Source organism: Oreochromis niloticus, linkage group LG2 (assembly GCF_001858045.2).
Source record: "Oreochromis niloticus isolate F11D_XX linkage group LG2, O_niloticus_UMD_NMBU, whole genome shotgun sequence".
Taxonomy (NCBI): Eukaryota; Metazoa; Chordata; class Actinopteri; order Cichliformes; family Cichlidae; genus Oreochromis; species Oreochromis niloticus.
The window spans coordinates 25,423,167-25,541,826 of NC_031966.2; the positions used below are offsets into that span (position 1 = coordinate 25,423,167).

Below are 118,660 nucleotides of genomic sequence, written 5' to 3' on the forward strand. Positions count from 1 at the left end.
TTGCCTTAATTTGTATTGTTTTTCCTGCTTCTGCTTTAATTATTATTATTATCATCTCTCTGTATTTATCTTAGGTTGGTCCAGCATTTACTATATAAGTGGAGCGACTGATAAGATATAAGCCAGATGTGCCACTCAGCTGCTTGGACTGGTCCCAGTCTATGCCAGCTCCTCCTCCCAGAGCTGAGGCAGGGAACCACACCCTGCCACCAAACTAGATTACACCATTTCATTTGAAGTGAGAAGTACAGTGGAGCACTGAGTAGCTGTGTGCACTCCTGGGCTCTCATCAGTGTACAGGAGGCTGTTCTGTAGGTGGTCTTCACCTAGTTTCCTCGTTTTTCTTTAAGATTAATTTAGGCTGATGGTTTTTACTCTTTTATTGTCCATGCCTTTTGATTTTGTAATTAGGCCTTTTTAGATTATAGTGTCAATAAAGTAGGATTTTAATTCCTTACTTGTATATGGAAATCTGTTTTGTCGCTTTTCTTCTCCAGCAGCTATGTTCCCCACCCATTTGATTTGACATCCTCGTCTCAATATAATAAATCTTTGTGTCTCTGTTAGTTCACAATATAACTGAGAGTTTTTATTGTATGTTAATATTTTCTGGGGTGCAGTTCCCTAGTGTTAATGCTGGCCTCCTTCCCTTTCATTCCCCCTCCCCACATAATGCTTTTCAGTCTCAACTCATCAACCACGTGCTTTTACTGGTAGCAGGTGGCAATTATTAACTCTGTTATTGAAAGTGAAGATGGCTCAGACTTAACAGATAATAAGCAATAAGTTCCTCTTGCACCAGACTTTAACAGCAGTTAAAGATAAATGATTAAGAACGGCTGCAGCACTCATAAGCACTTTCTGAAACATTAATTGAACATGTGTACCTATGTCTCAGCAAAAATAAGAAAGCAAGTAAAAAAATAATAAAGTAAAAGGTAAATTCAGGCATCAAAATGTATTAATGTGAAAAGATAGATGAAATTAATCCATTAAATGAGGCCTGACTAATTACATCAATTTGTATCTTCATTGTTTCTCAGCAGCAGTGACTATGAGCTCTTCATAAACTAACATTTTTTTAAATGCCTGTTTGTTACTGTGTAATTAAAATAATTTTAGTCAGTGTCTGACAACTGGTTGTGCTGCCAAGTGAGATACATGGAAGGTCAGATACTGTATGTCTATTGTATCTGAGCCAACACATTTCAGTAGATGAGACAGCAGTCAGTTAGCTACACCCAGCCAAACAAACAGTCTCTGGTTTATTGTTTTGTCTTTGGAACAACAGCACATACTTAACCAGCATAATGAAGCAATACTGAGCAAACAGCACTGAACCACGGGACGGGTGCTACAGTGACTTGTGCTGTTTATTTTGTTAGTATCTATTTACCAAGGCAAGCTGGAAAGTTAAAGCTGTGCATCAGTCTCTGTGTCATAAAAATATATGACAATAATATTGTGTGGTTTGTAACGCAAAGCAGCAAAAACATAATATGTTAAAATATGTGAAGTAACGTGTATATCAGGCATAAAAAGTGCACCATGATGGAAGTTTAAACTGGAAATGAGGAGGATTTGTTCGATCACAAGGTGGCTCTGTCTTTCAGTCTGGCCCACAGACTGAAAGACGACTAGAGCAGGTCTTTGTTGCTGTCCATCAATCTAAAAAGGGGCTATAAGGCTGTTTCCAAATAATATGAAGTCCATCATTCTACTATGAGAAAGATTTGTCACAAGTGGAAAAAAATCAAAACATTTGCCAATATTAACAACAATGAATGTCCCAGCATATTCGCCCCAAGTTAAGAGAAATTACAAAAAACACAAGAGCTACATCTCAGACTCTAGAGGCCTCAGTTAGGTTGTTAATTGTTAAAGTTCACGACTCTTAAATTCAAAAAACATGGAACAATTTGTTTGAAAGCGTTGCCGAAAGAAAGCTTGTTCTCTCTAAAAAGGCAGCACAGCTTAGACTTGCAAAGCTGTGTTTGGGCAAACGTTTGGAGCAAAGGGTTTTGGACAGAGTGGAGCTGTTTGGCTATAACGCACAGCACTGTGTTTGGAGAAAACCAAACATGGCACATCTGTACATGCCAACTGTCAAGCACGGTGGTGGTGGTGGCGGTGGTGGTGGCGGTTGGGGGGGTTATAAATTGTGGTTGTTTTGGAGCCACAGAACCTGAGAACCTTTGAGTCATTGAGTTGACCACAAACCCTTGTTGGCCACCTGTCCAACAGCTAAAGCTTGGCCCAAATCGAGTGAAGCAACAGGGGAATGATCTCAAACACAACAGCAACTCTACAACAAAATGACTGAAAAATCAGAAAATCCAGGTGCGGCAAAGTCCACAGCTATCAAATCATGGGATACTTGGCTTTTCCTACACCGCTTTTGCATTTTGGCCTAGTTTTTGATAAATAGATAATAACTAGAATGATATGGCAGGTGCTGTGGGTCATCCCAGGTTGTATTTACCTAATTTTAAGACCCGGTAAATTCTCTTTTTTATTATTTTGTTATTTATTACACAAAAGTAATAAATTAATTGTCTTGTTAATTAACAAGATTCAAGTATTCTGTTACATTTTGCTCTAATATTTCTCCTTCTATCTTTCAGATCTCTCCAGAAGACACACTCATGATAGTCAAGAGTTACATCAGAAAAGCAAATTTAAACAAGTAATGTGAAACTTTGGTAGAGTCAAAAGCAAAATGCTGGACACAGAACCAGAGTTAAAAAGGTTTATTTTGTAAAAACAAAGAAATGTGAGGTGATGTTTTGGAGGAAAGCAGAGGTTGAGGTGGTGATAGACTGTGGCTGAAGATGGCAGCTAGTTACGGGTTTCTTATAAATGAGGACTAGACAGAGAGAGCCACTTGGCTGAAGATGTGAAGAACACTGGAGCACAGTGAAAAAAACGGTTTCATCAGATAATGCAAGAGTTGCAAGTGATGATTCTAAATGTTACAGCTCCAGCTGGAAAAATCTGGCTGAAAGAGGTTGAAAGAGCTGGCCAATGTGATGAAGCTGGAGGTGATTAGATTATGACGATCAAGTGCATCATTCAGGAATTCAATGGGGAACTGGCGAGCAGCCTCACCTCTGAAACCTCACAAGGAACAAACACACACTCTCACAGAAAGAGAGAAAGAGAAGAGGAGGGAGTAACGGGGGTAGGTGTGAGATGTTGGACCCCATTAGAAGCACCAGGGGTCAACGGGAAATAATTACATTTTCCTTTTGCAGCTTTTTTTCTAAAGCATTGTTTATGTCCTGTTATTATTATATAAAGCGGAGTAACTGTTTTGCTACAGGACTACTTCATAATGGACATTGATATAGCTATGACCTTTTCAACTAGACTCGTTTCAACAGAGTGTGTGAATGGCAGCTAATAGTGCTAGTGATAGCTCAGGCCACTCTTGTGCTCTTTCATGTCTAACTTTCTTGTCTGAGGAGCTTTTTTCTTCCCCATCTGAAAGTTACTAGTTTGGTTTTGTGAAAGAAAATGGCATGTTTGAAAAATGATTGCAATATAATAGGGGTGGCTGTCAGCACAAGAACAAAAATCTTGGCAAAACAATACATTGCACAGAGTATCTTGCCAGTATGTGATAACAAAAGCATCAACAAGTGCCAAATCTTTTCAACAGAACACTGTAAAATTACTATACTGGTTAGTTTGGAGATATTCCGATGTATTCTCTCAGTTTCCGAATAGATTTATCATTTTAAAAAAGACACTTTTGTATCATTGTAACCCCATGCAGTCTTCAGCTGTACAAAAAGGACTTTATTTCCTACCTTTATTTGGTGTTGTGGCCAGCGGTTATGGAAATCTTTGCCTGAGCTCATTTGTTTTTGTTCTAATCACATGCACATGCTCACAATCAAGCATAGCCAAACAAGGGAAAAAAAATACAGAGGCTCATGCAACACAGCTCAAATGAGCCTTTAAAATGCCGAAAAGAGAGCATTGCATGTGCTTGTTTATCCTCGGTGTCTTAAAGGAGAAAACATGCAATTAAGAGCAATAAATAATTAGTTCAGAGAAACTTCTGTGTTCAGTGGGCGGTAAAGCTGACTTCCAAGAACAAGGTATGGAGATGATGATGAGGCTCATGTTCAACCCTCACACAGATTTATCACAAAAGTTTAGACATAATGAGTATTTTTTTTCATTATTATTATTATAATTTTTTGCAAAGTGATGAAACAAGTATTTACTCACTATATATAATATGGGTAAGTAAAAGTCACAATCCTGCTTAAGTAATACAAATGATCAAGTGTCAAAATCTGCTCAAAGTATCCATGATGAAGAACAATATACATAATATTACCAGATCACAAGAACTGATTCATTGATGTCATCTTACTTTAATGTTGTAGCTGGAGATGATCCCCTTGGGCACCTTGTATAACTTATTATACATTTAGATTTTAAATTTTGCTAAGTTTTAAGTAAATAAAAGTTTTAAAATCGAGTAAAGAATTAGTACAATGTTTCTATTTAATTATAAGCAGAAGTAAAAATAGTCATTAAATACTTAAATAAGATACAAATGAAAGGAAACCTGTACTTCAGCATGCTGGTTTTATCCATGTTGTCATGCAGTGGTGCTGAGCAATGTAAAATCACCAATAAACAATATTACTCTCAGAGGAGTAAACTTTGCCAATGATGCCATGGAGTCTTAATTCAATTTAATTCAATTTTATTTTATTTATCTAGCACCGAATCATAACAACACCCGCCTCAAGGCGCTTTATATTGTAAGGTAAAGACCCTAGAAACAATATAGAGAAAACCCTAACAATCAGACGACCCCCTATGAGCAAACACTTTGCGACAGTGGGAAGGAAGAACTCCCTTTTAACAGGAAGAAACCTCCAGGAGAACCAGGATCAGGGAGGCGCGGCCATCTGCCAACACTGGTTGGGGGGTGAGGAGAGGAAGATGGGACAAAAGACACAGTGTGAGAGAGGGCCAGAGATTATTACTAACTCATGAACACAATTTATACTTAGAATTGTTGGATTATTAAAAAAATAGAAGAAAGACTGATTTTACCAATGGTTCGGTTCCTCTCATTGCCAATAATAATAATAAAAAAAGGCCACTGGTGTAGCGCTGTTTTACTTATGAACAAAAATGGTTTTACTCAAGATATTAAATTACAATTTTAAACCTACCTCGAGCTGCACGTCTTCCAGCACACCCTGAAATGAGCATATAGACAAATTATTTTATTTTACCAACTTCAAAGGACTGTTTGCACTGAACAGTACATATCATCAAATAGTATCAACTTATCATTTCTATGCTAAAATTTATGTAGAAATATACAATTAAATGAAACCCTGGTGGTTTCTGAAAGCTGGCCAATTTACACAGCTGATTATCATAAAGACATAATTTCTTTCAATACACACTGATTGCTTTTCCACGGTTTCAAGCCCCTATGCGATGCTCCACATAAATAACTGTGCACTCATCTCAAACGTTTCTCTAAATCACAGACTATTTATAAAGATGGATATAGCCACCTGTGATGCCTCATGTTGATTTGCACTGGAGCAGGTTTGAAGCTGAGAGTTGCTGTTTATTGTCAGCATCATCATTTTCTGAGAAGTTCAAAGAACTCCAAGATTAGAAGTCACGGAGCAAGAGATGAAATGCTGCAGTTGAGAATTAAAAAAAATCTAGTCTCATTTTAAAATATTATTTTTTAATGTTTTCAATGTTTTGATTTAACTCATTAAATGGTATGTTACTTTTAGTAAATATCATTCTTTCTTCAAAAACATTTTCCAAAGAAATGTAGTTTGCAAAGAATCTTTCAGATACCATCTAGCATGCGGCATGTGTGCTGGAAGACTTGATTACACAGATTTATCATACGAACAATGTGAAAAGCAGGAGCACACTCAATGTGATTCTTTTCTCAAGAAAATCACTTTGTGAAGAATCTTTCAGACACCATCTATGACGTGATTAGAATGTATGACATAGCTCTGAGTTAATGTTTAGCTCATTTGTAGTTTTGCATCATTTAGGTTTCTTTTTTCTTATTTTTTGCACTGTTGGAATTCAGGAAGGTTGCTTCTTTAATTTGTAAGTTTAATATTGTGCACACATATTATTGCCCTGCTAGGTACAAAGTTTACTGTGGAGCTTCAAAAGTAGGAAAATCCTGCATTAGTCTGCATTAATGTGCCTTATTTTTACATTTAGAAAATTGTAATCATGTTCCACTTGAATAATAAAGTATTGAAAAGTAATGAAATTATTATTGACAGTTTAAGTGCTCTTTGACCGTAAATCGTGTGGCTTCCTACTAGCTTAAGTGCTGTTTTTCCAGCAGAATGTGAAGTGCTGTTATGTCATCCAGTGTCTGTTAGTGGCTCTATAAGGAGAGACTCTTCATTCAAATGGACTGGAGGTGAGACCTCATGTTTTTGAGTTCACAAAGTCAAGAGGATCTGCCTGCTACTCTTACTCACTTTCATCCAGACACAAAGAAAACTTTACAACTGTTACAGAAGCTGAAAGCAAGCTTTAGTATGACAAGCTGAATAAAGATGAAATAGCAAAGGAGGTTACGCAGGTCTGTCATTTATTCCAGATACTCACTATGACCTTTATCCTCACCAGCCACGTTACTGGATACCAGCAGATACGCCTGTTCAGCTGCTTTTTAGTGCAAATATATAATGAGCCAATCCAATGACAGCAATGCACTTAGATATGGTCAAGATGACATGCTGAAGTTCAAACTGTGAGAATCAGAATGAGGAAGAAAAGTGATTTAAGGGGATATTTTCTTGGCACACTTAGCAATGTACTTTGTGGTCCTGAGCATGATTTGCATTTTTTTTTTTGCAGTGAATTTGGGAAGGTCGCCTTCTTAATTTGTACGTTTTGTGCTAATGGGTACAAAGTTTTCTGTGGATCTTCAAAACAAGGAAAATCCTCCATTAGTCTGCAGTTCGAAAATAATAATCATATTCACTTTTAATAGCCGAGTATTAAGGCAGTTTAAGGCAATTCTGAAGACAGAAAAGTCGAACCAAGGTACAAGGTACAAGGTTAGATACACCTTGTACAACAAGGTGTACCTGAGGACGGAAATATACAAATGAATTGTCCATTCATGTGTACAGGTTTAAAATTCAGTTGAAGATATCTGTGAATGAAAATATCCAGAACCGTTCATTTGATTTATCAAAGTTGATCAAAGCTGATCAATGCTTACAGATATCTGTCATTCTGAAGCCTACATGACATTACGGTATCTTTACATTAAAACCAGGACTCTAGTCTCCAGTGTGAGTTGTCACTTAGCTGGTCAATATGTTCTCACCCACACTGAGACAGTGTGAGACAATCTGGACAGTGACTGGCGTTACTTTCATAAGTAGAAAAGTGCTACACCAGTGGCCTTTTATTATTATTATTGTTGTTATTATTTGGGCAATGAGAGGAACCAAGTGCAAGAAGAAAAAAGTTTTTGTAAACACCTTGTATTTTCAGACCTTTGGACTTAACAGAGACTGAGATGGTTTCTGAACATTTATTAAAACTCCGCTTAAAAGTAACTTTTTACAAAGTTTACTTTGAGTTTGGTCATTCAGTAAAGCAGTTTGCCCATCACGGCTTAATAACCAATATGGCACACTGTCTAAAGTAGGTTAATTGTTTTCTGTGTTAGGATGACTTTTGTGTCTTGAGTGCACATAACGTATTATTTGAATATGTTTGGTCTAATGATTGTTTTATAACAGCAGCTCCAGCACCTTAAAACAATGTTACATCACTGAGGGGATCCGCGTTAGTCAAATTCAGGTTGCGATGCTGGCTCCACTTAATTACAAATGAAGACAGGCTGTAGACGGGTCGCTGCTGCCTTTGTGTCTGCGATTTCCATGCAGATATGCAAACAGACAGATGGAGCGAGAGATGTGAGCTTTTCAGTCCAAGCATGTTGCTTTTTTGGGTCCCTCTCTCCCTGTTGTTGACAGGTTTTTGGCAGCTCAGGCTTAACAGGGAATTTCATTAATTTTGCCAAAAAAGAACAACACAGATGTCACAGGAGAAAGTTTCCCACTATTTGCTTAGACCGAAATGATCGCCCATTGATGGAAATGATCTCAGATAATCATCTAACAGTTACTCTTTTTGCACTCGGTTTTTTTTTTCAAATTTCAAAAAATTCACACAGTTAGTGTGACGACTACAACACTTCATTAAACTTGTGATCGTTGAGAATAAAAGCTGTCGAGCCAGTGCATAATTGTGAGGAAATTAACATGTGCTGTACAAAGTTATTATTAAATAATATTCTTTATTGCACCTTGTATTTTTTATGTCAACTACCATATTATTATTTAACAGCTTTTTTACCATCTTTTGATGCTGGTATCACTAAGTTTTCAGTAATTCTGTTGTATTTGTATGATGAACACGCCAGCCCAGACATGTAATCTCCCCACTGTGTCCTGGATCTGCCCCCGTTTACATTGTTAAAAACATCTCACCCTGGAGGTGCCCAGGAGGCATCCTGGTAAGATGTCCATACTGTCTCAACTGGATCCTTTCAATGCGGAGGAGTAGCGGCTCTATTTTGGACCCCTCTCGAATGACCGAGCTCCTCACCCTAAGGGTGAACACACACGCACACACACCATTCGGTGAAATCTAATTTTTGCTGCTCGCATTCATGATCTCATCCGTTCAGTCATGACACAGAACTCCTGACCATAGGGAAGGATGGGAATGCAGAGCAACCGGTAAACTGACACATTTACTTTCACGCTCAGCTCTCTCTTCACCACAACATCTTTGCAGCATCAGTATCTCTGCAAAGGCTTCACCAATCTGCCGGTCAATTTCCTGCTCCACTCTCCCCTCACTCATGAATAAGCCTCAAGATATTTAAAATCCAACTTATTCCAGAATGGGCAATTTCCAGAAAACCATGGCTTCAGACATCTTGTAATTCTTCTCCTGACCACTTTACACTCAGCTGCAAACAGTGAAGGGCTGGAGATCATGGCTCAGTGAGGCCAACAGAACCACATCATCTGTGAAAAACAAAGGCAAGGTCCTGAGACCATTAAACCCAACACCCTGCACCCATCACCCCTTGGCTGCACCTAGAAATTCTGACCATAAATATAATGTTCAGCGTCAGTGACCAGCAACCATCTGAACAACTCTGACTTATTGATGGCAACTCTCACTATAGCTGTACATGAATCAGAAATGACTGAAAACACACCACAGGCAGTTAGAGCACACAATTTGCCTCATGCTAGGCTCAGAGCATGGTGCCTATGACAGGAGGATCAAACAGTTGCTACCCTCCTGTCTGTGCTGAAGGAAGAAATGTAACACCTTTTTCAAGTAGCTTTTCCAGCTGACCATCAACAGATGGAGGTTTTCTCACTCCCAGGAGGGTCACTGCTGATTGGAATGGACTTTGCAGCATCAGTTCTTCTTTTCATGCGTGGGATGACCAGAGCATCTATCTCAGGTAGATCTGATGATGTTGCCAACATTCAGATAACTTCCAGAGTAGGAAGATCCCCATCCAGATGATGAATGCACTGATGGTGTCTGAGCTTTTCTTCTTTAAAATGACTGACAGAGTACTCCTCCTTTTCATACTGTGTGATGCTTCAATTTAGTACCCGTAGCAGACAATAACTGAATAATCATTCAATTTAGGAAAACTGTCTAGGAGGCATTAGGGGATTTTGACTGGGGTCCTCCTGGCAGGGCTGGACTGGCAATCTGGCATACTGGACATTTTCCTGGTGGGCCGACGCACTTTTTGGGCCGATGGGGCAGCTTGAAGGGCCGCTGTGCACCGGACGTGCAAGTACTGACAGCAGCCCATTCATTCACTTTCATTACTGACACTGTATTGCCCAATCAAATCTGTTAACATGACCGGCCCCTCCCCTACCTTCGCTGTGCACTCACACAGCTTGCAGAAAATATTTAGTGTGGAAGAAGTGGTGAAAAGGTGGAGCTGAAAAGCTGAGAGGAAACAACTAAAAGAAACTAACAGATGCAAACAAAATGTATCAAATTAACCGACATGTTAGCAGTCAGGGCTTCTGAGCTAATATATATATAATAACTTTCATGTACTGCAGGTACCGTGGTTATTTTTAAGGGTGCCTGTGTGTTGACCAGGAGTGACTTTCTACTATCCCCTGACTGTCAGTCATATCATTAGAATGTTTTTCTTGAAAACATAACGGGTACATGGCATAGTGTTACTACACGCACGCTCTTAAACAGGAGAGTGAAATTTGAGTCTTGTCTACGGTCACTTTTAAGTTCAATTTCACCTGTTGTTCACTTTTATTTTCTGTCTTTTTGAGTCTTCCATAAGATATAAATAAAATACTTGGGGACTAAAAAAAGACTATGGTTTGGCTAAAATATATTATTTTACATTAAGTAAATCTTAGTCCTCTCTCACTGAACGGGGCTTCAAAGATGATGCAAAATCATGTCTGTTGTTGTGATTCCAGCGCTCTAAAACAGTTTACTCTGAATGCTTCTTCAACACAGCACTCAAAGATATCAGTTTTTAGAATAAAACAAAAAAACAAAACAATACAGTTCTTATGTATATACATTCACTGGTAGCTTTGCTAAAGCATTTTGCAAGTGGGCTTTAAGCTGGTTTGTTCATACATGCACAAACTCAGATAACAGTGTGCAAAAAATGCCAACAGCATTTGTCTCTATATGTAATTAAAACCATGTATCTTTTGTTTCACAGTTAGCAGCTACTGCGTTGTGTATTTGGATTCCCTGATGTCACTCCAAGTGAAACAAGCTGCCAATTTTAATTGCTTGGTTTTAATTGGCTCTCTCTGGGGGTGTGGTGGAGGCTGTCAACTTCACGAACATTGACTTCAAAATTTTCAGATCGTGTAAGTTAATTAGTGTGAAAGATGAATTCAGTCAACGAGGTCCATAAAGGTGGTGATGACTGATCACATTTTGCATCAAACACAACTATTTGCTACTGCAACTGCTTGATCACTGTTGAAACTTAATTAGAAACGTACAGTAATAAAAAAAATATTAAAATGATGTGTATTCATTGTAAAATATATATACTTAATAACTAGAGAGATTTATGTTGCACCCACAAACTCAGTTATTCTAAAATGTTGCCAAGGTAATGCTCCTAAACAACACAACTAAGAGGCAATAAACAATGATCAAGATAAGGAAATGAGAACCGCAATAGAAAAACAACAATAGGCACTATGATTACAATCCTTTAACTGCACACACACACACACACACACACACACACAGGCACATTTACTTTTGTTTCCTGTTTCACTCCCACTCATTTCCCATGACAGAGGAAGTTTTCAATTTTAAGGGGGTGTGCAAAGTGTGTGTGTGCGTTCCTTTCTCTCTGTGTGCCCCAAGAAGCAGAATTGGGCATTACGACTCCATCTTTAGCCTTTCAGCATGTCTAAAAAAAATTTTTAAAATGCTAACAGAAGATTATTGTTGTTTCATCATTTCATTTAGTGATCCGGAGAGAGATGGTCAAGTTGTAAAGACCTCCAAAAAAGACATCAGAGCACGTTGGTGTATGTAGGAATTACCGTCGGAATTAATGTGATTCTCATATTACATCAATAAAGAGAAGGCAGGAGATGATGGATGGGGGCAGGGTCAAAGCTTGGTCCCACTGGGAGTCATTTTTACTGGAGAGTCAGCACTGCACAGTTACTGTGGAGAAAGCCCTTTTCAAACATTTACTCCTTTCCATTAATGTGATGGGATCTCAGTGTGTCAGAAAATCCTCTGACAGTTTCAAGACCGTGGCCTTTTAACATTTACGTGTCACTTTTAACATTGTATAATCTGAACTGGATGTAGTTGCATTACAAAACTGCTACACCCCTTTGAAAGAAAGAAGTTCAGTTTTACTAGTGTGGTAAATGTCCCGTGGGAAAAACGGGGAAAATGAATGTAAGAATGACCAATAAATGACAGAATGATGCTGTGGTATATATTCCATGTCTGAAAAGGGCTTCTGTGTCAAAATACACAAGGGATGTAACCACATTGCTATAAATGCACACACTGTGTGGGTCTGCAGCTCTGGGATTGTTTTTTCATATGTACTCATGATGACATTATATAAACCCCTCTCCCCTCTTCGCCTGTCCTATTAGCTCTCCTAATCCCCAACCCCCTCCTTTCTCCACCTTTTGGAGTTGAAGTAAGTGCACAAATGAAATCATTTTAATTGACAGGTTGCAGTTGCACTCTGGTCTGGCTATGTGCAATGGGTAATACATGAGGAACCCTCCTGGTTTGGTTTCCAATGAGAAATGACACTGTTAGGCTGTGTGTATGTGTCAGTGTGTGTTTTGTGGACATGCACATGCTCAGCTAATCCAGCACTGGCTGGGCCAATTGTCCATCAGATGACAGCTTGCATGTCAGAGTCTGTGTATGGATTCATTTGGCTTTTATTGTGTGCTTCAGTGGGCAGAGGTCACGAATAACATCATTTGCGGAGGCACGTCGCTTTGTATCTGGAAATGATTTCTAAAGCATTGGTCTTAATCAGTGGAATACAAATAGATTACAGATAAGCAGACATTTAAGTGAGGCATTCATCTGTTCTCCACCAGCAAGGGAATCGGAATTAAATCACCTCCTGTTTAAATATAAAGGCAGTCATAAAAAAGGATATTAAGATAAGAAGGAGCGCAATGAACAGCATCACACTATTTCGACACTATTTAAAGTGATAAACTAGATGCCGGTGAGATCTGAAGATCTGAACTTTTTCTCTCTAAGCTATATGTAGTTTTGAACCTTTTCATGAAAATTCATTGGTATTCTGACAGGGGCGCCTACAAAACAACAAAGAGAAAACAGTAATGATAACTGCGAAAATGGCACCAAAGACAGCTAATAATCTGGCCTGTTGAAGAAGAGCTGGAGGACATCAGAAATTCTCTTCATGAAGGATGATCTCAGTAAAGTGACCAAACAACAAGATGTGTTGATTGCGCTGATAGAAGACATAAAACAGCTCAAGAATGCAGTTAAAGAGCTGGGAAAAAAGCAAAGTTTATAATATTTAGTCAGTGGTAAAAGTAAATAAAGTCAAATATATAATGAATAATGTTGACATAGAAAGAATGCGTGAAACTAAATGTTTGCGTGTGATAACTGACCACGTAACAACAAAGATGCCAGAAACCATTCAAGACATATAAATAGGCTGGATTACTATGAACCAATCAACAGACTATTCGTTAAACTAAAAGCCTGATAATTTTACAGTTTAAATCTTTTTAGCACTGCATGATAAAGTACAAATCACAAGATAATCTGTTTGAAACAAGAGACATAAAACATGAACTCGGAGGAAAAGGAAAGTTCAAAAACTCAAAGGTCAAAGTTCTGTATCTGTCAACATTTGTAATCGCTGCGATAAGGAACTGAGGTTGTGTACTTCATTATGTACATTTAAAAAAATGTGGTGATAGGTGTGATCATCACTGTTATAAAAAATTAAGTTTTTGTTTAATATTTGTTCTTAAGTTGTTTTTTTCTTTGGTCTTTGTTTTGGTGAAATCTGGTTTAATAAAAAAATTGTTGGGTGGGTGTAATGAGCTACATCTTTTTCACTGAATAACACCTATTTGATACAATCCTTTCCGGTTAACATTTACTTTATGGACATTTCCTATGTGTTTTATGAATTAAAGATAAGCTGATTCCGAGAAAGGAATCCGATCTGTAGAAACAAAACTTATCTTCTGCCATTTTCTAGATTTACTTTGTATTTGTTTGCAGGTTTTCAGGTTGCGAAACTTCAGCTTGCATAATTTAGTATTGAAACAAGCAGTGATGGAGCTTTGCATCACAGCATCTCGCATATTACTGTGTACCTAATCGTACCATCATGTCTCAGACTGTGGTTCGCACACATCTTGCGCAGCATCTCAGCTGAAGAATAAGCTGAGGTTTATTGGGCTGTCAGCGCTGAGCTCGCAGAGGACCGCTGATAAAGACATGAGATATTTGAAATCGTACAATACAAGGGCTAGAAGTGCACTGCTGGGAGAGAGAAACACTTTAAGAAAGCAGGATATAGAGGTCGATGGTCGGAGATTTAACGACACGCACCCTGTGAAGTGCAGTTTTTCCCTTAAAATGAGATTTCTTTCAGAAGTAAGAACCCTGATTGCAATGGGGATTTCTTTATTGTGTGTTTTATTGGGTTTTCATTCATTACATCAGAGGTTTTGTAAAGCGAGTCGTTCCTTTTTTTATCGCATATGAAAAACCGAGACTGCTTCAGAATGCAGTAACTTCGCTTTGATAACCGGAATTTCCAAACACATGAGTGTGATTTGGTCTGTGTTTAAGTCTCATTCATATGAAAACAGCTGCATGTAGCACATCAAGTAAATCTACATCACATTCAGTTTCTTATTTTGAAAATGTAGTGGCTACAGAGAAGGCCTTTTCACATAATTTTAGGAGGTACTGTAACTTTCTGATAAATTATTTACTTTTTTAAGTTCCCCTCTCTCTTATTTCATGCAATATGCAGTATTGCTCAATGTGTTTACTAATTACTAATCATGTAGTCTATAATCAGTCCATCGTGAGTAGAACAAGTAGCACTGGGAAGACAGCAGATTTTTTTTTATGAAGTTAAGGATTCTCACCTCTTGCTATAATGAAGGACGGGCAATGTACAAGTAAAAGAGCAAAAATAGTGACGGTCAGTATGTGCATGGACCTCTGTAGAGCAGGATCAACAAGCGAGGACTCTGTTTTTAACCTGCCACAACTTGTCACCCTTATGCTTTTTCTTTCACACTGCCTAAGACAAGATCAGGAACAGCAGCTGTTCTGTTGTCCATCTGGTTTAGAAATTGAAAAAACAAAGTAAGAAACAAAAGCAGTACAATGTATACATAAGGCATAGGGCTGCATTCTATCTATAATATAAATCTAATATATCAGTAGTTATTTAATTTCAAGAACAAGCAAATAAAGCCTGCATATGCAACACATAAGTTTAGAAAGGAAGTTCTTCAATAACTCATCTGCCTGCTCCTAGCTGTCTGCCTGCCAGTCTTTTCCTTATGTCACTTCCACATCATTGCTCTAGACTTGCCTTCTCCGACCTAATCGGCCTCTATTTCGTGTGCTGTAAATCTCAAAGCTCCTTTTTCCCTGTCTCCTCCAAATCTCCTCCTCACCCTGGTCACTCAGAGCCCCATCCAAGCCTCATTCTTGATCTTTACCACCATCCGGGTTTGTCCTAAATCCTTTCACCGCTGGGATTTTCATTCTGCTCTGATCGGTCATTGGAGTCTTATCGCCAAACAGCTTCATTCAGGGGTATCAAATGTAAGGCCCGGGGGCCAGAATCGCCCCAGCAAAGACTCCAATCTGGTCCATTGGATTATTTTGGAAAATGTGAAGGAAATAAAAATCTTTGACTTTTGACTGTATTTTAAGTTTTACAGGTTTTCCTACTGATAGAGACCTTCCCTATGGCTATCCACACTACACTAACATAATTAAAATATAGTTAAACAATTAAATGACAGAAAGGTTCCTGTGTCACTATCTAACATAGAATTTTATGTTTTGTATTTTTATTTTTTTAGTGGATCCAGAGTAAACATGTATTTCTTATACTTTGGGTCTCCAACAGTCGTGCTGACAGCAGCATTTCTTTATCATGTACCACAACAGACAAAGCAAAAAAGCCGTAAATAAATTACACAACACATTTTTATGCAATAAATTACAAAAAATTGCTGGAAGTAGCAAATTTACAAATTAAAACTCATATATACAAATTAATGATAATTTAATTTTAAGGTTAAATAAAACTTCCTACACTGCATTTTTTTAAAAATCCATCCATTTTCATTGTAAACATTACTGTGCAACATTTTTTTTTTTTTTTTTATATTCACAAAAACTTCGACCTCAGGTATTTTCTACATTATTTACTCAGATGTCAGTTTCATAAGAAAACCATCAAAAATTAAAATATTTTGTAGGTATGCGCCTGACTGAATAATGAAATCATCTCCTTTCATTCTCAGTGTCATACAGAACTAAAGGAAATTATATCCCTTAAGCAAAAACAGCAGCACACGCTTAACACCTGACTCCCAAACTGTCTCTGAATATGACACAGGTATACACACCGACACAAACACGCAATGATATCCTGCTTGTTTCCCTTCTCGTGTTCACAAATCGGTTTTCCCAGAAGAAGAAGTGTTTCAGCACACCTGCGTTTGTGCGACGTGCTCTGCGGCCTCCACTTTAGTGTAATGAGATCATTTTGACCTTTTCAGATTTGTGGGTTAGGGACCGAGCTTTCACAACCAGGTCTCCAGTCTTAAAGATTACGATGTGAATCTCTATAGTTATAGTGGATAACATGAATTTCAAATATAACTGCAATAACAAATAAAATGGAATTTTTAACATGTAAATAAAGAAACAAATCCTGATCTCAGGTTTTTTTGTTTGTTTTGTTCACCATAGATTATTTTAAAAAAAAACATCAAATTTTGAAAAAGAAATGTCATTATTTTATGAAAAATTTTGAATTTCGTGCCAGTAACATGTCTCAAAAAAGCTGGGATGGGGTACAACAAAGGATCATGCATGAATGACCTACATTTAGCTCATAAGAGGTTGTGTGTTTGAAAGTCCTCCACAGAAATGCTGCTATGCTTGCTGCAGCTGTGCTAAGCTACTGCTAATTGAATAATAAACTTAAACCTGTTGATTATAGATTATAGACAATTGCTAGCCCGGTCATTACCACACTACATGCCTTAATTTTACTTAAAATGTAAAGACATGTAAAAGGATGTCAGGAGAATTCAGCTGAGGGAGCTCAGTGACCACAGCGAAAATGATATAGCCTATATATGTATATAAGCTAAGGATGTAAGCTAGGGTTAAGTAGGTAGCTGCTACGGTAGGTAGCAAGTGAGCTAATATTAGCTAGCTGAATAAGTGATGGAGGCATTTCCAATCTTTCATACAATTTTATTAAGATCAGGCAAAGCATTTAAGAATAAGCATTTCTACAGCTTTGGCTGTGATTTCTCAACTATTTTAAACATTATGAAAGTTTGATTCATTAACAAACCACCAAAGATCATCTCTTGTTGTTTTTTGCTTTGCTTGTTTAAAATATTGTGGTGAGCTATGACTCACTCTTGATGGCCCTGAGCAAAACAGCTCCCTTTAACCTCAGAGGAAGCCAAGAGGCAATAATTTATATTTTTCCCATGGCACACACTGTACACATATCCACCCGTGCCCCTCTGAACTGTATGAACTGCGCACACTGACACCAGACAGTAGCTGCAGTTGTATTATCATGTCCATGTGGGAGCGCTCTCAGTAAGAGAAGGTCTGTGCCCTGATGTAAGCTCCTCTCTGCTCCAGTCTGCTGAACCTGCTGCTTTGTGGCTCTGTTCATTTCCACTGCGACGGCCAACAAGCAGAGAAAAGCTGATTTACAGGCTCTACTGTCGATGCAGAGAGACCGACATGTTTATGAATTCACTGAAATACAGTTTTTAATGTACTTGGTTTATTTTTCAGATTTGATGAGCTGAAGAGCTTCTTATAAACTACATCTATGATCTTAATGATCTTTTCTTAGTAATGCTGAATATAATGGCTTATAATTCTTTGTTCAGATGATATGTTATGACAGACTGAGTGTAATAAATAATGTATTTTGTTTGTTTGTTTGTCTGTACAACTGACTCTTATTGACTCCTAACATCGGAAACTCTGAAAATTTGTCATGACAAATAAAAATGAATAAATATAATTCTGTGTACACCCAAATTGTGTAGTATTTGTATGTAAACAGAAAAGATGGGACTTATATATATGCATATATTGGCTAATCACTTCTTCTTTACTCACCTCTTTTCACTCTCTGTTATTATTAATCTCTGGCTCTCTTCCACAACATGTCTTTTGCCCTGTCTCGCTCCCCTCCCCTCCAACCACTCATGTCAGATGGCTGCCCCTCCCTGAGCCTGGTTTTACTGGAGGTTTCTTCCTGTTAAAAGGGAGTTTTTCCTTCCCACTGTCACCAAGTACTTGCTCAAAGCAAGTAGTCTGATTGTTGTCAGCTATTATAAGGTCTTTACCTTACACTATAAAGCACATTGACTTGACTGCTGCTGTGAATTGGTGCTATATAAATAAAATGTAATTGAACACAAAGAAAGTGATAATATTAAAAGCTTAAAAACTAACAATAAGATAGTATGTTTAGCAGTAAGTTAATAAAGTCTAAACGTTTAAGTAATTTGGAAGAAATAGTTGAATTTCACTAGTATTTACATCTATTAAATATGCCTACCCACTTAAATTGCATTAGGGTGTGGAGTGTTCGAAAACACTTAATGGATTGCTGCCTGTGTGTCCAGGTGTTTCTGGTGTGTTTACATTTCTCCAGCTGAGCTCATTTTTGCTTTAATTATTGTCCCTGATAGCTGAGTTACATCAGTCAAAATCACACTTTGTTGTGATAGTGATATGTTACAATCACTGTTTGTTGTGTTGGGAGACAAACAGTGTTGTTCTAGTAACAGGGGTCTCGGCATGAAAACAACAATTACAACCTTTTCTATAGTAAGTTAAGAGAGCTAAAGCTTACATCAGGGAATAAGTACATGTTTAGTTGGAAAGAATGAGAAAAAACAGCCGGCGTAGCCAACATCATCTATTGGCTCCAAATTTGGAACGCTTACTTCCTTATATAGTATTGAACAGAATAATTAATTCACAGGAATATTTGGAGACAGCTTAGACCTGATGAGAATTCCTGTCCGAGAGCCAGTTGAGGATCCTGTAACTCAGCACACAAGAGACCAAAGGCAAGACTTTTAATACCCAGAGAGCAGAACGATGTCCGCACTGAAAAAGTTCATGTCGTGTTATGTTTTACTCCATTTAACACTCTCCTTAACTGTGACTAGACTGCACGTACACTTTATGAAAACCAGACTTCATTATGCAGCACAGAGACGGAGCAGGTTGTGTGTTTTAGATTAAAGTGCTCTCTCACAGTAAAAACATGCTTGAAGACAGATGCGCTGCAGACGTTTAGCTGCTCTTGAACTTTGGAGTTCCGATAACGCGCGCTGCCACTGAAAGCTTCCTGCTAATTGAACGCAGATGTTTCAGTGCGGCGACGGTTGTGTGTTTTTGAATGAGGAGGTACGAGAGGATAGAGAGGTGGAAATGAAAGGGAAACACAGAAGTTTGGGCAAATTTTATGCTCAAGAAAAAGAGAAAGTCTCTTTTATAGAAGACAAATAAGATTATGTTCTTTTAATTCTTCATTTTTTTTTTTATTAATTTTTTTATTTAAATTCAATTTAAAATATAAAACTAAATACAAAAAAAAGTGAATGGATTTGAGTTGTTTGACATGGATCATGGCCACACTGTGAATTGGTATTTGTGTGTCTATTCCTGCTGCTGAGGCCCATACACTTGTTTATTTACATACCTAGCAATTAGGAGAAACACTAGCATTCACTTGATGTAATAAGCTTGACCTTTTGCTCAATATGTGGACTACTTTTAGCTCTGGTCCTCTGTCAACCAATTCCTGAGGGAATTATGTGACTTTTTATCCGTTAAATGTTCATCAGCTAATTGCCAATTTGGCTTGCAGGGTGGTGCTGGTTAGGTTACCAGGAGCGGTGGTTGCTCTGAAGCAAGATGGTTGTTACAATTAGGCAAACGGTGTGATGGGGGTGGGGTTTTATCTTTGAAAGTCTCCTTCTACACCAGAGTAGACTAGTACGGAGGAGGATTAGGGCCACTGGAAGAAAAAAAAGAATTCTTTTTTTTTCTAGTGGCCCTAATCCTCTTCCGTAGGATTTCTCCATTGTTTATTTACAGATGCTAACTTTGTCTCTTTTAAAAGAAATGCTCTTCCCGAGTAACCTTCGTTCAGCACTCGACCTGCATCACAGTCATACCCTTCTGTGCATTTGCTTTCAGATGCTTTGGCTCTCAGAACTTGGTTAAGTGGTTTATACAATCACAGCATTTATTTGAGCTGAAGAGAATTCATAAATTCCATCCAACTAAACGCTACAGCAGGTGAGCCCATTGATTAAGCTCCATCCCCCAGCTGATTAACATTGTGCTAACCAGTCAATCTCAATGTTTTTCATGTTCAGCTGCAATAAAAGCAGGCCTACCTTGGCTTGCTGACAGAGATTTCACATCTATTCTTTTTTCCCTCCAGGGCTAACAGTTTGTGTGTCTCTTTATTTATTTTTACTCTGGAGAAGCAGCGACATTTTGAGGAGGTGGGATGGCAGGATTGAACCCTTGTGCATGATAGTTCTGAATTATTTTAGCACTATCTTCAATCTGTTGCCTTCTCTCTCTGTATAAACTGCCTGTGAATACCACAACAGAGACATTGGTCTTAAACTGTAAATTTAAATGGAGGTAAGTGTGTGTGTGTAAGTGGGGTGCTGGGTCAGATGGCCCATGGTTCCACTTTTCCCACCATGTTTTTTTTTCAATAAATTTCATCATCAAAACGACACTCCAGTCCCGATGAGGTCCTCAAGCTGTAAACAGCATCGCTGTTGGAGGATTTTGAACAGAATAGGGGGTACTGGAAATAAAATGCCACATATTTCTACAGTGCTGTCACAGTCACATATTCTACTCTAAGCTATTTGAGTATTGCATAATTCATAGCCATAGCACAGGGACACATCATTGTAATAAGCCACTGTGACACAAATCCTCACCTCGAGCTGTAATGAACAGGATGACATGTAAAAGAAAATCCACTCAGAGGAGCTGACGAGTTCGGTGTGCTCTGAATGGTCATGTTGAGTGTAAACACACAGGAATATCCTTACAAGTGCAGAACATGTACTTTTTTTCGTTACACTTTGAGAAAACTTTGAGAAAATTATCAGACACCTTTGATTTTTAACCAAAACAGTAGCGAGATCTGGGTGTTAGGATTGTCAGTCTGACAGATGAGCCATCATTTTAGCATGAACTGAAATTTCTGACATTCACTGTGAATAATGCGAGATAATAAACCAAGAAGCACAAACAGAAGGAGAGAAAGTTTTTGTCCCAGTGGGAACACAATAATTAAAGGTGAGAATCTATAAATGATGTTTGACAAACATCAAAATCAGCTTCCTTTAATTATCCAAAGGTCATATTCATCATATTCTTAAAATCGGCATCATATCCGAGACTCCGCTGGTGAGATTTTGATAAAACAAGCACAGCGGTGAAGCTTTAGGAAAACAACCGATTAAGCCTTTTGAAAGTTCAAAAATCATAAGTCAGATGCAGGGAAGAAATACGACTTGTGCAAAGCACTGCTGAGACAGGCCCGCTGATGAGGTACCACAACTGTTTTCACATTTTCTGTGATTGTACCTTAGAGTGGGACTCCACTTGCATTTCCCTCCACATCTTTTTCACCATTTTAATGCCGCATGTCAGCATGGTGGTATGTGCCAAAAGAGACAAAGTACTTGTGGGGCTAATGGAACTAATGAGCTTTCTGGGTATGGGGTCATAAACCAAATTAGAGAATAAATTAAAAGTTTGACATGTTGGTGATGCCAGACGAATCAGAAAAGTTCAGAGTCAGCATATGCAAAAGTTTCCGTGTTCAAAAGTTGCATAAATTACAGGAGGCATCATCTGTAAACATCATATGACTGCCCAGATACGTTACATAGACATAAATGTATTCCTATCCTCTCACATCCTCTCACTCATCATCTGACTGGTATCGGTTCATTTGTCATTTAATCCTTCCTACGTGTCTCTCCTCCTAGGTTACTCCTGCTTGTTTACCTGTCTAGGTGTCTGAGTGTGTCGCCAACCCCATTTCTCTCACTATTTCTCTTCTCTTTTTCACAATCCGCTCTCTGGCCCAGGATAAACCCTATTCCACCATCTGCTTGTTAATCGAGGCGCGCAGGCTGTCCCCTCCCAGCACCTGTTCCCCCTTCCAGGAGCTTCGTTCCCAGTAGCAGCAAAAATACTGCCCACTCATTTAGCAGCCAACATAGCACTTACACTACATAAAACAATAACGCAACAAGTTTATTGTCACCCGTGTCTTACCTGTGCTGGAAGGCCTCACACAGATCATTTGTGCTGTGTGCAATTGGATGAACAACAGGGTGTGTACTTTGAATCTCTTTCTGTCATGAAATCTAAAGTTTTGATGTATTGCTGACATTTTAAAAGCTGCTTTAAAAGCCCAGCTTTTAATTACACCACGACACATCTCCCGAGACCACATGCTGAAAAATGTACATAAATTGCAGTAACTGGACACCAAGCTGTGATCTGACATTAACTGTAGTCCCTTCATGCTTATGTATGTGTTATGCATTAGTTCACTTTGTTGATATTTGATTTTATCCAAGTCCTGAGGCTACGACTGCAGGTAGTTTGTCTTAATTAACTGAAAACAACTGCGTGCGCTCCCTTGGGAGGTAAAACAAACACTAATCCACATGGTAATAACGCAGGCTGGAGGGCTCGTCCTTGTAACAACATGCATCCACACATGTACAAATATGGATACAAGAACACACACATGTGGTTCATTAATCCTACACATGTGCGAGTCATGGGACTGCTTAAAGTTCATCCTATCTTACTTTCCATCTCATCAAATGCATAAAAAAGGAGGACTAAAAACTATCCAAGGAACAACCAGAGACACTTGGGAGTTGCACTGGCTTCCTGGGTTATGTAAGCACACATATAACAGATGAACATACATATATAACATGCATAACTACAAATGTGCCAATATACACACGCATACAGATGAGCCACGTCTTCCTCTTAGTTTCTCCCTATTTTAAATGACAGTGTTTTGCATTGGCTGTGGCTAATGTGCATGTGGGTCTGTCTGTGTGACACTGATGTGGGGCTTTGTGCTAATGAGAGGTTAACAGACTTCTGCATACTCTTGAATCAATACTCTTTGACACCGTATGAGCCTAATTGTCCCGTGGCACATCACTGATACCCCGACATAGGTCTCAACTATAATTACGAATGTGCAATGTACCATTTTATCCAATATGGTTAATCTAAAATAGCATTTTTCGGCCCATTACCAACTTAAATTTAAAATGCCACGGGCTTATGTCTGCTTTGTCTGAATGATAGGACTGTTTTTAGATAGGATAACAGCAAAAGTAAAGAGATACAGGGGCCTCAAAGATTAATAATTCTCTACAGTGTAGACCTGCGGTGTTACACTGAACATCTGTGTGCTGACACTGCCGCAGAAGAAATATTGAGCAAAGAAATAAAATCTTTAGAGTTTAACAAAACCATGACCCCGGCAGAACACTCAATTTTTAGCGGGTTAGGTCAGGACTCTAAAGTTGACTTCTCAGACATTTCGTGGTTAAAAAAGACTTTAGCTACTTAAATTCTAGACTGTACCTGTGGACAAATAGGACAGCAAAATGGGCAGATAAGACGTGACTTAAAAAATCTTCAAGTTCAGGACAGGTTCAAGCAGTGAAGAAAGCAATGTGGATACCATTTAACCAGTAAAAAGGCAAATGTAAGAATTCGCATTGTCTCCATTGTCACAACAGCCCAATAGAGGAGTTTTTTGACATTTTTTGGGCCCTTAGAGGATATTTCCAACGCCTCGTGTCTGCCACAAAAAATTAAGGAAAAAGGGAGTCCAACCAAGCCTCTAATAAATTGGCTGGTGAGTTTATAGTACTCACCAGTTCACTAGGAGCCTTCAAATAATGTCTCATAAATTTTTGAAAAACTGGTCCCTTGGTGGAAAAACAGCCGAGCCTCTGCATGATTGAAATGTCTGGAGAGTCTTATGCTCAACAGGAAATCCCAGCACATAACAAAATCCATATGTTATGCAATAGCTCTTTTTTCTCCTCACAGCAGATAGATGGGAAACAGTATATGACTGCCTAGGTCAACAACTACGCAGTGTATGAGATACACAGGTAAGATTTTGAGCTGTATTACAAACCTGCTGATTCACCATAGTAAGCAGAGGATTTGAATAAAGCCCAGATGTTTTTAATTCCATCATTAACCTTATTTAAAGCAGTCAAAGCGTCTGCTGTGAACTCACACGCATGGATGTACTTCTATTTTGTAACTTCTTTAGTTATATTTAGTGATGTATTTATTATGTATTAAAAACCCACTGAGCTCACGATGTGCAGACAGGTGAGCAGCAAGAGCAGGAAAACTTGATGACAACATCTAGTGGACAGGTGAAGTGAGGTTACTGAAACCACACGCTGCGTCCTACTTTGATACCGGTGCTGCTGAAGTTCAGTTTTTGTCTGACCCACTTTGCTGGAATGAATCCAAAATTGGAGAGCACATATGATATTGAGGTCAGTGTCAACACATGGCCTCCAAATTTACCAGGTGTTATTGTTGTCAGATAAATTTAATATAAGCCCACTGGCCCTGTAAGTGTGGATAGTTTCATTCATGCTCAGAGAAAAACTTTTCACTACTATTGTAATAGACACTGAGGTTTGTGGTGTCACTGAAAAAACTTGTGTTTTTTATATATCCAACAAGCAACTTTTCTATTAAAAAAGGAAATCCAAGCAGCAAATTGTAATCCCGAGCTCACCATATATTAAAAAGACATGAGCTATGATACTTTGTTGTTGTTTGCATTCAGGCTGCATTTCCAGTGAATCGGGAAAGACTGATTCCCTGCCAAACCAAACTCCAAAGAGAGATAACCATAAACGTATGCGCATCTTCTCCTGCATTCAACACTCAGTCGCAGGTAACACCTGAAAAATTACCCCTAGTAATACACAATCACATTTTCCAAAGTCCATTAATGAGCTGCTGTTCATCTGGGAATTCCCTACATAGCTCTCAAATACCAGATATCTATAGGCTGGAAGTTTACCTCTTGAGCTGGAGTGGTGGTTATTTTTAAAGATGAATTTCCTCTCGGAGAGCTTGCCAAGCGTGAGGTGATAAATCTCATCATCTACACCCTGATAAAAGTGAAGTCTGGGTCAGAGTTAAAATTCCATGAAAGGCTTCCTATTCAGTATGGCGTGCACTTCTTGACAAAATAGTTATGAGCAATAAGAGCGTTGCTTTTGAATTTCGGTGCTGTTGTGTGACTTTTCTTTTAAGAAATGTTAATGCACGAGATGATATATTTCCAAGTGAGAGTGGAGCGTAAAGTGCAAAAGAACTAACAGTTTTTTCCTGTGTTCTCACACGTCCAAACTCTTGATGCTTACAATAAATTCCATTTATCTTTCTTCCAATACAGTAAAAAGGTCCTGGAATATGAACTTTATTTTGCAAGGCAGATAGATGAACATAGTAATAAGCAAAGGGAGATGGAGGCGAATCGATGCAGGGGAGCAAGTCAAATGTCATGGAAATAAACAGTCCCCTTGTTTGGACTGTTTTGCCTTGTTTTCACAGCGGGACATTGGTCTATTTCCTCAGAGTAACGTTTCATTACTCCTGCATTTTTCCCCTGCCCTTATTTTGATGCCACAGTGGAATTGTGACAATCTCCATTACGTACGAGCGGCTGCTATCTTTTGCAGCTGTGCTCTCTTCAGCCATCGCCTTCAATCAGCTTCTAGCTTTGAGTTATTACTTCCTGCTTTTCTTAGAATTTCTGAATTTTACTAAATTGTCTATCTAGCTTCAGTTTTTATACTCTAGCTCCAGCTTGGGAACGGTGACCAACGTCATCAGGGAATGAGATAAAAGAATGGAAAAGAAAATGACTGTAAATCCTACGCTTGGTTGCTGTTGGAGAGGTTGCAGGTTGTATTTAAATGACCCAAGTGACTTCTTACCCCTCGGGGAGTGATGGGTTCCACAATCTTGGATTAGAATTGTTAAAATAACACACAATCTGCACAGTGGACTTGACTCTCAATGCACAGCATGATAAATAAGTTTATGAAACAGATGCATAACATCCAAATTCTTCTGGGTGATTGTCTTGTGGAATGAGCGTGTGGCCTCATTAGTACTGCTTCAGTTCTTGGCCACAGGGACTGAGGTCAAGGGTAAAACACCCCTCTTCCACCCTTCCCACAACTTCCTTCACTTCCTCTCTGAACAGCAGGATCTTCATCATACTATTCATAATCCACAATCTCTCAGTCAGGGGTGTTTGCCTCAGACATCGAAAGTACTTCTCTAAATAAAAGGCTAATTCACTTTGCTATAAAATGATTATTTTATCAGGAATAAACTAGTTGCTGAATAACCTGGACCTAAAATATAACTCCAATTCCCCAGAAATGTGATGTTGTGTAAAATTTGGATTAAAAACAGAATGCAACAATTTCCAAATATGATACATCCACATTTTATCCACAATCTGTCATAGAAAACATGCCAAAGATTTAAACTTTAGACGTTATTATCTCATTTATCAACATTTTTAATCTAATCGGGTGAACTGGCAAAATGTCAGTAACATGATTGGATATTAAAAAAAGACCATTTTGGGGATAGTAGAATTTCTCAGAGTTAAAGATGGCAGAAGTTCACCAACCTGCAACCAAACTGTCTACAAATAGTAGAACAATTTAAAAATACAATTGTGAAGACTTTGAGAAGCTTCTATAGTATTTAATATCATCAGAATCTGAGGAAATCTCTGTGTGTGACAAGGCTGAAAACAAGATGCCTCTGGCACTCAGGCAGCACTGCATGATTCGGTCATAGTGATCGCCGCATGTGCTCAGGAACACTTCCTGAAATCATTTTCTGTGAGCACAATTTGCTTTTCATTCTACAAATGCAGGTTAAAGCTCTAAGATGCAAAGAAGACGCAATTAGTTAACATGATTTTAAGCCAAAGCTTATTTAAAATGGACTGGGGGAAAGTGGAAAACTGTTTTGTGGTCAGACAAATCGAAATGAGTCTTTTAGCTTATTTGCTTATTATTAGTACAGAGTTCAAAAGTCTGCATTTCTGATGGTATGGGGTGCATTAGTGCCTCTGAAATTGGCAGCTCGCACTTCTGGAAGCATATCAAGAGTGCTGAATTCTATATAGAGGGTTTAAACCAAGACATCCAAGATATTCTCCTATCTGGATGTCATCTTTTTAAAGAAGGCCTTGTATATTTTAGCAATGCAAAGCTAAACCACATACATATAAAACACTGCTGCAGAGTAGAAAAGTCTGGATGGTGAACTGGCCTCCCTGCAGTCCAGACATTTCACCAACTGAAAACACCTGAAGCATTGTGAAATGAAAAATACAAGAAGGCGACCCAGGACTGTTAGCTGTTAGCTAGAATCCTATATCAGACAAGAATGGCCATTCCAGCAACTGGTTCCCACAGTTCCCAGATGGTTCCCACACTCACGGTAAATGAAGCGTTGAGTGGTAAACATTGCCATCTTTTGAGATATGTCTCTTCAAATTTAAAATGATCTAATTTTATTCATAAATTTATATTTTTTCTCAGTTTCAATATTTTACATATTTTCTATGTTCTGTTATGAATAAAATATGGGTTTATGATATTTCCAAATGATTGCATTCTGTTTTTACTTATGTTTTATACAACATCCCAGTTTTATTTAGAATTGAGGTTGTAATAATCTGAATAGTTAAACCTTCATTATTTGGTTTCTTGGGGGCAGAGCGAAAAGGTGATGTAAGAAAAGCTCTCATGTGTTGTTATTATATAAAACTGTTCTGATAAATGTACTGGCAACACTTCTCAAACTACCCAGCAGCCATGATGCAACATTATCAACTATTTGGAGTTGTTGTTGCTGACCATTTGATGAATCAAAGTCCAATTTTTACCCAGCTTCCAGCTGTGTTTTGGTGTCATTTCTTTGGGGAAATATTCATGTCCTTAGCTGCTAAATGCTAATCTGGTTTCATCAATCTCCGAGTAGTTTAAATTTATCTGATGTTTGGTGTTGACGCCGTACCATACAAGGCGGATGAAAGAATATCATCAAAAACCAAAACAATAATTCTCCTTCAGGCGCCGGGAAACTATACAGTCACACGATAGTCATTTTCTTTTTGAGATCTTTTTACATTATAATTAAAATGCTGATAAATGCCGCTTTAATGCTTTAATGGATTTTCATTTCTTTCTTAAAGATAAAACAAGTTTTGCTAAATTCCTTCTCTATTTTCTCTCTTTAAACCCCTGAAATATCAAATATTATGGACAAGGCTATGTGAATTTGATCCTTTTAGGGACAGGAGTAAAAGCATGTTATCCTCTTCTTACTGTAGCTTAAGAAAGTGAAAAAAACACCCTATCTCTTATGGGATTAGGTGAGCTGAGAGCCTGCACCAGGGTATTGCAAGCACAAGCCTGTCGCATGCATGTGATTTTTTGAAGGGTGTGTTTGATATGCTCGACACCAAAAGAAATCTTTCATGATCACTGCACACATCTGTACACTGAGCAAAAGCAGCCTTGGTGAGTTACTTGTGCTGATGTATTACCACTTCTGAAGAAGTAAGTCATTCAAGAACTAAATGCAATTGTTGAAGACGTTCTTAAAAATGGCTTTTATTGGCCACTTATTTAATATCTTCAGTAAAAGAAAAAAATGGTGATGGGTCTTTAGCTGAACTGGTTTCCTTGGCTATTACTGTTCTTTTATCATCAAATTAATTAAACTTTTAAGTAGCCATCTTACTAATAACTAGTCTGAAACACTGAGTTGCTTTCCCTGTAGTTGTTTTCTTGTCGCCCTCGGCATCATCACAGATGCACAGTTTGGAGACACGTTTTATAAACCTTTAGAGACAGAGAAGAATCATAAACCCAGCTCCACGTCTGCTGGATTAAATCACCTCCTGCTGTGCAGTGTTACATTATCTGTTTTTTATCCATGGTTGGAGGAAAAAAAAGAAAAACATGCATGTGAACTCTTAATCATCAGCATTTACACCCTTCCTTCATATCCATTTAGACTGGGGAAGAAGAGAGTATGCGCCGAAGTCTTGTTGTTGCTGTCGGTGGTGAAAAACAGCAGAGCCGATCCCTCCTGCCTGAGAAAATAACACAGACTTCATTTATGTGCATGTAAGGCTCTTTATAGTAACTCCCATTTTCATTATTTCTAATATTCATCCTCCCTTTGATACAAATATTAGTTAGCACAGTGTTATTGCTGCAGGTGCCGCCACAAAAATTGTTTCAACTTAGAAAAACACTGCAGGAAGCGACCCCTACTAGTGCTTCATACTTTGATAAAACAAGTCTTGAAAAGAAAAAATGGTTTCATGTGTGCTTTTATGAATGTGGATGGTTGGTGAAATATAAAGGGGTTAAAAGGCAGGGAGGTCGCTGTGTTTCAGACTATAGTTATTTTAATTAGCAGTGAGTTAGGTGTTGTTTAAAAGTGAACTAATGACATTCAGTGTACAGTGCACCTGTTGTGTGACAGTGACATACCTTTGCTTAACAGCAGGTCCCGTTCATTTCCTGTTTTAAAGGTCAAAGATCCTATCTGGGCTATCACAGGCTTTAAAGACTATGTAGGCTATCGCAGGTCACAAACATCCTCTTAATGCTTTACTTACTCTCCCCGTATGTGTGAAACGGACGAGCGCCTGGCAGAGAGCTGAGAGTGTGTTTGTCTTATGTATGTTTACCGGTGATGATAGAAATAGATAATAATCAGTTGGCAGAGATGCACCGTCGTCCAGCAGAATGCATAATCAGCCCGAGTAATCTGCCTCATCACAGGAGTGACGGAAAGCACTGGAGCGTGTTAACAACAGTCCAGATTGTGAGAGAAATGTAGCAGAGATTTCCCCAAATGAAGCAGCTGCACAAATGTTTTGTTTGAGTTTAAATATTGTCTGAGGATAAAAAGATTTAATCTCTCAGGAGTCGTGTGCAATTTATGAGACACTGTGCACGGATGGATGCAGTATCTCTCACTCACTGATGTGTAAAGCCAGTTAGCAGCAACACAGCATTCAGAAGGCCTTGTTGTCCACTTTCTATCCGGAGAGTGCAATATTTTAGACCTTCTGTAGTTCTGGAGGAATTCATGAATATAAACTCAGAGAGGTGCAAATGTCCCTGAATGTTCTGGATGTAGTGATGAAGAGTCAGTTACTTAAATATCACTTTCTATTACGGCTCTGTGGGGGTAGTAATATGGTAATAACAAGTTATTACCACTCTGCGAAAGTAATAACCAAGTAATGTGTCAACTATGGTCATACCTGAGTGATATTTCACTGAAATTTATATAAGTGGGCAATAAATATTATTACCTTTTTTTCTCCACCTTATTACATCATTATTACATCATCACTACCAAACATTTAAATCAGAGATAGTTTGGAGTTAAATGGAGGTAAACTTCAGTTCTCTCCTAGAATGATTACACATTACTTTTGGAACTATTTTTGTACTTCATCCTGGATAACAAATAATAAGGCAGGTAGCAGAGCAGAGATAACTCAGATTAAGTATCCTAGTTGGGTCTATGGGGACTAAAACATTTCCAGCACAGTCCAAGTCATTAGTCACCCCTCAGACATGTTTTTTTTCTGTATGAGAACATACAAGGGGAAACATAGTTTTGTTTTAAGGAGTTACAGCCACCGAGCATGATGTAAACGTTCAGTCCAAATGAGCGACATCGTATCAGTTATGACTAATTACATGGCTTACATATTTCTCTTTGTTTAAACACATTCTTTATTTGTTGAGCATTAAAGGAATAAAGCAGACGATGAATCATAAGACAATTTTAAAACCAGTGATCCATTCCACTTTCTTAAACTTCCAGCCACTGTATTGTTATTCAAATTGGAGTAAATTGTGTCATTTCAGGATAATTTATGCAGATTTAGCAGCAGACTCGCCGTGCTACAGAGTTTCCACAGCAGCAGGGACAGTGTTTGCTGGACTGACTCAATCTAAACAGTTCCCGTGTTCACCACAGTGAAGGGAAATGCACAATAACATTTTAATATCCAAATCTCTAGGAAAACAAAACAAAACATAGTAAAACATTGTTTTCATAGTAAATACCTTAAAATGCAATATGAAAGTCACTGGGATTCAGTTAGTAAAATCTGCTCTCAAACACCAATAATCCCACTGTCATCTTTAAATTAGTACTGCACCGGTGTGATTTATATTGTCAACTCAAGTCACATAGTGGTTGCGTTGAGCGGGGCGATAAATTAGAACACCCTGGAGACATGAGCCCAGTTCCACCCTCGCTCAGACATGACACCAGCTGATTTATACTAATGACAAACTGAGTTCTCCTTCTCTGGATACACAGCTTCCTCAGACTGAGTTGAAATTTGGCCTCACTTGCCTCCAATCCTTATCTTGTTAGAGACAATTGAAAAAAGCAATTACCTGCAGATGCTCCGTTGTGTGATAAACAAGGTAATGTAGCAGACGACAAGAAGCAACTGCTCCCTTCTCCACTCTCTCCCTTTTCCTAAGAGGCTCACTTTTCACTGCGGCGCACCTATCTTGAAATATTCATAACTGTCTCTTCTCTGACTATTAGGACTGCAAATAAACTTGCAAAATTTTCTGGCTCTAAAAAATGTTTTTACAAACTCCAAATCTTCACTCTTCTTCCCCTATTAAGAGGCTCGAGTGTGGCTTTATTTTGTCAACAGTCCACATCAGGAAATGTTTTGGCTCTGTCCAGTTGTTCTGTTGCTCTCATTAAGTCTTTAGAAGAGAGTTTAGGAGGTCAAGGGTCACTGCAGCTCTGCTTCCCTTCCTGAGCCAGTCGCCAACTTTGTTTACATTCTGGGATAAGGAAAAGAGTTTGTGGATTGTTGTGCAGACTGTAGAGCTTCAAATCTGCAAAACACAAAAAGCCAGCACCAGCTTGGTTTTGAATAAAAGTTGAGCTATCAGAGCATTTATGCGACGACTGGTGAAGGACTGTGAGAATTCTCCGTGTTTTGCTTTGTCATACTTTCCTCCCGGGTCACCAAAGGAAAATAACAGCACTGTAATGTAATATTGCAAGCGCTCGCTTTCAAAAGATTTAACAGAGCTGTGCTGACGTTTGAAGAGACTTGCCTGGAGGAAGTGCACATGAAAGCGTCAGAAAACACTACAGCTAATTAAAAGTATTGTGCCCCAATCCTGCTGCAGTTGAGCAGCTGATTACAAAGACAATTGAATTGGGAAGTGTAATTTAACAAGGGAGTTGGGTGTCTTGTCAGCCTCGAATCAGTTTACTATCAGCAAATAATTTAAATAGGAGTGTTTCATTTCAAGGTAATGAAAAATGAACTTGTAGTTTTGTCCTCTGGAGAAATCAGGTTACATGTAACATGTGTACAGCGACGTCCCATTAAGTCACAGATAAATAAGCATCAATCGCATCCTGCTAAATGTGATGAAGACACAAAGCTAATTACGCAGACTCTTACGAGTGCGACTTGACTCAGACGTTTAATTTCTTTCAAGAGTTTGTGAATCCCTAGGAGATAAAGTTTCCTCGCGCTAACAACACTCCTCTCGGACTTTCTGATTCACTACATAAATAAAACGGTGGTTCACATTAAGAGAAAAGAAAATATGCAGCCATCTTCAACCTTGTTTCTCCTGACAGTATTTTAACAATACCCTCATGAATGTGAGCACACTTCACCAAAAGTGCTTTCATTTTTTTTCTCTTTTCCAGCTTGACATCCCTCAGACAGGGTGATTATCTTTGGCGAGGGGCCAGTGAGCAGTAGGGGTGCTTTGAAGACATTCCTAAGAGGATATAAATAGTGTATTTAAACTCAGCACCCCCGTAAAGCGCGGTCCTTCATGATATATTCACCATATGACATACACGTTGTATCCCACATGCATCAACAACCGACCACAGTCTGATGTTGTATGGAAAACAGTGCTGGGAAGTTCAAATATAGTCTTCTAATAACACTCCCATCCTATGTATGAGAGTTGTACCAATCCCTTAATCATTTTTTTCCCGCATACTGAAGAATTGTCCCTTATGAATGATTTCTTCTGCAGATTCTTCACTATATGAGGAAAGTGGTAATCTAACAGCTTTATAAAGCTTAGCATCACAGTGTGAGGCCTGACTTATAGGTATTAAACTCTCTTTTTTAACCAAAGGGAGTTCACAGGGGATTAATGTCCACCAGTGCCGAGATCTTATCAGGAATGTTTTTGCTTTTGTTATTTTGAGAGTGTTCTTCTTCTGTTTATTCAAGAATATGTCAAACTTACTTAACCCCCAAGAAGGCTTTTGTCTAAGACTAAAAAAGATATATATAGTAAGTTGGCACGGCATGTTTAACAGCATCTTAAAATATTTAATGACAAAATGTTAAGCCGTTGCAGGGAAATGAAATACAGAGACGTGTGCAATCAATTCTGCAAATCCAGGCCTCAGCTCGGCCATTGTTCTGGTCCTGAGGTGGTGTGATAGCATGGCGGGGGTGTGAGATTAGACTCTTACATAAGTTTAGGGGTTCACTGATAAGAAACAGCCGATAGCCTTGCTGTACCTTTAACTGCCGCAAGCACAGAAAGCTACACGAATTACCTGAAATAATGCCAAACATTTCATCCATGCAGCATTCAGCTCTTTTTTTCTCTTCTATAGCACAGAAAAGTCCAAATCTCCACGCTTATAGACACTGGAGATTAATCTTCTATTTATCTAGGCACCCACAGTGACCAGCTGCCAACACTCAGAGTCCAGCAACAGAAGTGACCATGACTTCACCTTACCCGGAAATATCTGGGCTTGCTGCAGGAATGGTCGAGTATATATAATGATTTATTTCAATTATAGACAATTTAATGTGTACATAACACTGGATATTTTTTCATATGCTAAACATTACATTTAAATGATGGAGTAGTAGAATAGTCAGCCAAGAGCAATAAGTTATAATACTATAATTTCTTCCCAATGTTTTTGAGAGCCAGCAAATTATTTTTCAACCTTTCATGTGCGTTTTGAAGTCCTGCATATGATTTTCTTAAAAGCTTTTCTGAAATCCCTGTTGAAAATGGTGTAGATTATGGGGTTTACAGAACTGTTGCAGTAGCCAATCCAAAAGAAAAGGTTGAAAAGTGCGGCGGGGATGTAGCAGCTCTCTCTGCAGATAGCATGCAGGCTGTAAGTAAAGAAGAAGGGGAACCAGCAGAGCACAAACACCCCCATCACTACCGCCAAGACGAAGGTGAAGCGCTTCTCCCGCATCTGGGCCACTTTGGTCTTGTTGGCTGCGGCCAGCTGTTGTCGCCCAGCTGGGTTCTTCTGCTCCGGGTAAAGCTGTAACGCCCGGGCTGAAGCCCAGGACAGTCGGCAGCTCTGGGGTGGGCAACTGTCCGATCCCTCGACTTTCCTTCGCTTGGTGAAGCGATGGTGTCGGGGTTTCGTATCCGACGCACAGCAGCTCTCCTCCAGGTCGATGTCGTCCAGCTCCCCTTGCTTTTGCGGATGGCTGCCGGAGCTTTGACTGCTAGGGCTCTCCATTTCGAACCGGTCCTTCCTGACAAAACAGGTCTCTGACTGAGAGGGCTGCCTCTCCAGGCCATTCTTAGCCACGAACACGGTGGAGGAGCGCTGCTTGGCAACTTTATAAATCTTACAATATACCAGAATCATGATGAGACCGGGAGCGAAAAAGGAGACCAGGCAGGATGAGAGGATGTACCAGGTTTCATCATTCAGCAGGCACTCCCGTTCATCGTGTTTGGTCATGAGGAGAGGAGGGAAGGAGATGATAGCAGATATTATCCACACCACCGCAATCATGGACTTGATGCGCTTAGGTGTCCGTTTCAGGTTGTAGCTAACCGCCTTTGTTACTGACCAGTATCGGTCCAGGCTGATGGCGCACAGGTGCACGATGGATGAGGTGCAGAACAACACATCCAGAGCTAGATAGAAGGCGCACCAAGTACTTCCAAAGTACCAGTAGCCCATTACCTCGTTGACGAGGGAGAAGGGGATTACTAGTGTGGCCACCAGGATGTCCGCCGATGCAAGAGAGACCAGAAAAAGGTTCTGAGGGGCACGGAGAGCCCGGCTAGTAAGAACCGCTACAATCACCAACACATTACCAACAATTGTGACCGAAATGATCACTGTAACCACGAGGATGATGAGTGCGGTGGCTGCCTCTGTGTGTGGCAGAGTGAACGGTGCGTCGGTGGTGTTTTCATCGTTGGAAACATTTTCCACCAAGAGGCTTAGCTGGGTTAAATCCATTCTGTCTGCAAACTGTCCGTTTGTATCATCTTTGTTATTTCACCCTGTTCTTTTTCGAAACATCTACGGCTGGGTGCGCTGAGCTGTGTTGCTAAAGCATGGGGATCGGCTGCGCGTAAAGCTCCTGGTCACTATCGAGTGCAGCCCACATAAGACACGGAGGCTGCAGACGTGATGTCCTGAAACAGCAAACTGTTTAACACACGTCCTTCCAGCAGATCCGACACGCACATCAGATGTCGACTGTGTGAGAAAACTGCGAGAGAAACAGAGTTCACAATCCGCAAAGACTCCGCGAATAAACTCGCTCCTGCGGCATCCATGTCATGCGTAATGCTACTTGCGTTAGGGTGAACCGCTTCTCTATGGAGACGAACGGGAGATGCACACTGTGTGGAATAAATGTCCACACAGGAGCGAGGTGACATCACCGAGAGAACCAGCCCATTTCTGAACTGGGAGAGAGAGAGAGAGAGAGAGAGAGAGAGAATTGAGATCTCTTTAAAACTTTAAAGTGTTTCTCCACATGTGAGTTTGCTTGTTGCTTGTTGTGCTTAATATTTTTTTCTTTCTTCATGTTTAATTTCTCTGCTTTACGTGTTCAAACCAAAACGCCAGTAGAAAAAAGCAGACACAACATGCGAGTTTTTCCTTCATCCTTTAAAATGAGGTTTCCCACCACAGCAAAGCCTCCTTCTCATGGCTGTTTATCAGTCAGATTCTATATAAGTACACTGCTTGATCAATGTATTAGCGCAACTGTCATAAAAAACAAGGAAACACAAATATTTTAGAAATCTATCAAAAACTTCAAAACTAAAAAAAAAAAATGCTGAATTCACATTTTTTGAGCTGGCACAATGGACTCCGCGGAGAAGTCAGAAATGAGTCAAGCATAACATTCAACCAGATGTGATTGAAACATTTTTCTGGGTGTAGGGTTGGGTGAATACATTTGTTAAGCACTGTATGTTGCATCAGAAATAATTTTTCTTTGAAAAACCTCAATAATTTATGATGGCACCATCATTAAGAGTCCCTGATGGAACAAGAGGTAAAACAGCACAGCTGGAGGTTTCTCTGAACTTTATCAACCCTGCGGGGTGATGGGTTAGGAGGGCAAAGTGTTCAAATTAAAATAGCTTTAATGGAAGCAGTGATCACTGATCAGTGCATGAATTTTGTCAGTGAAGCATAGATGCGCATCTATCATTGTAAACCACTTTTGGGGAGGCCTGACTTGTTTATGTGCAATCACACTCATCCATTATTCATGAATTATAATCTGGAATTGTTCTATGCTGGCACGGTGAAGGTAATACCTGTTGCTGCGGTGCTTGCATCTGTTTGCTCTGGAGGTTCAGTTATATAACACATATGCAGCTATGTTAGGCAACCAGACATACAGCCAGGGGATGTTTATGAAAAATGTACCAGCCAAACAGAAAGGTGCACACAAGGCCAGAAGAGGGGTCACTTTGAAGTATTCTGATATACAGACTGTAGCTTTGCCCAACACATAAGTGCTTCACTTATTTGGGATTTTAAAGTATGTAAGTAAATGCCATGTGGCAGAAGCCTGTCATTGATGGATTTCCAGTGCAGGTAAACCTACATGAATGTCAACATAAATGCTGCTTTTAGGTGTACGTTTGTGTCCACGCTTGGAGGCTCAAGAACATGAACATGTTTGTTTCCCTGACTCTTTTCCCGCTCACTCTCTGTGACCTCTCTCCACAGTATGAAAATTTAAAAAAACTTTAAAGAGCAGGGCAACTGTCACCACATATCAGTAGTCAGTGGTAGATGTACCCTAAAGGGTCTACCTGCTGAAGAAAAACAGGAAAAACACTGACCTCAGTCACCAGCACCCTCAAACAGCCTTTACAAGCAGGAAAAACAGTCTTTATTGCAACTCATTTTTTTCTTTTAAATAGAAGCGCCCACAAATTACAATTATTATAAATGAGCATGGTTAGTTTTGCAATTCTGTGATGGAAGATGCAATTAAATATCTTTCTTTCTCAGCTTTCTAAACACTAAAGGGGCAATAATGAATTCATATTAAGTTTGCAAAGGACAAAAACACAAAGCCAAGCTGTTCAGGTTAGATTAGACATCTTATTTACGAGGTGTTTGCATTAATATTCCAACAATATGCTGTATATTCATAGAGTGGTTTTGCAATGTATAACCAAATGCTACAATTGTTTCTGCATCTTTAAACCACAGGGTGAAAAGAAATGCTGTAACTGTTTTGACATCTTCTGCTTGCAGATGTTGATAAAATCTAGTCTAATCAGCACCGATGCTTGTGCACTAGCTTTGCTCTCTGCAGAGAACATTGCAGGCAATTTTTCAAAAGAGAACAAATTCTCATGACAACAGTTTTGTCTTCCCATTTCTACACTTTGCTGGTTTCAAAATGAACAATTATATAATTTGAAATTCTGGCTAAAGCTGAAAGTCACTGAACAAACTTCTCAATGTATTCTTTTGTGCTATGATATACCAAAAGAACATTATCGGGGGAACCTGGGAAATCTATATATAAAAAACACTTACAGACATGTTCCTTCAAGCCTTCCGTACTTTCTATTCCAAGCAATACAACAATACCCAACATCCTGTCTCTTTGGATTCAGCTTCCTGTTATGCTGCAGTCGTCGAACATAGCGAGGTGTGCATATACATGCAAACCTATCCTGAAGTCCTGAAGCTTTCTCCCAAAATATGACACAAATCTTACCAACTGGCTATTCAGACAATTTCACTTTCCAATTCAAAGTAAAATCCATTACTGAGGAGGCAAAACTAATAAGCTGCTTAACATGTTACATGCTTGACATCTCGGTGACACACATGACAACTCTGTAATGCAGATGCCAGATTCATTTACTGTCATGGTATGAAATCTTCGCTGCTCTCCGGAGCCGCAGAGGTGTTAGGAGCCAGTGTGTTATCATGGGAGAAATAGCACGGCACTTCAGGCACATTCGATGTGTGTGCTTGCACATTATAAGCCTCGAGAAGGTTTTCTGGGTCGAGGTGCTCTTGCAGCTTTTGCAGCAGTGTGTTTAAGACTATCCCGTCCACCCTAGCTGTAATTCTGATGCATCAATCTCTGCTGAAGTTTGGAAAAGTGTTCACATCTTGTTCCAGCATCCGTACCGGCTTTAATCTCATCAACTCATCAATCATTAGGTATGCGCCATGATTCAACAACTTCTGTCCTTGCCAGCAGGTAATGTTTTGAGTAATGTGTTTTTAGTGATAAATACTGCCCACAGAAAATATTCATTAGCTTAGCAGTGATTATTAATATGCTTGCTGAACATAATTTCACTGCTGAATAGCTGCTGCGTGCACACTTATCAGTTTCGTGGGTGCTTTCCAAGGTGATCGCTAAGGAAATTTAGCAATCAAGGAACTGGACTACCACACTGGTCTGATATGTGTCCAAGCTCAGAGGAAACCAACATGATGAATAGCAGTGCAGAAGCATGTTGTGCTGACATACAGCAATGTAGATAACATTGTTTATGGGAAATACAAGACTGTGTGAACAGTCATTATATATGCATGCTTGTAGGGCATATACAGTGTATATCTATTGTCACAGGAATAAGTAACTTAACAAATATATGTGAGCCCATGCATCTGCAGTGAGTGCATTAAGTCAATATTGTGAGTCACTGTGAGGTTTTCCATATGTGTGACAGATTTTACACTGATGTTAAGCGTTAGAAAAAACCTGGCAAGCACTGTGTGCACCCCATACTGAGACTGCTATAGCACTGTATTTCACAATAAGACTCCATTACTGCAGTCTGTAGAAACATAGCTGCATTAAAATCAAACGTTTTAAAGGGAAAGCCAAAAAAACCCTGCTGTAAAATTCTCAGTACTGACTGGTATCAAAATATTTAAACACAGTCCAAGTTATTAAGCTTTTCTTACTAAATCATGTCAGACGAAGTTATTACTGGAGAAAGTTCTGGATCACAAGCACCTTAAAAGTGCATAATAGCCTTATGAGCTATATTTGACATGTGCAATAGCTCAGACATTAATTAGAATTCAGGCCAAAAAGATTACTGGAAAGCTGTAGTCTGTTTCCACCAGACGGTCAGTTGCTTTCACGTTCACCTGAACTTCTTACAGTTAGCGTCATGCAGTTTTTTCTTTAAAGCCAAACTAGTTTTTTGTCTTTGGACTAAACCATTAGCACCTTTCAGCAGGTAGCAGATACATCAGAAGCTTCAATACTGCTGGAGATACAATAAGAGAGTAAGTATTCATTTAATAAGCTAATCGTTTGTTTACTGTGCTTAATAATGTTACATTTCACAATTACCAATAAAAGTGCTTTTTTTCTGGATTTATGATGAGGCTGTGATTATTTACCTCCACTATTCCCCACCCTGCTGCTGGAATGCCCTTTTATGTTTATAAAACAGAGAGATCCCTGAGAGGGCACCTTATAGAGGTTGCAGCTGATGACTGTGTTTTCCTTGCTGCCTCAATCCTCTTACCTTCCTGTTTTCTTATAAAGAGGCTTTTTGGCTGAATGCAAGCAGAACCCACTACTGCGTTATGTAATGTTCCAGGAATAAATGGCCCGAGGTGGCGTGTGAAAACCTCATCTCAGGCTGCAGGTGATTTGTGATAGTAAACACTTTCTTTGGGGAATTCAGTCTGCAAAAAAATCAGCCATGACCCTGTATGATTACTTAAATACTGTACAGTCTATCCATCTTAATTTCCATGTGTGATTACAGGATCCTTGGCTCTTTTGGATGTGTCTGCTTGTAGGAGATAGCTAGGGTGTGGGAAGGACTATGTGTGTCACAGCTACACTGTGATTCACATGTCTTTTTGTTTTTTGTTTTTTTCACAGATTGCACATCTTCCACATCTCCCACCTTCTTCCACTGTCGCTTTTGCTGTCGGGAGCCCCGGCAGGTCAGGAAAAAATACATGACTGCTGACCTTTGTTGTGTCCCAAACAAACAAGATCTCCCTCACATTTTTCCACAGCTTTGGACAAAACTGCCCTGGAATGTGAAAGCGTGACCAGATTAATGAACCCTTGAAGGTCATGCGTGTCACCACATTCCCTGAAAGAAGTTTCACCTTAAATTATAAGCAATCAGCTGAAGCTCAGGATGTCTTTTTGTTAGGAAAGATGTTGATGCCAAAAGGGCAATAAAAATATCACAAATTACATCAATTTCACTGCAAGAAAAAATAGAGTTGCCTCTTTAAAAAAAAAAATTAAATTCAAATAATTAAGCAGGCATGGCATAATTTTTGCAGATCATTAAACTTACTTTGAATATATTCAGATTAGCAACTGATCAGCTTGTTTCATCAGCTGCTCTGTGAATCGGAACGAGGCATAAAGGGCTCCATCTTTGATAAAGAGCCGTAATGGTTGTGTGCACAGTAGAGGAAGGCGCTTTTAAAAGTCACTTCCAGGGCCGTAGAGAATAGGCTTCCTGCAAAAACACATCAGGGAATTATCGCCCTTCTCATTTTAAGAGAAAGAACACATTTGTAGCTGGTTAGAAGTCGCTCACTTTCACAGCGTTTGTCGTAACTTAGTTAACGCCATGGTGGGCCTTTGGCCTGGGCTGAAAATGAAAAAGAATGGGTGTGGAATAAGGGTCTTAAGCACATTAAGCCTCATTTTATCTTCAGCAGTGGGATCAATTTCCTGTGCCAGAAGAAGTGCGAAAGTTCTTGCATCCAATAGTCTTTTCTCCGAAAACTTCACAGAAACTCCCAATTTTGTCTTCATTTGGAGACACTGAGAAAAAGGGAGGAATGACTCAGAACTCACAAGGAGATTCAGGACTTACATAACATGTATAACAAACTATCACTATCATACAAGTAGTGGGCTCTCAGGTACTCCACTATGAAATCTTATTCTTCTTTTATTTTGTTTTGTTTTGTTTTAAATTGTAGTAAGGTTTCTAAGAAGTATTACATCCATTACATCTGAGAAAGTAATTGTGTGGAAAATAGAAAACACTTCGTGGGTACTTTACAAATGACCTTATCTTACAATAAGATATGTAGTTGACAGAGCAACATGAAAGCATCAACATTTATATTTGACTTGCAGAAAAGCTTTCCGACAAACATTGAAGAAAATGTGTGGCAATCATGTAGATTTAACATCCGAGACGGAGGAATCCACCAGGTTTTATAAGCAAAGCTAGGAAATTGCTCCAAAATGTCTTGAGCTCCAGCTGAACCCTATTCAGAAAAAGTATCAAATTCTCTCATGAAATGCTGGGGAGGGGGGGCTGTTATTAGTCAAGCAAATTTGGCATCACTAGTATTCATATAGACAAATGCAGAAACAAAGAGTTGGCCTCAGCAGACCTGAAGGACCTTGAAAAGTTGTTTTTTTATGAGGCTAATATGATGGAAAGATCAGTCTATGGGTTCACCCTGCATTAGTCTGCATTAGTGAAAATGATCTAATTTGTGCTTTCCTCTGGCAAAATATGTATCTGGTCTATATGCAGTATGATTATGAGATCTTTCTTCTACCTTTGGACATTCAGGATTTGATTGCAGGACCCAGCTCATATGTACATATATACAATACAGTTTCATCATTATGTGTGTGTTAGCACGCTAATAACTGTGAACAACTAATTAACCTACTAAACATTCAAATAGTTACTAGCTTATCATTCAAGCACCAGTAACTGCATGTTACTGTCAAATCTGAGCATTTTCACACTTGAAAAAGAAAACTGCCTTCACAACAGGTGTCTTATAATCAGGCTATGGCACCCCCCTGTGGGCTATGAAAATGAAGTAATTTATCTAACTTTTCTTTTTTTAAAGTCTCCAAAATAATCTGTCTCTACTGTGTGCACATCCCAGCTATTAAAATTAAACAGCTAGCATGCAACGTATCCCTGTTTATCCTGCCACCAGTCCAAGAACTCATCAGAGCATTCATTACGGATTTGACTTTTGGCTTCCTTGCCTGTTTTTCTTTCAGCTTGCATGGTGTATTGTGTTTTTTTTAGTAATACAGAAAATATCTCTCTTTATTAAGTGCAAGCATTTTGGGCAGACATGCTTCTCTCTCAAATACAACAGACATATACAGTTCTTAACAAATTTATTAGACCACCACTCAACGTAAGGTTTATGCCCAAATCAACCAAAATCATTTTATTATTTTTCTGTAATGGTTAATCCATCAACTCTTGAATCAAAATGATGTTTTTTTATTTATTTATTTTTTTTAAACAAATTTTGACAGACTTCTAAAATATTTATATATTTATTTATTATATATTTATTTACATATATTTATATATATGTTTTACATATATGTTTTTATGATGAGTGGTCAAATAAATGTGTTAAATTTGCATTGGAATTTAAAATGTTACAGAATAATATTACATTTCTTATACCTTTTTAAAAATATATTATCTTTCATGTAAATTAAAATTATTTTCTGTATAAATAATCTAAAAGATTCCAGACTGATGACAACCCACATGCAAAATTTGTTGAGGAGCTTTGTTGGCATTACTGACATAACTATTTATTTTAACTTGGATGTTTCGGCTAAATTTGACTCAAGGAACTTATAATTGCATGACAAATTTATCGAACACGCTGGTGTTTCCATCCATGAGATCCATGCTGTATTGTAGCGGAGCGAGAAATCTCATAAAAGTGCTTTAAATTGTTGCTGTATTTATAGAAGATCCTACATGTATTTATAGAAGACCGTTGTATTCTGAAACAGCACCCAGTTCTTCATTGCTACAGCGTATATCTGTCTGGTGAAGGATCCTGTTGTGACACTCATCAGCCCCTGGGGTCACAGATTGCAGAGTGAGTCATTGGGCTCTGGTCCATCAGGCTCCACTGCCTCTAGATCTGGCACGCTCTGCCAGTCAAATGAACCTTGTTAGGGATATTGTGCTGCTCCACAGGCATGGTAAAAAAAAATGTCACTGACACCCTCCGAAATCTGATGGCAGTGTGAAGCAGGGTATGTGGCAGCCATGCCCTACAGGACTTAAGAGCTTGACATAGATGTGAGAAGCAACACCCGAAGGTGGATGCTGATTTCAGGCAGCATCCTTGTGTTGCCTATCACCTTCCAGCTTTGTCAGACCTCGATCTCTTGCTGTCTCTTTCATGTCCTCGAGGTGGCAGCTGACACCTGTTGATTCAGTAAACTGCTATTTCACTTCAATCCTCTATTCTCCTCTACCTGCAGTTGTGTTTCACTCTTATTGTGGCTGAACATTTCCATGAGACCGTACTATCTGTACCCACCATATGCTGGGTGCTCAGCTCAGTCCTTCTCCATGCTGCTCTGTGAAAATGAAAATGTGGCCAGCACAGTGCTTACAACCATCACTTTGCAGTAGTACAGCCCTACAGGAGTGCATGTCAGCATCCAGTGATCACTGTGACCCTCACAAACAAGCCTACTACGAGGAATAGCTCCAACCATTATAATTAAACACAAATGAGGTTTCTGCATGTAAAAGGTCATAGTTGGGACATGGATGATTACATGGATACATGGATAACTAATGGAGTTCATGTTTTTTTTTTCAGTTCCATCCCTTGCTTATGATATTTGGTTTCATAATAGTGTGTGTCAGCTACTGTGTGTTTACTCTTCAGAGTTTAATTTTTCAACTACTAAGTCTATAAAATGCAATGTATTACTGAGATTAAAGTGGTGCTTTCCAATATTTTTGGTTTTTGATCCTCCAAAACAAACTGAGTGTGTGGTGTCTGTGTTTTTAGGTAGTTGTCAGTAGATACTCTAAAAATTCCCTTTAAAGTCCTAATGCACAGCAAGTCCAGGGTTTGGGTTGGTAATGTCCAGATCTTTTTATTATATTTTTGTATATTTGACACTTTTAACAGAAAAATTCTGCGCAGAATGTATAGGACTTTTTTAAGCATGTAGCTAAACCAAGCCTAAATCTAAACAGGTTGCCGGTGACCTGGCAGATGTTAATATATTCTGATGGGTATAATACAAAAAGATCTAACACAAAAAAGTCCCAAGTGATTTCTAATCTTCTTCAACAACCATCAACTCAGAGTTACAAAGTTTAACTATTCAGCCTTTGGTCAACTGCTAGTTTGAAGCCAATAGTAAAATTGTACTTGTGAGAATGGGTACTTACAGCATCTGTGTTAAAAATCAATTAGAGTAAAATATTACATCACTTACAGAGGGCCTTTTTCCGTGGAATACTTTTGCTTTTCAAACGTCTCTTTATTTTAATGATAATAATAATGTATTTTTACCAAGGCTGAATTGATGGGGCATGTACCGGTACTAGAGGATGTAAGTAGAAGAGCAGATGATATCTATGTTTTGTCTTTAGTCAATCAAACATTATCTTTATAGTATGGTGGGTTTTTTCTTTGTTTTCTTTTGTTTTCTTTTATTATTTATTTATTTATTGCTTCCAACTCATCTTTTATTTTTGAAAAACCCAATGACCTTTGTGTGAATTATGACTGAACTGTCACTGAAACATTTTTGGGGTGAACATCTTTCGCTTGTTTAAAATGCTGTGGCTCTTTGGCACGATTGGGCAGGATCTGGAATATCAGATTTTTATTTAAAGAGTTTTGAAGAGTTATGGAAATCCTTTCTCAGTATTAATGACACTGATTGGACCCTCAAAACAGTGTTTCGTGGAGCATCTGTTTAAATATTATTCATTCTCTGTCAAATGTATCAAGACAGCAGATATGACCTCAGTCTTACAGCAGCTAATTCTGCCAGTGTCACAAAGAGCCTCGACTCACAGGCTGGGACAGAATGGGATAAAACAGCTGTCACTAATTTTGTGACAACTGTACCTGATCAGGCCTCTGATTGCCTCAGTTTATATCTAAGTTTGAAGGTATTTCTCAGTATTCTTCACTGACTGATGTTCAGCCTACTCTGGCATAGCTGACCGGTGATATTTCTGTACTGTCACAAAAAGCCTTCACACGCCAGTTATTTAGCACATAGTGCTACATTCTTTAATGAAACTAAATATACATGCTTGTGAATTCAATTCACTCACTGATTATATTTGTCATATACCTTGAAAAGCTAAGCTAGAATTTCCTTTAGAAATTCTTGTGGTGTTCATGATACTAAGTACTCCCAGCATGCTTTACTCAGTGTCCTCGGAGAACGGACTTGTTAGCCTCTACATCTTTTGAAAATATTTATTAATACAGCCCAAGGCAAAAGAAAACAATGACAATATTACTGGTTTCTGTATTATTAATATAATGTGAGGGACATTATTGTCAGATTAGATGGAAAGAATGTTGTTTGATGCCCCTGATAAAGACAGAAACCTTGACTGCCTGAGGATGTTGCCAGGTGTCATTATACTCAATATCCAGCAGTGAATGGACTTGACCATACTCAGACTGAGTCTATCCTTTTGTGTTGACTCACAGAGAGAAAGCAAAGTAAATCAGTAGCGGATGCATGAAATCTTCGAGCAACATCCTGAGAATTTGTCTCTCGAGAATGCTCTACTATGAAATGCAATAGGAGTTCCTAGTCCTATTTCCTCATTTTGGCAATTTGATTTGAGAAATTTTGCTCAGATAAATGAAAAGGAGACACTTAATGCAGCAGCTGCCACAGCTCTGTCATAAGATAGTAAACTCTAAAACTCATTGTTGTTTTTTTCTCTTTTATTTGTTTTATTTGAAAATGGGACTGACAATATGAACATAAAAAATAATCAAATGTTAACATAAATATTGCCGATGTTACATTGTACTAGAGTTAGTTTAATATAAAACCTATTGCAAACCCAAGCAATGATATTTTTCCATCAGGTTTGTACTATTAATTTCTTAACTTTTTACAAAATTCAGGCTTATAGGATTGGCTGCAGGCTATCCCAGGAAACTGGGTAAGAGGCAGGACAGTCCAGTGGACCACAGAGACACTGACACAGAGAGCCAGGCAATTCTTCACACCTTTGGCCAATTTAGCACCCACAGAAAACCCACACAAGAACAGGGATAACAGGCAAACAAGTGAGTTCAAATCCAGACACAAAACACAGGCACTGGTGTCTCTTGTATTTTAAGTCCAATGCTCAGATCTCTATAAACATTAAAACCACAGTGGGCCTCAAATAATGATTCCCAGTGTAAGTAACTAATAATGAGCAGAAGCATGCTGTTGTTCACCTTTTTGAAACAGAAACTGTGTGTTCTGATGCTGATAAAGTATTCTCTGCTTAATCTGTGTCCATTTACGGGCATCAGAATGTTTGGAGGTTCATTTGGGATTTCAGATGTCTTTGTAGCTCTTTCTCATTGTCTAACTGAACTTGGACCACCTTTTCTAGCTGAATGAGCTTCAACGTTGGGGAAATATTTGTCTTCTCAGAAGTAATAAAGTGAACAAAACAGTCTGGAATTTGGCATCAATTAATCCTGTGTGTTGGACATTATTATATAATATCTTGTGTTTGCAAAACATTTTTAGTATAGTCTCTAATCTAACTGCAAAAGACTAATAATACTAACAACAAAAGGTAAGGACGATTTCCAAGGCACAGAAGAAACTGCTGTAGACACATACATACATATACTTTGCTATGCATGCATTAATCACCCTAATAATGTCCTCCTGATACTGAATAGATGTCAGGAGGTTGTGTATGTCTGACTGCTATGACTCATCCTGCCTGATACTTCTCTCAGAGTGGGATGCACAGACAAATAAAGAGATAGTTGAAGCCCTCTGAGGTTAATATCCCTTTTCATCAAATTACATGAGACTACAGGATTAAAAAAAAAAGATGTTCTTAGAAAAACAAGCACAGCTTAGACAGTGATATTTTCTCTTTTTTCTTGAAAATGCATGTGGATTCACAGCATATGGCTTTGAGGAAAACAAAGCATACATAAATGTGCTTACCAGTTAAATCACATAGATTTTGCATCATAACGCAATATTATAAACAGGAACAAGATGACAATTTAGTGTGCCCATTTTCTAAGCAGTGTGCTCAGAAGTACAGGTAAGTAAACCCAGTAGTACTGGATATTCTCCTCAACAAAAGGAAGCACCTTCAGGAAGGTAAACTATAAAATATTATTGTGCAGAGGCCTCAATGCATCATTGATGGGTCAGATCTTACTCTGATCAGTTCAGTTCACATTTCATGTCTGGTGATTTTTTTTTTTTTTTTGTAACTCAAGAAAACACCTTACATTGCTGCAAACATCCTGTGATGGCTCTTTCCCACTATGTGAGTGCACTCCAGTGGTGATGTATGAGATTGCACACTATCAAAGACGCTCAGTGCATTGATGGTTTTAAAGGGTTTGATGTTTCAATCTTTTATTGTGAATTTTTAATAACTACATAAATGAATAAATACAAATTGTAAAAAGTGTAGAAATATCTCAGAGTTGTCAGGAAAGGCTCAAGTTGTTTTCTTAAAGCTGCTCATTTAACATATTTATTATACATTCATTGCCTTAAACCTAATTTGAATTATTGTATAAATAAATATAAATGAAGTATATATTATTTACACCTCAATTTTTGCAATACGAGTAGAGCAGCAGAAATACCCTACATGTCATTCTTTTAGCCTGAAGTTTATTTTTTCTGAAGTGACCCCAAAATACACAACAGTACAATAATTTAAATGTTTTCTACTTTTGTTTAGGTGCTACAAATACATTAAGGCTGTTCCAGGACAAATCTGACCCCTATCTGTTCGGATGGAATTTAGATTCACCAGTCAAATCATGGAAAATGTTGATTTTTGAGAAGTACTGAAACTGTGCATGCTATTGCTCTGTGTGTTTTTATTTTTTTCTATGGACCAGTGGTGACAGAGTCGAAGGGGGAGCTTGATTCAGTCAGGAGAACTGTCTGTGATCCCACCACATTTTCCAGGTTTCCATAGAGACAGGCATCTGCTGGTCTTTCAAAGGTCATGGGGGACGCTTCAAACAGTAAAACAGCATAGGACGGATCACACAGTCCCCATCAAAAGTTTAAGACCACTTGAAAAATGGCAAAAAATCTATTTTGCATGGTTGGATCTTAACAAGGTTTCAAGTAGAGCTTCAACATGCAACAAGAGGAAATAGAAGTGAGACAAAACATTCTTTGAGCATGCAATTTATTGAACTGAAACAGGCTGTTTTACAGCTGATCAAAAGTTTAGGACCGCACCTCCAAAAAAATCCAGTAAATCCCCCCAAAAAGAAATCAAAGTTCCAAATATAAACTCAGTAATGAGTAGCTCTACTGTTATTGCTGATTACTTCAAAAATCCATTGTGGCATGGTTGATGCAAGCGTTTCCACGAGGTGAGTGGGAACATTTCTCCAAGTGGTAAAGATGGCCACACGAAAGGCATCTACTGTCTGCAACTGTTGTCCATTTTTGTAAAAACTTCTTTTGCCATCCATCCCCAAAGTCTCAAAAGAGTGATGTTATTCTCCTGGAAGAAGCTCCTTGTCCTGTGGGCAGTGTGTACTGTAGCATTATCCTGTTGAAAAACCCAGTCGTTACCACACAGACGAGGGCCCTCAATCAATCAATCAACCAATCAATCAAAGCTTTATTCGTCACATGCAGGTTGCCCTGCAGTGAAATGGGACCCCCCCGACCTTACACATACAACACAGACATTACATGGGGATACAGGTCGGAGATTGGTAGCATTAGAGAAAAAACATTGAAATGTACATTACAATGGGAAAGTACAAGAGGAAAAAAAGAGACCCCTACTCATGCTGTGCTTCCATGGTAGGACAGCATGAGAACAGGAAACAAAAAAAACTCCTCTGCACAAAAAAGCACATGAATGTCCACAGCACAACATTATGAAGGACATGACAAGCCACGGGGCTGGGTGGGGGGTGAGGAGTCATCCGAAGCGAACACAGCAGCCGCCCTGCACAGCGCTATCATTCCAGCGCGGCACATAGACCCGCCGTGTTCCCCCGCAGGAAACAAGCATCGAAGGCGTTTGGAAAGGGAGGGGGATCAGTGTATGCTTATCAGTGTAAGTGTATGTGTGTGCGTGTCCATAGTTCAGCGGAGACAGTGTCCTTCGCCCTGCCAGGCTAAGTAAACAGTCTACCAGCCAACCCAGGTGGCCTTGCATGGGATGGGAAGGAACAGTCACAACACAGTCGTTATCAGGGATTGTTTTGATCGGCTCCAGCCTTGAGCCGGAGGGGTAGCCACATTATGATTGCGATTTTCTTCCAACAACTCATGAGAATTTCGAGCTGTTTCTTTTAGCACTCCGACACTGGTCCCTCCATCACCCGTTGGATAGCTGTGAGTTTTTCCATGATGTGGGATGCTCTCTGCAACATCTGCACATAACCAGTGGCCGTTTGACGCCCCTGCACCTCCTGAAGCTCCATTGTTCCACTGAAGGAAAAAGCACCCCAGACCATTATGGCGCCCACTCCACTGTGTCACATAGAAAACATCTCAGGAGGAATCTGCTTGTCATGGTTGTCATCAAGGCTACCTTGCAAAATATGATATTTTGCCATTTTTTAAGTGGTCTTAAACTTTTGATAGGGACTGTATATGGTGCACATGAGGAAAAGAGGTCATACAGAGGTCAAAGAGTACCTTGTCACGTAATAATAAAATAGGTTGACATGGCAGTGGTGCAGTGGTTTGCCCTATCACCTCATAGGAAGAAGGGCGCTATGGCTCTAGAAAGTTCTTTCAGTAAAATATATTTAAATAAGTATTTATGTTACGTTTACATGTTTAAATAAAACAGGATATTGCATTGTGTGACAATTGATGCTTTTCACTCAAATTAAATGTAGTACATCCTAGAAAATATACTCAATGTGCACTCTGAATCACTAATTAAGAATTAATCATTTATTTATTGATGTCAGACAAGCTATTTATATATTCTAAATAGATCATTAGTTTAAAATTTAGCGTCGACAGCCATTATGAGGTGAGGAGGAAAACACATTTAAAGTGTAATTTAAATATAAATAAGAAAATGATCATGTGAGGAAAAAGTGTGGGGCGGATTGTCCAAAGACACATGTGGTTTCTCGTTGCCTTTGGCTGTAAACAGCCACACTTTAGGAATCAAAGTGTATTTTGAATGTGTTCGTCTGTCTTTAGTATCTCTGTCTGTCCTTAATTTTCTTTGAAGACAGGCAGAATCTGCGCAGGCAGGTTGCACTCCAGTACAGCAGGTGGAGATCATTTCAAGTATGGCGCTTGTTGTGACCCGAGACAGTCATAGAAGAAAAGCTACAGGGAGAAAAAAAACAGGAAGCGTCAATAAAATTCATATGTTGCATTGCAATTATCAATAAATTTTAAGCGTTTGGATTTGAATTTTGGCGTCTAGCTTCTATGTAGTTAATTCACGGCAACCCGCGAATTGTAACGATACACCCAGGTTTTAACCCACCTGCCGCAAACGACGCATGTAATCTACGATCTCAACAAGGAAATGCCGAAGGTTGCACGCCTCACTGGAGGAGTTATTTTGTGTTTTCTGCAAAACATGATAGGAATTAGACATCTACGGCGGAAGCTCATGGCTGTTTAGGACTGCCCTGACCGTCACGGGTCTGCTTTAGCTGATGCTTTTGTGCATTGGCTGCTGAATTTGAATGACTGAAGAGAAATGGAAGATGTGATCAGTCTCAGCTCAGACGACTCCGATGTGGAGATCGTCGGCTCTTACTGTACATTCATTGCCAAGCCTGACCCGATGCCTCTCTCCGCTGTGCGGGTTGAAGTCGATGCCGTGAAGCTCGCCCTCCCACCGGTAAGCGGACGGAAACTCGGTTGCTGTAGAAACTAGGGTACATTTCAGTAAGTGTCCTCAGACTGTTGCTGGATAGAGGAAAAACAAAGTTAAAAGATACGGCCTGCTTATTAACGCTCCGCGGTCAAGTAGCAACACAAGTCAAATGTAGCGACATTACTGGTGAAAGATGCTATAACCTAGCTTAAAGGTAAATAAGTTATTTGGCGCTTTGTTTATAACTTTGTTATTGTAAAATAATTTTGTTGCTCAAACAAGCATTTATGTTTAAATGGTGTCATTAGTATGTGCTGTATGTCTTTATTGTTTATAAATGTATTGCTACTGTACTACTGTACTGTAAATGCGCTGCTAAATAGTTTTATTTTTTTCATACCGCATGAAACGGGGAATGATAGTTAACATTAATGCGGATGAAATTGTGTAGTAAAATGTGTCTACCAAAATCTTTATGTTGTATATTTTATGTAAAGGAGCTCTTTGTTATGTTATACCAGGCGAGCATTTGCTAGTCAAATGAGAGTCAAATGAGAAACTGCCCATGGGGAAGGATAGGATAACCTGATAGGAGTGTCTTTTTGACTCATATTGCTCACTATTCTGTGGCTTGGTCTTATAAATGGTCTTATACATCCAGATATTAAAGAGAGGGGCCACCTCCAAAAGAATTGTGAGACCAATTCCAACGACTCTGTACCGTCTTCTTGAACTGTACATGCTGTCCTTCCATAAAGTCTGAAAAAAGTATAATTATTTGGGTTTTAAGTTTAACCAATCAACCAACAATACAGACGTTGTGTATTTTAGCTATTAAAGCAAACCTAAATAAGGCATTAGTTCTTTTATCTATAAAAGTTGCAAAACAAACACATAGTTTTTCAGTTGCACTACTATTTACGGCGGGTTTTGACCGGGAAACATACTGCATTGGCAAAAGAATTCACTTACTCATCCAAATCATTGAATTCAGATGTCACTTCCAAGGCCACAGGTGTATAAAATCAAGCAGGGCATGCAAACTCTTTGTACAAATACTGGTGAAAGAATAGGTCTGTCTCAGGAGCTATGTGAATTCCAGCGTGGTGTTGTGACAGGATGTCACCTGTGCAACATGTCCAGTTGTGAATTTAACTTGCTGCTAAATATTCCACAGTCAACTGTGAGTGGTATTACACCAAGGTGGAAATGATTGGGAATAACAAAAACTCAGCCAGGAAGTGGTAGACCACGTAAAATCGCAGAGAGCGGTCAGCGGATGCTGAGGTGCGTAGTGTGCAGAGATCACCAACGTTCTGTATAGTCAGTTTAGACAATTAGCTCAAGAATAGTGCATAGGGAGCTTCATGGAATAGGTTTCCGTGGCTGAGCAGCTTCATCCAAGCCTTAAAACCACCAAGCTCAATGCAAAGCATTGGATGCAGTGTTCTAAAACATATCACCACTGGACTCTACAGCAGTGGAGACATGTTATGTACTTGTCTGACTGTATTTTGCTAAGTGGGGGAGGGGTGATTATCGTGTGGGATTATTCTTCAGGAGTTTGGCTTGGTCTCTTAGTTCCAGTGAAAAGCACTCTTAATTCTTCAGCATACCAAGTAATTTCGAACAATTTCATATTCCTAACTTTGTGGGAAAGGTTTGGGGATGGCCTCTTTCTGTTCCAACATGACTGTGCACCAGTGCACAAAGCAAGGACCATAAAGACATGGATGAGTGAGTTTGGTGTGGAAGAACTTGAATGCTGACCTCCACCCCATAGAACACCTTTGGGATAAACAAGAGTGGAGAGTTTGCGCCAGGCCTTCTTGTCCAACTTCAGTGTCTGACCTCACAAATGCAGTTGTGGAAGAATGGTCAAAAATGGCCATAAACACACTTCTAAACTTTGTGGAAAATTTTCCTGGAAGAGTTGGGTGAACCGACATCATAATAAACAATATGGATTAAGAATGGGCCATCACTCAAGTTCATATCCGTGATGGCAGACAAGTGAATACTTTTGGCAATATAGTGTAGTACCTTGACAGCATCATAAAAGGCAGTAAATTATATGAACGCATCTACTCAAGGAGTGTTGCATTGGATTGTCGATTAATTTAAGCATTTGACATAGCAAGAAGAAAGAAAACTGAAGATTTAGTTATAGATGGTAATCGCAAGGAGGCACCAACCACCTTGCGGCCGCAGCTCAATGCAGCAGCTTCGGCAATGGAGACGCTGAACATGGTCCATTCGGACTCAATGTCTCCCTCGGAATGCTGTTGAAGCTCTGCCGGAGGTGTGCGTTGAAGATCTCGCGGACTGGTGCCCACCAAATGGTGAACACCAGAGGTGAAGGGAGCCACCAGGCTGAAGAAGGCGTCCTATCGGGCTTGGTTAGCCTGTGGGACTCCGGAGGCAGCCGACAGGTATCGACAGGCCAGAATGCGGCTCGGGCAGTGGCTGAAGCAAAAATTCGGGTGTGGGAGGAGTTCGGAGAGGCCATGGAAAAAGACTTTCGGACTGCCTCAAAGAGATTCTGGCAAACCGTCAGGCGTCTCAGGAGGGGAAAGCGGTGCTCTACCTGCACTGTGTATAGTGCTGGTGGAGCGCTGCTGACTTCGACTGAGAAAATTGTCAGGCGGTGGAAGGAATACTTCGAGGACCTCCTTAATCCTACTGACACGTCTTCCGAGGAGGAAGCAGAGTCTGAGGGCGAGGTCACTGAGGCAGTTAAACAACTCCTTGGTGGCAGAGCCCCTGGTGTTGATGAGGTCCGCCCCGAGTTCCTGAAGGCTCTGGACGTTGTAGGGCTGTCCTGGTTGACACGCCTCTACAATGTTGCGTGGAGATCAGGGGCAGTACCCCTGGACTGGCAGACCGGGGTGGTGGTCCCCATCTTTAAGAAGGGAGACCGGAGGGTGTGTTCCAACTACAGGGGGATCACACTCCTCAGCCTCCCTGGGAAAGTCTATGCCAGGGTGCTGGAAAGGAGAGTTCGTCCGCTAGTCGAACCTCGGATACAGGAGGAACAATGCGGTTTTCGTCCTGGTCGCGGAACACTGGACCAGCTCTTTATCCTCTCAAGGATACTTGAGGGTGCATGGGAGTTTGCCCAACCAGTCTACATGTGTTTTGTGGACTTGGAGAAGGCATTCGACCGTGTCCCTCGGGGTGTCCTGTGGGAGGTGCTGCGGGAGTATGGGGTGTCTGGCCCATTGCTACGGGCCATTCGATCCCTATACAACCGTTGCAAGAGCTTGGTTCGCATTGCCGGCAATAAGTCGGACTCGTTCCCGGTAGGTGATGGGCTCCGCCAGGGCTGCCCTTTGTCACCGGTTCTGTTCATAATTTTTATGGACAGGATTTCTAGGCGCAGCCAAGTGGCAGAGGGCTTTCACTTCGGTGGCCTCAGAATCTCATCTCTGCTTTTCGCGGATGATGTGGTTCTGTTGGCTTCATCGGGTGAAGGCCTCTAGCTCGCACTGGAACGGTTCGCAGCCGAGTGTGAAGCAGCGGGAATGGAGATCAGCACCTCCAAATCTGAGGCCATGGTTCTCAGCCGGAAAAGGGTGGAGTGCCCACTCCAGGTCGGGGATGAGTTCCTGCCCCAAGTGGAGGAGTTCAAGTATCTCGGGGTCTTGTTTGTGAGTGACGGGAGAAGGGAGCCGGAGATCGACAGACGGATTGGTGCTGCGGCTGCAGTGATGCGGACGCTGCACCGGTCCGTCGTGGTGAAGAGGGAGCTGAGTGTAAAAGCGAAGCTCTCACTTTACTGGTCGATCTACGTCCCTACCCTCACCTATGGCCACGAGCTGTGGGTAGTGACCGAAAGAACGAGATCGCGGATACAAGCGGCGGAAATGAGCTTCCTCCGAAGGGTGGCTGGCCTCTCCCTTAGAGATGGTGTGAGAAGTTCGGCCATCTGGGAGGGGCTCAGAGTAGAGCCGCTGCTCCTCCACATCGAAAGGAGCCAGCTGAGGTGGTTCGGGCATCTGACAAGGATGCCTCCTGGGCACCTCCTGGGTGAGGTGTTCTGGGCATGTCCCACCGGGAGGAGGCCCCGGGGCAGACCCAGGACACGCTGGAGAGATTATATCTCTCGACTGGCCTGGGAACGCCTTGGTGTTCCCCCGGATAAGCTGGAGGAGGTGGCTGGGGAGAGGGAGGTCTGGGCTTCTCTGCTTAGGCTGCTGCCCCCGCGACCCGGCCCCGGATAAAGCGGATGAAGATGGATGGATGGATGGTAATCAGTCTATTTAGTCAGTACTTGTCAGTAGATCCTGATAGCTGATTAGGGGAGGTGTAACCACACACAAAATGACAAGCAGAAAGTTGATGACCAGAGACCATAGATTGTCAGTGGCATTCAGAGACTTCACAACTGCTAAATAAACTGCTGGTGACTTGAAGTCAGCAGGTCCTGAGTTAAACTGTTCTTGCCTTTGATGCAATTGATTGAAGGAGCTACCAAAACCATTGACTGACATTTGAGGAGGTGGTTAGATATTATATATTATAATTATTATTATTATTATTATAACTGTAACTGGAGCTCACAGTAGATGAAAATGTGATTAAATAGAAAGAATAATATTTTTAAGCGTCTATTGAGGGACTGGTGAGGAAGCTGAAAGGTAAGTCAGGTAAAATAGAGTCTGAATAATTACAGACACTATTTGGTATGATCACATTTATTCTTCAATGTATCCTAAACTCTCTGAGGCAAGTTTTCTTCTAATTTCTGTAGTACTCTGTCGTAATAATTCAATATTAATAAGACCTGTTGCCGTTTGATTTTCTGTCCAGTTATGTGTAATTAGTTTGTTTTTGTGTATACACCACACTGGTTCATCCCTTGGGTTTGAATGATTATGCTCTTATGCTTGAATGATCATTCTGTTTGCAAATCTGGAATTTCTGATAACGTGGCACATAGTTACAAAAGCCATATCATTTTTGGATGATGAAAGGTTGATTTTCATTCTTACCCCTATTTCTTTCAGTAATAAAAAAATCAAAGGTTATATTTGTCTTCTCCAAAACACAGCATTTATTGAATTTTTAAAAATAATTATCTTTTCCTTTTTTTAGAATTATATCGACCTTACAGATCCAAGATGGACTCTTCCAGAGCTGCGGAGAAGGCAAAATGGCACTGGCACTGGCACAGCAGTAGTAGACTTGACTGAAAATGAAACAGAGCAGGAGACAGAGAATTTGCCACCAGATAACTGTCAATCAAAAAACACAAACACAAATTTAAATCACATCTCACAAAGTCAAGATTATAATCACCAAAAAACTCCTTTGACAGATTCCGTTGTTTGTGCTCCACAGCAGGACTGTGGTGACCCAAAACCAAAGCAGAGACGTCTAAATCCTCAAATACCTGAAACACAACACCCCAAAAAGGACAATAAAGCAGCCCCCTGCACTAACACACCAGCTGTAAAGTTGAAACGATTGCCTTTTCTAGAAACGCATGTTGCAGAACTGAAAACCTCAAAGTGTTCTGTCTATGTGACCAAAGATTGTACCCAAATGTCTCTGAACAATCACGGTGAAACACCTCATTGCAATAGTAATTTAAGTACAAATACGAGTCCAAACATTTCTAACGTGGAGCCTTTGTTTGATGCATCTCCTCCTAAGGATGGACAAGAAAACAACAGTGAGGAATGTCCAAACACACAGGTACAAGATGATGAACTACAGCACCTACATAGCCCTGCTAATTCTCCTTGCTCAGTCGGGCAAAACTCTGTTGGAAGTTCAAAAGAGCATAGCACACACGATGGTCAGAGCGATGGAGTTAGTTCAGCTCTGCCCATTACATCCATAGATTTGGCTTCTTCATCTCAGGACGAAGAACAAATGGAATCCCCCTGTTATGACCTGAATCAGCCAAAATTAGACGAACCTGAAGAATCCAGGCAATCCTGCAGCTCTGGTAACTCATCCCCCTACTCTCCTACTAATGCATCAAACTCTTCTGAGCCTTTTGAGCCTGACCCTCCCTCCAATACAAGTCCTATATCTCATAGTCACAAGAGCCCTGCTGAGTCATCTCCTAGATCCGAATCAGTTGAAGATATGCCTGAATGGCAGGAGACTGAGACGTACAAGGGGGATCTTGGACTTTACAGTCCAGGGTCTTTCCCATGGGAAGATGAAAGTGATGGAGAAGACATGAATGAAGAGACCATGGACTGCAGGGCGGTCAGTAGAGAGGATAGACATTTTGTGTGCCCATCTACACTCAGGAAATTACTAGCTGGAACAACAAAAAAAGCAATGGTGAGAGACTGTTGTCCAGATACCTATATTTGTATTTCCTGGTACTCTCATTAGCTGATCAAATGCTGAAGCAAATACATTTTCATTCCATAGATTGAAGAGGATGATGAAGATTTTGGAACTCCTGAGGTGCTATGTCGCCAGAGTCTGAGTCTGGTTTACAGTACAATTGATGAGAACTACCCAGAAGGCACTTTGCAGCTATTGTCTGACCTACTACAGCCTGGTTACTATCCCCCCAGAGATATCACCTCCCATCTACTCCACGGCATTCTGCTCGACCTACAGTCTCCTCATCACCTCTGCGTGCAGGCTTTTAAGCTCCTGATGAGGTCACAAAGGTAAAGAGAATGTAGCAATAAGAGCAAGTAGGATTTTCTGTTTAAATTTAATAGTCTTTGAATCAGAGAATGTTGTGTGATTGCAGGCACCACATGGTTGATAAAAACACGGTTCCATGGGATTGGGAGTTACTGACCTCAGTCATGACCGATGAGGTACTGATTTAGAAAGTCTATACACAAACTCTATGAACAAGAGCATACTGAAAATAATTTAGTTGCAATGGTGAAAAACATTCACGGTCCCATCACTAGTCAAACATTTTGAGTTTGCCTGCTTGTTTCACCCTGTTTGTCACTTTGTTTTTGTTTTCAACCTGCTTTAAAATGCAAACATTTGCAGCCCCAAATCATTTCCCTACTTGTTACCATTTTTCCTCCTTAGGAGCACACACACAGGCATCGGTGTGATGTTGTGCGCATGTTCCTGGAGTACATTGTGCAGACTTTGGAGGACGACTTTCGGGCTAAATGCTCTACATCCTCCTTGCACCATTCGATCGCAAAAGGAACATTGTCGTGTGATCAGCAGTTTCCCCGGGTTAGGTGAGCATGATAGCCAACCTGTATTATAAACGTGGGTAACTTTGGACATAAGCACTTGAGTTTGATTGTATATCATTGAGGTTGGATACCCTTACTTGGCTAGTTTATGATAGATACCTGGGTAAAACTTTCTTCTTTGAAGATATTCTGCTGGGTTTGTTTTAACAGTGTGGAAGCAGAAGTTTTGTTGAGCAGAGAGGTGTTTTATTCATTTTTAACCTACCTTTATTTATACAAAAACACTCGAGCAGGTTTAATTGACACAAATGGCCATTTACAGCAATTTTAATAATGACATCTTTCATTACACCCAGTGACAAACCAGATTGTTTTAATTATTTTACCTTTTTCTTTATAAGTATCATATTTAAAGTCCGTTTTGATATCTTATTTTTTTATTTATTTATTTCTTTTTACAGGGAAGTCATCAAGTGGCTGTTTTCTGCCATTATGAAATCAACAGAGCATGGAAAGGGTAGAGAAACGACCCAAGAAAGAGAATATATGAGGTGAATTAGAAGTAATTGTTGTTAAATAAAGAACTGGTAGCTTGAGCAGAATAAAAACTGATTTGCATGTATGTCACAGTTAGCTCTAGAAATGTTTAGACAGTGGTGTTATTTTGGCTCTTTACACCACCACAGAATATTTGTAACAAAACATTATAGATGCATTTGAAGTTTATATTCTCAGCTGTAATTTTCCAGGTCTACAGTTTATGTGTTTTTATTTATTTTTTTCAACCCCTTAAAGTCAGGACTTAAAATGCATCTTGACTGTTTGATTTAAAATCTGCTGTGTTGGCATACAGAGCTAAAAGTATGAAAGGTTTTAACAATTCAAACTGTGTCTGCTTTTTAAAGTGTATGTGTCTCTGTCTCCTACAGAATGGTGTCCTGCTTACAAAGGATGCTCTCTCTGGCTCTGGAGGTGGACTGTTCTCCTGCTCTAACCTCTGCCAAGCTGTCCCAAGAGCTCTTCCATATGCTCATCAGTAACGTGCCCCTACGAGCTCACAGGTGAGGGGGAGACATGTGTTCAGAATGTTTAATGGTGTAGGGAAAAATCTAGTAGACTAAATCACTTTATTTCTGCTCAGCAGTCCGTAAATGTTTTTCATTTCATTTGCTATCAGAATTTATGGAATGATGAGTACAGAAATTCTTTATTTTTAATTTTCACACTAACCTTTTTACATTTTTACCTTGAATTGTTGGAACTCTTAACAAAACAAAAATGCAGCCTCCTAAAATGTCAAGTGGAATGTGTAAATACAAGAAGGCAGAAATCTTTTCAGTATTTCTGTGGTTATTCTCCCTGTAGATCACTTTTTTGAGCATTATATTCCTTATTTGAAAAGTTTCCAGGCTTCTTTTTTCCTTTTTTTTTCTTTTGTTTTTCCACTCTATGCTCAATAGTGCTTCCTGTTGTCCTATCCCACTACTTTGCCTATGTTGCTGAGTACTTGTCTTTGCAGGCCAAATATTGCTTGTTTGTGGTAATGAGTGGTCACAAAAAAATTTACCTATTTGAATGATAGAAATCCATCACCTAAACTCAAGCAAGGGCTGTTTGTATGTCAAATAAATAATTAATGTGATTTCCATTGCATTGCTTTAATGGAAATGTATTTAAATCTAATAAGTACATTAATTAAGTAATTTATATGAGCAAACATATATTTATTCTGATAGCACTGTTGACCCTTTTTTCCCACCAGTTTTTCAAGCTGCCTTTGACTAATCTGTTTTTGACTCCCAGGATGTTGTTGTTGGAGAGCCTACAGAGTAAGCTGCTGAGATGTAAGCTGTTGGAACATCTGCTGGACTATGCATGCCCAGTGAAAATCTCACTGCCCATGTCGCTCAGTCTGCTGCTTCACTTTCTAAAACACTGCACTGTAGCACCAGACCCTACGGTGAATATTACATTCCTGATTCTTATCTTCATTTTTATGTCATTGAATATGCTTTTGGGGGAGGGGTTTCCACTGTTGTGCATATTTACCTTGTGTAGATTTTAAAGATTTCCCAAAGTTCTGCGATTTTACGAAGACATAATGTTGTCTTCTCTCAACGGAAACTGTTGATACACTGCCTGAAACACCAGACTTGTGTTTCTTATTTATAGCGGCTGCTTTGGCTTAGGATTAAACAACATTTAGCCAACTAAATCTAGTTGCCTCACAGCCTGCCATCATTACCTCAATAATGTCCCTCCTGCTAACTTTAATTCCAACTCCTCGAGTGTAAGTAGCTGAAGGCGGTTTCCTTTTGCTTTTATTGGTAGTGTCCCACAACAACAGAAGAGTGCATGGCTAATGTGGCTAACATTACCTTGTCTTTGATTCTGGCCTACTCTTTGTGTACCAACATACTGCATTTAACACAACCAAATAAAGTGTGCTGTTCTGATTTGCATGCTTTTTACAAATTCTGTTATTGGACAATGAAAAAAGCATCAGCTACTGTGAACATCTGTATATTAATAAAGCTTTAAAATAAACATAATTGTGAGCCTGTAACTGAGTATACTATGGGAATGATTTATATCATTGTGATCTTCACTTTAGAGACACAGACAGCTTCCTGTTGATGTTTTCAAGTCAGATGTTTTGGGATTATTGTTTCTTGTTCTATTACATTTTTTTTGAGAGAAATCTAAAAAACTAAGTGACCATAAACGGTGATTCAATGCGACTGATTAATGTCTGTACTCTCTAGGATGGCACTGAAAAGTGGCTCAAGTGGGAGGAGTTGGTGCATCTCCTCTGGATGTTGCTGCTCAGCTATAACAAAGCAATGAAAGGTGAGATTTTGGTAAACAGCTGAACATTGCTCCACAGTATCTGTAGCTGTGGTAGATACATGGTCTCCTATGAACTATATAATATTGAAGACAACATAATTGTTGATGGCAACAATGAGGGTCATTTTGCATTGATACAATAAATGTTTGTTGTACACAGCGTTGTCAGCTTTTTCAGTATTTAGCAAAATATAGAGGCAGATTAAAAATTGAAATATGTGCCTAAGGGATGAGCTTGCACATTTCCTGTTGACAGAAGTCTTGTTTGCACTGTTGTTTGTGACATTATTGCCCTGTGATTTTTTTTTTTAAATCACTGTTATTGCATTTCCTGGTGAATGCCTCTAAAACATAGGTTACAGTCACTTTTTTGTATCCAGGGTACCGCATCCTCCACTGTAACAATAAGTCAGTCAACTGCCTAACTCTACAATGTTTGTTTGTGTGTCTGTTATCCACAGGCTATCTCTGCAACTCATTAACAGAGCCCAGAGGCAGAGTTGGTATGTCAGTCTATAAGCCTGATGACAGGGTGTCACGACCTGCTGTTCAGGAAGCTGTTGAAGCCTTTATGTCCAGATCTCAGGCTGACCTCGACCAAGCCTTACCTCTCCATGTGGAAGAGTCCTTAACTTATCTACAGGATCATCTCCTAGATGTCTGTCAGTGTTAAATAAAAGAGTGTGTGTTTCACATTGGTGCTTATTTTGTAGATAAACTAATAAACTTCATACATACATATATATATATATGTATATGTGTGTGTGTGTGTGTGTGTACATATATATATATATATATACATATGTACACACACACATGCATATATATATATATGTATGTGTGTATATATACATATATATATATATATATATATGTATATATATATATATATATGTATATATATATGTATAGTTTATTAGTTCTTCTTTATTTTTTGTATAAAACTGTGGCCCTCTTTGTGGGGCTTAATTAAGCCAAACTAATTGAAGATCTCACTTTTCTCAATAAATTATATTGCCTTTTTCTATGAAAAAAAACAAAGTTTTGTCATTGTGTGTAATTTACTTCCACACAGATGCAAGCATTACATCATTATGCTGATAGACTACACAATATGTGATAATCATTGTGCTTGATTGAGCATGATTTCAATATAAGCCACAGTAAAGTGAATAATGGTATTCTGCCGCTCCATCTCATGGTCCATCATTCCTCACTTGATATTTATTGTGGTTCAACAGCTGGTTGGACCTTCCACACGCTGACCAATAAGATCAGACGCTGTTATCGGCAGAGGAAAAAAAAAAATCCTTACAGTCGCCATGATACAGCAGCGGAAACGGGTGAGAAGTAGCTAGAAAACAAAAGAGAACACGCAGTCGTCCTCGCGATTTGGTATGCTCTTGCAGGTAAAAATTGAATCCTTTCTGTTATAACGCACCCATTTTCACTCAATTGATCAAAATTTTATGTGGAATGTTAGGAGTGCTGCCGTAATTTTCCGAAATGGCACTTATTTAATAGGAAGTCGGTCAGCTTCACATAATTAGGATGTTAGCTTTTAGCCAATAAGCTAACACAAGCTAAGCTAAATAGCTCACAATTGCTTTCAAGTCCAGCTTTGTCGCTTTGTGTGCACTGGGTTCCTCTGTTTATCTCCGTGATAGTGCTTCTTGCTAGTGGAAGCTAGCTAATGGCAGCTAACTAATGCGTTGTTGCGTGGCCTAGTGTTTATGCGCAACTCAGTGTTTTGCTATTATATAAAGCGAGAGTGCACGTTATCTTTTAATATTATTTAGTGTATTATCCATTTACCCACTTGAAAAGGGCGTTAGCGTCGGCTAACTGGTAAATTTTGTTTGTCTGTTTTCCATCGTGCTAGCTAGCAAGCGAGCTAGTTTGTTAACTAGCGTTTGTTATGTATAGTTCGATAGCTGCCTAATTAGGTTAAGCTAGACTAATCAGTTAGCGTCACTAAGAGGGGAAAAAAAGGGCTAACCTAATTTTTTAAAACGTGGTTTCATTATTGCACAAATTAAAGCTTCACACTGTTAAGAGCCTAGTTTTTCAAGTTGGCGTGGAAAATATGGATCTACAGTTGTAATTTTTTTTTTTTACGCTGTTAAATTATGTAACTCCAGCGAAATCACGGTGTTTATAGGGCGCTCTTGACATTTTAACAGCTCCATATGAAGGACACTCATTGCTTTATAACCAGTAAACGGAAACTTACGACTTTAATCACATCTTGGTCAAAAACTTGTAGTTTTTGATTGGTCGCGACAGGTACCTAGGCTAACCTGATGAGCGAGACACATTACTTCAAACTTAGTTTGGATTATTTCAGGCTACATTTATGAGCTTGAACTTCATTTTTAATATACTTTTAGTCTGTTGGTGAATAAAAATTAAAATATAAATTATTTCTCTAGTGTGACAGGAATGCCCAAGGAAAAATATGACCCGCCGGATCCCAGGCGGATGTACACAATTATGTCCAGCGAGGAGGCAGCAAATGGGAAGAAGTCATACTGGGCTGAGCTGGAAATCAGTGGTGAGTATCTTCATGGTGTTTGTGCTTGTGTAAATATCTCATTTGGGGGTTTTTAAATTTATTTTCCCCCTCATATATTTTTTTTTTCTATTGCTTTGCACAGCTGCAAACAAGTAATTACTAAATCCTCACTATCAAAGAGAAATATTGCAAACAAGTTTTTTTTGTTTTGTTTTGTTTTTCTCCACTGTGAAAGCAGCTCACCTGTTTTGACTTATTCGTATCAGTGGGGAACAGTTTTCTTTCACATTTATCTTTGTGAAAACAGAGTTGGATTCTTGGACTTATTGTCCTGTTTGGCCTTTTCCCATTTTCGCCACAGGCAGAGTAAGGAGTCTCAGCACAGCCCTGTGGTCTCTGACCCACCTCACTGCCCTGCACCTCAGTGACAACTCACTGTCACGCATCCCGCCAGACATTGCCAAACTACACAACCTGGTGTACCTGGATCTCTCATCCAATAAGATCAGGAGCCTGCCGGCAGAGCTCGGCAACATGGTGTCTCTCAGGTAAGTGATAAATCTGTATCCTAAATTGGGTTATAAAGGACGATTTCCTTTATGCTGCTGATTTTTACCACTGTTGTCACTCTTGTCCCATCTGTTGAAATGTCTCACTTTAATTTAAAAGGCTACATTCATAATCAGTTTAACACTGTCAAGTAATGCTTGTAATTTTAAATGACTTTCGGAAAATGTTTTTGAAAGACAAAGATTTTTAAGTATTTAATTTTAGTCTTAGAACTTTAGTTTCTAATGATCCACTTCCCATCTGCCCTCCACAGGGAACTGCTTTTAAATAACAACCAGTTGCGGGTTCTGCCATTTGAATTGGGGAAACTGTTTCAGTTACAAACACTGGGGTTGAAAGGTGAGTGGCTCTTCAATGTTTTTGTAGCCATTCTGGACTGGAAATCCCTCCATTTTATTATTCATTTATTTATTTATTTTATTTCTCTAAGAATGCAGCAGCAGTAGAGGGTGAATTGGCAGTGGTGGCAACTGATGTTTATGTTATCATTTTCTTCTGTTATTAAAGACAAACTTGAAATAGGATCATACACTGTTGTTTTAGACAGAGTAACACCTGTTGGCAACATTTCATTGCATGTACAGTAACCTAAATGTTCCACTTGAGTAACATTATCCTGATTTCCTCGTGTGGGTGGGTGGTTAGGGGTTGTACATTTTCAGTGAAGTACATGGTTAAACACGTGTACAGTTGAGACTCAAGCGGAAATGAACAAATGCTCATTAGTAATGACATGTGGTATTGACATGTACAAAATAATAAATATATATGTACTTCTGTGTCCCTTTTTTTTTTTTTTTTTTTTTTTTTTTTTTTCCCCTCCTCCTATGTTTAGTTGGGGGCCCAGGAGGTCTCGGGTAGGGGAAACACTGATGATTTAGCCTGATTTGCTTTTCCTTCAACAGGAAACCCACTTGCACAAGAAATTCTGAGCCTCTACCAGGAACCTGATGGCACGCGGAGGCTGCTGAGCTACTTGTTAGACAATCTGGCGGGGGCTATAAAGCGCAGTGAGTGTCCCCTCTCTTGCTTTTGTGAGAATTGTCAGCATATGTTGTCATTTTTACTGAAAAGGTAAATCAGGAAGCAGGTTCAACAGATCGTGTGTGTGTGTGTGTGTGTGTGTGTGTGTTTTCTTTAAATAAATCACTGTTTGACAATATCATGTTGATCCCTACGCTGAACCATTTTCCATAAACTCAGTGCCAACAGAACAACCCCCATCCCGGTCGTGGATTACACTCCAGGAATCTGATCGAGCACGGCCCTCGGGTAAGAACGAAATACACACAACATGACTTTGAACAGAAATACCTGTATGGTTTTTGTCTTGTGTGGTTGTGAGTTTCAGGATGGTATGCAATGCAGTGATCAGTTGAGCACTGTGGCTTTAAACCACAAATATTTGGTAGATCCTAAAAAAAGTGGTTCAGACTGCAACTCATTTAGACAGCTCAGACCTGTTAAAGATGTACACTGCGCACAAGTGTCCTCGTAGTAGTATACAGTCCAGAGAAGACTGTGTCATCAGGTTACAATAGTTGGTAGTGGATTTGTAAACGATGACATCAAGTCTGGAAGCTACAGTTATGTAAAGCACAAAGTTTGATGTAGTTTAGTATGGATCCAGCTTGCATCCACATTTAGTCTATACTGTATAAGCGTTGTTTCGGTTGCTGAAGCAAAGCAAAACAAGTCAAAAAGAACAGCTGATCTGATTCCTGGTTTGAAGATGTACTGGTAGTTGATTTTAGTGCTTTCTGTAATGATGAGATTTACTCAGCATTTTTTTTTTTTTTTTTCTTTTACTGTTGCAAGCAACTGCAGATTTGTGGTTCTTTTGTTTGTTTTTTTAATGTATGTTTAATTGTACCTGTGTGCACAGTTTGATAAGATGTTTTTGTTTGTTTTTCTCCTGTTTGTCTCCTCAGCATTGTTCTCTGTGATGTGCTACAATGTGCTGTGTGATAAGTATGCCACACGTCAGCTATATGGCTATTGCCCCACTTGGGCTCTAAACTGGGAGTACAGGAAAAAATCCATCATGCAGGAGATCATGGGCTGCAATGCAGATATCATCAGCTTGCAGGTGAGAGATGTCAAAGTTTCTTTCGCGGTCTCTTAATTGTTTCTATTTTGTTTTCTATGAAATGGATCCAAGAAATTGGTCAAAAATTTTCTCATGACCACACACAAACACACAATTCTGTCACTCATTATTTTGACAATATCACATTTAAATTGTTATGCTAACACTCTAATAAGAGTACTATGTTCAGTTGACAGTTGTGAAAATTGTGATGTGTTCAGTTTAATGGACAGTGTCAAAAAATTGCAAACTTTTCTTTTGTGGTTGAGTGCTTAGATTAGACCTTTGTTTGCAGCTAAATATTCAGATGCTTCTATTGGAACTAGTGATCCTTATGTGTTTGTTAGAGGCCTAATTCGTTGTTTTTTTTGTTGTTTTTTTTTTTTTTCCCATTTGTTTGTTATCTATTTTATTTTTAAATACACCACCTGTTCATTATAAAGACACCACTAGATGGGTTTTTATTTTCTCTGCAACCTGTCTTAGGACCGCTGAGGGGTAAAGACAAGCACATATACTGAGTGAAGTAAAACTAGTTTTGAGATATGTTTTGTTATGGATGTAGCAGCTATTCTTGGGAGGGGTCATGCCGGCTAAAAGGCAAAACTATACAAGCTGGAGAGACTTGTATTGGTTTCTGGGAATCTGTTCCAAGCCTGGCACATTTAATTTGGCGCATGATCATCAATACTAAATTGACTACCAGTTCTAAGCAGCAGAGATTTGTGATGTTTTCAGGTGATATTTATTCAATGGACATGTAGGTTAAATTATATTATTGTCTTACTTTCCTTGAACCTGAATCTTCTGGTATCACTTTCAGTTTTATCATTTATCAGTGTTGTAATCTAGTTTTTATGTTTTCCATCTGTAAAACTGTGTAAGCTCAAAACCAGATTTTAAAACAGAAAAGTCTTTAATATGTAAACTCTAGTCTGCGTCAAATTAAAATGTTACACTTTTTTTGTGAAAACAAACAAAAAAATACAAATAAAACATACAAACTAAATGAGTTTTGGAAATTTTAGATATAAAAGAATAAAAAGGTGGGAATTGTATTGCATTTCAAATGTGTACATACCCCAAGAAGTGTTTATTGGGAGCGCTTTAAATTATGTCTCGCACAAAGATGTTTCTCCTCCTCCAGTGTCATCCCCAAAGATCACCATTAGTTATATTGTGCAGATTTTTATGGGTATTTTTGATTTTATCACACACTGTCTCTTACCCATCCTGTTAATAAATGTCTAATGTAGCCAGATGGCCTTATCTTTAGAGGGGGTTAACTGATGTACTTCCATGAATAACAGCCTTTCCTGTTCACCCTGCGACTTGTTTTTTGCTGTTAATTGCAGGAAGTTGAGACAGAGCAGTACTACAATTTCTTCTTGCCAGAGCTGAAGGAGCAAGGATACGACGGGTTCTTCAGTCCAAAGTCACGAGCCAGAACTATGTCTGAGTCGGATCGAAAGCACGTGGATGGATGTGCAATTTTTTACAGGACAGAAAAGTATGTGTCTATAGTTTTTGTCCTGTGGCAAATATTTCTTGGCTTAATAGCTGGCAGTGATTTGAGTTCCTGTGGTGAATTAGATTGAAACTGCTTCACTATATTCACTAATAAATCAATCTCCTTGTTTGCCAGTGCTTAGTGATAAAACAATCTCAATTAAACCTGACGTCACTTAAGGTTGTCTGAGTGACCGATGTTCCTGTTAGGTTGTCTCTAGTGTCCACAAAGTGGATGCAGTAGTTCTCAGAAGGAAATGAAATATCATGTTGTAAAGTCCAGTCTATTACACTGGGAAACTGTAACCAATACTTAAGATATGCATAGCAATACTTATCAGTTTAACTACACTGCAAAGGAGAAAGTCTATTAGGTTTTTATTGTAGTCTCCAGACAGTGATGCCATCAGCCATATCATGCAATTACCAAAAAGGCTAATCTAGCTTTAGCTTAACTTAAAGTTTAACTGTTGTTTTCAACTTGAAGTGAAACTATTCTTTTGGTATGTGTAGTCTTGTTTCAGTCTTTAGTGGTTAATGTAGTTTGTCTTTAGTAATGCTTGGATGAAAGCTAAAAGGTTTATTCATATAGCAGCTAATAGTAGTAATGTTTTTATCACTATCAAAAAGTTCCATCATAAAGACAATATGTGCAACAAAAGGTTAAACTGAAATTATAAACCTCTTAGCATTTTGTTAAAACTGTTCTAGGGACAGGAAAAGCTTTACATGTAGCTTTTATTAGCATTCAAATAATTGTTGCTCACCTCCAGTTGTCTCTTTTGGAGAAGTTGTGATTTACCAGAGAAAGCACACAAAATGCAGTATGAGAGAATATAGTTGAGTAACACTAGAAGTCAGTGAGGTTTAAAAGAATAAATAAATATATAAAACACACCATTCATGTATAATTTTAACCCCAACCTCTCAGGTTTGAGGTCCTGAACTCCTTCAGTAAGGTGATCAAAAGCTTCTGATAGCAAGACCATGAAATGAGAAACCTTACCTGATTGATATTTGGCTGCTCTCACATCCAGATCATCATCTTGGTTCTTCTAACCTCTTGTGCTCTCACAGTGACCTGAATTTTTGTGTGAATCATCATAAATTGTTATGAAACCTGGGTTCCCAAACAAGGCTGAGTGGTTTTCAGATAGTTCCCAAGTCTAAAGGCATCCAGTTGGGTGTAGAGTCAGAGGACGAGTATGCGTATTTCTTTGTAGCATTCAGACCAATACAATATTTATGGATTTTGTTTTTAATTTTATTTTAGTTTGATTACAAATAATATGTCAGTGGGTAGGCTCTATTCATCAGGCTGTGTATTTTGAAGTGCAGCAGCCCCCCCTCCCCAAGGGGGCTGCTGCCAGTATCACACAAAGTGAATGTGAGAAATGCCAAATATGTCAGGTTTTGATTTCTATGGACCTGTTAATACGTTGTATTTCCAACATATTATGACTTTTCTATTTATTTCTGCTCATCTCTGCTTAGAAAGTGTTTGAAGTAGCCCTTTTCCCCCTGTTTGTCTTTAGGTTCAGTGCAGTGCAGAAGCACACAGTGGAGTTTAACCAGCTGGCCATGGCTAACTCCGAGGGCTCAGAGGCTATGCTGAACAGGGTGATGACAAAGGATAACATTGGGGTAGCTGTACTGCTTGAAGTCCGCAAAGAGATGATGGAGCTCTCCTGTGAGTAGACTGTTAAGATCAGACAGTTCTGCCCTTTGTACTACAAATTCCTCTTCTTGCTGAATTTTATTCAAGAGTGGTATTGCAGAGGATTTTGGTGATGATTATGCCAAGGGCAGTGTGTTCAGTTTGTCCTAATGCTCTTAGTACCACTTTGCCCTGTTAAACATGCCCCCCCTTTCTTTCTCTGCCACTCATTTCAGCTGGTAAGTCTCTCCATGGCATGGAAAAGCAGCTGCTCCTTGTAGCCAATGCTCACATGCACTGGGACCCAGAGTATTCTGATGTCAAGCTTGTCCAGACCATGATGTTCCTGTCAGAGGTGAAAAGCATAGTGGATAAGGCCACACGCAGCCTCAAGTTGTCCTCTGCCTCTGGCGAGACTAATGCCATTCCAGTGGTTCTGTGCGCTGACCTCAACTCCTTGCCTGACTCGGGTAAGTAGGAAAGAGCTTAGGGCTGTTCGATATAACGATATATATCGGATGACGATATAAAAACGTCTATCGTTTCATTTTACGCTATCGTTTGTTTCGTGGTGTTGCAAAATAAACGGCAATATTTTTTTCATTATTTTGATGGTCACTGTAGTGGCTATATTAATTTCCCAAAGTTCTCTCTTTCTCTTATATTTAATATAACCATACTACAGACGGACAAGCGCTTGTTTTTATGTGTTGTCGTTAGCAACAACGACGGTAAAACCACCTCGTGTCCGCTTGTTTATTTTCCACATAAACCTTTCACAATAAAGCTCAAGATCCTGTTGAGACTTTTCAAAATAAACTGAATCACGTGAAAGATGCAGAGTATTTACGGATGAGAAGCAAAAAAGAGCCGTCAGGTGCTAAAAAATAAACCTTAGACTCAAACGTTAGAACAGGCTTTTCCCCGCAGCACGCTGTGTAATAAATACTCACAAAGAAAACGGCGGCCGTTACAACCTATGTCTAAAAATGTATCGTTTCATGCATCAGTTAAAACACTCGACTCCAGGTACGCGACGCCCAGCTGGAAACACTTCACGCAAGTCGAGCTGCCCGACGTTCACAGAATTTACAGAAAATATTACATTTTTGTGATTTATATCGTTATCGGACGATAGACGTCTTAATATTGGGATATGAGATTTTGGTCATATTGCACAGCCCTAAAAGAGCTGTACTCGACCTGCTCTTAAGAAAATATTTTATGTAGAGTGCACAGATTGTCCATAAAATTGTGTACTGTCAAGTATAGTGGTTTTTGTTTGTTTTTTTTATTATTATTATTATTATTATTATTATGCTTAAAGCAATGTTTTTACAACTTTGTACTCATTAAAACCTTGTTGCAAAAATACCACAATGTAAAACGGTAGTAATTAAAAATAGAAGTGTTTGTAAGTAGAGCAGGGCGATATGACCAAAAATATTTATCACGATATACATTTGAAAATTTGCGATAACGATATAACTGACGATATAATTGACACTAGACAAAATACTTTACAACTCCACAACTGTATTAGTGCAAAAAACCCCATCACTTAAACAAGCAGCTGTTTTTTATGTGCATTAAAGTTACATTTTTATATAACAGTGCAAATTCCTTGCGGACAGTTTAACCAAAAGGCATTTCCAATGGAAACTGGCCGACATATCCTCAGCATAACCATGTATAATATCCACAAAACTTAAAAAGAGGTTATACACGCATAATACGGTAATATTATGTTGAAGCACAGTACGTATCACTCCGCGAGGCGCCCGCCTACGATAGCCGTAATGCTCCGACAATCCAACAAGCGGTGCGGGTTCGTGGCTTAGCAAAGTCGTACTAAAACATTTGACAGATATTCGAGCGCCGTGTACCACATAAAATCATTTCGAGGTCAGTAAACGCAACCAGAATTCATACATAAGGCACACGGGATTATAAGGGGCACTGTCGATTTTCAGAAAAATCAAAGGATTGATTTTAAGTGTGCCGTATTTTCCAAACAACACGGTAATAACGACGGCCCGCTAGCATGCTCTACCAAAAATAGTGCTTTGTTGTGTGTCTGACGGACGAAAGCTAAACCAGTTCCACACCACTGAAGTTGCAGCATTTTTACAAACCAATTCTGGTTCATCCGTTTGATTTAACGATCCACTTTCGCTCTTCTCATTCTGCGTCGCCGCCATGTGCATATGTAAACATAGGCACTGCGCATGCGCGTTTTACCCACATTCTATCGCGATATTTCATTTTCCTATCGTTGCCCAAAATTACACCGGTATTACCATGAACGGTATGATATAGCCCAGCCCTATTTGTAAGGATCTTTTAGTATCTCCTAACAGTATTATTTGTTATACCATTTACAAAATATTTTCTCTAATATAATTATTTGGTATATTTCTAAATCTTAAATAATTAAATAAATAATACTGTTGGAGTTGTCTTAGGATAATACTTAAATATCAAACCAAACAATGTTGCTCTTCAGGTGTTTATGGCCACAGTTTATTTATCTAATTAATTATTTATTCTTATAGTTGTGGGTTTATTTTGTTTGTTTGTTTATTCCCTTTGGGGGGGGCTTGATCTCTTAGAAAAAAAAAAATCAGAACATGAAGTAAACAAAGTGGATGAATTCCACATGATTATTAAGTGGAAAATCTAATTGCCAATAAAGGGATACATTAAGTCAAAGGTTCTTGTTTTTGTTTTTTAAAAAGCATGATAAATTAAAACTGTCCAGTAAAATTTGTACAGTGGTTAAAAGACTCTATTATTAGCCTATTTAGTGGTTATGCTTTATTCTTCTGACACATTGGCACATTAACCTTCATGCCAGGCAGGTTTGAGGGTGTTTGAGGTGCCTCCAGTGAAGGGCTGAGTTTATATTAACAGCTGATTAATGTTGTTGCTGCCGAACATATCTCAGTGAAGCGAGTAAAGGATGGTTAAATCTGGCACGTTTAAAGATGCTGACAACCTTGTTTTGCCTAATTTTCTCTTGCCTTGCAATTGAGAATGGGTTTGATTGTAAGTGGATAAATAGATGAAAATAATTGTTGCGTTTGGCATTCATATAAACATAAATTACATCAGTATTTGCCTTTTTGTGGTGGTGAACAGAATTATTAGCCTGCTCACTGCATACAGTAGTGCAATATATTTAAGTTTTTTACTATAGTCAAATTTGAGTTGAAATAACAATGGAGTCTCTTTGCAAACTGTGCAGAGTTTATTTATTTATTTTTTCCCCTAACTAATAAAAAATGTTCTATGTTCTGCCACCTGTTTTAATTTTTAAAAATATTTTCATAGTGGGATAAGTTCTCTCTTTTTTTTTTTTTTTTTTTTTTTTTTTTTGTTGTTGTTGTTGTTTGTTTCTGTTTTTAAATGCTGATGGTTCAGTTCTTCTCTGTTCAGGCGTAGTGGAGTACCTGAGTACTGGTGGAGTGGACTGCACCCATAAGGACTTCAAGGAGCTCCGTTACAGCGACTGTCTGACCAGATTCAATTGCAATGGCAAGAACAGCACGTCCAATGGCAGGATCACCCACGGCTTCAAGTTAAAGAGCGCCTATGAGAACGGCCTGATGCCTTATACCAACTACACCTTCGATTTTAAGGTAATTGCACATATGTGATGTTTTTTTATATTAAATGTATTTGGGGTTTTTTTTTTTTGGTTGTTTGTTTTTTGTTTTTTAATGATATTGAGGACCAGTCTGTTCTTGAACAAAACTGTGCAAAAGTCACTTCTCTATTTCCCTTTTCAGGGTGTCATCGACTATATTTTCTACTCGAAGCCTCACCTGAACGTGCTGGGTATCTTGGGCCCTTTGGACCACCACTGGCTTGTAGAGAACAATGTCAGCGGCTGCCCACATCCACACATCCCCTCTGACCACTTCTCCCTCTTTGCTCAGCTGGAGTTGCTCCTGCCCAACGTGCCCCCCCAGGTGAATGGGCTCCATCTGCCGACACGCAGGTAGTGAGACCCTGCCTAACCACCAGGGGGAGCCTCTCCCTCTCAACCCTCCTCCTTCCTCCCACTACCAGCTCTTCCCTCCACCAAACTGAAGGAGGAAGACATTCAAACACAACCTGTAAAATATTCATACAGTGAGGTCTGGCTGACAGGGATTTCGTATAATGTTATAGATATTCTATATTTTTCTTTTTTTTTTTTTTTTTTTTTTTTTTGTTTTGTTTTGTTTTGTTTTTTTAACTGCTCAATTCAGTCCTGTTCGTGTACCATATTTTGTGTTTTTGGACTCCCTTTGTTCTCAAAATCCACCAACCCTACACACTTCGCTTCTGTCTTTTAAAATAAGAAGGGATGGTAGCTCATTCATATTTGTCACTTAGGGCACTGTTTGGTTTAAGAGTGAGGGGGGATACTTTTTTTTTTTTTTTTGTTTGTTTGTTTGGCTGAAGGAAATGACTTTCCACTGAAGAGCTCCATAGCTGATGGTCTGCATGTCTGTCTGTCCTGTATAAACCTGAAACCAGCAAAGACAGCAGACTTGTCAGTCTCAATACTCCATCCTTTGCTTGTGCTAGTTCTCCCCTACACTTTGGGCAGCCAGCTTACATGATCGGTTTTCTAGGATACACACATTTGTTGAGGCAGATGTGTTGGGATTAGAGCAGCTTTTTGCTGGTAGTTTAAGTATCCCAGGAGGCGGATGTAGCGCAGCTCGTATGAGGTGAGATTTCCTGCTGTCATTCTGTGGTGCTGAGGCCTTTTGTGTGGTCATGGCCTCCCGTGGTGCTACAAGATAGTCTACACCTCTGACCCTGGACCTGGTACTGCTACCAAAATCCACAGATGCCTAGAAAACAAGAATCCCGAGCTTAGGTTTGATGATTCACACAGACTGTGTGTAGTGCTGAAAAGCCACGATGTGAAAATTTGATAGATGCTACCATCCTGTTTGCTGACAATTTCACCCCAGCCTGTATAGCTGTTAGGTTAGTCTTGTGCTTAGGAGCTCATGTGGCCCATGCGTCACCTTTTTGTTTTTATTTTTTTGTTTTTGTTTTTTTTGACCAAGCGGTGAGGGGATTTAGGCTGATGGGCAAAGCGATTGGGGAGTGGGGGCTATTACCAATATTTGTCTTGATTGCTTTTAGGCAGGGACAGCGAGTAACGGCCGATACACGGGAATAAAACCAGCATTCCTCTCACTGTCAGGAGTTGCCATCCAGCTCCACACATGCCACACACACACACACACACACAAACAAAAACACCACACAGGTAATTTGCAGGCAGATCTGTAGCACTGAGGCCAGTAGTGACTTTCCCCAGCCATAAATTCCATACACAAAGCCGTGGTTTTTTTCACAAGTGTTTGTACAGAATAGAAATCTAGACTCAGTCTTTACATGATTGTATATGAACCACAAAAGACCTGTTTTCTGGCGTTTTTTGTACGAAGAGTAAATTATGATCAGAAAAAAAGATTGTATTGTAAACTAAGGCTAAATTTTTATCCAGTTAATGTTGAGATGAATTGATATTACCAGCTTGTACAAAAGACGTAAGAAGAGATTGTTCAAGGCGTTCGCTGTCACAACTTTGCACTTCCTTGAGATTAACTGTAATTAATGCATCGGTATATTTTTCCCCTTTCTCTCTGCAGTTTTTTTTTAATGATTTGCTGGCATTTGCTGAGATGTAAATAGACACTGAGTAAACTGTTGCTTCTTGCCCATTAACAAAGCCATTGATCCACACCGCTGCCATCACTTCTGACAAAAGGATACGCAAGGATGAGTTACATCTGTTCATTTCTATAACTTGCTCAATAGTGATGTAACTGGCAAAACCTATATAAACCCCACATATATGTACATCGTGCCTCACTGTAGCAGTTGACGTTGTCTTGCACTATTTACATGCAACGAACGCCTGAACAACCTTTTCTCCTTTTATTTTTAAATACTGTTGAGACATTTGTGAAGATTTTATGTCCTTTTTGGTTTTTGTTGTTTGTTTTCCTTTTTTATGAGCTGTGACAATGTTATGATGATGTGTATATCCTTGCTATTCATTAAGCTCTCTAGTAATCAGGTATGCTTTCACTACCAACCCTTTCTCCTTTTCTTAGGAACATGAGTAGGGTTTCCTGTCTTTATAAATCCGCTCATGTTTTGCTCTCTTTTTACACAGCTCCATGCCCATGCCCCCAGAAACGCATAGCCCCTAGCTTTCCCCTGCCCGGCCACAATTGAAACCTCCCTAAGCCTGTCCATCAACCTAACACCTCTCACCCTAAACTGCCCATCTTGGACTCTAACCTTTCGACTATCTTACACAAGCTGCATCTTTTAATCCCCTTTGCTCAACCACTTTGTATAGTTTTCCTACCCTTATTACTGCAGCTATAGTGCCATTTGTGGACCCTCCCCTCCCTCTATAATTTGGAAAGGGTTGAAGGTCCTCCTTTCTCCGCTATTGGATAAACAAGGGATGAGGGTCAGCAAACTTAGGATGGGCTAACCTGTTGCTTATGAATTTGATACATCTTTTTAAAAAATGAATTAAATCTGTCACAAGCAAGATGGCTACTCAAACAGTCACGCTTTTATACAGATGAGAAGCACTTAGTAGGTTCATACGCAGCTCCCTTCACTCCCTTCCCTGCTGTATTTGTAGTAAAGATCTCATTACTTTAAATGCATTGAAATTCAGGTTTTAAAGCGAGAGGGAAGCACCTAAATAAGAAGAATAAATTTGGTCTTTTTTTTTTTTAATAATTTTTTTTTTTTTTAATGGATGTGTTGTTTTTTTTTGTTTTTTTTTTTTGTCTTCTTCTTTCCTGAATGGCATTAGTATTGTAGTAGATTCAAAGGGTAGCTTTTTTTTTTTTTAAATATTCTTTTTTTTTTTTTTTTTTTTTTTGTAAAGTGTGAATAAAAGATGTATCTCATGTTTCCTTTCTTAACAGATTGAATTGTGTTTGTTGATGTGTAAATCATGAATTCTATGATGGTGTTATGTTTGCTACGTTGTTTTTACTTAAACTCAATTTTTCTTTCCCCGTTCGACTCATCCCATCACAAACCAAATCCTCTGTAGAAATCATGAGACGTAGTCTTTGATGGGTTGATCAGAAGTTGAATGTTCTGGATAATGCCTCCCACAGTGAAGGATGGAGAGCTTACTGGTGGGGGTAAAAGGAAAAACAAATCCCTGCATCATTGGTAACAGCACGACTTTGAGCACAGGGATATGCAGTTTTAATTTTTTCTTCTTATTTTACATTTCAGCTTTATTTTGGATCTTGCATGGCACTAGCAGGAGAGTGCTAGTGCTTGTAGGTTAGGGCAGCAGAGCTGTCTTCTAGTGGCTGCAGTTCAGTACTAGAAAACACTTTTTTATGTTTTTTTTTTTTTTTTTTTTTCTCCTTTCTCTTTCTGTGTCTTTCGATTCTTTTGTGAGAGGTGTAAAACATGTTAAGCTAATGATGTGCCGCTAGACTGGTCCTGTGATGATTTGAGTGCTACTAGTCTATCTCATTCTGTTCTCGTACATCACAGTGGTTAAATCTGTCAAACTAGTTAGCTACTATTGACAAAAACGTCCTCTTCATCATTTCTCGTTAAACCACAGATGGCTTCAGACTGAATCTTGTCAAATCAAAGCTGAGTTGTGACACCCTGTAAGCCCCAGTGACTAATCACTTTTTTGGCTTTTCCTTTTTCTTCCTTACATTGTTTCATTTTTAGGTGTAAAGAGATTTTAAAAGTTTTTTCCCCTGTATATTTTTTTTTTCTTTCTAACCTTCTCCCCAGGCTGCGTCTCTTTGCATGGGTGCACACCAAAGCTGCTCGTAGTTCAGTTCTCCAGTCTAGATCCAGTTCAGGGTTTTTTTGTTTGTTTTGGGTTTTTTTTTTTTCTTTCTTTTTTTCTTTCTTTTAATCCAGCTCATAGTTTTCATGAAATGTAGGGCTGTAAGGAAAACAAAGCACTTTTGTCCTTTTCCTGAACCACATATTCACCCGTTTTCATGCTGTAGTTTGAGTTCTCAACCTGACGGCTCATTTCAGATGCATCCCTTCTTTTTTTTGTCCTAAAAACTTGGCAATAATACCCAGAAACATTCAAACACATTCAGATTTTCTTTAAATGTTTACCTGGAATATGTAGCTATTTCATCTTTCACAGTGTGGTTGTTTAATTATTTTTAAAACTCCCATCTTTAACCTTCCAGGTTACCTGAACAGCATTTTTCTTCTTTTATCATCCATCTTGTATATTTACTCATCTCCTTCTCCCTGCCAATCTAGTGGTAGTTGTTCAATGATCAGGATTGTCTATCTGTAGTCAGCTGAGTACATATATTGATCTGTGTCACTGTGTTTATGCACTGGACCAACTATTGTTTACCATTCATGAAATACCAGCAAAAAAAGGAGAAAAAAAAAAAAAGACAAAAACACTTGCACAATGTTGTAGAATGTCCATTAACCCAGATGAGAAATCAAGGCAGCTGTTTTCAAATCAACACATACTGTTTTAAAATGAAACTGAATGGTAAACAATGCTTTCCGTTGTACCCCCTTAGCCGTCCTCTCAATTCTCTTTGGACTAGTTTTTATTATTTTTCGTTTCTTTTATTTTTATTTTTTCTTTGACTACAGGTTCTGCTCGTTTCCTTTACACCTACCTATGTATTTTCCTACTTCTGGTTGAAAATAAATTCTGTATTATCTGTTTCAAGCCGTGTCACCTCTTATTCTTTGCAATGGATATTGGAAAATAAATTCTATATCTGTTCTCCTTGTCGTGCCTGCTTTTTCTTCCCTCGTTTTACTTCCTCCCAGCCTTTCTCGGGTTTTGGTTAACACTTGCGTATTTCTGTTCCTCTTCCTCGGCTGGTGACTTCATCAGATGTTACAGATGTTGCCAACAGGAGATCACTGGCTCAGATTATATATAGTTTTCTCACGGCTCCACACATTTTGAAGGAAGAAAGTCAGAGATTATATTTTATATTATAGCTTAAACAATGTCAGTTATTTATGAAACTTGAGAGAAAATGAAGCAATTTCGTCTTCTGAAAAGCAAAAGTGTGGTCTGTCCATCCTGATGGGGGTTTTTTTTGTTTGTTTTTTTGAAATTGTAGGAGACCCCCGTCATTCATTTTTCTCCAATTCCTCTAGTCCACCACCTCACTGATAATGAGCTGTGTATCATCACTTTGTTGAACCAGGCTCAGAGGCCCCGCCTCTCTGAGCCTGGTTCTCCTGGAGGTTTCTTCCTGTTAAAAGGGAGTTTTTCCTTCCCACTGTTGCCAAAGTGCTTGCTCATAGGGGATCATGTGATTGTTGGGTTTTTCTCTGTATGTATTATTGTAGGGTCTACCTTACAATATAAAGCGCCTTGAGGCAACTGTTGTTGTGATTTGGTGCTGTATAAATTGAATAAGCTGAATTAATTTAAATTTGCTGTCCCCTCTAAATAACTCGGCATGCAGCCATTATTGCCTCAACTGCTGGCAATAAAAGTGAGTATACCCCTAAGTGAAAATGTCCGAATAGTGCCCAATCAGCCGGTTTCCCTTCCTGGTGACTCGTTAGTGTTACAAGGTCTCAGATGCAAATGGGGAACAGGTGTGTTGAATTTGGTCACAGGAAGTTCAACATTGCACATCATGGCAAAGACCAAGATAAATGAATTTGGTTCAGATGGTGTCAGGCGTGTGTGGCAGCAACCAGGTGAGGAGTACAAAGACAAGTGTGTCTTCCCTACAGTCAAGTATGGTGGTGGGATGTCATTGTTTGGGGCTGCATGAGGGTTGCTGTTGGCACTGGGGAGCTACAGTTAACTGAGGTAACCATGAATGCCAACATGTACTGTGATATACTCACGCACAGCATGATCACTTCTCTTCAGAAACTGGGCCACAGGACAGTATTCCAACATGATAACAACCCCAAACATACCTCCAAAAAGACCATGCCTACAGACTTAAACCCTATTGAGCATCCTCAGATGGAAGGTGGAGGAGCGCAAGGTCTCTTACATCCACCAGCTCCATTATGTCATCATGGAGAACTGGAATGTTGTCCCATGAAAAGATAGAATAAAATATTTACAAAAAATGTGAGGGGTGTACTCACTTTTGTGAGATACTCAAAGCACGCCATGTTTGTCACCCCACCTGATAATGTGGAGAAAGCATCAATTTTTTTCAAAGAACAAGAATCACTCAATACTTTTTTCTATGATATCTTCGGTTTGTGGCTCTCTATAGACAGGCGTGGGTTTTTAAAACTGCAAAACTGAGCGGTACAGGCTTGCAACAGTGAGGTGATAATTCAATATTTTCAAACTAGATTCAGGAGCATCGTGTGGCAGTTGTTGCCGTAGCTGCAAGTGTGTCACACAGCTGGCGAAGGCTGGATTATGAGACCCAAGGGTATGCAAGTTTGCAGGTTTTTGTTCCAGCCAAGCCTTCCTCCAGCTTCATTAGAATATGTGAATATCTGCTCAAAATTAAAACCTGCACACTCACAGCTCTCTGTGACACACTTTTTCCAGACTGTGGGGCGAGGAGGACTGTCTCGGTTGAAGCACCTGTCTCAGCAAGCGCGCTCACCCCCTGAAGTGTCCTTTAGTAAGACACTAAACCGTTAACAGCGCCGCGGGTCCTGTTATCTAGCTGAGACTGACCTTTGGTTTTCCTCCAGAACAGCAAATGAAACTAGAATTTCCCATTGGGGATCAATAAAGTTTAACATTAACATTTAGTACCTTAAGTAGGTTGGGGATGACAGTTTTTTGCATTAACATTCACGGACACATGATGGAGCCAGAGGATTACCTCTGGACAAGCACAGCGCACTGATCTGATCCTGACAGCAATGTGAAGAATGGAAAAAATCTCAGATGTGCCAATTAAAATCTTAAAAAATGACCTAAAAGAAAAAAATCAAAAAGCACCTAGTGTTAGCTCCCTCTCTCAGCACTCCCTGATTATTCTGATGCTGGCCAATAAATCAAACCCCACTCCAAACTGTTAGCCAGAATAGCAGAATAACAGAATAGTGTGTGCATGTAAAAAAACAAATAACGTCAGAACTCTGAACAAATGCTATTCTCTCATAAGTTATCTTAAATAATCTTTAAAAATATACATAATTTTTTTTATTCTCAGGACTCTTAACAGTTTGTTGGTCTGGGGCATTTAGGTGTGTGCTAATGCTGAGATGTCATAGTGTGCAGCATCACAATTGGTGAAAACCAAACACAGCGTATCAGCACAGATACCTCCTACCAGCTGTCAAGCACGGTGGTGGATGTGTGATGGTTTGGACTTGTTTGCAGTCACTGAGTCAACCATGAACTCCTCTGTGGACCACAGTATTCCACAGTCAGAAGCTAAGGCCTGGCTGACACTGGATCATGCAACAGCACAATGATCCCAGGCACAGCACCAAATTGACAGCAGAATGTATTAAAAAGAAAGTATCCAAGTGTTGCTATGTCTCAGTCAAAGTTTAGACTGTTTGAAATGGTGTGTCAGGACCTGAAGACAAGCAATGCTGTCAGGAAGAAGGGGGCCAAAGCTGTTCCACTATAATGTGAGAGACTGAAAAAGTCATACAAAAAACAATTATTTCAAGTTATTGCAGATGGTGTTTTTACAAGCTGCAAGTACAAGTACTTAGTAGTTACACTGTATACAGTATGTTGTTCACATGCTAAAAATAGTAATTAAAACTGAGTGATTCCTTGACTGATTATTAAGTACTGCCACTTATTGTTATTCACATGTAGGCAAAAGGAAAATAACTAGCAGTCTTTCCCCCTTTTCTGTACCTAAATATGAATGAAGGAGTCTCTGTGTGTGTATGTGTGCACCTGCCCCTTGCGTTTTTTTGAAATCCCTTCATCTACTTACATTATGGGTGGATTTCTGGCCATCTGAGTGCGGTGTGGAGTGTGAAGATCTTTGGCTAAAGTGTTTTCTTGTTACACTTTCACTTCCTCAGAGGTCCTTCTTCTTCAGAACGTACTGAGCGTGCAGCTGATTCTTATCTCAAACTGTGTGCAGAGAAAATGTTGTTTAAATTAAAGTTAAATGTTAGCTGATGCATACAGGCTAACATCAGTTTATATATCGTCAAATTGAGATTACAGGCCTCCCTGAGCCTGATTCTGCCAGAGGTTTCTTCCTGTTAAAAGGGAGTTTTTCCTTCCCACTGTCACCACAGTGCTTGCTCATAGGGAGGTGATCCGATTGTTGGCTTTTTTCTTTTGTTGCAATATTATTGTGGGGTCTTTATCTTACAATATAAAGCACCTTGAGGCAACTGTTGTTCAATTGAATTAAATTGCAGCTAAATGTTGGCAACTGAAGCAAAAGTGTACTCAAGCTGGGGGCAAATTGTGTGACATAACTGACACACAAACCCTCCTGATATTAGCCTTTGTGTCCTTTTCCACACTTCGATCCACATAAACAGATGATCTGTTTACAACATAGTGCTAGATTAGGGAAACTATGGAAATACTACAGATGTGTTACTGTTGAAAAGAACTGGCTGCAACAGTATCCAACTGCTATCTGTGAACACGGTTGCAGTTTTCTGAAGATCCTAAGCTAAGTTATCACTGTGCTAGTATAGTTTAGCTGTATTAGACATTAAAAGCCAGCAAATTAGTCTTTACTGCTATTAGCATCAGCTAAGATGGCGCTGTTAATCCATACAGGATTTCCACCTGTGGTGTTTCTATTAAATAAAGTTGAAAGAAAATGTTTGCGCTATTACATGGATTGACTTTCAAAGACAAACACAATCCACCTAAACTAATAACACACAAACAGGGGTACCTTTCAGGCCATTATTGAACATGCTGAGTAAACAGTCACAGCACACAAGGCAACAAATCTGTGAACCGCTCTGCTTAAAGTGACTTCAGTTATGTTGTTCCACTTAAGGAGATGAAATAGAAAATGTGGATTACAGATTCTGCTCCCCATAAGTAAAGACAATCGAGTGTGTTCCTACCACACAGTGGGAGTTCAGGAATACAATATTAAAACACAGCTGTAAATAAATATTTTACCTTTATCTGAAGCATTTCTCGAAGGGAACATTTTAAGCTTCTATGTCCATTACTTTATTAAAAAAAAAAAAAAAAAAGCCTTTTGAAATCAGATGATTCTTGTCAATGCGCCCTGAAAAAGTAGAAGTAGATGTTTTCTCAAGGACAAGCAAACGCGCTCGATTTTAAGCTGCTAAACTTTGTAATTGTTATAAATTCTGTAATAGCTATTGATTTATAAATCATTCATAAAAGTGCGTTATTTTTTCCATTTTTGTTTTGTTTTTCTTATACAATTCATGTTTGCATTGAGGATTGAAGTCCTCCCAACTGTCAAAGGATGCCTGGAGAAAACCTGCACAGAAAGGCCCCTGATTGGCTTGTGGATTTAAAATCTCACCACTGTGCCATTTATTTGGATTTTCTTTTAAGTTTTTGACTCTTAAAACAACAGGCTTATTAATCAGTCCAACAACCAATTGCATCTTTCCTCATGACTCCATGCATGCTTTGAACAGCCCACAGTGTTGCTCAGAATGCAACATAACCAGTCTGTAATCAGTGTGACATCCACTCCTGTTTTGTTTCTTTACTGACTGTATAAGCAAATTAACATCTTTCAAACTGTTGTGGTTGCACCAGGTTGCAGAAGAAATCCCACCAACAAATGCAGGCAAACCTGGTCTCAAAACAATATAAAATAAGTGTCCCTGTATTTTTGTTGAGTTGTTAGTGGATGCCCACTTCTCTACAGTTAATAAAAAGCTTTTAATGCAGGAAAAGTTGTGTGCAAAAAGCCACATGGATCATATTTTTAGCCCAAAATGCTCCGTGAGAGTAAAAAACATTCTCACCTTACTGTTCTCATATGGAAACCAGAGGCTTTCTAAACATGTTGCCTTAATTCAGTCGATTATTTTAATGTGTTTAAAATGGGAGTTAGGAAGTTGGAAGAAAACATTAAGGGTTGTCCAAGAGGTAATTTTTGCTCTCGAGGTCATGAACTAGTTCTTGTTAGAAGTGGAATTTATTGTAGTGACAGCTAGCCAAATGTGTTTTTCTGTGTCAGTGCATCAGAAGGAGGACGCTAGTTCATGGTGTTGACGTGGCAGCATGATTTCAAAGGCTCTGCACTTTCTTACACATGTACTCTTTCTCTGTCTCGCCACTGTTGTTCTTACTTTTTCCCCCCTTCCCTCCTTTGCCCCCCACCCACCCTCCAACCACCTCTTTTCCTTTTCCTCAGAAATTCCTGCTGGTGTGTCTAAGTGTATGTGTGTGTGTATGTGTGTGTGTGTGCTTACACGCTCACGACTACTGGGCCAGTTGCCGTGTGATGTGCAGCCAGCTCCTCCTAACATTTTCTCAGAATACTTCTTTGGGTTTCATGGTTGTGGATTCGAGTTGTAAAGCTCCAGAAATGAGTACATGAAGTATATCTGCGTGTGTCCAGCTGAACATTGGCGTGACAGACCAGACGCAGGCCTAACAGAGCCTGGCCAGTGCTTGGACCCGAGAATCTGCGTGACTGGAAATCACAAAGAGGTTCTATTAACAGTTGCTGAACAAAAACCAAAGAGAATGAAACACTCTGGAGAAGAAGTTTGACCAAAACATTTTATTGTGGAGGTAATGACACCTGCTCATTTGTTTCTGTGTTAAAAGTACATGCATGTGCGTCTGTGTGTGTTTAATACCCTGTTTAACTACAGGGTGTGACTTAGTTATTTTCGAAGGGATGCTGGGATGGGAGTTACCAGCACTAGCGTTGGATAAAAATTGTACTGTAGAGGGGGAAAAAGCATTTTATCATAATCTAACCTAAAGGTATAATAAAACTATTGTACTCCTATGTAGACATTTAAACTTTGTGCAGTGTTCCAGGCTAACCAAGCGCAAGAGAGTGATAACAGCTATGGCTGAGCTACCTGGAGAGTTAATGACGAGAAAGAGGCATTAGCATGAACAAAGCAGTGAGTTGTTTCATGGCGGCAACATTTTAAAGAACAAATAAACACTTTAACCCAAACCTGTGGAAAAGTGGCTCAGTGCATACACACTTCGTCTTGTCCTCTGTTGCCTCCTTTCTCTGTGTTTGTGTCTCAACTTTGCCACTGGTCAAATAAGCACACTGATCTGCATTTTTTTGTTCATCCATGACAGACAGAGGGAGGTGCTAAAAACAAAAAGAGTAATATGGTTGCCACTTTATAATAGGGTTCATGCAAATAGACATTGTGGGGGATACTCACCCACCTCCTACAGAGAAAAAAAATAGGCAGAGGGCAGAGTTTCTGCAGATGAATTCACCATCACACAGTGGGTAATAGGCTGTAGTTGAAGGAATTTGGGATTTTTTAAATGACTGATTAATTAATTTTATTTCATTCCAGTCATATATATATCCCAAACTAAACAATGTCACAGACTAAAACATATATGAAGAAAGACCATGATACTGTGGATGTAATAAGTACCACGATAAGATAATAATAAAAACTAATCATAAAGATCAGCTTATTTCCATTGTGGACCTTTTGGAAGCATTACATGACAGAAAGCCCAACAGAAAAAGTGCATGTAAAAAAAAAAAAAAAAACAGTCACAAACTGGCTGACTAGAATTCTAATACATTATTTAACCATCACATTAAAATAGCAAACCTTACCTTAGTTATGCCTGTTACAAAGTAGATACTGAGTTGATTGTGCAACACTCTTCTTTGTGTTTAACAAAAATATTAACATTTTTGCCTAAATTCAGCATATTTGCACAGAAGCATGATTTGTTCCAAAGTTTTATATTGTAATTTATAGAGTTTTTGTCTCTGTGTTTTAATGCTCAGAGTAACATATGGAAAGTCCCTGAGAGACTGCAAAGAGGTCTCCAAACCATTATAGAAGTATTGCTATGAATATTATACATGAGGTTTAAAGATAAGTGATCCACCACTACTGGAACACTTAACCATTTTAGTCTACAGAAGTTATTAAACACCAGACTTTGCTGATTTGGATAGTTAAGATCAGTTAAGAATATAAGGTACAAATTTATTTTGAGGTTTCTGTAAATGTGTATTGGGTCTCTCCTGAAGGCCGCTAAACCATGACCAGTTTGGTAAGATCAGAGCAGAGCATAACTTTTACATTTCTTTTGATGAAAAGGATGCCTTCTTCCCCCCAGCGTAAGAATCTAAATGTTGTAGTTTACTTTTAATACCAGTTGTACACATACTTATTCTAAATTGCTAGCAAATTGGAAGGTTTTGGTTAATAGCAAAAATATATTTTCAGTCTACCCTACATGGAGTGAAAGCTTGTTTTCCTCAAACCAAAGGCTAACAGATTATAATTTCAGACACAATTGAATTATTCTTGGGATTTTTTTCACTGACTACAAGAGCAGACACAGCCTGAGCCGCGTTTTCACTCCATGTAGGGTAGACAGAAAATATATTTTTGCCATTAACCAAAAGCTTCCAATGTCTTAATTTCCCTGTTTCTATTGTAAAGCACATTGGTGTACCATTGGTTTTTTAAATGTGCAATATAAATAAAGTTGTATTGTATTGTATTGTGTTATTAGCATAGATGGGAAAAAAGTAATGGGCATAAAATAGAGCCTTGTGGTACACCACAAATAACATTTCCAAGAGGGGACTTTCAGGAGCCATTGTTTGAGTCCACATACTGTTTCATTCTGATAGATAGGATTTTAGCAAGGTATAGAAATATCATCTAACCCTTTTGGTTCTAATGTTGCTTCTAGAACAGAAAGATCCAATCAAAAGCCTTTTGAAGGTCAGTCAATACAGCATCAAACATATTAAACCTTAGTTTTACCACAAAGGTATAGAGCAGTATCAGTTAAACACCCTGGTTTAAAACCTCTAAACCTAACTGGCAATATAGGTACAAAACTAGAGTGACATTCAAAATTGCAGTCTCCTTTTTAAACAACGGTACAGCTCTGCCAATTTTGAAATCAGCTGGGGCAACTTTAGTTAATAATATATGTATGAAGACAGGGAGATATTAGCTGTAATCTTATTGTTATATTTAAATACTGAACCTAAAACCAAAATTTCTGTTCATAAAAGTGAAGAATATTTTCTTTAACATTGCAAGATACACTTTTGGTAATACCCAACCGTTTTTTCTTAAAACCCCTTTTTGCCTTTAGCTGCTGCATGGTAAGTAATATTTCATAGCTTGATATATACAGCATGAGAATTGCTGCCATTCAATTTTCTGAACTTTACCCAATCACTTTACTAAGAAAATCACTGTACTGTACTGTACTGGTAGTGTACCTTGTTTAAGCCTATCAGCAGCTACAGCAGGTCTGAAAGTACATTGTGGAAAAGTATAAGGTGACCTGACCTCATAACATAAAGTGCCCATGAGATAATAGTTGTTGCAAACTCGTCATTGAAATTGAATTGAAATACATTTCATTACAACCATGTCTCACATCAGCTTGTGAAATACTCACAAAATTGAATCTACTGATTTGTGTTCATGGGCACGGGCAAACATGTCCAGTCTAAAAAATCAATTTGTGAGACAGTCATGGAATTTTTTCTGATTTGTGACCATGGAAACGACTTGGAATGCTTCCAGTTGTCTGTAGCAGTCGGCAGGTAGGAGGTGGTAGCATATATGCCACGTGGGACCGGTATTTTTTAACTTTCTTTTGTTTGGTTGTTTTTTTAACAATTATTTTCATTCTTTACACATTTGGGTTACAACAGAACTTTCATCATTTCTTTTCAATCCCTTTTTTTCCAGATCGCATAGATGAGAACGCTCATTAGAAGAATCTTAAAGAAAAAAGTGTTATGATGGCGTGAAACACACTTCCATTTGAAATGTATGAGTTTCAAAGTTAATCTGACTCTTACAAAAACAAAGGACAATCTGTGTCCATGTACATTAACAAATGGATTGCATTTCTTGACTATTTCATGACTTGCCCCGAGACTGGGTTGAATGATGAAAGATTAGTGGATGCCAATGAAATTTTCAGTAGATTTCTGTCTAATGTTTTACACACTTTCTCTTTCCTTCGCTCTCTCTGTGTATTTGTGCGTGTGTGTGTTTTAAGGCGTTTTAGAGGGTAGCCAGGTGGCATGTCGAGCAGATGTGAAATGCATTAACCAAAGTCACCTGCTGTCAGTGTGCGGTGGGGTTAAACTCACCCGACAAGAGACGTAAGAATCAGTACCTTCAGCTCTCTCCTGCTGCAGCTTAGTTTAGACACTGTTGTGTTCAAATGTGATATTTTATGTTTTGTTCACCTCCTTTTGCCAGTTTTTTCTATTTTGACTCATCTAACAGCTGTTTCTCATTGCTGAGTTTTATTGTTAGAATTTGGGACGAGCCTTTTTTAAACATATTTTAAGATGTCATGTGCTGTTTATGTCATAGGCAATAAAAGGTATCATAAAATGTCTGCACAAGGCAGACATTCGGCTCAGGCATGCTTCCTGCAGGCTTGCTCTGCCACACAGTATTTGTGAAATTTACACCGTCAGCAATCAGCTGCAATGTAAATAATACTGTTCTGCTGAATTTACTGTTTCAAGCATTATTGTGGCTCCTTATTGAAGTTATTATCTGCTGCAAAACCCAAAGCCTCCACATGACTTGATTAAAATTTTAAGATTTAAACGCTAATGTGGGCAGGTAAATAATGCAACCTTAGTTTGCGCTGTGGTAATGTAAAATGAGGTAACATGGCGGGTAAAGTGTTTAAATAAATTAATATTAGCACTGACATTAAGAAGTGGAACTGACCTAATTAAGATGGAGGATGCACCAACCAACAGGCGCACCTGCTTGCAAACGCACACATGAGCGTTCCCCTTCAGCAGCAGCAACCCTGCCACCAACATATATTATCCACAAAGAGCACAAAGCTGCTCATCTGTGAAGTCATGCCAGGAATTCGCAGCATGCATTTTATGAAGAAACAAACAAAAAACAAAAACAAAATAAAAGTGCGATTCATGCCCTGACTTTTCTCAAAACAATACAGCGTGATGTGCTGTGTTTCCTTAGTTTGTTTATAGTTGAAGTTACATTAGGTCAAATATGAAATGATCTGCTTGTTATCATTGCTTTAACAGTTGTGTATTATGGTGAAATTGCAATTACTCATGGGAATTTTTTTTAATCTTCTTTGGCAAGTGTTAAAAGTGGTAATATCTTCTCACTGCTTTCAAGAATGTGGGATCGCCAGAGGTTGACTCTGCTAGCTTTTCCACTGACTTCCTTGGGTCTCTGTGATCATACCCTGTATTTGTTTTTAAGTCTTCAAAATGTCGTCTAAAGAAGCAACATTATTGTTTCTGTAAATATGCAATTTAACCTGAACAACAGGGCAGACCTCTGCCAATGCAATGCCAGCTTAATGCCATGGAGCTTGTAAAGTAATCCACTGACATGTGGGGAAAGAGATATGGTTGAAATTTACAAAAAGTTGTGAAGCTGTAATAAAAAAAAAAGAAGAATGTGATTATCAAAAAAGTAAAGTAAAACTGAAATAAAGGAATTTAACATAAACCAACTTTACCATTAATGGATCCCTAAACCAGGAGGCCAACTCCAGGCCCTAAGAGTCAGTGTCCTGCAGGTTTTAGATCTCACCCTGGGTCAACAAACCTGAATCAAATGATTAGTTCATTATCAGGCCTCTGGAGAACTTCAAGAAATGTCGAGGGGGTAATTTAGTCATTTAAACCAGCTGTGATGGACACATCTAAGACCTGCTGGTCAACAGCTCTTGAGGCCTGCAGTTGGTCACCCCTACCCTAAACAAAAAAACCCAAACAAACAATAGGACTGCTTATAAAAGAAAAATGTGTTTGAAATTTAAAAATATTCAGGGAGTAAAATGTATAAAATATAAAATTAATATGCTGTTTTGCCATTTGGACTATGAAAAAGGGGGGAAAAACTTATAAAGTACAGCAAAGTAGAATGTACAACTTTTAAAGCTTCCATGAAATAAGAAAAAAACAAACAAAAAAACAGGGACAGAATTAAACACCTTAATAGAAGGGGTCCATCACTGAGCAGGCAACTGAACATGGTTAAACAAATAAGTAGTATAAGCTATTAGTGATTCACAGCACATTGCCTCATCACACAAAAACACAAAGAAAGAGAGAAATCTTATTTGTTTTGTGGAAAAAAGCAACACTTCTACAAAGATATCTGTGTAACTTTGGCCTGCCAGAGTAACTGGCTTTCACCCCGCACAACAATCCTAGACTTGAATTTTCTTCACTCTTGGCCTGACCTTCACCTGAAAGCTACTATTGGTGCAGCAGGTAAAGATGGAGGAGTGATCAAAATACTGTAAACTGAATTGTAGCTTATGTGACTGACTAAGGCGGATAATTGGTTGTCTTTCAAATTGCTATTTGTTATGAAGTTGTAAATATAGTCACACAGCAGGGCTATTTACTAGCCTGGTAAACACCTGTTCGGTTATAGGTCCACCCCGCATGACGCGATGCTCCTGTTTTCTCTGACCTACTTTGCCCTCTCAAATCGCTCACCAGCGATCCTTCCTGAGCTCTCAGAAATACAGGCGTAGTTTATCTCCAGGCCCGTTTCAGTACTTCTGCCAAACCAGACTGATCGAAAGTGACACACATTTGCTTTAAAATGGAGAGAGTACAGGGAAGGGGAAACAATGAGGGTATGGAGAAAACTCTAATGAAAGGGAGCAGAGCTGCGGGCTGATGATGTTGTAAAAAGCAGTGGTTTCAATCAAGAAAACATTTCTTTGTTCCTTTGTGACCGCTTCTGTAATAAATAACTTGAGCAATGTTTAATTGTGAGCATCCTATTGCTGATTTATGCTGCCGCTGCAGCTGTTGTCAGCGCTGCCACAGTTATTGTTGATGCCGCTGCTGTTAGGGTTTGTGGGAGGGAGCTGAAGTCTAATGTGAGAGGTTGCTGGCTGCGGTTGTCCCTTTGTTTACTGTTGTTTAGTCTAGTATTTATAGGTACAGTGCTGCATGGTTCATCTAATTATACTGGACGCCATAGGGATAATTGCTGTAATGACTGGTTGGCTTTCTAGAACATTCGTAGCTGTTTTCCTCTCCATTCACTTTGCTGTGCAACTACACAATAAGGGAGTTTGTGTATGTGTGTGTGTGTGGCTGTAAGTTTTCACATATATCTGTGCATGCAGGTGGCGCCAGGTCGCATTTTTCGTGATGATGATACAGATTTCCTTCTCAGCAATGAACTTTGATAGAGACCCGGGTCTTCTGCAACCTCCACAGCTCACTTAACATGCAGAAACAGACCCCAGGAATGTTCCTTAATCAACCTTAATTATACTTTCCCAGACTCTGCTGCTCCCAGGTCAGCTGTTAATCCAGGCTTTGGGTTCAAAAGTTCGGAGTGTCGTTTGTTCAGACAGTGAGGGCCCCTAAACACTTTCTGGCAAATACTAAACAACTTAAAACACCCACGCAGCTCGAATTCGCCATTATGTCTTCAGCTGTGCACCTACATATAAATGCCTGCACACGCTGATGATAATGAGGATCTATGTTGAACTGTGTTTCTGTGCCGTGGCTCCGTCGAACTATTAAAATTCTGAACATCCCTGGCATTTAGTTTTATGTTTTTGTGGTGTAGCTGGTTTGCAGCTGCATAAAGAGAATGCAGAGCGTGGCAGGTACCGTCGGTAAGCTGAATTTGCACATCTCTAAGAAAGGCTGCTGTCTGTGTTGTTTGCCCATCTGCCTCACACTCACATGTAAACAAGAAAGATTTCTGATCCAGTCCCACTCAGAGGAGTAAGTGGAACTTGTTCGGTAAAGCATAAAAGTAATTCAGCCCAGATCTAGTCAAATACACATGTGGAGTGCGGATGTTATCGGCATAGTTTGGAAGTAAGTCTGACACGTTTTCAAAACATCGTGTGCTGGGTTGAAAGTGTGCTGGATGGGTCAGCGAAGTCTGACAGGAGAAAAACAGCCTGGTGTGTGCTGAAAATCTACATCTCATCTTGTCCGTCCATGAACCCACAAGTGCAAAAGACTGCTTGTTTACACACGGACAACTGGGTTGAAACTATTTCATGAATTTACCTGAAAATTGCATTTGTGAAAACGTAGAAATAAGCTGCTGCTACACATTAGCATTAGCCTACTTCTGCTTTAGGCTCACGTTCAAGGACTGTGTAAGGATTGTGTCCAGCCAGACAAATTTACATTAATACATGATTTTTGGGAGTAACAATATTAGAAAAAAATGCTGCAAAAATACTGCCTCCAAGCAAGAAGATTCTCAGTTTGAATCCTCCACCTGCTTTACAGGTCCCTTTCAAAAACACATTTCAAAAACATTGCTGCACCTATTTCCTGTTTTCCTAGCAAGATGTAAAGAATGAGGGGTGGCTCAAGACTTTTGCACAGCACTGTATCTTTATTATTTATCATTTTTATTTATGAGCAAGTACTTTATATTCCTCAGGCTGATCAAACAATCTTAAAAAAATGAGCTACAGACTTCTTATGGGAGAATATCAACCACAGTGCCAGTGTGTACATGTATACACTTAAAACTGGACCTCATGGAAGGTTACAAATTGATTAAAAATGTAAAGGAAAATGTAGGACAAGGGCTCAGAGTGACTTACAAAGTCAAAATTGGTCACAACTTAGAGTTTGTCCTAAATAGTGTCACTAATACTTGATAATAAATACAGATTACATTTTCATGTATGTCTGAATTAGATATGAAGCTCTGTATAATTTCTACAAAAGATTGTAAACTCAAGGTTCATTCCTGCGTTGCAGTTTTTGGTATGCTAAACTAAAAATATCTTCCAGCCAGTGTATCAGTTAGGCTCTGGGATTAAACTAAATGTACATATGAAACAAAAAAAGGCATTAGGGACTGTTATTTGATGACAGCTTTGGCAAGGAATGGGAAGTCAAGAGACAAATGAGTTGATTATGGGAGATAGAGACTTTCAGCAGCTGTTGTGTGTCTGTGTGTATGTTTAGTTGGAGGGCATTTGTGTCTGAATATCGATCGCTATTGAGCAGAGCAACATCTGAGAGCCGAGGTACTGCCAGCTTCCTCTGTGGCCAGTTGCTGCTGTCATCTCTTCATTTCATTATAAGCAGTCGTTTTAGCTTTATCATGTACTTAACTCACTTGGCTCATTATGTCTTGCAGCAGTCCTCAAGGCAAATATGCCAATGAGTGCATGTCTGCTGCCTGTATGGGAATGAGAATGCTTGCATACACTATAACAAGTCAAACACAGAGCCAGCAATGAGGCGGTTAAACTGTAAATAATGTTTCCACCAACAGGTCAGATTAAATCACTGTTTTCATCATAATTATTCTCTTTAACGATGCATTGGTTTCAAGCCGCGAGCATGAAATCTGGATTTCCCATGCCGGTGTTGGGACTTGTGTGTATAGCATGCTAGCAAAGTATGCTTCCAATTAGTTTTCACCTTTTTTATTAAAAACTCTAAAATTTACGTACAGCCAAACCTTATTCCTGAATGTTACAGTTCTGTTCAAAAGTTTGCATACACTGATACACTGTCTTTATACTTGATGAGTACAAGACCGATTGACTTCTTATTAGCAGTGATCCTAGTTGACTACAACTGGTAGTTCCCCTTTGCCAGATTAAAATGATTTGACAGCACTGGATTGATCAATGCTCAAAACAATGGGAAATTCCAAAGAACTCAATGGAGATCTAAGAAGGATAATTGTAGATTTGCAGATGCTGGGAGGGTCTCTTGGATCCATTTCTAGAACTGCAGATCCAAAGATCATTCTTTAAACAACCATACTTGCACTTTTGACACATCCAAATAACTTGCACTGTAGTGCAAGTTATTTGGATGTGTCTTGAAGTCTTGAAGCAATGATCAGTTAACACAGCAGGGGGGTAATTTGAGAGATCAAAACAGAATGCTGTAAAGGGAGCACTGGTTAAGGTTTCAAAGGTAGGTGATTACACTGGAGGGTGGACTTGCAGGCAGGTAATATAGGTGAATAGTGATTGATTGGTACAGTAAGGAATCAAAGGAGAAGCTTCTTTCAGAGAGCGAACACACTTGGGAATACTCAAGGAAATTTCTGGAGTAACTAGAAAAACACAGACGTAAAATTGAGAGCTGAAATACCAAAACCGAAGATGGCAATCTGGTGGTGATTAGTGGCTGGAGCTGGTCCTTAAGTACTGCCACGACGATGAGTAGATCTGAAACAGGTGTGTGCTAAGCAGTGCAGGAACAGGATGCTCCACCCATAGGGTGGCGTTTAGGTGGACCTTAAGCAACTGCTTCAGGAGACAAAATGTGAGTGGAAAAGATACATACAAACACGAGACCTGACCAGCTTGAGAACCATGACAGAAGAACCCAGGAACCACCAAAGCTCCAGCCTGCCATGAACTGTAAACTGCTGGAACACCAGCGTCACTGTCCACAGGACTGTCCAAGCTCCTACCACCAGAATGAGTGTGTGTTAGGCCACAACTGTTTCATTACAAAACCACACTCCATAGGAAAGGAAAGGTTGATCGTTACAGTCAGAAAAGACTATGTTTAACCTTCCCTCCACTCCATTTCTGATGCTCAGGTAAAGGTTAGCAATTTTTTGTTGAAGCAAAGAAAATGATCAGTGTGTTAAACCATGTTTGTCAAGAAGGGATTGACAAAGAATTTGCTGAGAGAAGGAATTACTGTGAGAGACAAACAGAGTAGAAGAACAGAGTTGAGAAGAGATAATGATGCAGCTGGTGTGTGAGCCCCTGAGAGTTCTGGGAAAGGCGGTTTTGTGTCCCATGGCAGAGATCACATGATGGCTTTGTTGTCACAAAACCAGGTAAAGGATGTCAACAGCAGAAACATGCGGGCATCTTATTCTGATTTCATCCTCATTGGGTAGTCGCCTTGATTCACCTTTCAGGCCATCCATCAACCTGTTGTCATGTGGCAAAGCTATGAGCGTCTGTGCATGTGTGGACCTGTTTGGAATTCTTTCCAGCAGACACAAAAATAGATGCTTTGTGGATGTGATGCAAGTCTTTTTAATTTCTCAATACAGTCTCTTGTGTCACAATTTGTTACAGGCAATATGGAGAAATTTAGATTTGTAGTGTTGTACTCTATTCTGATTAGATTTTCAGCCAATAAAATATTATTTTGGTGACATTGAGTGGTCGCAGACACATTTTTAAAGCAGAAGGAAGAAACTGGTGAAAGAAGCAAATTTTCTATAGAAAAGGAACATGGCCACGCAGCAGTCCACAGAGCCTGTGTAACACAGTGGCAGACGGCAGAGAGGTGGTCAAAGTCTGTTGTGTAAGCGGTGGGAGACTTTGAACTATACCTTCTCCTGTTACACAACCAGCGAGGGCACCTGTACTCGCTGCCCTGCCATCTCTTTAACCGGCACCTGGTGAGTGTTTGTTGTCAGAAACCAGTCTATCAGTTTGACCCCCGCGCCTGTTCTTGCAGAAATGGCAGCCTTTTCCTTCCTGTCGCCGCTCATCCTTGGAGCAGAAATGCCAGCGAACACTGAGAGGGCTCTCTCTGTACCTCCGTCCCTCTGACCTCCAAGAAGTTGAAAGAGAGACGATGCAGAGCTCGGAGTCAGAGTGGAGGATGATGGAAATCTCTAAGCAGCGTAATGGTATTGACCTCCTCTACAGAAAGAAAACAAATATCTGCCAGGATTGTATATTGTATGTGGCCTCTGCTAACCCATACTGTATAGGTCTGAGAACTGGGAATTGGTTCCAGTTAAAATCCAAATTGTCCATTCTATAGGAATTAAAAGCCTCCAAGCTTATCAGTTCTTCCTATCAATGCCGGCATACTTGCACCTTTATTTACTCTGTTACTCTGCAACCTTACAGAAGTCAATGAAGGTCAATAAAGAATATGTCCTACAAGTAGAATCCATATTGCTATTGTTATCAATAAAACCTCACCAATGTTCACCTCCAATCAATTTTAGGGAGGTCTTTTATGTGGCTTGCCTTCAGATATACTGTAGAAATAGAGATGTGGAAAAATAAAAAGCCATGTGGACAAATAGCCTGACTGAAAAGGGATGAGGAGGCATGAGTGGGAGAATCAGATGAGACAAAAAGAAAAGAAAATGCATCAGGGACAGAGGGTTAGTGTGACATTGAGAGGCAGAGAAGAGAGATCTCAGCTCTGTCAGGCTGCTTCAAACGGCACAGATAGATGGTTCGTGGCTCTTTCCCGGTCTAATGATCACCCCCCAGGCTCGGTGTCTTCTTTACGTCTTCTTTACGTGAAAAGAGGTAACACACCTCCCAAATATCAGACTTTCACGATACCGCTGTTCTGTCGTTAACAGATATTTTGGTTTTGTGTTTTATATGCGCCAAGATTTTATTCCTGCACAAACACGAGCCGAACTACTGAGGCAATATGGTTTTTGTAAATTATTTTTCTACACCACATTCTCTTAATCTATACCCAGTGCACAGTCTTTGATCTATATTTTAGACAGTCAGAGTCCGTGTCCAGAATAGATAAAGCTATCACAAACTTGACACTCTTGTCTCATAAAATCTGGCAACTTTGTTCATAAATTATTTCATGCCAGGGAGAACTGTGGCCGTGAGGGTTTTGGAGGAGACCTTTAGCTGAGCAGACACTGCTTTACACCTATAATATAAATTAAGTGTGGGCAGGGGAGGGGAAGGGATGGACACCTGAACCTTATCCACAAAGCAGTAGCTGCAGCCTGACTTTACCAGCTCATGATTTATTAGCGCCAGATAGCGCAAGGCTAAGACCTGAATGGTAAAGTCCTTCTCCGGTGACCTTATGGGCATTTTTTAAACAAACAAACGGTTAGTTTCTAGGAGAAATAGCATCAGGAAATCTGACCTGACAATTTCTGAAGATTATCTTGCATTGCATTCCTTCTCTTTACAGAGAAGCTCCGATATTTAAATAAGGTAATGAGGTTGCCAGCAAGGGATCCGAGTGGATTATATTTTGATTTCTGCTGAATATGTCTCTGCCATTATGTGTTCATTAAAAAAAAGAAAAAAGTAGGTTGAAAGGATAATTACTTTTTATTTCATCTTGGGATGCTTCACACTAATATGGCTCTACAAGTAAAGCTATCAGGGAACATAAGAGTCACACGAATGCATATGGAGCACAAGCTCCAGACAGTATTCCAGAAAAGTTATCTGATGGCTCATGCACTGAATGGAAGCTGTTCAGTGGTGCATACCCTAAAAAAAAATATCTCCAGTTTTCTTCCATGAGGTACCCAGATGTCAAGATCATGGAGAGAACACATGATTGAGATTTACAGCATTGGTCTGACTTTCTGATGAATCAAATGAATCAGCTTAAATAGAATTATCGTTTGGCTTCTTTAGGCTTCTACATTTAATGTCAACAAATGCAACCAATGATAACAAACTAAAAAGGTTAAGTTTGCAAGGTTTGTAATACTAATACTGTAATACATGTTACATGCTTTATAGAAGTATTTCTTTTTCATTTATTCAATGTAAGACAATAATGCACACTGAACATGGAAGACAGTTTGGCCACTTTATATTTGTTGTCTCTTTTTTTTAATTGGTTAATTTTTCTTTTTAGCACAGGTGAAGAATATGGAATTAGCATGACCCACAGAGACGATTTCTACCTTAGTGGGATGAAATAAATTATAAAATATTTTCATATAGTAACAATATTACTTTGCTAACTGGCTAAAGACTTTTATTCCAGATTAATCTAATCTGAAACTTTCACCTCTGCAAGCAGCGAAACTTGGAAAGCAGTAAAAATTCTCCGCTATGGGACCCAAAACAGAAAAGGTGTGAAAGCTTCCCTGTGCTGACAGGCATACACAGATGTTCTACTGAGATACTGGCAGCAAAACCGAGCTCCCAAAACACACAGAAAAAATATGTTGCATCTGTTACAAATTTTATGTAACTTTCTATCCGACATTGTCAGTAAAAGCTAGAGTAATCAACATGAACGTGTAATTGTCACATGGATCAGTCTCCATATAGGGTTAATGGAAAAAAACAAACAGAAGACACGTTAAAACACACGTGTTGCAGCAGATATGATGATCCAGTTCTGAACTTTAACATACAGCTTTCTGTATACAGCCAGTTGTTCATCGTGCTACTTGAGAATCCACTGAGCCTGAACTTTACCTGGCACCCATAAAATAGTCAGACCTTGAGCAATACAATAACCCACTCCAGCTTCCAATAGAATTTTAGTTTGAATTTATATATATTATGTTTTAGAAAGAGCTATCTCATAACAACAGCCACCATTAAGCTATGTATAATATTCAAAATTCCAGCTAGTACTTCTCATAGCTATCTTGTAGGGTAAAAGGCTAAGCATTGTGTGAGCCAAACAGTGCTCTGTCTGTAATCTATAAATTCCAACTATAAGTTTTAAAGCAAATGTAATTCTCAGAGCAGAAGTGATTGGAAATTACAGCAAATTTAAAAAACAAACCAAATAAAATGTTAGTCTTATGGTTTTTAACTAACTTCTTCTGTATTTTCCTTTGTTTTGTTTTTTTTTATCACTATAAATATTTACATCCCTGCACTATCTCATAGTTTAAGGTCCTTACCAGATATCTGTGTTACTTTGATTTTAATTGTGTTATTTTTATTTATTGTAGACTGTAATATTCTTACTTTTTATCATGCTGCTGTATCACAAACATTTCTTGCAGGATCAATAAAGCATCAAACACAAATTATAATTAGCCATCTATCCCTTTTCTACCACTTATCCAGGTTCAGGTTGTGGGACAGTAGTCTAAATAGAGAACCCCAGACTTCCCTCGCCCCTGCCACCTCTTTTAGCTCATCCATGGGTTCAACAACTTTATGCTTAAGCCAGCCAAGGGATATAATCTCTCCAGCGAGTCCTTGGTCTGCCCCGGGTCCTCCTCCTGGTAGGAAATGCCAGAACCACCTTAGCTGGCTCCTTTCGATGTGGAGCACTAGCGGATCTACTCCACGTCCCTCTCAACTGACCAAGCTCCTCACCCTATCTCTAAGAGAGAGGCCAGCCACTCTTCAAAGGAAATTAATACTAATTAATACTAATCAATACTGCCACTTGCATCCACAAACTCATTCTTTCAGTCACTACTGAGGTTTGTGACCATAGGTCAGAGTAGGAAGACAGACCAGTAAATTGCCAAAATTGCTTTTATGTTCAGCTCTCTATTCACCACAACAGATCTACCCAAATACTTCTGTCATGCTCTGCTCTCTTCTCACTTGAGAACAAGACCATGAGATACTTCCCCCCACTAGGGGCAGCAATTTGTCCCGAACTTGTAGTGGGCACTCCACTTTTTTCCCGTTGAGAAGCATTGTCTTGGACTTGGAGGTGTTAAATCTCTCTCCCGCTGCTTCACACTTGGCTGTGAAGCTAAAGGTCAACTGATGAAACCAACTGAACCACATCACCTGCAAAAAGCAAAGATAAAATCCCGAGGCCACCAGAGTGGAGACCACCTCAACGTGGCTACGCTTGGATATCCTGTCCATACGCTTCAGTCCCTGGGCTCCAAAAAGAGTTTGTGGGATAATGATTATAAAAGGCAAAATTTAAAGCTGTTAACATTGATTGACAGATAAGTGCAGGTTTTAGCTATCCACACAGGAACAATGGTAACAAACTTCAAAAAGGGAAGGTAGTGTGCGAGGCACTTGATTATTGTTGCACACAAATTTCCTTGAAACCACAAAGTGTAATTTTTACACTAGTTCTTGCGTTGTCACAAGGGGTTAAAGTGGGATTTGGCAGGTGGGGGAACCCTAACACCAGGTGTAGTGGTGCAGCATGGGCAAAAGAATCCGTTTGAAATAAGTCAAAGTTGATTTGTGAGCTCCAGAAGATTTTTCCTTCAGTACAGATGATCTGTGCTGATGGTCAAATATTTACAGCCCTTTGTGGATTTATCCAACTGTAAACTACTAGACAATACTGAAGCTAGCATAAAAGCAAGAATGCTGTGAGTGAAGCGAACCAGCATCATCACTTTGAATTTAAATTGATGTCTGCTACTGCTGAAGCAAACTAACATGAACACCACATAGTGCACAGCTGTAAATTTTACCTCAGTTCTGCAAACTGACCAGCATAGCCTGCAGTAAATGTCCTGGCATTTTCATGCAACCTTTGAATAACGCAAAATTAGCGTAGCAAGGTGTTTCACAAAAACATAATTCAGCAAAACATCAAACAAAAATCCCATACCTTATTGTAAAACTGTAAAATTAGTTAATACTTGACATGTAAGACTTCCAGTATGTCATGTCACTTGTTGAGCAGTTCTCACCTTTGAAAATAATCTCTCACCTTCCTCTCCTCTCCTGGCTGTCTTCCATATTTTCTCTCAGTGTTGCACAATCATCTTTTATTTTTTCTGTCCCTGGGAAACACAGCTCACAGACACATTTTGTGACAAACTCTGCAAAAACCGCTTATATGTCTGCTGATATTTGTTGCACTGTTTAAAAAGCTGCATTTGAAATTACCTGCCACTTAAAAACCAACCCCAAAATGCTACCCCATACATGCTCGCTCTGCTTCTGTAGTGCTAGCTGGATGCTGAAGTACCACGAACGCCACTTTGACATCTGCACTGTGAAGGTGTCGCAGGCATGAGAAGGAAAAAAGGATGTGGTGAAGGTGTAAGCAGCTGTGGGATGTCATTATTTTCTTATTACTGAGCAAGTATCTCCATGCTGTCACTGGAAGCAATGCCAGGCTGTAGCACAGGAAAAATGAACTCATCTGACAGTACCTGCCTATCAGATTTACATGCCCATCAGATGAAGGGGGTGTGGAACCGTTTGCATATTGAGTCATGAGCTTATTTGTGTATTTAAAATCCCTGGCTAGCTGTTTCCCAAGTTAAGCTAATTGATCCAACAATAGCGCCATATTTCAAAGACATTAATGGTGCCAAACAATAACCCCTCTACTCCAAAAGCGAGATCACTAACAGGACATTAATTTAACTGAAGGCCTGGGAATCTTGTTTTTTTCCCAAGACGTGTTAGTTTGACCTCTTCAAGATTATTTTTTTTCCAGTCCTCCAACTCTGAAGCCAAGCTCAGGCACGCAGAGTTTTAAATGAGCGACAAAAAGCTCTCCAGAAGCCTTAACTCTCTCCCGTCAAGTTACATGCAATAATATCAAGACACGAGGTGGCCTTTTTAAAATCTGTGTTGAGCGTGTGGGGAGGAAAACGCAGGAAATTTGTCTGTGTCGTGCCCTCCTTTTTTCCCTCACGCCGTGGATGTTTGCTCATCGGGAGAGAAACAATCAGCAATCTCGGAAGCTTCCACAGGCCCCATTAAAAAATCATGAATCAATTTGAGCTTGTTCGAAATTTCAAACAGAACTATCATTAAAAATTCACTGGGACTTCTCTGTCTGCCACTTGTAAATACATCATTGGTATTGCTGCGGCTGATGAGTGCTGCCTGAGAATGAGCCTGATGAGTATGTGCTTGATCTTTGACTTTGGTGTCAAGGGTAAAGCTGTTGACTTGGATCACACGAGGTCTTTCCCGGAGGTGTTTACTGTTTAGCAACTTTTCATAATACATTCGGCTGTTGCATAGCTATATGTCCTCACATTAATTTCCCTCTGAATTTTACACCACTATAGTTGCAGTCTTTTACCTCAAGCATTCTTTTATCATTAAAAATCACTCCATGCTTAAATTTTAATGGGAACAACCAGGTGTTAAAAATGGAGTGAGCTCTGTAAGGTGCGAGCAGTTTCTTACCTGCAAACTCCCTCTCTTGTTCTCTGTTTCTCGTACATGCGCATACAGACAACCACACACACACACCTTGCTTTCCCTCGTTTCCATGGAAACCTGTGGTGAAGGAACAGAGAATTCAAGGACAGGTATGTGTGCAACTGAGTGTTCCTTGGATCGTCCACTGAGCCACTATGCTCCCATTATCCTCCTCCAACACAGATTCTTGTTCTCTGACACTAACAGAGTGTCACGCAATCACAACCATTTTGTTTTTTATATAAATGTTTTTAAATAAAACTTGAAGTATATGAGACAAAACATGGCACATGATGGCATTAGCCTGTTTGCCGGCTGCGGATTACATCTGCAGAGCATGCTGTGTTTGTATGTTTGCTTGTGTGTGTGAGAGCGCGTGTGCACCACGTGTTTGGCTGCCTCGCATACCAGATCAGACACAAACACAGACATACTCCAATATGGTCCCTGATTAGGACACCAGACTGTCCTGACTTCAGTCTCATCACAAAACATGAACAACTCTATCTAAATACAAAGAGTGATGCGAACAGTGTTTGCCAAAATGATATTCCAGAGGAAAATTAGACAGGAAAAGTAAAAAAAAAGGGATATATTTGCAGTTTTTCACAGTACGTCTTCATCACTTCATAATGGGTAATGGCAACATGATATCTCATTTTTAGCACTGTCAGACTGTGCTGTTTTTGTCTTGTGGAGTGTGAGGAGGATCACATCTCTCTGTGATCACTCGTCTGCTGTCCCTCACAGACATGTGGGCGTCAGACTCTGGTAGGTTACATTCAAAATCCCATTGAATATTATGTACGTATTTTTAAGTAGAAATCAGCAGTGTGAAGACATGCATGTTCATCCAAACCTAACCAAACAGGAAATAAGAATGAAACAGTCATTCCATCACAAATAATTACATTTTTAGAACATTTTGGACTCAATCACCTCTGATTTGGCTAAAAATCTTATGTTTTAAAAATTTGGACATATATAATGATTGCTGTGAAATTTTAGCTTAATAAAGTTTACTTTTTAAGATGATTTTTTAAATGGTCCGTTGATGAAAATTTCACTGTCCTTTTTTTGCAATAGAAAAGAATCAGAATCTGTCAAAAGTATAGACATTAAATTTTTCATATATAGAAATAAATGTGGCAAAAGTTCATTAGGAGTAACAACGTAGCTCAATTCACATGGCTCGATTGGTACTCTGATATAAGACTCCAACCCTAATACAAGCAGTGCTCAGGCAGTTGGCATGCTGACCACCAGAATGAATGCTGCAATTATTGTAATTTGTTTTTAATACCTCTTAGTATATTTTAAACTTAACCTGTAAGATGCTAAAACTCCTCCAGGGCAATGTGCTTGCCAACAAAGTGGGTCTCGAAAATGAAAAAGAAACAATTTTCTGAGATATAATTAGAATACCATCTGGAATTTTGTTCTATTTGGATTAGACTGTCTGCTGATATTTTTGTTTTTGTGGTACAACTTGTCATATTTGCTCAATCCAGCATTAAATTTGAATAAAAATGGCATTTTCTTCATTTTTGTGAATATTTCTTCTTGTTCCAGATCCTAAGTGACCAAAACCTAAAGTAATGAAGCTGTAAAATACTCAGTTGATGTATTTATGTTTGGCATATATTCAAAATATTACAACAGTATAAGATTCTGTTTGTGCAGTTCATTAATGTATTTGCTCAGTGTGTCACTTACAAAGAGTTGCCACTGTTGTGGTTATTTGGAAATGAGTCCATGTTTTGTGCACACAAAAGTAGTGCACAAACACCCCCCCCCGATAACACTACATGCCATATGTTACCCCTAAAGGAACAGCTAACTCAGGCTGTTGCCACAAAAAGTGAATATAACTTGATGTTGTCTGGGCGATAGGCTGATTAGTGGGAGAGCAGCGTTCTCACAACCTCCACACACGTCTGCATGGCAACCAACTTGTTTGTCTCCTTCGGTCTTGTCCTTCCTTCATTTGTCTTTAGCTCAGGGTATAGCAAGCTATTAGTGCATTGTTAGAGGATGTGTATAATGTGTATGGTTTCGTGTGTTATATAATGTGTGCTACACAAAAAGTTACATTCATTAAATTGCACCTTTTTTTTTTTATCACCATGCCTGGTTGTATTTTCTTAGGGGACTGAATCAGGCATACTTTTACTAAAACTGTTTTGTTTTCATTAGCTCATCCAGGCAGAGGACTGGCTGTCCACATTATTGCTGCTCCTCATAGATTTTTGGCATTTGTCAAATTTTAATGAAACTTGCACACAGCATATCATTCTACCAAACAGTAGCTTGAAGTATCACTTTGCCCCAGATGTTGCACACTTCTTATATCCTAATCATGGAAGGAGAGGTCCTATAGTTGCCACATTAGGAAGGTGTGTTTGGGCCTTCCTATCAACACTGCTGACATCAGTCATATTGTCAATGCTATGACATGTGGATGTGTTTCATGGTTCCATCAATTACAACAAGTTGTCCAGGACCTGAAACAACAAAGAGACCCCAGACCATCACACTACCCTGACCGTGTCTAACTGTTGGTTCGATGTTCTTTTTATAGACCCTGGGTTAGTTTTAGACCAGATGTAAAGGGATTCAAACATTACACAGAGCTCAACATTTGCCTCACCAGTCCACAGAATATTTCCCCTTGAGGATCAAGATGTATTTTTGGCAAATGTAAAATGAGTCTTTGTGTTCTGCGGTTTTCTCCTTGGAACTCTCCCATGGATGCCATTTTTGCACAGATTTTTCTTACTGTTAAAACATGAGTGAGGCTGCAGTTGTTCAGATGTGGTTCTTGATTCTTTTGTGACCTCCTGGAAGAGTCATCAGTGTGCCTCCAGTACACAATGGAAAGTTTTTTGGGTTTTTTTCCCATTTGTGGATAATGGCTCTCACCTTGGTTCACTGGAGTCCTCAAATGTTAGAAATGGCTTTGGAACCCTTTCCTGACAGATAGATGTCAATGACTTTGTTTGTCATATGTTCTTGAGTGTCTTTCAATCATGGCATCATGTATTGCTTTTAGAATCCTTTAGGTTACTTCCCTTTTTCAGACAGATTTTATTTAGTAAGTTACTCGGGTTAACTTAGTCTAATATTACCACTGCAAATGGTCCTAAGATAATTAACAGTCTTCTTCAGTTTCTTACTGCAGCTTAGAAATCCAGATTTTTTTTCTTAACAGTGGATAAAATGGAAGTAGATGATGCACTTCACTAGTAGGTTACTGTGTATTTCAATGTCTTTCAGTTTTTACTTCATGCAGCTCCGTTCTTAACTCAGCAGCTAAAGCAGCTAGCATACAGGTCTCCTGCTACCAGCCGACTACTAAAAGATAAACAGGACAGATAGCACCTAGCTGATGAGCATAGTGAAGCATTTAGCAGCCGAAAGCGTTTGAGTCTAAAATAAAAGTTTATATTTATATATGTATATATTATTCTATATTATATATATAAATACTCCACATCTCTGTCCATAAAATGCAAAAACATACTTGGTGGAAATTATGTCCCTTCAAGGTATTATTCTATTGAGTTGCTTTCCAGGTCTATTGCTGCATTTACCTGGAAATTATTTTCTGACCCCTTATACACCAATATCACACACAATATCAACTTTTGTGTCAAATTGACCCACTTTCCTGTTGGAGGTTATCACTAGTTATACCAAAGAAAGGTCATCAGGTCAGGATCAGGAGGGTAATGTTTGTAGTGCAAATCAAAATCTTGCAAGTTTTTTTGAGGTACAATAACTCTGTGTCACTCAACATATCCCCGGCTTGCTGGATTTTACTTTCTTGTGACTTCATTGTTCAGTGGAAAGAGATCAGAAGAGGATTTCCAGGAGAGCTAGGATTTGTGCAGGGCTTCATGAGGAGACAACCTTGAAGTCAAATTTGTTTTGAGCCATTTATCGGCAAAGTCATTCAGTGCGGGTCCACTTACATAAGAAGGTGAGAAGCATGACTGTTTTGTGACAGCTTTGGTTTTCAGTTTCTGTTGTAACCGGTATGGCCTGAGATAAAAAGAAAAGAGAGAGAGAGAAAAAAAATATATTTCTAAAAGAGTGATGGGCAGACAGAGACCTGCAGTAGCAGCATGGTGCTTCATCATTGAGAGCTTTCCTGTTTATGACTGCCTCTGTCTGCCTAAGTCAACAGCCAGACAGGGAAAAAGTAGTTCTGGTATGCGTTCTTTTCCATCATACTCACACTCTCCCTGTTTTAGTTTTAATAAGCTGTTCCTCTGCTTTCTCCTTTCCCTCGCACTCAGTGCTTCTTTATTTATTTCTTCACTCTTCCTTTCTTCTTCTTTGTCCACCCTTCTCACTGTGTTTTTCTTATTGCTTATTCTGTTTTACCCAGCTATTTCGGTCAGTATCTCCATCTTAGTTTCTTTCCCTGCTCCAGCAGAGGCACTTTGTTTGTGTCAGATCTTGGCATGGGTGGCATGCTTCCATATGGAAGTGTTCAGGAGATGATATAGAACATATGTGACCCCAGCTCGCTGGCTAGGGACTCTGTGGAGATCACACCGTGTCATTACTGCGGTGAGAACGCCAGCACTGCAGTGCAAGGGAGGAGAAAGAAGGACAGATATAATTAGGTTAACGAAGGGGGAAAGGGCGAAAAAGGAGGAAAAGAACAAGAAATGGTGCTGAGTACATTGTGTCCTTTGTGAAGCTTAATGCCTGCCTATCTCTGTGTTCTGGCCACCTAGATGGTTAGGTCTCAGTGATATTGTAAGCTGAACTGAAGCAGAAAACGCCAGGTAGACTCTCACGCTTCAGTGTGCATTCAGTGTTTGCTTTGAACCTGAGTCTTTTGGGACAAACTTCAGTAAATTGATTTTCTCTCAACCTTTGTGTAGCAAAATCTGTCAGGAACCATTAATTCACAATCCTGTAGAAAAAGACTACTTAGTTAAATATGAGGCTTTCATAACATTTACCCAAATGTCAGCTTGCTAAACAATAAATCCAAGATTCCACCAAGTTACAAAGATATGCACTGATGTCATAGCGCTTCCAGACCTCAAAATGAAAACCAAGACTTGATCTTCACATTTTCCACATAATGCTTCACACAGTACGAATCTGTTTTGATTGTTGTTGTCACAGGCTGGCCTGTGGAAGGATTTGGTCAAGCCACAGTTATTTTGGTTCAGCTTGTGAAAGTCAGCAGAGCCTAACTTTATTCCCTTACATTGCACACTGTATGAGAAATATTGCTCATGTAAAGCCAATTCACTGCAGTGCAGCGCCACAAGGAACACTCATAAGAAGTATGAGCTGATGAAATGAATAAAATAAACTTCCAAACAAATAGAAAATAAATCTGTAAATTTGTAGATTCCAACTGTATTCTACTGTATTCTACTCACTCGTTTAGTGCGTATAATTTTTGCACAACAAGGACCTGTAACAATATTCACTCCATAAGAGAGGAAAGTGATCTATAAGTAATGTAATGTCTTACTCCAATCAATTGTAAGCAATTTAGCTTTAATATGTGCAGTGCAGTAGACTTTATTGGCCCACATTACCATCTAGTTTTTCTTTTCTTTGCTAGAGTTCTAGTTAACAGCATATTTCTACTTTTGCTTTTCTTCCTGTGGTTCACCACACACACAAACAAAGGCATACATACACACACATTATAACTATAACCTACATAAACATACTTTCAGACATTCCTGCTAATCTCTTAGAAATGTTGATGTAGTATATACACAAGGGAATAGGAAAATATATTTAGAGAAGCTACACAAACATTGCTTAAAGTTACAGTGTTTACAATCTCACCACCAGATGTCAGTAGATTGCAGATTGCAGTCAATCAAATTTGCCTTCTTAACCCTGTCAGTTCAAGTGCATGAGCCTAAATACAGTGGCCGCTGTAGGACAGCCAACTCCGGCTGAGTGTAGGCTGTTTACCCCAGCTGTCAATATGTTTCCATTTCCAAAGGAGTTTGATTTGAGTTGGTGAAGCTCACGTGTGTCCAATGACAGTGAGACTGAGGTGAGTTGCTGAGGATATCCTGAACTTTTCTGGTCCTTTTTGCTGCTGTTAGCTGGCATAAATGAAACCTTTTTTTGAAGTGGATCTAATTCTGTTGGACTCGAACACTTAGTGAAAAAACTCATATGAATCTCATATGTAAGAATGTAATCAAAGTGTTTATCAGAGGGAAACGTATGACTGTTTGGGGACACTAATGTTAGGTTATAGCTAACTGTTGTTGTTGTTTAGCCAGCTTGTTGTCAGCTGTCTGAAGACAAGAGGATTGCATGAGCTATTTGTGATTTTAATTTAAGGATAACGTATAAGGTGTGCTACGTATGTGGCCGGTTTCCAGTAACATACATATAATGTGATGGTGTCCATCTTGGCCACTGTATTCAAGATGGGCCAATATGGTGGCTTCCATAAACTGGCACTTATCCCTATTTATCTTTATTGGATCAATTAAAAGTTTATGAGAATGCATCAGTTTGTTAAAAGACATAATTACACACTAATCAATATATATTGATGAATACACCATTCTTTTTTCCCCTATTGAATAACCTCAAAAAATTACTTATTGTAGCTGTAAGAATTGATGGAAACTTAAAAGTTTTGTCATGATCACTTGAATATAGATAACCCAAGTTTTATATAGCTGTAAATAACTGATTATTAGTTATAGAAACTTTATACTTTCAATCTCTGTTAGGAGATTTGAGGAAATAAGGTGTCACAAAATGGCTTATATCAAATTCAAATTCAAATTCAAATTCAAATTTTATTTGTCACATACACAGTCATACACAGTACGATATGCAGTGAAATGCTTACACAACTGCTCGTGACCTAAGGAAAAAAAAGAAAAGGCTATGAGTAAGATAGGAAATAAATATGAAAATTAAAAGGGGTAAATTTAACTAGGAAGGAATAAAATAAAATATATATATGAATTTGTTGAAAATAAAATAACTGTACAACACAAATTAGAATGAAGGGTAAATTTAACTGGGAAAGAATAAGATAAAATATATATGAATTAAAGTTTAAAATAAGGTAACTGTACAGCAAAATACACAATACACAGTATAGAAATATATAAGAATGTATGAAGAAATATGAATATATATACAATAACAGCAGCATTTTACAAGTATTTAAATGGGAATGAAGAAATATAATGTCCAGTGTTGTGCAAACCACATTGTAGGTGTCTTGTGCAGTGCAAATATGCTTAAAGTGATTAAGTGTAAACAAAGTCCAGACTGTCCAGTGTGTGTGTAAGAACCATATGTGTGGGACCGTTCTATGTGGTGGTGTGATTGAGAGACCGTATCGCCTGCGGGAAGAAGCTCCTCCTCAGTCTCTCTGTGTTGGTCTTCAGGGAGCGGAATCGCTTTCCTGACCTCAACAGAGAGAACAGTCCATTGTTGGGATGGCTGAGGTCCTTCACGATCTTCCTGGCCTTGGTCCAGCACCGCCTGCTGTAGATTGAGTGCAGGTCAGGGAGCTCGGAGCGGATGGTGCGCTCAGCTGATCGCACAACCCTCTGTAGAGCTCGTCTGTCCTGCATGGTGCCGTTCCCGAACCAGGTTAAGATGTTTCCCGTCAGGATGCTCTCTATGGTGCACGAGTAAAAGTTCCTGAGCACCTTGGAGGGCAGTCGGAAGTCTCTCAAGCGTCTGAGGTGGTAGAGACGCTGTCGGGCCTTTTTCACTACGGTGTTGATGTGACAGGACCATGACAGGTCCTGCGTGATGTGAACTCCGAGGTATTTGAAGCTGTCCACTCTCTCCACTGGGCACTCGTTGATGACGGGGGTCTGGTAGTTCCTCTCCTGCTTAGTACTGAAGTCCACTATCAACTCCTTTGTTTTACTGACGTTTAGAAGGAGGTTGTTCCTCTGGCACCAGGTCTCCAGATTCCTAACCTCCTTCAAGTAGGCCGTCTCGTTGTTGTCAGAGATAAGGCCCACCACGACGGTGTCGTCAGCAAACTTGATGATGGTGGTGGAGCTGGTAGTGGCCACACAGTCATATGTGTACAAAGAGTACAGCAGGGGGCTCAGGGCAAACAGCATGAGCTCCCCACTTTTTAAAAAAAACATATCTTTGTGTGCATGTTTTTGAGTCTGACTGAAAATAAATTTAGAAATTAGCCAGCTGAACCAGCTACATTACTGACTTCATCTGGAATGCCCATCTGGGGTATGCTACTTAATCATGTTGCATAATCCAGTTTGTTTACCTGGGTAGGGATGACTTGCTCTGAACTTCTTTCAGTAAACTTTTTTTTTTTTTCTTTTCTTTTCTTTTCTTTTCTTTTCTTTCTTCTTTTTCTTTAAAATATTGATTTCTATGGAAGCCCGTTTCCACCACTAAAAACAAAAACAAAACAAGTATCCATGACTCGAAATTTCGAGTTATTTTCTTGAAATTTCAACTTATTAACTCGAAATTTCGACTTATTAACTTGAAATTTCAAGAAACATAACTCGAAATTTGGAGAAACATAACTCCAAATTTCGAGTTACTTTTTTCAAAATTTCGAGTTAATAACTCGAAATTTCGAGTTAGCTCTGCCAATCAGTAATCTACGTGAATGAGGTCACTTTCTTGTTACCCGGAAGCATATGGCGCAAAGTAACGCGCACTCAAAACCGCTTTCGCGAGTACGTTTGCTGATAGTAACGCCATGTGATTCAGCTAATAACACATGGATTTCATCATTTTTGAAGCCACGCTGAAAATACTCAGCAATCTGTGCGTTCATGGCTGGATGTAATAGCTGTAGCTTAGCTGTAGCATTTGGACCTGAGGGCTTCAGCTTCCGGGTAACAAGGAAATGACGTCATTCACGTAGATTACTGATTGGCAGTAGTTACTTTTTTCAAAATTTTGAGTTAATAACTCGAAATTTCGAGTTAATAAGTCGAAATTTCTAGAAAAAAAGTCGAAATTTTGAGAACAAAAGTCGAAAATTTCGAGAAGATAACTCGAAATTTCGAGTTATGGATCCTTTTTTTTTCCTTTAGTGGCGGAAACAGACTTCCATAGATTTCTGATCATACATTGGAGGGAAGATTTTTTTCATCCACTGCTGAATTTGTAAGGTTGCTCACTTCCAAAGAAATTAAATTTTCATTGATTTTTATGGTATTTTAACTTAATGGAGAAAGACAAAATATCAACCAAAAGTCTACAAAAACACATGACATAAAAGCTGGACATTTATTTGCATTCATTGCATTTATTCGTTAAGTGAAATATGTATTTTATCCACTGCAACCCAGCCATAGTTCTAACTCTGTGTTTTCCTATGTGGCACACAGATTACAGTCAGTCAGTCAACAGATGTCAGAGACAAGACTGTAGACCTACACAACACTGGAAAAGGCTAGAAGACGTTCAGCAAAAAAACCTTGGTGAAGTGCTGACAACTATTGGTGTGATTATGTTTGTTAATGATCTGAAGGCATCTGGGACCACCGTCACCTGGGACAACATTAGTAGCACGATATGCCGTAATGGACTGAAATCTTGCAGCACCCTCAATGTTAACCTGCTCAAGAAGGCACATGTACAGGTCTATCTTAAGTTTGCCAGTGAACATCTAAATGCGAAGGCTTGGGAGAAACTGCTGATTAAACCAAAGCCTGTTATTGATGAGGGGAAATGCTGTGTTCTGGCCATGTGGATAATTTACATTCATTTGCTAACCCGTACTGACCGTTTGTGCACTCTGCACATCTTTGACACCCAGCTCCATCCCAGAACCAAAGCATACCTCACTACAGGAAGACGTTTAGCTCAAATTTGCACACCTGGTAGTTGGATCCAATCACCGTTGGCTCACGTTGTCCCCATAAACAAACCTAGAATTCGTTAGGAGCTAGACCAAGAGTGTGGTTGTTTTGGTCCACACTCAAACAACCACACTGGGTGTGATAACTGTTTTCACATCTGAACAAACACTTTAAAAAAAATTCGATTCTATTTGTTTAATTCTTTTGTTTTTTGTGTATTACACCAAGAGGTCTCACTAATATCAGAAGTATCAGCCAATTACAGTAGTCCTACTAGTGCAAGTGGTGCCCAAATTACTCATGCAGATGCAGTTGCTGGAATATTTTTGGAGCATTTTATGATTAGATAATAATAAAAATATAGAAAATGGCTTGCCTTGTCTTTGAAGACACAAGTCGACAGACTGACAGGTCTCTCTGCTGCTCAGCCATCAGCTCGAGCTGATGACAAGCATCAGTCTGTGGGCTGCCCGTGGCTTTTGCATTTATATATACTGCTAAGCAAAACTGGCACAGATGTCTGAAGGAACAAAATAAAAACTAGGTTGTAAAATGTCCCAGTTTTTTGTAATCTTAATTTTCTTTCTGTGAGGAGAAAGAAAACAAAAAAGCAGAAAACCATTGAAGTTATACCGATGCAGTTTGGCTGAAAAAAAAAAAAATTCAGTCAGCATTCTCAAAAAAAGTTGCTGTTACAAAATTCTAGCTGGGTATACGCAATTAGAAAGATCAGCCAATAGAAGAGTGTGTCTTTTAAGAGCATTAAAAGCCATTTGCCTTATCAAGACAAAATACAAAAAGAAGCCTTTTTTTAATGTAGTTTAATTAATGGTTCAAGAATAGAAATGTGGTTGGAAGTGGGGACGAAGAGAAAAAGTGAAGTGGTTAGACAATAGCCTGTGGGGTAAGACAAAATGCTGAATAATTCAAAGGAAATTAGGAACATTTTAAAGTAAAAATCGGATTTAATTAGTTGACAAAGTGTATGTAAAACAGTCAAAACTGAATAAAAGAGTATCTGTAAGAAAAAGGGTCAACGAGAGCAAGACAAGGCAGTGAAGCTGAAGAACCGGGGAGAAAGATGGCGTCTGGCTGAGAGAGACAGACGGAGCTTGTTTGCTCAGGCATTGATTCAGGGCCCCACGAGGCTGCGTCTTCCATTTACCAATTTGTGTCTTTCCTACTCTCATCCTCACCTCCGCCCATCTTCCCTCTCTCTGGCGGATCATTCGCAGGGAACAAACAACGTCGCTCGGGAACACCGGACCCTCGGTTGCCAGGCAACCACACACTGACTTGATGGAGTGGAAGCAACTTCAGAGGCCTCTGTGAGAACAGTATCAAGGTTGTTATTAGACTTGAGTCCCGATAACCCCATACACACAGATACATGCAAAATGCATCAGAAGTGTGTACACTTGCTAGAAACACACAACCACATAAAAAGATATAGAACCTCTGCTACTATTAAACAGCTGCTAACAGACGGCTGGCTGCCGTTACAGTTTACATGTCCTCTACTTTGGGCTTTTGCTGTGTATGTCAAACTTCTCCTTTGCCACCCTCCCTGGTTTTATGATATATAAAGGAAGCACGTCCTCTCTCCTCCCTGCTAAAGATGAGTGTGGTTTCTATAATAACAGACACAGTTATTAATTAAAGGGAAACTGACTCATAGCTCCCCCCTTTAATTCAGCATCACGCCACAAGAGGTTGAGATGTGGAAAATATACGTGTGCACATGTATGTGCATGCCTACTATATTTTTTTCAGTATGTCATCTTAATGGAATTGTATCTATGTCCTTATTAAAGCAACTATGTCTTTGTAATTTATATAATTAGATATTAGGTTTTGTTTAATTGATTAACTTAATATCTGACTATGTGTGAGTTTGTGTTTACAAATAGATAAACACTCTAGCATTGTGAGGTTTAAAGTAGAAAAATTTACTATTCTTAAGTAGAACTTCATTCAGGCATCTATATTTTGCTTTAGTATTTATTTTTGCGTCAACTTTTTTTTAAATTTTACCATCTGTATTTTTACACAAACATCTCTCCTTTCTACTTCTTATTTTTTTCAAAACAGGCTTGTTATTTTAGGCTGAACACATCTGGAGGTAGTTACTCTATCCTGTCGCTGCACACCTTTAAACATCAAGCTGCTTTGAACCTAAATGGAGGGAACAATAAGACATGAAGCGTTATCCTAGTGGTGCATTCCCTGGGATTACTGGTTTTTATCGTAGACAACAAGAATTCAACAGATTCTGCTCGCGTATTTCAGCACCTACAGTAGCTAGCCATCTCAGAGAGGAGCGAACAGAAAGAGACAAACTTCTTTTTTTTTATAGTGGCAGATAATTAAAAATTCAGCATTTATAACAGGTAAACAATTATCACCAAACATGCAAACTGTTTCTGTGTAATTTCCTAATGTTGTGTTAATCAAAGATTGCATGAAAATGTTCAGCAGTGTAGTCCAGGCTACATTGGTTAGGTTGCAATACTGAGGAAAAGTTCATATTGATGAAGTGCAGAGCAGCTGTGGTGTTCATGGTCAGTGTCACAGGGTAACAGACATGAAGTAACATTTAAGCTTATGATTAATTCACTAATTTCTGTTTTTATACTAACTTCATAGTGCGTAGGGGTGGGAAATCAGTCATGATAGCTCGTAAAGTATCTGCTTATATCTTGATGAGTGGAGAACAGTTAACCTCAGAGCAGCAGCACAGCTCAGCTCACAAAAAAATACACTGAAGCTGAAATGAGTTTAAAAAAAAAAAAAAAAAAAAAAAAATTCACTATAGCCACTCGTGCCAAACCCCACTTTAACCCCTAACTCTACTCACTTTCCTGTTTAGGCATGGAGCAACAGTTTCAATGCAGGCAACAGCAAATGAAGTAATTCCCTTTGTTTTCTCTGCTCCTCTTCTACACAACAGATGTTCAAGCCGAGAACATTCATTATAATTTGAATTTAGTTTAAAATAGAGTTGATATTCCCTTCATTTTATTTCATTATTATGTTAATGAAAACGATTAGTTAGCTGTGCACAAAATAACTGGCAGAAATTTCTTCCAAAGAGCTACTTTTCACTTTTTATAATAAAGTTCATAGCCTGTACTTTTTTGCTTTTACTTGTATAGGAAATTGTATCAGTACTTCAGCTTTTACCATTGTGGTCAGAAGTTCGCATATTACTCAAAAGCTTTCTGAATCATCCAGCTTAATTCAACTGTTACACAAGTTGCACAATTTTAATATGCTTCAGCCTGACATCTCCACCACACAGATTTAGGCTGTGTGAAACCTCTGGATACTAGATATTGTATATTCCCACAGTGGTTGGCAATGGGTCGCTGGAGGTTGCAGACCAGGTAAAGTTGTCACAGAGAGGTATGCAGTGCTAACCTTTTTTCAGTTGCTTTGGTCGCTAGCAGATTGCCATAGTTACCCATAGTTTGCATAGATGACACCAGCTTGTCAGGGTTTCACACTCCTAATTGATTTATATCTTTAATGATTGCATATGCAATCACCAGTAGTGAAACATTAACTTTAGGTTTCTTGTTTGAGTTTATGAACTTCAGAAGGGGCAGTTGTCCATGCTAGCTAACAGCTGATAATTTAGCAGGTGAAATTTTAAGCATGCTTTGTTCATTTATGGTGCATAAGCTGTACCACCTTAACTCTTAACACCACCACACATATGTATTTTCATCATGAGGGTACATTAACTGTGTTGTAAATAATAATCCCTCTGCCAGCAGTAGTTCAGGAGGTGTAGCACATTTTGTATAATATAGTGATCTGTAAATTTCCACTTGGGGGAATACACACACACACACACACACACACACACACACACACACACACACACAAATACATACACAACATATCTGATGTCTGCTTTAGGTAAAGCTTGTGAAGAAGACAGGCACAGAAAGGGGACAGCCATCATTCAACACTTGGTCACAACCTCTGTGCCACAGCGGATGCTCTACACTTCTTTCTTTCCTGTTTTACAGAAGACAGAAAAGCTTTGACTTTTATTACAGCTTCTTCTGGGAAAACAAAGAGGCAAAAATAGGATTTTATGGGCCTTTATAATGCATTTCTTACTATGCAGAAGATACGTTCCAGGCATACGGAGTGGTATCTTGGCAATAAAATAGTGGTGGTAAGTTTTGGAATGCTGATTAAAGGGCTGTTGGACCATATCTCACTCATCTGTAAGACAAGTGGTGCGGTGAGACTTGATTTCTGCCATAGGAGAGAAAGAGATCCACTTATGCTAAAGTACAATGAATGTTGTTTTCTCTGTACACAGTGGAACAAAAATTTAAACTACTTTACGAAAGGTCTAAAACTAGAACAGTAATCAGGCAAAAATGGTTTTAAATGGCTTCTTATTCAGTCCAAATGAAAAACTGTGTCACAAATACGTCAGTGAAACAAGATCCTAAAGAAACAATGTTTGAAAAAAGCAGAACAGATGGAAACCATTGTTTTTTTTAAAAAAAAAAAGTCTTTCTTTCTCACTTTCTATGTTATATCTACATGTCTTTATTTCCTCTGTAAGTAAGTATTGCATGATGAGCCCTACTGTTAAATGAAACTAATTAACATATTTCATACATAAGCAACCAAACATGTATCCTTCTCTTTAAAGTAATCCCAGTTTTTAAATGGTATTTACGCAAACAAAAGACGCAAATGTCATTTTGTAGATATAACAATGTCTGAAGTAGATATTAATTGCAGTATTTTGCAACTAAATGGGTTTTTAGGCAAATATGCCAGAAAGTCATGCACAGAGAGTGGTGGACAGTAGTGTGTCTCTGCTAAAGGGGGCAATATTAGCCTTAGGGAGCAAAAGTACTGTAAACCTGCCTGCCCTACATAAGTATATTACCTTTATTGCTTCTCTAGTTGAATAAGATTAATATTCATTTACTAAAAAATGTATGTATGTCACAATAACACATCAGCTTTGTGCCTGTTTCTGTTTTTAGTAACATATTTATTCAATTAAAATATCACGACAATACATTTTAATTGAATTAAACTGAGTTCAAACAAGCGATGGAAAACACATCTGTGTTCCAGCTGCCACGGTTGAGGCGCATTTTGGGATAGTGGAAAGAAAGGATTCTTAATCCTTAAAGGTTGCAGGAACTTGCAGAGAGGTATTGCATGTGACTCTGTGTTTCTGCATGCGCCCTTCGGTCTGTGCATTCATAGGATCTGTGCACAAATGCAACGCTGTGTGTGACCCTCTGGCACCTCTTAGAGACAGCTTGGCTTATGCAAGTCCATTCTAATTCATGTGGATGAGGTATTACAAATTTCCAATATGAGTGGTGGTGTTCTAATGACCTGGTCCACCCAGGTATTTCTCTGCTTTCCTCTAATGCCTGCCATCATCCTCTTAGTGGGCCATAGGTCGATTAACCACAATGAAATGTTCCAAAGAGAAGTGTGCAAGCAGTGTGTGTGTGTGTGTGTGTGTGTGTGTGAGAGAGAGAGACCATATATGCAGCTATGCTGTGTGAAGGCTGTAAGAGGTGATGTGCAGAATGATTGTGTGCATTAAAATTAATGTAAATATAAATTTGTACACTCAAAATCATTATGATTAGAGTCTGTTTGTAACTAATAGCTGGTGACAGTCTCATTTTTGGCTTTTACAAACAATAAAATATTTTTTTAAGTTAAAAAAATTAAACATTGCTCATATTCAGAGTATTTAAAAGACACAATTTCAAAATCACAGGCACAAAACATTTGTACTTAGATTCATCCTTAATCTTGGATAAAGAAAAAGAAACAAACATAAAAGGTAAAAATTGTAATGCTTTCATCAAGTAGGCAGAGCTACTGAATACGTACTTGAAGCATTATATTAGTTGTGCTCCTGAGTGTTTAATTAACCAGGAATTATGCTTACTGGGATTTAGAAATTAGTAACTAATCATCACTTCAATGATTCGCTAATAAAAACACTCCCTGCTACTTTTTTATTAGCTATTATATAGTCCTGTATTGGGGTTTATTAGGGAAGTGGTAATACATGACTTATTGACTTTCTTTCAGTCTCGACTCTTTTGTCCCCCTTTCTGTAAAATGTCTCTCAAAAGCTAAAACAGCTTTACCTTACCTTACCTTTTCCTCTGTGTTATGTCACACAGTTTCACAAGTTATATATTTGCATGTAACCTGACGTTGACTAGTGTGTTTTGTGTCATTAAATTAAACTGTAGCACCTCATGGGGCTCGGTTTCAGGCTGTAGACTGTAGGATAAATAGCAAATAAATCCAGATAAAAAGAAAGAGGCAGTAGTGCAGAAAGAGAGGACTAGATCTCTCTCTCTCTCTCTCTCTCTCTCTCTCTCTGTGTGTCTCTGTCTCTTTCTAAATATATATAATTAATAACAGGTGCACTAACTCAAGAGCATGGAGGAGATTCCAGGAGAAAGCAGTTACTCGAGGAGAGCTGGGCAGGGTCCTTAAGGTCCTTAAGCCACGAGCAGGACTGATATCTGCTCCTTAGTGTGAGGAGGAACATGATGAGCACTGCCAGAGTTACAACATGACCTCAGCAGGCCACTGGTGTGACTGTTTTTAACTAAACAATCTGAAACAGACTTCATGAGGGTGACCTGAGGTAGCCCTCCTTTAGTGGGCCCTGTGCTCACTGCCTGGCACTATGGAGCCCGACTGGCATTTGCCCTTAGAATACCAGAACCGGCATTAGCACCCTCTTCTTCTCACAAATGAGAGCAGGCTCACCCTTGTTCAACATGAGCAGTTTGGTAGTGGGTCAGTGATGGTCTGGAGCCTCATATTGACACACATACATCTATATGTTTAGTCATTTCCTTGGACCCTTTGTCAGACCCTGATGCAGTGGCTCCTGGGTATCTCGTGCCACTCGACAATGCCCGGCCTCATTTGGCAGGAGTATGTAGGCAGTTCCTGGAGGATAAAGGAATTGATACCACTGACTAGCCTCCACTGTCACCAGACTTAAATCCAGCACAATACCTCTGGGACATTATGTTTTGGTCCATCTGATGCCACCAGGTGTCACCTCGAACTCTCTAGGAGCTCAATGATACCCTGGACCTCATCTGGAATGAGATCCCCCTGTTGTCTCAGCATGCCCTGATGCTGTCAGACATGCATACAAGCACATGGAGGCCACACAAACTATTTAGTGCCATTCTGAGTTGCTGCAATGAAATTTCAGCAAAACACACTAGACTGCTGCATCAT

The 118,660-nt window shown here is 39.2% G+C and overlaps 3 protein-coding genes and 2 long non-coding RNA genes across 7 annotated transcripts; 3 read left to right on the top strand and 2 right to left on the bottom strand.

Moving 5' to 3' along the window:
* Positions 1–33,802: 33,802 nt before the first annotated feature.
* On the bottom strand, positions 33,803–36,136 carry adra2db (adrenergic, alpha-2D-, receptor b). Its single transcript, XM_005467778.4, has one exon. It carries the CDS (start codon positions 35,392–35,394, stop codon positions 34,123–34,125), a length of 1,272 nt encoding a protein of 423 aa, XP_005467835.1. The 5' UTR covers positions 35,395–36,136; the 3' UTR covers positions 33,803–34,122.
* Positions 36,137–49,983: 13,847 nt separating this feature from the next.
* LOC112841813 (uncharacterized) lies at positions 49,984–51,033 on the bottom strand. The gene is made up of 2 exons (XR_003213200.1): positions 50,892–51,033; positions 49,984–50,728 (listed from the first exon to the last, which is right to left on the bottom strand). It is a non-coding gene; the product is annotated as an uncharacterized LOC112841813 (long non-coding RNA).
* simc1 (SUMO interacting motifs containing 1) lies at positions 50,728–61,921 on the top strand. Of its 3 annotated transcripts, none has more exons than XM_005467780.4 (11): positions 51,115–51,254; positions 56,328–56,380; positions 56,889–57,533; positions 57,627–57,874; positions 57,961–58,030; positions 58,260–58,420; positions 58,840–58,929; positions 59,308–59,439; positions 60,182–60,338; positions 61,144–61,228; positions 61,690–61,921. In XM_005467780.4, the coding sequence occupies exons 2-11, from the start codon at positions 56,354–56,356 to the stop codon at positions 61,899–61,901; spliced, it is 1,827 nt and encodes a 608-aa protein (XP_005467837.1). In that variant the 5' UTR covers positions 51,115–51,254; positions 56,328–56,353; the 3' UTR covers positions 61,902–61,921. The 3 variants fall into 3 exon arrangements, with proteins under 3 accessions (XP_005467836.1, XP_005467837.1, XP_005467838.1); XM_005467781.4 differs by lacking the exon at positions 51,115–51,254 and adding an exon at positions 51,266–51,444; XM_005467779.4 differs by having other exon boundaries at positions 50,728–51,254; positions 56,328–57,533.
* A 549-nt stretch (positions 61,922–62,470) lies between these two features.
* On the top strand, positions 62,471–78,371 carry LOC100693731 (CCR4-NOT transcription complex subunit 6). Its single transcript, XM_019367002.2, has 12 exons — positions 62,471–62,637; positions 63,661–63,782; positions 64,105–64,291; positions 64,567–64,652; positions 65,219–65,323; positions 65,517–65,585; positions 66,245–66,402; positions 67,758–67,912; positions 69,447–69,601; positions 69,805–70,038; positions 73,007–73,209; positions 73,360–78,371. Exons 2-12 carry the CDS (start codon positions 63,671–63,673, stop codon positions 73,573–73,575), a joined length of 1,680 nt encoding a protein of 559 aa, XP_019222547.1. The 5' UTR covers positions 62,471–62,637; positions 63,661–63,670; the 3' UTR covers positions 73,576–78,371.
* A 15,593-nt stretch (positions 78,372–93,964) lies between these two features.
* On the top strand, positions 93,965–95,591 carry LOC106099043 (uncharacterized). Its single transcript, XR_001225354.3, has 2 exons — positions 93,965–94,297; positions 95,179–95,591. It is a non-coding gene; the product is annotated as an uncharacterized LOC106099043 (long non-coding RNA).
* Positions 95,592–118,660: the final 23,069 nt, after the last annotated feature.

Excerpts from the sequence above, each read along its gene's own strand:
- adra2db (XM_005467778.4), bottom strand. The coding sequence starts at position 35,394 with ATGGATTTAACCCAGCTAAGCCTCTTGGTGGAAAATGTTTCCAACGAT.
- simc1 (XM_005467779.4), top strand. The coding sequence starts at position 51,111 with ATGGAAGATGTGATCAGTCTCAGCTCAGACGACTCCGATGTGGAGATC. Across the intron at positions 51,255-56,327 it reads TGAAGCTCGCCCTCCCACCG|AATTATATCGACCTTACAGA; the intron begins GTAAGCGGACGG and ends TCCTTTTTTTAG. Across the intron at positions 58,930-59,307 it reads CAAGAAAGAGAATATATGAG|AATGGTGTCCTGCTTACAAA; the intron begins GTGAATTAGAAG and ends TGTCTCCTACAG.
- LOC100693731 (XM_019367002.2), top strand. The coding sequence starts at position 63,671 with ATGCCCAAGGAAAAATATGACCCGCCGGATCCCAGGCGGATGTACACA. Across the intron at positions 63,783-64,104 it reads GGCTGAGCTGGAAATCAGTG|GCAGAGTAAGGAGTCTCAGC; the intron begins GTGAGTATCTTC and ends TTTTCGCCACAG. Across the intron at positions 67,913-69,446 it reads ATTTTTTACAGGACAGAAAA|GTTCAGTGCAGTGCAGAAGC; the intron begins GTATGTGTCTAT and ends GTTTGTCTTTAG.